General features: G+C 52.8%; 3 protein-coding genes across 7 annotated transcripts; 1 reads left to right on the forward strand and 2 right to left on the reverse strand.

The window, feature by feature from the left end:
- The first annotated feature begins 1817 nt into the window (after positions 1-1817).
- LOC127234604 (thyrotropin-releasing hormone receptor) lies at positions 1818-5536 on the forward strand. Its single transcript, XM_051201613.1, has 3 exons — positions 1818-2248; positions 3489-3876; positions 4715-5536. Exons 1-3 carry the CDS (start codon positions 1890-1892, stop codon positions 5105-5107), a joined length of 1140 nt encoding a protein of 379 aa, XP_051057570.1. The 5' UTR covers positions 1818-1889; the 3' UTR covers positions 5108-5536.
- Positions 5537-25212: 19676 nt separating this feature from the next.
- Positions 25213-84282, reverse strand: Zfpm1 (zinc finger protein, FOG family member 1). 5 transcript variants are annotated; one of them, XM_051201798.1, is made up of 10 exons: positions 84102-84282; positions 60370-60492; positions 57295-57444; positions 39366-39499; positions 30499-30598; positions 28677-28883; positions 27816-28043; positions 27443-27538; positions 27211-27357; positions 25213-27041 (listed from the first exon to the last, which is right to left on the reverse strand). In XM_051201798.1, exons 1-10 carry the CDS (start codon positions 84265-84267, stop codon positions 25276-25278), a joined length of 3117 nt encoding a protein of 1038 aa, XP_051057755.1. In that variant the 5' UTR covers positions 84268-84282; the 3' UTR covers positions 25213-25275. The 5 variants fall into 5 exon arrangements, with proteins under 5 accessions (XP_051057755.1, XP_051057754.1, XP_051057757.1 ...); XM_051201797.1 differs by having other exon boundaries at positions 27816-28046; XM_051201800.1 differs by having other exon boundaries at positions 27816-28046; positions 84053-84196.
- Positions 84283-93179: 8897 nt separating this feature from the next.
- Positions 93180-105894, reverse strand: Znf469 (zinc finger protein 469). The gene has a single exon (XM_051201377.1). The coding sequence runs from the start codon at positions 105770-105772 to the stop codon at positions 94445-94447; it is 11328 nt and encodes a 3775-aa protein (XP_051057334.1). The 5' UTR covers positions 105773-105894; the 3' UTR covers positions 93180-94444.
- Between the last annotated feature and the right edge of the window lie 35678 nt (positions 105895-141572).

The raw sequence follows: 141572 nt of genomic DNA on the forward strand, positions 1-141572 counted from the left end.
CCATGCTAAGATTTGCATTTGTCTACATGCCAGTCACACTGAAAGGGAACAAGCACTGGGAATGTAGGGCTGAGTATAAAGTGTGATGTATGTATGTGTGTGTCTGTTGAGTATGTTGTATATTGTATACAGTGTGTGTAAGATGTGTTGCATATTATAAGATGTGTATTTGTGTCTGTTATATCTTGTCTTCTATTTGTATGTGATGTGGTATTTGCCTGGAGTTTGCACTGTGTGTCACATGTGGCATGTGTATGTGCACTCCATGCAGAACTACGTTTTGCTCCTGGGTTGGTGCCTGCTCTATCTGGATCCCAGCACAACTCCTTTGTAGTCATCCCCAGAAAGCTGGTGTTCCATTGTTCTCAGAACTCATACCACTTCCTCCACTTAGTCCTCTCTGCCCTCAGCCTCAGACACTTGCATATCTGCAGGCAAATAGAAGACCCAGAGTCCATGAAGCTTAAAGACTGGTACTGTTGCTCTGGGCTTCAGGTTAGGCAGCTGAACCCTCCCACACTCAGCTGTAGGCTGGGACCACATCATGCATTTTGGAACTTTATAGAACTGTAGCAGCAGCAGCAGCTGTATCCCAAGACAATTCTCCACATGGTGGCAGAACCATCCATCTTCCTATGCTGATAGCTGCTGTATTTCCACCTCCAGCCCTGACTCTAGAGCTTTCGTAGATGCTTCCCCATTCTCAGTGGAGGGCCCACAGTGCCTTAATCCCCGCCTGACACCTACATTGACTCCTTTCTTGGTTTTCCCACCTGAGTCCTGTCACAGCATCTCCCCACTCCTTATAGTCTACCCTGATACTATCTAGTGCCCTGTCATGTTATCTCCCGAGAGAGACCCTGATTTGTCCTTCTCCCTTCCCCAGCTACTGCCTCGCTGAGCCCTGATCCCTCTCACCTGTCAACCTGGTCTCCTCACCTCTACCTGTGCTTCTACTGACTTTCTGGGATCTGTGGGTCCCCTGAAACCCTTTCAAAGCTGCATATTAGAGCACATTGCTCCTGTACTTAAAACCATTGGCAACTCCTGCTGCAAACAAACAAACAACAAACCTTGGGCTTGTGAGACTCTGGGGCTGTAACTGGCCTTTTCCCTGCTTCCTCACTCAGCAGTAGTCACATAGTATCTATCCTGTAGCCATACATCCAACACTCTTTTATGCAAAGAAGCTGCTGTTACCACCCATTAGACTGATTGGGAAATGGAGACTTAGAGTTCCACAGTAATATTTTTAAAGGGGGCTGGGAAAAATGGCCCAGTAGTTAAGAGCGCTGACTGTTCTTCCAGAGGACTGAGGTTCAATTCCAAGCACCCATATGACAGCTTAAAATTGTAACTCCAGTCCAGAGGATCTGATGCCCTCTTATAGCTTCCACAGGTATTAGGTACATGGTCATCCCTTCAGGAAAAACACCCATACACATAAAAAAATAAAGGAAAAAATGAAATAATATTAAAGAACTGACACATTGCTTGCCAAGGTCAAGGCCGGGGACATTTCAGGCTCCACTGTTTCTATGCTCCTAACATCCCTGAGAAGCAGGTGTCTGTCCTTCCTGTCCACTGGTGGGTGTGCTGAGGCTTAGGGATGCTTCAGACTCAGCAGCCAAGCCCTCCACTTTCTCAGCAGAGAGCTTGACAGCACATAAGATCTTTTCCACCTTCTATGGTGGGTTATTTCCTGCATCCACACAGGAGGGGAAGCCTCATGGTGGCAACACTCACTGTTATTGATGGAATGGCAGAGTACCATGTACACTCCACGACTTGTGTATCCATGCTATACAGCACCAATCCATGTCTACCCCTCTGAGCTTCCTCTTCCTACCCCTCCAGGCCTGCAGGGCATCACAGAAAGCGCCAGTAAGATGGATGGCCCCATCAATGTCTCACTGGTTCATGGTGATTCCACGCCGAGTCTGCCAGAGTACAAAGTGGTCTCAGTCTTCCTAGTGCTCCTGGTGTGCACCACAGGAATTGTGGGCAATGCCATGGTAGTCCTGGTGGTGCTGACTGCACGAGACATGCACACACCCACCAACTGCTACCTGGTCAGCTTAGCTCTAGCTGACCTAATTGTGCTGGTGGCTGCGGGGCTGCCCAATGTCTCTGACAGTCTGGTGGGGAACTGGATCTATGGATATGCTGGCTGCTTGGGTATCACCTACTTCCAGTATCTAGGCATCAATGTCTCCTCCTGCTCCATCCTGGCATTTACTGTGGAGAGGTAAGTACTCACAGGCTACCCCAGGCCTTTTCCCTCCCAGATTCAAGCAGGGATTCCTGGTAAATTGAGGCTCCACTGAACAGAAGGGGAGCTAAGCCAGTGTGGGGTGCTAGAAGAGCCAGCACGAATGTGGGCATATGCTCTGCTTCTAGATTACTGTAGGGCATCAGGAAAAGTCTGACTTCTTCTGAGCCTGGATTTCCCATCCAGAACACAGGCACTTAGATGGTCTTTTTCATTTCCTCCCACTACTGGACACTGCACCCTGGGTCTTCCTCCCACTAGGCAAGCCATATCTCCAATCTTTAAAAAGAAAAAAAAAGTTAAACTTGAGACAGACTTGTTAAGGTTGACACAACTTGTGATCCTCTTGTCGAAGCCTTTCAAGAAATTGAAATTACAGGCCTGTGCTACTGTGCTCAGCAATGGTGCATCTTTTGAATCTCCTCCAGCTTGAATTGTTGTTTGCTTGCTTGTTTGTTCATTTTATGAAACAGGGTCTCACTATGAATACATACTTGGAATAGATACTTGAACTCTCTTTGTATCTGACTCAAACTCATTGCAATTCTACTGTTTCAGTCTCCTGGGTCCTGGAATTACAAGTGTGTACCACCATGTCTGGCTTAGCTCTGCTTGTAACATCCCAGAAACATGCTGATCCGAAGCCTGAATTTGGGGTCAAATTCAGCTGCACCCATGGCAGGAGTTGAGGCTTTGGCTCAGTAACTTGTTAGGGCTCCCCAGAATCTGGACAGACTCCAGGTGTGTCATATCCAAACACTGAGTCTACTTCTATAATCCCCGCCTGTGCTTGTCTGTGGACAAGTCAGCATGGGGATGTCTCATCTGCACCATGTGATAGTTCCCAGGGGCCTAAGTCTGAGCAATAAGGAGATCTGCCTGTGAGAGCTGTACAGTATAACTCCTGCCTTTGGTGGAGGGTAGCAGAAAACACTTTGACTGCATATGGTGGTCAAAGGCTCCTTTGAGAGGCATGGAGTCACAGGGCAGGACATTTCCAGGCTGCTTTCTGTTCCTCTTGGAAGGCTGGCTTTGTTCTGCCTGCCCTTGAAGTGTCCTCTCCTTAAACCTTTGCATGCAGCCTCTTGCTTCTGCCCTTGCAAAGTACAGCTAGCCACCATTACTCAGACAGGGCTCAGCTTGGTCAGTTGTCTTAGACATAAGAGAAGCAGTCCCATGGCCTCAGGAACCAAAATGCCTTGCCTGTGCTCCACAGGTATATCGCCATTTGCCACCCAATGAAAGCACAGACTGTGTGCACTGTGGCCCGGGCCAAACGGATCATCGCAGGCATTTGGGGGGTCACATCCCTCTATTGCCTACTCTGGTTCTTCTTGGTGGACCTCAACCTCCATGACAATCAGCGCCTGGAATGTGGCTACAAAGTATCCAGAGGCCTGTACCTGCCCATCTACCTGCTTGACTTTGTGATCTTCTTCATTGCACCCTTGCTGGTGACCATGGTGCTCTATGGGTTCATTGGGAAGATCTTATTTCAGAGCCCATTGTCCAAGGAGGCATGGCAAAAGGCAAGACAACCCGATGGGCAGGGCGCACCAGGCAGCTGCTCTAGGTCCAAGAGCTCCATGTCCTCCCGGAAGCAGGTTAGGAGTTCTCCTGAGTGCAAGGGGGGGGGGGTTGCATGTGGGGAGAATCATAAGGAGAGGCACAGATATGCAAAAGAATATAAAACACATAAGGCGTGACTGGCAAAGAATGTAAATGAATCAGTCACTTGATCATTCATTTGTCAGTCCATCCATCCATCCACCCACCCACCCACCCACCCATCCATCCATCCATATATCCATACATCCATACTGCAATGCCTTCCAAGCCCTTACATATGCTATGTGGGTGCTAGGACACAGGGAGAACATGGAAACTCAGTCAGATGCCCTCCTTGAACTACAAGAGTGGAACAAGTAAACACAAGCCTGTCCAAAGGCAGGAAGGAGGCACAGGAACAAATGATGCTGCGGAGCAGGAGTTAGGAGGCCTTGCTAAGAGGTGACAAATGGCTAGAACTCTGCTGTTGGCAAGGGAGGAAGCCAGGCTGTGTAGGGAAGCATTCCAGGAAGAGGAACAACCAGGGTTGAGGCTGAGGTGGCAAGCTGAGCAGAGAAGGGACTTTGAAGGTATGAAATGGGAACAGGGAAGAGAAAGAGGAATGAGTGGCTGAAAATGAGGTTGGGGTGCTCAAAGTCACAGTGGGGAACCCTACCTGGGGCCAGGAACTTTGTAATAGGCGTGTCCTTGGAAATCCAGCATCTCGGGGAGCTTAGGGTGGTGAGTGTCCTGATCCTGTCTTAGTTCCAGTTCTGAGAGATGCCCCAAGTTGCTGGTCTTGGCTTCTAGTGTAAATGGTATCCCTATTGTCAGCTTCTCCCCATGCTTGGTGAGTGTCTCACAGCCATGCTCATGTGCTTTTCCTCTCCACAGGCCACCAGGATGCTGGCAGTGGTCGTGTTCCTTTTCGCAGTGCTGTGGACCCCCTACCGCACACTGGTGTTGCTCAACTCTTTCTTGGCCCAGCCTTTCCTGGACCCCTGGGTCCTGCTGTTCTGCCGCACCTGTGTCTATACTAACAGTGCCATCAACCCTGTCATCTATAGCCTTATGTCCCAGAAGTTCCGGACAGCCTTCCTAAAGCTGTGCTGGTGCAAGGCAGCCTGGCCACAGAAGCATACAGCATGCATCACTGTCAGCTGCTACAGTGCTGCCCAGGAGACCCCACTAGGAGCTGAGAAGATGCAGCTGGGCTCTAATGAGGCCTCAGGTCCCTCAGCAGCTGGGTCCCTGCATTGCCAGCAAGAGCCCCATTTCAGTGTGTGAGGGCTCCTGCCTGACTCCTGACTCCACTCTGTGTTGGCTTGCTTGCTGGTCTGGTTGATAGCTGCTCTGAGCTCTGGTGGATCACCAGGTAAAGGCCAGACAGCTTATTGCTTATGGGTCATCAGAAGTCCCTTTACTATAAAGGAGGACACTGGAATGTTCTCAGCTGGATCCTGTGTGGGTAGCTCTCCACTCTGAAGTGAGGCCAGTGGGAACAGAGAGCTGGAGGCCCAGTCTTTACCCCCTGTATGATCAAAACCTTTCATCTGTTTTCACTCAGTACTTTAAACACATTTTGGAGTTTATTATTGAAGAAATATCCTTCCAGGATTTGATCACTTCTGTCCTTTGGTGAACCCATGTGCACAGGTTTCACATGTGGTCATTAGACAATGAGGGTTACATAGAATGGGTGTCCCAGCCAGGCACACTGGCGCGAAGGGCTCTTCCATGATGTTCACCATTGGCTCAAAATCTCCTTCCAGTGTTCCTTTAAGGTAGGCAGCCCTGTAAGAGAACCCATCAAGCAAGCTCACCCACCATAGATGTTCCCAAAGGACGCCATTTGTCTTCCCAACCAGCACCGAGAAACCACCTCTACCTCCTTGGCCCCAGATGTGTAAGCCTAGCTCTCTGGACCCACTCTGCCAGTTGCTGTCCTACATGCTATATATCTCTAGAGATGTCATAAAAAGCCTCTGCTGGGAACCAACCCCATCACTGCCTATAGGACTAGCAGCTGAGCCTGAGGACAGCAGGCCTCCATGTCCTACACTATAAATGGGGTCAGTGACCCTATCTTGCTCCTGGGACCCCAAAGCTAAAGGACACAGTAGCAAACATGTTTCAACAAGCAAGAGTGGCCACTCTGTGACTGGAGACCTCAGTAAGAAAAGAATTTGGAGGTGTGTGTGTGTGTGTGTGTGTGTGTGTGTGTGTGTGTGTGTGGTTGGACCAGGTGATTGAGCCTACCCACACAGCTTCTGCCTTCCCTGCTGGTTGTGGTCCTAGTGACTCATCCTGCTCAGGGGACCCGGGGTACTCCAAAATAGATGTGGCTTTTTAGGGTCTCTGGTTGCTAAGTCTAGTCTGGTGGGGGGGGAGGGCATTTAGAGCCTGGAGGGTGGGGAGAAAGGGCCTTACCAGGGAAAGGCCAACACAAAGGATGAGGCCCGCCCAGGGCAGCTAGAGCCCTACCTGAGGCTTCTCCATGCTGTGATCTCCAGCCTGAGAGGCACTTTCTCTGGAAGCCCACACACCAGGCTGGCTGCCCTGGGGCTGGACTTGCTCCAGCCTCTTCCTGAGCCAGTTGTTCCTGCCATCCTTTGAGTCTTTTTACCCTGTGACTTAAGACCATGATGCTCTTCCTTACCACATCCATATGAAGCTTAGATGAGCTGCATCCCCAGGCCCAGTGAGATTTCACCGAAAGAATGGATAGCAATTAAGACAGGAGTTATGAGGAGGGTGTTTCCATTGTCCTAAACTATTCCCTCATGAACCCAAGGCAGAGTTCTGAAATTTGAAAACTCCAAGAGCCATTTGACTTGCTGTACATTGCACATGTCTCTCCCTAGAAGTTACCTGCAAAGTCTATCAGGTGTGAGAGTTTCAATGCCAATGACATAGTTTAGAGAGCTGCAGTTCACTGGGGATGGAATCTGTCTGGTTGAATCTACTTCTTTCCTTGTTGTGTGCACCAGAGGCAGTTGAAGCATCCTTACTCATGAAGCTGTAACTATAAAATGCTACAATCCCAGAATCCTGAATTTTAACTTCTTGTCTACTCTTGTCAAACTAATCACTAATGTCACTGTGATTATGTACTTAATGTCACTCCATAGGGAAGGAGCAGAGTTCCCATCATTTCCAAGTATGGGCAGAGCCATTGGCTCTGTAGATGTCTTGTGCTGGGATTAAAGGTATGTGCCACCATTGCCCAGCCCACAGTGCATACACCTTCTCTTTTGTAGAGCATGAGATCAGTGGCCACTCCCACTCTTGGCCTGGAATGCTTTGTTTGGTAAAGTTGTTGGTTGATTGGTGGGTGCTGCCTATGTGTATGGTGTCCTATTATACTGGGTTTTCTCTGTTGAGTGACCTTTGCTCTGGTATGGGATGAAACAGGCCAGCAGCTCCAGGAATGCACAGGTCTTGTAAAGAATGTAGATTTCAGCCACTGTGGATTCCTGCTTCACAAGCAGGCTGTCTAGGATATACTAAACACCCTGGAAAATAAAAACCTTGGAGCAGACCTCAAGGGTCTATCTGGCCCTGAATCAGAGTTTGTTTTATGCTCACAGCAAAAGCTTTGGGGAGTCCCGGGGAGACAGCTGAGTACCCATGAATAGAAAGATTGCAGAGAAGGACACAGGAGACATGAGTCAAAATTAAAAAAATAAGGAAATAGTTTAATTCTTGTTGGTGAGAGAGGAGAAGGTCTTCCATCTTCATAGTTATTTTACTCTAGATAACCTGACATGCTAGTTGCTTCCTATGCTGGATTTCTTTTCTTTTGTTTTTGTTTTTTTATGTTTTCAATATATTATGTATATATGTGGTGGGGGTTGTGGTCATGACTGCAGTGCCTGCAGAGACCAGAAGAGGGTGTTGTATCTCCTGGAGCTGGAGTTATAATGGTTGTGAGCCACCCAGTGTGGGTGCTGGGAGCTGAACTACAGGTCCTCTGAAGTAGTAGCAAGAGCTCTTACCGCTGAGCCATCTCTCCAGACCTCTGTTCCTGTTTTGTGAGTTTTTATTAAGGCAGGGTCTTGCTATGTTGACCCAGGCTGACCTTGAACTCTAGATCTTCCTACCTGCAACTTACAAACTTCGGAGCTGCCCTATAGAAGCATGATCAAAAGCAGGGGTTCTTTCTCACAGAGTCTGGCAAGAGGAGCTCGTGAGTAGGACAGGGAGGGGCAGATGGTGAGGGCTGGAGTCAAGCACAGGAAATATACATATACAAAGCTCAGGATGCCCAACCAGGTGGCCACCTGTGATCCAGTTTGCTGTCTCTGGGGGATGGCGACAAGAAGCCCAGTGCAGCTTGTGGAACATTGTTGGGACAGTGCAGGGAAGATGTGAGATGTGTTGTGCCCAAATTCTGAACCCCCAAATCACCAAGAGATCCGTTCCAATGCAAAAACAAAGAGTCTTTTACTATTTAACAAGTTAACTCAGGTTTTCCATCCCTCCAACATGGTGGGCAGAGGCAAGAAGGACCTGAAGAGGCCACAAGGTGGGGTAGGTGGAAATGATTTATTGGGAGGAGTAAGGGGAAGTTTCTAGGGATAGGAAAGAGTCTCGGGATTGGTATGCTTCTGGGCTTGGGCAACTGTCCTGTGTTGATTGGTCAACTGGTTGTTATGGCCTATAGGCCCTCCTAGGGCAGTTGCTATGCTCTGCACATCACTCACACAACTTTTACTATGAAGCATATCTAGAGCCTGCCAGCTAATTTCTGATTGGTTCCTTGCCATGTGAAGGGTATCTGACCTCCCAGTGACTGGGGCAGGTCTGGCAAGGTCAGTAGGCTGGAAACTCAGCACATTTTGCCAAGTCAGAGACCCACATCCTGTTGGGTCTTTTCTGAAGCCTGTCATGGCTGCTGAAGCAGGGGGCTGGGTGAGGGTCTGGTCACTTCAGATGACAGCTAAAGGCAGTCCAGGAAGGATGCCCCAGGATGAAGCCCAGGGTAGAGGCTCACAGAGGAGCATACAACAGCCCTGTACCAACTACTGAGAACAAAAGCAGGGGATGTTGTCTGGTCTGACTTCCCTAGTACCAACTAGAACGGAAGATAGAAACAGCTGCTGTTCTGGGAAGGGGGTGATTTGATTTGGGAGAAGGCAGGGAAGGAAGAAAAGTGAATAAAAGGTACAATATGGAGACAGAAACATCTGACTTGGTTCCACTGGGGACCTTATGAACAGCTGTGAAGTTTGTCCTCTGCATCCTCCCTCCCAAGGACAGATGGCATTTGCCATGACTCCCATCCTCACTAGTTGATGGCTGCCCAGGGTATCAAACCTCTATTCTTGTGACCTCCATCCTTTTGAGAAGAACCATGTGACTTAAGTGCAGGGCTCCCACACATAGCAATGGGTTGGAGTGTGGTGGGGCACACAGAGAATCCACTACAGACAAGGCATCCCTGAGACCCTCACAGCACACTGTCTTTGATCTTGAGTGCAAGAGATAAGGAAGTAAGTGGACAAGACACCACGTTCAGAACAGAGACTGTGCCTGGAGGTGCCGCTGGGATGATGGCTGCTCAGGGAGTGAGGCACTTAATGGGAGTCCCCTAAGTAGCTTGTGGGGAACATGGGTACATGAGGAATAGAGGCTCAGCTCCCCTATATGGAGTATAGAAATCTGGGCGCTCACATGTCAGACCCACTAGGAGACACACTGCCTCAAAGAGTGGCAGATCAAAGCTCCTATTTCTTTACTGGGAAACCCAGGCCTTAGGAAGGGAGGGAACTTGCCTGTCTCTTAGCAATGCTGTCCAGGCCGGGCATTGATGGTGTATGCCTTTGATCCTAGCACTCAGGAGGCAGAGGCAGGCAGATCTCTGTGAGTTTGAGACCAGTCTGATCTTCAAAGAGAGTTCCAGAACAGTCTCCAAGAAAGAAACCCTGTCTCAAAAAACAAAAAATAAACAAAAGCAATGCTGTCCTGGTTCCCATTGTTTGATACTTGCAAGAGTGACCGTCCATCATAGCACAGAGTCAAGTTGGAACAGCATCTACACAGCACTGTGGCAGGTTTTCTAACTCCTGAAAGTGAACAGGGTTCCTGGTCTCTCTAGGTGGTTGAGGGAAAGATCCCACATCCTGTCCTGGCCCTGAAGGTGCCCTTGACCCAGGATACAAAGGTCAAGGAGAGAGGAGCCCAAGGTTTCAGCTGCAGGATACCATGCAGTACATTTCTAGTTCAAGTGAAAACTGGAAGTCAGACTGAGTCCAAGTCACTCGAGCTGTCCTGCTGACTGGATTCAACACTGAAAAAGCCACTCAGGGAGAGACAGTGACCAGAGGACTCACTTCAAAACAATAAGGAGGGGATGAGAAGAGGTGGGAGGGAGGGAGATGGACCAGGGATCCTCCTGTAGGTCAAGGGATCAGGAGGATGTGAGGAGTGGCTGGGGGAGGGAGCCCTGCGGGGTGGAGGAGGGGAGTTTTGTTACTGAAGAGCCACAGGCCTGGCAAGTAAGCTCCCTCGGTCTTCACTGCGTTCATACCAACTGCTCAAGGCACCAGCTGACTGACTCCCCTAGACATGGCTTTCATGTCTTTTTTTTCTCAAGACCTCACTAAAGTTCTCTCACACAGTCCAGATAAAGGACAAAAGAAACCACTTCCTGCTTCCCACTGGGTGTTTGGTCCCCACCTGCATCCAGCTGAGGCTTGAGTTTGTAGACTCTACTCTGCAGAACCCCACTGACTCTGCCACCCACCCTCACCCTAAGCTAAGCAGGACAGTTTCTCTGTTCCTCACAGCATTCCATTCCTCATGCGCATACATTATCTTTTAATTGAAAGTTTATAAGCTCTTTAATCTTGCTTATTGTAGCTGAGATGATGTGTGTTTGTACAGCTTTATTGAATAATGAATGTCCTTGCCTCCCAAATGCCCATTTAGTTTGCTTTGCAGTGACTGTGTGGGAGGTGGAGGGGAGGGAGTAAAGGCTCTACATCTGCAATGCTTAAAAATGGGTGCTTTAGGGCCTAGGGGGTAGCTTAGTTGGTAAGTTGCTTACCACACAGGCACAAGAAGCTCAGTTCAGATCCTCAGCACCCATGAAAAAGCTGGGCATGTTGGTGCATATCTGTACCCAGTGTTGGGGAGGGAGAGACAGGAGGATTGCTGGAACTCACTGGCCAGCCAGTCTAACTGAATATGGGAACTCCAGATCTCAGTGAGAGACTTTGAAAGTCACACACACACACACACACACACACACACACACACACACACACACACACACACACTAAGATGGGGAGGTCTGGAGAGCTAGCTCAGGAGTGGCAAGCATTTGTTGTTCTTGCAGAGGCTCTGGGTTCAATTCCCAGCACTCATAGAGAGTTTGCCACCACCTATAACTCCAGTTCCAGACAGTCTGATGCCCTCTTCTGACCTATGTGGGTATTGCACACACATAATGCACAGAAAAACATGTAGACAAAACATTCATACACATAAAATAAAAATAAATCTTTTTTGTTTGTTTGTTTTTTGAGATAAGGTTTCTCTGTGTAGCCCTGGTTGTTCTGGAACTTGCTCTGTAGACCAGACTCAAATTAAGGATCCATCTGCCTCTGCCTCCTGAGTGCTAGGATCAAAGGTGTGGGCCTGTGGGTACAGGAGCAATGATATGATGATTTGTCTCTGGGAACCCTGCCTCTGACACATAAGACAAAGGCTGCATATGAATGACAGTGCATGGTAGAAAACTCCAAAACCCCTGAGTATCCTGTGGTTCTAAAATAGTAGGCACTTCTTCCCCTGTAGTCTTAGGCCATGAGTGTGAAATCTGAACAGCAGCAGCCAGGCTTCCTGTGAAGGCGATGGAGGCTTCATTCCCTCTCTTCTCCATGTGTCTGTTGGGTCGTAGCTCCATGGCTCCAGGCTCTTTTTCTACCCTGGCATAGTCATACCCTGTGTGTCCCTGTCCCCTCATCTTCTTGCAAGGATGCCTGCCATGTTGACTGGGGACCTGGATCACATCTACAAAGTTTGCTAACAAGCTTGTAGCTACAGGTACTGGATTAAGACTGAAATGCAGTATCTCTGTGGCACAGTCAACCAAAGCACTCTCTTGATATTTTCTGAGGAAGTCGCCTGTATCTCTGCCACAGAGCAGGGTTCAATCCTCCTAATGACCTAACTCCATCTCACTAGGCCCCACTCCTAAAGGCTCTACATGTCCAACATGCCACAAACTTCAGACTAAGCCTTCAACATGTGGTCTTTGTGGGGGACAGTCATGTTCCATCCTCTAGGAGAGGCCATGTCTCTGCAGCAGACATGGTTTCTTTTTTGGTTTTTCAAGACAAGGTTTCCCTGTGTAGCTTTGGAGCCTGTCCTGGAAATAGCTCTTGTAGACCAGGCTGGTCTTGAACTCACAGAGATCTGCCTGCTTCTGCTTTCCAAGTGCTGGGATTAAAGGCATGTGCCGCCACTGCCAGGCATAATTTTCTAGTTTGCACTTTAGGGGGAATAATACAAGGCCAGGGAGGTGCACAGGCTCAGCCAAGTCCAGGAGTTGACAGTGCCAGGGTTCTAGCAGACACAGAGCTCAGAGCTCTCACCTGTGAGCTAGCTGTCAAGGAGCACACATAGATACTCAGCATGCTTGAGCTAGACATTGAGGTCAACCTGGGCAACAGAGCAGGAACCTATATCCATAGTATAAAATAAAGGACAAAAATAATAAAAACTGACCTGAGACATATTCATAGTCTAGTAAGTAGCTAAACAGACATGGTACCCCACACAGCGGAATGCCATTCAGACTGGAAAAGAATGAGCCACCAGCACACTCAGCAGGGAAGGTCCCAGAGGACAGTCCTGAGAAGGCAAGCCAGAGGCTACAGACTATGAAACACCCATGACAGAAGCCTCCAGAATAGAGAGAAGTCTCCCGGTCCCTAAGGGCTGGAGGAAGGGCTAAGGGTGTGCCTGCTCATGGGCTCACAGACCTTATGTGATGGGGAGGTTCTGGGGTAAGATAGAGGTGAAGGCTGTATAACTTGGTGAATTACTAAATATTACTTGTGCAAGCTAAAGAGCAGAGAGAGGTATTCTGTGAATTTTATCTCAATTAAGAACAAGGTGTACCAAGAGACAGCTGAGGGACACCGGCTGTGTGATTCCCCCCTCACACTTCCCTAGTAGGATACCCTAGTGACCTTGGCTTACATTGCAATTCTGGGACCCAACCCTCTCTGGTAGGTTCAGGGCTGAGGCCAGTTCTGTTGCTCCCTGTGGTAGTGTTTGGTGACCCCTGTTGGCACTTTGCCTCACTGAGACAAAATTGAGACAATGTGGCTAGGACTTTAAGATAACAGGTTGAAACATTAGCACTGTAGCAAATAATTCGGTTAGTTTGTTTTACAGTTCTGGGGAGGGAACCCTGGGTCATCTTTGTGCTGCCTGGCAAGCACTCTAGCACTGAGTCACAAGCCAGCCAACAGCAAACTTTGCAGAGGAAACCTCAGCTCATGGGCTGCTACCTAGGCAGCCTCTCTCATCTAAACGGCTGTCACTGTTGTGTCCAGCTATGAACCAGAGTGGTCACTTGACTGGGACCCAGGCTGTGAGAAATCCAGGCATAGAACACCAGCCCTGCTGCTTGGCTGCTCTCCTGGCTGAGTTCAACGTCACATGACTCTGGGCTGTCAGCAAGCTAAACAGGATAGAAGATGAATCCCAGAACCAGCTTTGAAGGTTATATTGCCTCTGAGAGGGCCAGCTCAATTTTTTCCCTGACCATTGCTAAAGGCCCCTGTCCTCTGCCTGCCTTGTCCCAGGAAGGAGCCTGAGGCCCTATCTACTGCCTTTCAGGTAGGGTCAGAACTCCTGACTCTGGGCCAACCTGAGCTGCCCTAAGGCATCTTTGTCTGTGGATGTCAAGTGTGGGAGGCTAGATGGCTCTGAGAGGTAGAGAGGAAGAAGCTGTCAACATCCGTGTCTAAGGTATAAAGGTGCTGAGCAAGGTTGTGCCTTAAGAGACACAGCTGTGGTTCAGATAAAGCTTGGAGTGAGGAAGGGGCCTGGCCTCCAGAAGCAGCGATGGTCAGGGCTCTGGAGGCATGCGCACTTGCTTTCCTGGCATTCTGAGATTTTGAAGAGACCACAGAAGTTCAGTAGGAATGAAAGTTCTTTGCCTTCTAATAGTGGGGTAGGGACTAGGAATCCAGCAAGAGCAGCACAAGTTTGAGTGCACCTAAACCCTCCTTGCGGTTATATATAAGATGTGTTGGGCTGGCTCAGCCTCATCCCGGGTCCCCACTAAAGACCATCCTTGTGTCTAAAGGGGAGAGGCCTCAACACCTCCAACATTCCCAGATGGTGAAGGTTTCAAAGTCTTGCTATTTATTTTATTTATATTTCTCTCTCTCTCTCTCTCTCTCTCTCTCTCTCTCTCTCTCTCTCTCTGTGTCTGTCTGTCTCTCTCTGTGTGTGTGTGTGTGTGTGTGAGAGAGAGAGAGAGAGATCCTCTCGTCTCTGCCTCTCTGCTGGTACTGGGCTTACAGGCACATTCCAGCTCAGTCGGCTTTTTCTGCGGTGCTGAGACCTGAGCTGAGTCCTCATACTAGGGCAGCAAGCACTTTACTAAACAAACCATCTAATCAGTTCCTATCTTTTGGTGTTTTGAGATAGGGTTTTACTCAGCCTGTGCTGGCCTGGAACTTCTCACTCTCTGGTCTTCACCTCTCAATTTCGGAATTACAGGTGTGGGTCTCGGTGTATAGCTAGTGTTGTTATTTAAGTCCCTGAGGACTAAGCTGTTGACACACACAATAGAGACTTGATATTTTTCCTTGACTGAGCAGTTAGGGAATCTCAGTAAAAATGTTCAGACACTAGCTAGGTGGTGGCACATGCCTTTAATCCCAGCACTTGGGTTGGGGAGATGAGGCAGGTCAGTTTCTGAGTTCGAGGCCAGCCTGATCTACAAAGTGAATTCCAGGACTGTCAGGGCTACACAAAGAAGCCCAGTTAAAAACAAAAAACAAACAAACAAAAAGTTCAAACACTGAAGTTTAAAAAGAGACAGTATGTTGGTTCTTTTGCAAAATTAATGCTGAGTTGGTGTCATTTTTAGACTAAGCAACACTTTGTTCTGCTTTGGTATTTCTGTTTATTTTGAGACCCTGAAGTGGCCCTTTTTTGCCATGGAGATTGTGCAGGGATTTTGATAAAAGCAGCCCTACATTGGCTTGCAGCTCCATTGGGAGATTTAGAGCCAGGGAAGCGTCATGTCTGCACACTTACCCACTGGGCCCCTCTGTTTCCCTTTCGGTAAAACATCACCGATGAGATCATGCCTGTTACCTTGCAGCAAAAGTAAATAGTAAGAGTGAAGCAGATGTCATGAAAGTAGAGTTATGTCCAACTCCATCTGTGTGTGTGTGTTGGGGGGATGAGTGAGTACACCTGGGTGCATGTGCATGTGGGTGTGCATCTGTGTGCAGATGCACAAAGAGGTCAGATGATAATCATCTTCCTCAGTCAACATCTGCTTGTTATTGTCAACATTATTGTGTATGTGTGTGTGATGTGTGTAGGTGCACATGGGCCATGGCTCAAGGGTGGAAGCCTGCAGGCAACTTGGAGTCAGTTTTATCCTTTCGCTTTTATGTGGGTTCCAGGGATTGACCCCAGGTTCTCAGGCTTTCATAGCAGGTGCATTCACCCACCAAGCCATCTCGATCGCCTATTTTTATTTATTTATTTATTGAGACAGGGTCTCACTCACTATGTAGTTCTGGATGACCTCTGTTCACAGAAATCTGTGGACTCGTCCTCTGTCTGAGTGATGGGATTAAAGGTGTGTGCCACCATGCCCACTGTGATTTTTCAGGGGAGAAAGGGCCCCATTTTCCTTCACAGAGGCAGTTATCCAGCCTGCTTCCCCTTCTCCCTCCCTCCTACTGAGCACAGGGGTGGCTGGCAGACGATAGAAGCTTGATTAGGAACAAGTGGAAGAAGCAAGCAGCCAGGTGACCTGTTTGCCCTGTGTAGGCAGGGGCTCACTTTCCTCTGGGGACAGAGCTAAGAACAGAGCTGCAGGGAGCAGCTGTAATTATGTTGTGTGCGCCCTCTTTCCCCCTGCCCACTTCCCCCACCCTCTCCCTTCGTCACCCCCACAGTTCCTTTCTCCTTTCTCTTTCTTCCCCCAGTTTCTTCACAGAGCCTCTTTTTTTTTTTTTTTTTTGGACCACCCCTTTCTACTTTTTTCCTTCCAAACCTGGGAAATGAAGACTAAAAAGTCAAGGTTATTTCTAACAGAGGGTTCTGCCTGCTGGCTTTCTCCGCAGTTGTGTGAGGTGGGTGGGCGTACACTGTGAGGCCCTGTGGGCTTCACAGGGACAAACCTGGATTCACTAGGTAGCGGCTCCTTCACCCTGATGAGGCTGAGGACACCAGCCATGAAAAGCACATGCTTGGCACTCCACCTCTACACCAGTAGCCCACCAGGTCTGGTCTAGTCATTCCTTGAGCAGCTGGTGAGACCTCATAGATGCCCACTGTCGTGGGGAGTAGACATAGTGGGGCTAATCTTGTTATTGTGGGATTATCCCCTGAGCTGCCTCTCCCATCCCTACCCTACAATCCAATGCACCTCCAGGGACAGTGGGCCCTCAGGGAACATTTGAAAACCTGGTATGATGGACACAGTACTCCTCCTGGGTTCTCACCACTATTGTGGGGCTCTGTCCCACAAGGGCTTTTTGTGATAGGAGAGAAATTAGTGTCTGTGTCCCTGTTTGGGATCTTAGGCCTGGAGTGGAGAATGCCCAATCCCAGCTCTTGGCTTGGCTGTGCTGAGGGCTGGGCTGACTTGGCCCAGTGTCCATTTGCAAAGGACAGGTAGTCCTGTCATGCAGAAAGCCTTGGTTCAAAGAAGGCCTTTCCCCAAAAAGCCTGCGAAGCTGGACAGTGTCCCCCAGGAACCATGTTCTCCTACATTCCTAGGCTATTGCTTTATTGACAATAAGGGCTTAGCAGATAACTAAGGCAAGAGTGGAGTTGCAGTAAAGATGGTGGATCCTACATCCTAAGGCTTTCAAGTTTCTAGGTTGGGTTGACTGAGGTGAGGACACGCACCCTAACAGTACACCATGCACTCTCTGGGAAGGTTTAGATGCTGGCTAATTTCTGGAAAATGCTAAAAATAATGTTTGAACACATCCATTGTTAGGATTTTGGAGTGGTGTGTGTGTGGCAGAACCCCATGCAACTAGGAAATAGAGCTCTCCGAACCCTGCACAGCTGGAAGACTGATGTGCCCAAGACCCCGTGCAACTGGGAGAGCAGGGCTCCCAGGACCCTGTGCAGATGGAAGGATGGTGCACCTAGGACTTCATGTGGCTTGGAGACTGGTGCACCCAGGACTCTGCACAGCTAGGCGATGTGCTCTCAGGACCCTGTGCAGATGGAGGATGGTGCACCTAGGACTTCATGTGGCTTGGAGACTGGTGCACCCAGCACTCTGCACAGCTAGGCGATGTGCTCTCAGGACCCTGTGCAGATGGAGGATGGTGCACCTAGGCTCCATGTAACTGGGAGGATGGGGCTTCCAGGATCCTGTTTATCTCAGAGAATGGGGCTTCATTGGAAGCTCCCAGTGCAGATGGAGAGTGGTGGGGGCAGATGGGGTGTGGTGGGGCTAGAGAATCAGAAGCTGGGTATCCATCTCCACTTGCATAGCCACGAGGGGAGCCCCAGTCTGATGGGAGATGTCATTATGTATATTTGTTTCTCATACTGGTTAATGAATAAAGCACTGTTGGCCAATAGGAAAGGAAGGAGGAAAGAGGAAGTAGTAAGGAGGAGTCAAGATGGAGAATCTGGAGAGAATAGAACCGCCAGCCGCCTCTCGCTGGTAAAACCACGTGGAAATACATAGAAATGGGTTAATAATTAAGACAGAGCTAGCCGATAAGAAACAAGTACCTGGCCAACAGAATTTTATCAAATACAGAGTCTCAATGCATTATTTGGGGCTGGCGGCGGCGGGACAAGGCCAGGTGGTGGGAGGAAAATCCCATACTCCTTACACCAGTCTTGGAAGAGGAGTTAGGGACTTGACAGGCTCTCTCCCAGAAAGTATGGGTGGAACCCTGGTAACGTCGAGGGTAAAACTCCCAGTGCCAATGAGGGCTCTGCTAGGAAAGAGGATCCCCACGGCAGTCTTTCAGAACTGGAGTGGGCATCTGTGGTAAGAGTGGGCATGGCAGGGCTGGGATTCAGGTCCTGTGCTATGGTACATGCCAGCTCTGACTCAGGAACAGGAGGCAGGTCTGTCTCTACAAGATCAGGCTCTTTGCCACCATTTCTTACCTACCATCCATATGCATAGTCAGAGGCCTGTTTACTCCATGGATGCCCACAATATATCCCAACAAAGAACAAGGACACAGCACAAGCATGAGGCCCAGCCCTCACCTCAAGGGGCCATGTGTATCCACCACCCAGGCCCTGGAATTCCGGGAGAGGTCTGTCCTTAGACACACAATTTTCTCTAGGAAGTAGGGTGTCCCTGGGAGCCCCCAGCTGCCTCCTAAGTCTAAGTCTTAGGATGCTGAGATCAATATATTTGATTAGACCCATGGAAAAATGCAGCCACTCTTGGCTATCCTCATTGACTCTGAAAACCCAGATGCTATTTAATGTGACTTTAACCTTGCTGCTCGCACTGCCTGGATGTGCTCAGATTCTCCACCTCCAGCTCTACTGGAAGAGAAGAGAGTGCTCCAGAAACACAATGTAGCTCTCAGCACCCTCCCTCCAGTGAGTATTCTTAGAGGGCTGAAGAGAGCACAAATCTCTGTGATAGGACAGGCTAGGTAGAGCAGAGACACTCAGCTAGGTCCTATGTCCTTGGATGGAAAGTTACCTTCCATACTAAGCCAGCCACACCACTGCCTACTCCTGGAAGGTGCTTTCAGGACAAGTCTGACCTGATGCTGGGTACGAAGGGAGCTGTCAGTACATAGGCTGTATTGGACATACTGGAGGGACACTGGGCTTGCCCCTATGGAAGGAAATGGGGACTCTGTATGTTGGTTGCAGCACCCTCCAGTGGAGTGGGTGGAGTGGATGTAGTGGATGGAGTGGGTATATAGTCAGTCCCACAGAGTTCCTGGGCTTCACAGGGTGCCTCACTCAGTTCAACCCTGCTGCCCCTGTGTAGCTGGGACTGTAACCCTGTGTCTGGGCTGGATTATTATTATTTTTTTTCTGATTTCCAAGATGTGACCTTCACATTGCTCAGGGGCCTGTGAGTCCAGTGACAGGAGTATGAAAGCAAATTTCTAACATAATGAAGAAGTAAAAGACTCTGAAGTCATTCTCCAGGTACCCTGCTGCAGCCCAGCTCCTGCAGCTGACGTGAATGCCATTTGTCATCTACAAGGCAAGGTGGTATTAGGCTCTGCATGAAACAGGCATTTATTCTCCAGACAAGAACAGGAGGGCCATGAGTCAGCATGGGAACAGTAGCAACAACACTGTTCAGGACATGTGGGTGTCCAAATGCTCACACTGCAGGGACTCAGACACAGCAGCAAATGTATTGGGGGACAGAGAGAGGGAGAGGGAGAGAAAGAGAGAGAGAGATGTGTGTGTCAGAATGATCTCAAAGATGTCCATAGCCCATCTCGGGTAAGAACTGGGTTGAACTGGAATAGATGTCCCTCTTTAGCTATGGGGATAACTATCCTGGATTTTTGGGTGTGACATAGCTCTTATCAGTAGGAGAGGAGACAGGAGAGACAGCAATCTTGGCTCTAAAGAAGGAGGGGATGATAGCTTAGGAATGTAGAAGCTTCTAGAGGCTGGAGAAGTCAAGGAGAGGATTCTCCTTGGAGTCTCCAGCAGGAACTGCTCTACAGACCCTTTTCCTTCACTTCACTGTGACAGCATTGGGTCCCTGTACACTGTGACTATGACAGAATCCACATGTGCTGTCTAAGCCACTAGCCTGGGGCCTCTGGCAAAGCACCATAGGAACCTCCCAGAGAATCCCCACACCACATTGGGGACAGAGGGCCTCCAGCAGCCAGGCTGTGGGCACACAGGGCTGCAGGAGTGTGAGTTGGAGGTAGACCTGTGCCTGCCCGTGCCGTCATCCATTCTTTTCTGCAACCTTGTGACCAATAGAAGTAAAAATAAAATGATCATTCAGAACAGGTTGAGAAAAATTTACATGGGGCACTTTGCTTCTGAGCCAACCCAAGAAAATAATAATTATGAAAGGGTAATGGACAAGACTAGGAAAGTCAGACCAATGACAGAGAGAACACAAAGATGATACAGCTAGTCAGTGCAAAGCTCCACAAGAATGTAACACATCTAGTAATGGAAAAAGTAGCAGAGTTGGAGTAACTTTGTGAGGTAGGCTGTTCTGCCTGTAGGGGACAGGAGAGGGACATGTTTCCTATAGCAGCAAGAGGTCACAGGACCTGAGAGCCATCACGGTTCTATAACTAGAAAGTGTCTTCAGAGTGGTAGCCACACACCAGAAGGACAAGGGTGTGCAAGGACCAGTGGGGCCCAGGCAGAGACTGGCTAAGACAGGTCTGGGCCACTTGGAGGAGGTAGCTCCATGGAGATTAAGATAGCAAAACAGCAAATAAAGGACCTAACAGCAAACCCAGCTTTCAAGAGGCCGAGGAAGGAAGATTGTGAGGTCCAGGCCAGCCTAAATTTTATAACAAGACTGCCTTGTCTCAAAACAACATGACGACCACCAGCAACAGAAAAAAACAAAAAAACAAAACAAACAAACAAACAAACAAACAAAAAAACATGCTGCTTATAGAGTCGAACCAGCTACACTAACCACACATCACAGTATAACTCACTCTGGAGATGTTCAGGTTCCTGTTCTCAAGGCAGAAGGCTTTTAGGCTTTAGGATATAGTATCACACAGCCAGAGTGTTAAAATAACCCCCACAGTAAAACATGGGACACAAAAATCCTAAATTAGGCTGGCCATGGTGGCACATGCCTTTAATCCTACCACTAAGGAGCAGAGGCAGGCAGATAGGTCTCTGTGAGTTTGAGGCTAGCCTGATCCCTGATCTACATAGCAAGTTCCAGGCCAACCAGGACTACATAATTATATCCTGCCTCAAGAAAACAAAACAAAACAAAAAAACAAACAAACAAACAAAAAAAAAAAACCCCAGCAGCTGGGGAGATGACTTAGTGGTTAAGGGCACTTGCTGCTCTATCAGAGGACGTAGGTTTAGTTTTCAGCATGCACATGGTGGCTCACAACTATCCATAACTCTAGTTCCAGGGTATCAGTCACCTTCTTCTGACCTCCACTGGCACCAGGTATGCATGTGGTACACATATATACATGCATGCAAAATATTCACATACATAAAATATATCTAAAACAACCCAAAATTAAATAAACATTTAAAATCCAAAGAAGGCTGGGGAAAAGGCCCAATGAGTTCCAAGGAAAACAGGAAAGTAAAACAGGTGTAAGTAAAACAGGATTTAAAACAAGATGGTAGGAGCTGGGCATTGGTGGTGCATGCCTTTAATCCCAGCAGAGGCAGGCGGATCTCTGTGAGTTCAAGGCCAGCCTGGTCTACAAAACCAGGTCCAGGACAGGCTCCAAAGTAATACAGAGAAACCCTGTCTTAAAACACACACACACACACACACACACACACACACACACACACACACACACACCACACCACACCACACAAACAAGCAAACAAACAAGCAAAAACAAAACCCCCACAACAAACAAAAAACAAAATGGTAGGAACTGGGTAGCAGTGACAAACACCTTTAATCCCAGTACTTGGGAGACAGAGGCAGGTGAATTTCTGAGTTCAAGACCAGCCTAGTCTACAAAGTAACACAGAGAAACCTTGTCTCAGAAAAACCAACCAACCAAACAAACAAACAAAACAAAAAATCCAAGATGGTAGGAACCATTTAAAGTGTGTCCTAAAATGGACACTGGACACACTGGAGACAGGCAGATAGATGCTGGGCCCAAGGGCACCCAGGCCTCACTGCCCACACCTATGGGGCCCATGAGGCTCCAAGGCTAAAGGAGACTAGGGAGCGGAAGTGAGGGTACAGGAAGAACACTCTGACCTCTATGGTTGGAGGGCCCTCACACATGGGTGGGAGAGGCGGGGCTCCAACTGAGAATGGTGCCCTTGAGTAGACCATTTGACCTCTGGGGAAGCTAGATCTGCTAGTGTAATCCAGACTTTCAGAATGAAGTTGAGGTACAAGGACTGCTCTAGTCCCTACTGACTGAGTGCTTGGGGCACGGGGTTCAACCTGGAGCAATTGGAATGTACAGGCCACTTCCAGGACATCCAGGGTGTGGTTCCTCCCTCCACCAATCCCTGGTCAACACATTCTGATCAGTTCCAGGGCAAACTTTATCTAGCTGTCCTCTGGTGTGCCTCAATGGACCTGCTGCCTGGCTGCTCCGTGCAGCGTATCCTGGGCTTGGTGAGGGCAGAAGATTCGGTTCTCATGTCCAGGATGTGTGAATGACGGAACAGGCCAGAGTGGAGCTGCCATGTAAGGAGCCAGGTTCCATGGGATGAAGTTTGTGTCAGCTCCCCCTCCCAGCACAGCCCCTCCCTCCCCAGGACTGAGGACAGTCTGTTCAGCAGGTGGGCCCTATACACTCTCACGACGATTTCGAGGAAGGTGCAAATGCTGTGCACCTGTGCACCTGTCAGGACATGTGAATGAGGCCCCTGAGCAGGTCTAGATTCCTGTCTAGAAGCCCTGTGGCATGTGTGTTTAGGTGATCTGAGACAGGTGATGCGGAAGTATGCTCTGAGGATCTGCCCACCTCTTCCCCCCTTCCTTTTCCTCAGGGGTCATACATTTCTTGATGGGCAGGCAGCACTAGCTAAGCATGGTGGCAGGACAGCCAGATGCTTGCATGAGCCATCACTGCCCTCTACTGTCCTGAGTCTCCACTAATTTTGAAATCAAGAGCAAGACTGGGGTAGGGGTGGTCTGCTGGGGTTGGGAGAAGGATCTCTATGGGGGTCCCCATCAGACCAATAGACAGTACATGAGATCTTTGGAAGGGAAACACTGCCAGCATAACCTTTCCTGGTCAGCCAGGTGGACTTCTACGGGACTGAGCTCCACACAGGTGCTTAAGATTCCTAGTGCTGGGGGTAGACCAGCCAACATGGCAAAAGCCCAATTGTACCAGAGGTGCTCTGACAGGGGCTCAGCACCACTGAACCTTGGTGTCCCTATCCATGGAATAACTCCAGTGCCTGGGGAAGATAAGGGGTTGTACAGCTAGCAGAGATGAGAGGCTGGGAACTGCAGTTCCCCGTGTCATTTCACAGATACCAAGCATCATGAGGTGGGGGGGGAGGTGGTGCAAGGACAGATGGACACCATCAAGCCTCGGTGACCAGCACAGCCCTACAGAGTGGAGCACTGGGCAGGGAGCACAGAGGCAGGGGTGCAAGTCTGTCTTGCCTGCAGGGCACTAAGAGGGAGATCATGGTGGTCTGAGGCTGTCTTGAGGGGAGGTGTGTGACAGGCAGGACTGAAGGAAGCCATCATGGCTTAGCAAACAGTCTCCTCGGCACTCAGTGGGGAGCATTGAGGTGGCTATGGTGTTGGTTGCACATACAACTCTGTTTATGGTGGGTAGAAATGGTAGGCTGGAACACATTTGATTAGAGGGTGACATGGTGTCATATGGGTGATATGGGTTTACTTGGGGGGGGTAGACATAGGCAGACCAGTGATGGTAACTGACTTTGGGGTCTGTGATTGGGGATCAACTGCTGGGTATGGATGAAGGTGGCTAATGAGTTTGCCTATGGCTATGAACTCAACGGATAGGGGCCCTCCTCTCAGGAACAGGCCAGACATCTAGGGTCAGGAGGTGTGTGAAGTGTCAGTTGGCTGTCTTGCTATGGCGACTATACCTGTAAGGGGCAGAGGTCATTGGGCAGTGCTGGAAAACCAAGGGGATCTCAGGGAGAGGAGAATGGGATATACACCAGGGCACACAGGGATTGTTGGCATCTGTGGAAGTATGCTGGGACTGAGTGAGTTCTAAGCATAGGTATGGGTGAACTGAGCACAGGCCCAGGGTGAACACCTGGCTTCTGTTCCTGACCATAAACTGTGCCCCATAGCAGGGGCCATGTGAAGCTCACACTTCTGCTCAAAAGCCTCTTACCAGCCTATGATAACACGCTCTTACTGCCCAAGGTGGGGATAGTGGATGGCAGGCGGGACCTCTGGGTAACAGGGTACAGCCTGTTGTGCAGCTCAGCCTGGGTGAGAGTCACAGGGTCTCCTCACTGAGGCAGGCCCAGATGATACAGGGAGCCTGTGGTACAGAACCTTGTCTGTAGCTGTGTATGCATGGGATGGGGCTCAAGGGGGAGGCTGGGGGCCACCATGGACCTTCTGTCATTCAAGCATCAATTACCCATCAGCCCACTTTCCTGATGTTCCCCATAACCTTTAAATAACTTCAGGTACACACTGTAAAACTATATTCAAACTGCTAGAGAGCCGTGTGTCCAGACTTGGGAGGCATTTGTCTTCTATCAGGCTTTGAATAGAAACCAGAGCCTTTTATGTAAATTCTCACCAGCTGGCTATTGTGAAATGGGGACCCAAGACAAACACTGGCTGATTTTTCAGGTTCCATTGCTAGCCAAACCCTGGGTGGGCTCCAGTTGACCTGGTGATGTGTGGCAACTCCTACTGGAAATGTGTGGCTTTTGTGTACCCCTGTGGTAAGTTGGGCAGGGCCCATGAATGGCTCTCAGGAACATTTATTTTTGTGCAAACCCAGGCCCATTCCAGGTCACCTTAGAGGGCTGAGTGAGAGGCAAACCAGGCTCCAGGTCCCCAGAGGTACTTCCAACCTCTATAGCTGCTACTTAAGACTTAGAGAGTTGGAGAACAGGCATGTTTGCCTTCTCAGGGGACCAAGTAAAGAAGAGGCCAAGGCAATGGCTATATTGAGGTTGGATGGGATCTGCCAGGCATGGTCTACAGCCAGCCAATAACAGACTACATGTGGTATCTGCAGTGCCATCTCAGTACTTATAGGGACCCACCCAGGTTGCGATGGGTCGGGGCCCCTTTGGCACTTGGTGTCTTTCCTTGCAAACTCAGCAAATAGAAAGTTTGTTCTCCCTAGGGGCCTGCAATTGGACACCCAAGGTAGCAGGGCTGGGGGTGAGCTAGAAGTAGAGGAAAAGAGCTCTGGAATGGGCTAGGTCCTGGTGGGGTACCCGTTGCAGGTCTGCACAGGCTGGGGTATGGAATGAGACCCACTGGATCTAAGACAACAGGCTGGCCCATCAGCGAGCTTGTCACACTGAACGTCTTTATTAAGTGCCAAGGGTCCAGGCGGTGCGGCCCCGCAGACTCATTTCACGTGCTCGGCGGCGTGAGAGGAGCAATAATACTTCTTGTGTGCGATGAAGGTGGACAGACTGCTGAACCTGATGTTGCACAGGCGGCAGTAGCGGTGGCCACCACCACCACCTGATGCAGGAGCAGACGCGGGCGGGCCCTTGGAGGGCGTCCGCACTCCTTGGTCTGCTGGTTCAGAAGGCGTGTTTTCTGGAACTGGGGATGGCGTGCGTGGCGCCCGTCTGTCGGGGCTATCACGCGGAGCACGTTCAGCCGGCGTGCGAGGCTCAGCGCCTCGGTTGGCTGCCGGCTTGGCTACCTGCAGGCCGTGTGCCAGGCGCAAGTGCTCCACTAGGTCTCCGCGCACATGCCCGTTGGGCGGGCAGTAGGGGCAGAGGGCGGCAGTGCGCAACGGCGCAGCGGGGCACGAGTATTTCTTGTGAGCAAGGTAAGCTTCGAGGCTGTGGAAGCTTACGCGACATGCAGTACACTCATGGTAGTCCGCCAGAGCAGGCAGAGTGGCAGGTGCATCTGGAGTCTGGCGACGGGGCCGCTTGCTCAGGTCTATGGGTCCTTCCAGGACCGGGCCTGGAGAGGGCGTGGGGGCAGGGGCGGCGCTTGCGCTCGCAGGTCTCGGAGATGAGGGCAGCTCAGCCGTGGGGGCGGGGACAACAGGCACAGGGGCGGGGCCTACTGCAGGAGGCAGAGCACTGGCTCCCGGCAGCTCATAGAGCTTGCGTCGCCGGCGCGTGCGCACGGGCGGAGCTGTCAGCGCAGGAGCCGCAGGTCCGGGAGCCGGCGCTGGTGCTGGTGGCCGGCGCGGTGGCGGGTCGTGGCGTGAGGCGCAGTAGTAGCGCTTGTGCACAGTATAGGTTTCGTGACGACTGAACCGGATGTTGCAGGCCTCGCACAGCGTGCGGCTGGGATCGTCCTCCGCGTCGTCCACCGAACTGCCCGGGCTCTGGCTGCCCTCGCTGCCACGGCCCGCGCCCTCGGCCTCTGGAGTGGTCGCGCCACCCGCCTCTTCCTCTCGCGGCCCGGGCCCCGGCGACGAGCGCTGCGGGTCTGTCTCTGCAGCGGCTCCTGGGGTCGCGCGGGCCGGCACCGGGGCCGCCTTGGGTCTGCGCACGGCGGGCGTGTCCTCTGGCGCGCGGCGACCGGAGCAGTAGAGGCGCTTGTGCACGTAGAAGTTGTTGATGTTGTTGAAGGTGATCTCACACTCAAAGCACGTGGCGCCTTTAGTCCCGGGGAAGAGGCCGGTGGGCGTTCCCACTGCCCCGGAGCTCCCTGCACCCTGCTGCAGCCGGCTGTGCACCAACTCGGACATCTTGGCCAGGATCTCTGAGGCCTGTGGCGCTGCAGGACCTGTGGTCGTGCCTGCATCCGGACCGAACACATACTGTGGCAGGAAGAGCGTCCCAGCCATTGCTAGCTCTCCAGGCCCCGGGCTGGAGCCTGGTGTGGGGCTGGACAGTTCTGTCTTCACCCTGACTGGAGTGGGGCTGTGCGGTGAAGGTGTCCGAGAGGGAGCCTGGGGACCGGGCTCTCCTGGGTCTGAGGCATGAGCTGCTTCAGGCTCTTCTGCAGCCTCCACCTTGATGGTTCTGGGGGCTGCTGGGGACTCGCTGCTGCCCCCATTTTGGGGGGGCACTCTGGACTCTCCGTTGGTGACTTCGGCCAAAGTCTTATTGTCCAGTCCGGAGGATGGGGTGGGTGCCTTGTCAGCGGGAGCCAGGGGGCTGTGCATCAGTGAGTGCTGTTGGAAGCCTGCGAGGTTGTCTAAAGAACACAGGACTGCATGTCAGGCCTGGGGCAGGCCCTATGTAGGATAGATTAGGCAGAAGGATTTAGGACAAAGACTGACAAAGACATCATGTGTTGCCTATGGACAGGCCCCCTCCCTTTCCACTTATCAGAGGGTCAGTGAGGCCCCAGAATGGCTGCTTACCTGGAGGAAGTTTGGCTGCTGGATGTCCAGCCCCTGGAGAGTAGATCTCACCCTTGGAGCCTGGCTGGCATACCATGTGGTTCGTCACCAGGTGGCTGTAGAGGATGTCCCTTGTGGTGGATATGAAGCCACAGTTGTGACAGACACCTGCAGGCCATGCTGTTGTGGTCAGGGTTCTGGAGGTAAGGTGTGGCCCCAGAGACCCCATCCCGACCCTCTCCAGCCCACCTACCGCTGAGTGTGTCTGTGTGCACCTTGAGGTGGCGTTCACAGTTGGCCTTGGTGGTGAAGGCTGACAGGCAGATGAGGCACACAAAGGGGCGCTCTCCTGAAACACAGAGATGAGAGGCTGTCTTAGACCCCAGAGACGGATACTGGATACTGGCCCCTTTTAGTTTCTTATTAGCCACATGCCTCCCAAGTTGCAGGCATACACCTAGCCCTGTATTACCTGTGCAGGTAAGCCTTGTGCTAGACTGTGGAGAGGGACAGGAGAGCTGCATGGGCACAGGGTAGCAGAGAACATTTTCCTGAGCACCTGTCTGGTGTGTAGTGCTTGGATATGTCAAGGGCAGGGAAGCCAGGAGCAGGCAGGGGGCACTCACCACTGTGGCTGCGCATGTGAATCTCCAGCGAGCTGGCACTGGGGCAGCTCTTTCGGCACTGGGGAAAGGGGCAGACTCGCTCATTGGGGTAGGTCTCCTTGGGCTTCTCCTCAGTCGCTGAGGCAGGGGAGCCTGCACGCTGGCGGCTGGCACAGTAGTAGAGCAGGTGGGCTTGCAGGTTCCGCTCACTACGGTACCAGATCCCACAGTCTTTGCAGGGGAAGACATCTTCTGGTAGGGGTGAAAGTGGGGATGAGGTACAGACTGACAGTGAGTATCTGATAGTAGGGAATGGCTCTGTGAAGTCTGCTTTTCATGACTTCAAGCTGAGGTACTGGCTTTTGGTAAACCTGATGCCTAGGGCCCTACCAGGAATGGGGTCTCCAAGTTATTCCTGCAGGTCACCCCTGTCCCACAACAGTGACCTAGATCTACTCATGAGTCCTCTTCACACTGTAGGAATCACCCAGGCTCTGGGGAGTCTCCTGTTCCTGTACTATGGACTCAGCTTCTACTATTGCCTTAGAGCAAACATACCCCCCACCCCCAGCCTCACTGCATGTTTCTCATGGGACCCCTAGGGTTGAGCCCTTCCTACCTTAGCAAGCCATGTGCATTCTTCTAGCACTCAAGCCACTCTGCATTAGCTGGGTACTGTTCTTCAGTTCAGTGTCTTACTGGGAGCACAATTCACCCCCCCCGTGTGTGTGTGTGTGTGTGTGTGTGTGTGTGTGTGTGTGTGTGTGTGTGTAGAAACTGCACCTCTTGCATCTGAACACCTAGCACTTCTGAGTTACGTCCCAGACCTGATCTTTGACTTGTGTGTCACTCAAAGTCTGCCCTAGGGTATTGTATACTTACTGTTGATGACTGCAGTAGCGAGGATGGATGCCATGCCAGCCTGCTGGGGAAGCAGCTGGATGTCTGTGTGTGCTGGGGCTGGGCCTCCAGGTTCTACTGGTTCCTGCACAGGGTGTCTGGGAGTACTGTGGGGCTCAGTCACAAGGAGCACATGTAGTAGTCCACCAGAAGGTACCACCTTGGTGACCCTGCACCAGAGGGCATCATCTGTAGGGTACAGGCATTTATGATGCTGGGATCATTGGTTCTGGGCTTACAATGTCCCCCACATTGGGGCCCACTGTACTGTCAGGGATAGGTGGGGCCAGGCAAATGGCAGGAAGTGGCTTTATTCAGGTTCACAGTTGTACCTAGCTGGATTTGTGGGGTGTTATCCTGTGTCTGAGCAAGAATTGGGGACATTCCATTTCCAGGAAAAGGCTGGGTATGGAACTGGCAGCAATAATTGAGGGGATCTTGTATAGCCACTTGGCTGGAGTGGAGGGGATTTCTGATGTAGGTTCTTCATCCTTTTGGGAATAGGCCAGTTGCTGTTCCTATAGTGGCCTGTAGAGGGCAGCCTCAATCAACAAAACACTGGTGTGCTGGGCCAGCATTTTTAACTCTGGCCTGGAATCCTGAGGCTGTGATTCCCTGAGCTGTGGACAGGGTCACTGCTGGCCTCAGTCCCAAGCCACTTCCACCAAAAAATGGGAAAAGAAAGAGGAGTACGTTTGTCCTAAAGCAGCAGTAGGAGCTGAGCTGCAGTGTAGAGCCTGGGTAAGTCCCAATTTGGGGGCAAAGGTGATATAGGAAAAAAATCACTCAACAAAGACCACAGGATTTCTAGGGTCATTATGAACCTGTCTACTTGGCTTCTATTTCCCAAAATGCAGGCCCTGCCCAGATCATGTCATTTTTATCATCATCAGCCCTATAAGGAGCCTTGTCTTTTGTGGACAGCACACTTGGGCAGAAGGGCAGGCTTAATGGTACAAACACATGGCTAGCTGATGGCTTGCCAGCATCCAATCTGATGTTGGAGCATGTTTCTTTCTAGTACAGACTGCACTCTGGCTGCTCTCTCTGGGTTGTTAGATCACCCTTTGGTAGGATGGGGAATATGGTCCCCTCTGCCCTGCAGATAGGGAAACACACACACACACACACACACACACACACACACACACAGGATGAAGTGTTGGCACAGGTCCCACATACTTGACCCCAATTCTTAATACCTTTGGACCTTGGGAATGGTGCTCTGCTTTCCCTGAGGGCCTACTCAGGAGTTGACTTTATGTACAAAGCTTCCAGAATATTTTAGCTGAGGGGAGAGCACATTTGAACCCCCCCCCACACTTTTAGAAGGCTGGAGAGATAGAGGGGGTCAAGTAGGATAAAATTATTTGACCACAGCCATTTCCCGTTTTCTAGAGGAACTTATGCATGTCCTATAGCTAGTAAGGGATGGGTCTGAGTCTGAACACAGTCTAACAGAACCCAGGCTGGGCCTCAGGTTTCTGCCCTTCAGTGGCCCCCAGAGTTCCTCAGCAGTCTCTACCTAAGCCCAGATGGAGAAGGAGCAAAGTCAGTGGCCATAGGGGGAGCCAGTGCAGCTCATCTAGCTCTTTTGTCAGTAGATATGATTTGCCCAGGACTCCAACTCCTAAGATTGTCCGTCATCCTCTTAGATGGGGTTCTGGGTGCTGTCTCAAGCAGTTTGACTCTCACTCTTACCCACATAGGCTGGTGTCCCTTTAAGAGCTGGGACAGACAGAGCCAAGTGGCCCCACCTTCTGAAAGACCTTAGAGGAGAGGGAGGCAGGCATGTGAGACAGACCCTTCCTGTAGATCTCAGAGTTGGCTTCAGCTTCAGTCTGGGCCTGGGGTAGCATCCTTAGCCAGCAGGCCTCATCCACCAGCAGGGTCACAGCTGGGCCCTAGGGAAGAGCAGGCACAGGAAAGGATCAGCCTATATAGGAATGCTTATTGGGACTTTGCTGTGTAATGGTGGTTAGTGGCCTGACAGCTGATATGGCTGGGATGTATAGTCCAAACACTATGATATTTGGAGGCACAGCGGAGAGCTGCTTTTTCCAAGGTTAGGCATTAGTCTCTCTTGGAAACAAAGGTCTGGAGAGATCAAGCAGTGTGCCCAAGGGCATATAGCTAGTGAGTCTAGAGCCTGCAGACCTGCTGTTCCTCCCCAGCAACAGTGGATGCCTGCAGGGAGCTACAGGGTACCAGTTCCTTGGGAGGGAGGGAGGGAGGGAGGGAGGGAGGGAGGGAGGGAGGGAGGGAGGGAGGGAGGGAGGGAAAGCGAGTGAGTGAGAGCGAGCCTGTGTCCCCTACAGTAGAGTTTTCCTCTCTAGCGCAGGGCAGAGGGTTTATCCCTGTCTGGTCATGGGCAGCACTGTTGCTTCACTGTGGTGGGCCACCCCAGCTCAAGACCAGCATTGCTGAGGCTGAGTAAAGGGGTAGAGGTAGCTGCAGTTCTATACCCTCTCACCATCCTAAAGGCAAGGATGCTGAGGCCGGGTAAAGGGTAGAAGTTCCAGCCTAGGGCTGTGCCACACACTTCCTCTGCAGCTTGGTCTAGACCTGGAAGGAAGAGGTCTGGGATCAGCCCCCCCCCCCCAGGGCCACCAAAGCTGCTTGTTTCCTGCCCCCTACACCCTGGCTTGCAGCCCAGCAGCAAAGGAAGTATATGTGGCTGTGTCTCAGTGTAGCCTGGGCTGGAAGGCTGGGCTGGGATTTAGTCTCATGTGGAGGATGAGACATAGCCAGTGGCAGGCAAGCAGGGGCAGCAGAAGCCCTGTGCTGTTTGTCCTTGGAGGGTGTGTGACTTCTGCTACCCAGGGCATCTCCCCTCCTGTGGGGAGCCCCTGAACCCAGCCACTTGGGTACTGTGTAAAAGTAAAGAGCATGTCCATGCATTATTGTCAGCCACTCACTGTTTTATTCAAATAAATGCCTTTTAACCAGAAACCTGTACCTCGAGAACGAACTTTTAACTGAAGATCCAGAGCCACTTCTCATTCTGTGGGTCTTAAGAACCCCTGTGATGTTCATGGCAGTTGGCTCATTGGGTAGGAAAGACAAACAACTGGCTGCTGGAGGAGGAGGAGAAACCGGCTGCTGATTGTGTGGGCACCACCCTGCCAGGACTCTGCTTGGCTTTCCTTGTGTGTGGTGCTCATAGAGACTCCTGAGCCAAACATCAGGGTCTAAGGTAGGCCTGACCTTTCCCCTGTGACCCCTGTGGATCAACTCTTCTGAGACCCCCATTCACATGGCATACACAGAGCCAGCATGATAAGGCCTACTAGCTGGGAACTCCCAGTGACCATGAACCACGAGGTCACGACAGCCCAGCCAGGAGGCTTCCACGTCACCTGCTTGCTGCCACGTGGCCTGTCATGGAGCAGAGAGTGGAGATAAGCTGACTCTGAAGGGGAACCCTAGAGTCTCGGCAGGTAACACCTACTACACCTCTGGCCTCATGAGGCCCACATGTCATAGTTGCTGTGAAGCTAGGTCGAGGGAAGCTCCTGCTGGCTGTGGACTCCTCCTTGTCCTGCCACCAGCTCTCAGGGGGTCACAGGCAGGCAATTCCACTCTCTGTGACTCTTTCCTCCCTGGATACTGATGAGTATGGGTATACGGGAAGCCTGTGGAGCTGCACACACTGGCCATGGCTACCTTAGGCTTTGCTTGAAGGATGATGTGAACAGGTATCTCTGGGCCCAGGTACAAGCCTTAAAGGGTCCTGGACCAGGCTGGCAATTGCCAGATGTCCATTGAGGGAGTGTATTCTACCCAAGAGCCTGCTTCAGCTCTGTTGGTGTCAGGGAGGTGGCTCATTCTTAATGGGTACCTGGCTGACTCCCAGGAATGCAGTGAATAGGTATGCCTTCAAGGGTAGCTTGGCGCAAACCCGAGGGATAATGCAGCACATGGGGTGTGGCATCCACATTGGGGAACCTATGACTCCCATCGCCTAGCTGTTCCAGGCCAGAGCAGATGGCTGTCAGTGAGGTGGCTGGGTCTGGCCCTCCCTGCCTCAGCCTTCCAGGTCTCTAATGAATATTAATGAGCAGAGGAGGGTGAGAAAATTAATCTGCCTGATCCTCTGATGGGTGCTGTGGTAACGATATGAAATCTAATTATTCGTCCCAATATTTCTAAACCCTCAAACTGAGACTGACAGCCTTGCGGTCGGTTTAACGCTTATCGCTCTCTGGAGCAGCATGTTCACGGCATGATAAAAACACGCGCGCACCACTTTGCTGACGCTGCACAAGCCGCTCTTTCTGTGGAGGTCCCAGTGTAGGGAGCACCATACTGCATCCCCCTCCAGCAGCATCCCCCTCCGGCAGCACTGCCACATGTGGTGCAACTTTGGGGAACAGAGCTAGCGGGGAGCTAGGACTGCTGTTCATAACCACGTTAACTCCCCAGGAAAACAGGTCATGAGATCCTGGCTACCCCCAAACACATGTCCTGGACCTCCATCCATGGTCCTTCTTCTCTGCTTCCCACTGGGTCAGGACAGGTTGGGGTTTGAAACAGGGATTACATTCCCTCTTCTTTCTATCTGGATTTCTCAGGCCCTGGAGGATGGAGCACAGCTCAACCCGACCTGACATCCCTGGTCAGCTCCCAGTTTGGCCCACAACCTCCATGTCAGCCAGGGCTACTCTTTGATCTACTCTGGCAGTGGCTGGGGTGGCAGGACAGGTTAAGGTCCCTGTGTGTGGCTTGGTTCTTTTCTTTCTTTCTTTTAGTTTGTTTCTTATTTCTGAGCAGTTCTGGAACAGAAGCCCCTCTCTGCTGAAGGCACCAGTCAAAGCCCCACAGGGTCCTGCCCCACCCATGGGCAGCAAGGAACAGGCCTGAATAGAGTCTATTTTATTTTTCAGATGGGAGAGCTATCAGACAGGTTCTTCTGTAATCCAGGGTGGCCTTGAACTTGCTACATAGCCAAAGATGGCTGTGAACTTCAAACTCTTGCTTCTACCCCTTGATTCCTGGGATGACAGGTGTGTACCACCATGGCTGGTTTATGAATACTGGGACTGAACCCAGGGCTTTGTGCATATTAGGCAAGTACTATACCAGTCAAGCTATATCTTCAGTATGGGGCTCATGTTTAGTTTTCATAGCCTGGCCCTTTTGCAGAGACCATCAGAGGCATGATGCAACCATCTCTCTCCCTGGTCTCAGTGCCTTACCCACTTGATCTGTACAGGTGTGTCCAGGGTCAGAGAAGGGCCCTGGCATTCATCCCACTTGCTGCCCTTCAAGTCACCATGTCTCTTCCTCCTGGCTCTCTCATCCCCAGCCCCCAGGCTAGGGTGACGTCAGCCACTTTAAATTCTCCCCTGGATCTGAGCCTGCTCCCATTCCCCCCAACAAAGGGGTCAGTGTCTGGACTCTATGGGCCGATAGCCATCAGAAACCATATCTGTGCACCATCTGCTACAACAACTTTATCTGAGGCTGCTCCCAAACCTTGTTGCCCAACTATAAAGCCATTTATAGGGAAGGCAGGCCCTTTCAGGTGGGCAGCTTGGCCCAGAAATGGCATCCCACACTGCTGCCTGGACTCTAGGTCTCTATGGGCTAGAGAACCAGGGCTGAGATCTGTGGCCATAGGGTCACTCCAATCTAACTTCTCTCCTGTCCATCCACTTGTGCTAAGAATTTACTGATCCACTCATTTTCCACAGTAATGACAGCCCAGGACTCCTTTCTGTTCCCCAGATGCCCATTGCCTACTTCACACGTGCAGGGCTGAAGCCCACATCTAATCACAGGATTAGAACCAAGGTCTGAGAGAGAAGCTCAGCCATCCCAGTGGCCCTTCAGTCACATATTCACTCATTCATTCATTCACCCCTCAGATAGTCCCTGGAGGCCAGCTGTCTGCCAGGTGCTAGGGCAAAGTAAACAGCAAAGAGGAAGGGCCAGGGCCTGTTAAGGGTCAAAGACAATAGGAGACAAGGGACCAGCAAGGGCCAGGTCTGGGCTTGCTGTTAACAGGGCTTTGTGTTAGAAGACTAGCCAGGGAGAGTTCTGGCCATCACGGGCAGAGAGATAGAGTGACTGTGACCCAGGAGAGCAGTGACCACCTGCAGGGAAGGTGCATCCTTGCCAGCATCCCTCTGTTGGAATAACCCACTGCTCACCTCCTAGTCACCAGCCTTTTAACTTGGGCGACTTTGGGGCCCACAGATGAGGTAGCTGCAGGGGGGCTACAGCTGCTCTAGCTCAGGAGCAGATGGGAGAGCATGAGCAGAGCCTGGCGCTGGGTATTTCCTAAGCTCCTACCACAGCATGGAGAAGAAGGGTGCCCAGGCCCCCACAAGGGCAGCAGAAAGCCTAGACTAGAAGTCCACTTTCACTTCTGCCTGGTGACCCAGCCAAATGATACTCCTGTCTCATTGGAGTGGGCAGAATGGTGGCTTCACGGATGTCCCCAGAATTGTGAGAGTTATCTCACTTAGAGGAAGGGTCCTACAAATCTGAGTTCAGAATTTCAAAATGAAAATCTGAAGCAGGGCAGTCCTGGGCCCATTGGCAACCTAAAAAGAGAAGAGCCAAGGGGAGATGGAAGCCACATGAAGTCAGCAGCAGACAGTGACGGCCAAGGGTGCTGGGGCCACCAGAGGCCTCAGGCAGACTCTGCCTCAGAGACCCACAGGGTCACCTCTACCCACTAGGATAGTGACCACTGTTTTCAACCATGATAGAGTGTAACGGAGACACCAGGTTGTAGCACTCAGGGGACATCTATGGGAGGATCTGCCTGCTGTCAGACTATACCAGATAGACGTTTCCAGCTGAGGTCCCTGAGGCTGGGCTACCATCTCTTCTAAGCACTAGACCGTAAGATGGGGCTTAGAATGCCCTGGTAGGTCAGCAAAGAAGGACTCAAACATAGTACATCCCTGTCTGGATAAAGCAGTGGTGAGCACAACTAGGCTGTATGTCCTGGAAATGATGCCTTCCCTGGGCACCCTTTCCTTCTAGTTACAGAGATGTGTGGCTGACAACCAAGCTGCCTCAGCACTCTCCTTAAGTCCCTAGCTAGGGTGGGGTCTGAGGTGAGTCTGGGTTTTGCCATGCTAGCCGAGGTTCCCTAGCTTAAATTTCAGGTGGAGGTCCCCAGGCCATTAGTGTTTGACCTAAAAGCCATTTCACACTTAAGTGAACACTTGCCCAAAGCCATGTGGAGGCTGGACCCAGATGGTCTCGCTTTAGTCTCTCTAGCATCTTTCCCTGCTTTGCAGTCATGGGCCCTCCCCTGGTTTCCCAGATGTTATGGTGGGCTCCTGGCCAAAATAAGTAAGCTGAGGGGAACAATGAACAGGCAGAGCTAGCATGGCCAGGCTGGGGTGAATGGCTATGCACTCACCATTCATCTATCCATGCATCCATTTCTGTGTTTGTTTATCCATTCTTCCACACATCCAGTCACCTACCTGTCTAGCCACCCACTTACCAACCATCTATGCACTTGTCTATCCATCCATTTACTACCCCCTTACTCTCAATCTATTCATCTGTCCACCCACACATGTACCCGTTTATGAATACATGTCTACACATTCACTTATCGATTGATCCACCCACTATTAATTCCCCTACCCACCTATAATCCATCCGTCCGTCTATCCATCTAAGTAACCATTTATGCATCCATATCTCATCCATCCACTTACCTCCCATCTACTCATATACCCATCCTTATCTGTTTACTATTCATCCACCCATCTACTCTCATTTACCCATCCACTCACCCACTCACTCATCATCCACCTTACATTCATCAATACACCCATCCACTTAGCATCCTCATCTCCTCCCTCTTCATTAACCCATCCTGAACATTTGGGGGTGAGGTACATTGTGGAGCTGGGATTCTAAGAAGCCTTTTACAGGCAATGGACACCATGGTAAGCCATAGATTCAAGATCTCCAACTCTCCATTCAGGGCCGTGTGACTCAGTTTCCTTCCTGGATACTAACCTTGGATATCTGTCTGGTGTGGGTGGAGTGTTGGGGGAATTTCCCTTTCAACATGTCCCCATGGCGAGCAGCCCCCAGCCTAAGAAAAGCCCAGGGGAAGGGGCCCCATATCTGCACACACTCCCTCCTCCTTCTCTTAGGGGAGAGGAAGAACTGCCTGGCAGCTGATAGGGCCATGGGGCAGGAGGCGACTTCTTCCTAGGCTGTGGGGAGAACTGGGACCCATCAGCCGAACTTGATAAGAGCTCGCTGAATGTTAGCAAAAATATTTAGACAATAAACGAAGTATCGCAAAGGCGCCCATATCTTTCAGAAATCAATCATCTGTACCGTGTGTCTGGACGCTTGGCGCCAAGGCGGAGATAGTGCCTTGCTGGGGAGATAAGGGTTAATCAAGGATTTAATTCTGTGAGATAGAGGGGAGTGAGGGAGGCGCTTCCTCCCTCTTCTAGGAGCTTCAGGGGCATTGCGACTCCACTCCATTGGCCAGCATCTCACACCTGGGTGGGGAGTCTAGTTCTTGCCCCCTTCTCAGGAGACAAACTGGGAACAAAGGGTGGTAGGGACAGAGGCTCTTGTGAGGAGGGGTGGCTTGAGATGGCAGGAGAAGAGTTTGAGCACAGCTGGGCTAGGTTCTAGCTCTCCCTAAGGTTCTAGCCTTAGCTTTGTCATCTTTAAAATGGGGACATTTGGGGCTAAGGAGATGGGTCAGTGGGTAAAGAGGCTTGCCTCTAAGGCTGGCAATATGGGTTTATTCTCCAGGACCCAAAAGGTAGAGAGAACAAATCAACTCCTGTAAGTTGTCCTCTGACCTCCACATGTTATATGTGTGGAGGGACAGATGGACAGACACAAGGAGAGGAAGGGGGAGAATAAATTTTAAAAACTGGGACAGTGGCCCGCCTTGTAGGGTTTGGGGAGGATGCCATGTAGAGTGTGCCTGGGGACATACTTATTTGTCCTAGCTTGGGTTGACCCAAGGAATAAAGAGGAAACTGACACAGGGCACACCAGGACCTGGGTGCCAGTTCCTGGGCAGACCTGCCTTTGCTCCTGTTGCTGACTGGCGGCACAAGGACTCCTTTTTCTGACTAACCAGTGCCAGTGGTTTCCAAGTCACTTGCTGTCTACTGCACACAACAACATGCTCACCCTGTAGAGCCACTTTGAATGCTGTCTTCCGTCCTACAGGACCTTAACCAGCTGTGGTGTGCATCATGGCATCCTTCCCTGGACCTTGGGCTAGCCTCCTTCCTCAGGCTATATTGCTCTGAGGTACAGGGTTAAGTACCACTCTAGGCCTATCTCACTCCACACAGCTGCCAGCAGGCAAGCAACACAGCCTGGCCTTATATTTTCTTCAGGTCTAGGCCTAAAGGAAGCCTCTAGGTTCCATGTGACCTGCCTGTGATCCCAAGGGCTGAGGAAAGAGTGGCTCTGAGCAGGAAGGGATCTGCCTGGGACATTGGAAACAGAAAACCCCAGGCGAACATGCTTAGTCCAGGACCAACTTCTGCTCTCACTGGACAGCTTGGGACAAGTATACCTATCCTGGTGGCTGAAAAGCTATGTGACCAGGCTGCAAGCCTCTGGAGGTGGCTTATTTGAACCCTGTGAGCCTTTTCCAGCATGAGAAAGGCTATCCCAACATAGAGACTTTGAGTCACCACATATAACTAGTGCAGAAGGGGCTGTGAGTGGTGGTCTGTGCTAGGGACCTGTTTGATGCTCCCCACCTGCCTATGGCCACTGTGTCAGCAGTCTGTGCACATGTGTGTGCAACATCCTGACCTCCAGATGCTGGGGAAGTACAGCCCACAGTCTCAGCCTCACCTGCAAAGGGGACTAAAAAGGCAGTCCTCAGCTCAAAGAACCCAGCAGCATGTGGCACTGGCCGGCCAGTGAATATCTTGGATCAAGCCACACCCGAATGCCACATTAGGAGACAGAGGGCCTACACCACAGTGCTCTGGCATAAAGACTAGGCTTGACAGGGCTGGCCTAGGAGCTGTTGGGCCTCCCAGGCCTTTGCCATCATATGTCTCTGAACATTGCACAAGCCCCTCCAATTCCTGCTCATCAGTTACCTATGCAGCTGCCCCATGTTTGTAATCAGGTCTCTGTGTCCTGCTGTCCTTTTCCATCTGAAATGATTTCAAAAGGAACCCACACATCCCAAGGAGGAAGCCAGGCTGACTTGCCATTACAGAAGCAGCCTCAGAAGCAAGTCCAAGACAAATGGTAGTGTAGTTTTGTGTCCGGAAGGAGGCTGCCTTAGGAAATCTCTGCCCAGGCAGGGCTGTTATTGTGAGCAAGTTGAGCCAGTGCCGGAAAGCCATGCCTACACCAGCACCTGTTTCTGTGTCAGAAGGAACTTATCTTCTGCAGCCTCTCCTTCACTCAAGCTGCGACCCACCCCTGGGCACCTTTCCCTCCCAACCTGATGGATACCCTGCTCCTTGCTGCTCACTCTCTTTGGACACTCTTCCTTTTCCCTGCTGGGCTCTACTCCTTTAGGAAGTCACCCTGGGATCCCCAAAAGCACAGCATCACCCCCTTCAGAGGCCTCCCAGGAAGTCCCTCCCTTTTACCCTTGGCTCTTTGGGTTCCACTGAAGTTCCCCATGGATAAAGGCAAGAGGTTTGGTTGTCCAGTTGGGGTTCAGCTCCTTACCGGTTCTTCCCGCTCAGGGGATAAGGCTCTGGTCTGGATGCTCCCATGGAATGGACCCCAGGACAGGCCCTCAGTGAGGCTCAGTCGGGCCCGCACACACTTCTGCCCGTCCTGCAGTGCCAGCTCCAGCTCCTCTGAAGGGAAACATGGTGGGGTGAGGTGGCTGCTTGGTGACCCCCCAGCCCACTTCTGTCCCATAGTTCCCACTCCTGGTCTGGTCCTAGGGCCAGGCCTTTGCCCTTTTTGAGTTGCAGAAACACCACAGAGAGGTGGACAGGCAGGCCACACCATGGCCTTGGTCAGAGTCTGCAGAGCCTGTGTGTGCCACACACTTCATGCAGAACCTTGTGCATGGGGCCGAATGGTAGCCCTTTACAAGACATCACCTGTAACTGAATGTCCCTTGCATGTGCAAAAAGATCTGCAGGTGTGACTAAATTAAAGACCAAGAGATAAGATCACCTGGATTAGCAGATGGTTCTAAATAAAAGAAAGACAGATGGCTAATACAGAGCCAGGGGATATGCCATATGAGGCTTCTAGAACTTCTGATGGATCATAGCCTGCAGGTGGGACAAGGAGACCCTTGGTTGCACTAATTGGTGTTAGCTGTAGGACACATGGACACCTGGCCAGCCACCTGCCCTACTCTGAGCCTCCATTTCTTTAAAGGAGGCAGGAGTGTGGTCATTCCCTCAAAGGGTGGTACTTCCTCAGGCCACACACCCTCTGCCCTGTCCACCTGATACCCAGGCTGCCAGCCTGTGGAGGCCTCACATGGCCTGGCCCAGTCCCCTGGCCAGAGTGCTGTGGCGGCCCCACTTCCTGGAGCCCCATCAGGCAGGCTGTGGCCTTAATGGGCTTGATCATCAGATAACTGGCCAGCTAATGGTGGAGATAAGGTGTAAATACGCCAGGAGGCCCCATGGAGAGCTGTAACTGGGCCTTTGTCTTCCCTGGGGCTGATAAGATGGCAGTGGACCAGGGCTGGAGGCCAAGGAGGCCCGCACCCCTTTATCAGCCTGGGAGTGGGAGAGGGGCTGAGGGGCCAGAAGGCAGGCTCTGCCCTCCATAAAAGCAACCAGTCCTCTGCAGCTCACTAGGGACACTGTCCTGGTGCAGGTTTGCCCCACTGGTTCCCCCTCCCTCATCTCCCCTTGTCTCACAGGGCACAGCTCAGGGCTGACACTGGGATGGTCAGTACCATCCAGAGGAGCAGGGGCAAGGCCTGGGCAGCACTGTCCTAAGAGGGACACAGAGACTAGTTGTGGGAAGTTTTCTTCAGTCTAGGAAACTGAGGCCCTACGAGGCCCACTGCTGGCAGCAGGGGTCAGTATCCAAACCCGGAACTGACTACAGGGCTGTTTATCTGTTGTTGTGACAGTGACCTGTCAGCTTCCCCTGTATTTTGGTGCTTATGTCTTTGGTCCCCACACAATAGCCATCAGGACAGAAATGGAATTAAGAGTAGAGAATTCTTTTGAGAGTCTGTGCTTAAAGCTTCACCAACCAGGATTCCACCTAGGTGTCATAGAGAATTTCTATCCTGAGAAGGGTATACCTGGATCTTGAGACAGACAGCTAAGTCATCTACCCCCACATGACTCCTATTCTGTTTAGAACATTCCTCAGGAGATGGGGCCTGGCCCCTGTGTCAGGAGCTCCCTGTTACAGGGATACCTTCATCTGAGGCTGTGTCCTCACAAATTGGGGCACAAGGTAGGGAGGCAGTTGATGTAGGTCACCCTGAGGGTGTGGCATGGGCAGTTCCATAGCCACACCCATCCATCCTGCTACCTGTGGGAGCCAGGCCCTCTTGGACAGTCCTGGGCTCCAGCTTGCCTCTAGCCCCCAAGGGGAAGGAGGCAGTCGGTGCCAACCCCTCGCTCACCCACCAACCAACGGCCCCGCACCCTAATCAGAGTTCACGGCCATGGCTCAGCCTTCCAGATAAGAACATGGCTGGCATTTCCCACGGCAGCCACCCTATCCTCTGGGTATCACACTTTGCCAGAGAGGGCTGGTTGCTGATAAGGGCTGTGGTCCACCTCCCGGGGGGACAGCACCACCACTGTGCACTCGGGGACTGGGGGAGGCCTAGGAGAGGTAGGGATGTACAACAATCACTATGGTAACACATCTCTCTGGTCCAGGGTCCAGGTCAGCCAGTCTGAGGCTGCCTTTTGAGGCAGGTAGGTAGAGGACAGCAACTGATCTCAGCCTTGGTTCACCCAGGCACCTTGTACAGGATGACTTGCAATTGTGCACAGCAGCCCTGGTGATATTATTCGACATTCAGTTACTTGGAAACTAGTTCCTCCACCAACCCCTTATAGCCAAAGAATGAGCTAGCACCCAGCAGAGGTGCTCTCATGGCAATTAAAACAGCACCAGAAAAGTGGGGCTTGGAGAAGTGGTTCCTTTCCCAAGGACCTTGAGACTGAGAGTGTAAGGAAGCAAGGCCAGGGCTTAGGGATGGGTGCCACACTGGGACACCTGGCAGGTGAGGGGCTGGAAAGTCAGCTTTCTGGAAAAACTGGAGCTCAACGGTGGTGACAGGAATCCTGTGTTTGATGTGGCCATGATCTAGTCTCTATCAGATCCCTGAGGTGCTTCCAGGGGCAGGGATTGGGTCATAGCTTCTATTCTGGGAATTCGAGGAACGAAGTGCTGTCCAGATGCCCTCAGGAGCACAGGCAGCTCCTATGGTGGGCTGTTATGGTGGGTTCCAGCCTGGTTCAGGCCTTGGCCACCTGTTCCCTCAGCTGGAGAAAGGAGAACATGCCTTTTGTCTCTTAAAACCTGCTGTCCTAACATGAACCCTGGCCTTATCTTCTGTGCCTTAGCCCAGCACCAGACAGGACTTACGGGATTCCTTCTGGCATACCTGGGAGACTAAGGCTCAGAGAGGGTCAACAACCAGCTGGAGTGTGCATAGCAGACAGGCTGAGTTTGAGCCAGAGTCGCCACACTTAACAACCTCAGTACCCTTTTGAGGGGTGACATAGGAGGGAGGAGTCGGCTTCTTCAGGGCTGAAATATCTGGCTCTGCCCTCAGTTTCCCTAATGTTCTCTGGTGGGCCCTTGATAGGAACCAGGCGCTCACTACAGGTCCAGCACTGGGCCAAGGGCTAATGTATTCAGGTAAACAACTATACACATTGCTTCTAGAACACGTGCTAGGACCTAATTGCATTCCCCAGAAGCATCTTCGAGGAACCTAATGCTTATCTATCTGTTTGCAATGTTAGTCATGTACGGCCCTCAGGGCGTTCACCCCCCAGGAACAGAATTCAGGATCTACCTCCTCAGCTGGAGCCTGGCTGGGGGTGGGTGTGGATCTGGCTATTGTTGGGGTGCTCTGGGTGGCAGAACTGTGTTCAAACCAACAGGCCAAGCCCTGATACTACCCTAGTGGCTATGTCCTGTCCTGCCAGAGCCTCAGTCCACTGTTGTAGAAGAGGTGCTCACAAGTCATCCTAAAGAGCCTGCCAGTGTAAGGCTAAAGGGCCATGTTGCAGTGCTGAGACTGGCCTCACAAGTGGTGCCCTTGACCTGGGAGTTCATCAGACCTGACTTGAGACCCCAGTTCCAGCTCTGGCTTGAAATCTAAGTGGCTTCCCTCAACAGCATGTACAGTACTGGCATTGGCCTCCTCTTTATGTGATGGGGGCCCAGAGATCTTACACAAATTCCTCAAGGTCACAGCACTAAGTGTGGCCCATCCTCCTCTCTCTCTTTCTTTTTTAATGTATGTAGGCATACCGTGTGTGTATAAAGGCTCACACAGGCCAGAAGAGGGTGTTAGATTCCCTTGGAGTTGGAGCTTCCTGAAATGAGGGCTGAAAAAAACTTGAATTCCGAAATAGTAACAAGTGCTCTTAACCAATGAACCATTTCTCTGACTCCTCAAGCATGGCCACTCTATTTTATTTTTTTGAGACAGGGTTTTAGGGTTCCTCTGTGTAACAGTCCTAGAGTTCACTTTGTAGTCCAGGTCTTGAACTCACAGATATCCACCTGCCTCTGTCTTCTGAGTGCTGGGATTAGAGGTCACCACTGCCTGGCCCAAGTATGGTCACTCTTAAGCCCTGACCTCAGAGTGACCGTCTGATAAGACCCAAGCCACTCCAGTTTTCCCATGTGAGTAATGCCCCATCTGCTGGCATGCAACTCTAAAACAGGAGGTTGTGGTGATTAGGAGCATCAGCAAGAGGTTTCTTCACCTCAGATGGGGCCAGACCCCTTATGCCAATGGCCAGGGCCTCTAGAGTATCAAACCAACCACCCAAAGCCCCCACCATGCCCTGTGGAGTCTGTGGTTGGTATGTGGGTGCCCACCAGCTCACCACCAGTACCTACTTATCTAATCAGCCCATCATTCCCTCCAACCCACCCTGTGGCTCCTACAGGGCAGCTGGGGAGCAATCCCTATCACAAGGATCAACCTGTTTGCTTTTGATAAAAGTCACAGTAAAGGAAAGAAAAGGGCACCAGCAAGAGGGAGGGAAGCCCCAGTCTGGCGGGGTCTACAGGTGCGAATATAAAACAGGGTAGGCAAACTGTATGGCCCAGAAGACATCTGCTCCTGCTAAAACCAAAACCCAGAAAGGGCAAGTGCCCTCCCCTGCAAAGTCACAGAGCAGACGACGGAGGGGTGAGAGAGCATCTGGGACATGTTCTCTGGACCAAGCCACACTGAAAGACGTAAAATAAAGGGGCCTGTGTGCTGTGCCTGTCCTTTCTTGGTTGCTGAGGCCTCATATTCTCTGTCTGCTAAACCATTTTTAGGGAAGATGGCTGGGGGGGGGCACTGAAAGCAAGCTTGGAGAGGTCAAGGAACTTTCCCAAGGTTATATGGCCAGTAGAGAGAGTTCAACCAGTTTCTTCTGATCCCAAACTCATGACTACAACTTGGGTGGTACTGGCTCACTCATAGCAAATCCCCTGCATCAGGCAGCTGGGTATGCCAACCTTAGTCTCAAGATTTCCCAGTTACAGATAGGAGTGTGAGCAGCAATAGCAGGAAATGACCCAGAAAGCCCATTAGGGGCCCAGTGCTCACTTGCAGTGAGCTGGGCAGGAAATTTCAAGCCTGTGGCCACTGGACAGCCAACATGGAAGGATTTTCTGCTACACATTCTATAGAGGAGATGATGGCACCAACCAGGTAAGCTGCAGAATACCAAATACAAACTTGAGCATTACCCTCAGAAGCAGAGGCACCAAAGACCAGATGAGATCCATGGGAAACGGGAGGGTATCTGCTCTGTCCTTCAGGAGGTAGGGTATGATCTCAGAGTCCAGAGCTGTCAGCCAGGGAAATCAGTTAGTTGGTTTCCCTTTTTTTTTTTTTTTTTTTTTTTTAAAAAAAGACAGGGTTTCTCTTTGGAGCCTCTCCTGGAACTAGCTCTGTAGATCAGGCTGGCCTTGAGCTCACAGAGATCTGCCTGTCTCTGCCTCCCCAGTGCTGGATTAAAGGCATGTGCCACCAACACCCAGCATCAGTTGGCTTCCTTAAAGTCTGATTTCTGACACAATATTTTGGCCAGGCTGGGATGACAAGGGGCCACCAGAAAGCTGGGGTCAAGTCCTAGAAGGATGTGATCCACTCATACCAAGAAGTGGTCCTGCTCTGATCCACATATGCCCACCCTTGTGAAGGCAGCAAAGACTATCCTGGGACATACTGATGCAGAGCAGTGTCTACAAAAGGTTAGAGTGGGGGTCCAAGGGGTGTTCCACTAGGATCCTGGAAAGCCTCATGCTGTATTCCTCTCTTTATGCCCGAAGCCCCTCCCTCTCACCTCACTGTTCCCAGTGGCTCAAACCTCAGAGGAAACAGGTGTCTAGCTCCCTAGATCGTCAGCCTTCAGGGATATTCCAGGGATGTCCCAGACTCAGGAAGGTATTGTGCCTGGGAGAAGGGGCGGCTGGTCCCAGGGGGTGGGAGGGTATCACTACTTCTGTTCCCTACTTCTGTGAGCTTCTTTGCCTGCCATCCAGTCTCCTTCTCAGGTCCTGTCACCATTCTGGTGGCCCTGGGGAGAAAAAGGTCAGCCTCAAGCTTCCTGTCAACAAAAACGGTGTTGGGTAGGGTTCTGTGTGTTAGTTTGGCCTAGGGTCTGGGTTACTAGGAACCCTGGTACAAGGTTGGAGAGCTGGTCCAGAGTATTGAAGCCCTGCCCATTCCAGCTAGCCCATGGCCCCTCCCTGGTCTCTGTGCTTGTTGAGTATTGATTTTTTGACATGGAGCAACAGCCAGCCTTTATCGGCTGAACCCTGGCCCTTGCTAATGGCAGATCTGGGTCCACCTGGGAAGAGCAGGTTGTGCAGGGTGGGGCTTTTCCTTCCTGGGATCTGTGGGGGCCTCTCACCACCTGGGGTAACTGAGCTTGTTCTGGGGAAGGGTTGGCTCTTGCAGAAGGTACATCTATTTATAGGCTGTAATGGAGCAAGGGATGCCTTCCTCCTCGACAGTGTCCAGGTGGCAGTACCTTGCTCCTCCTAGGCCCTTGTATGGCTCAGAGCCAGGATTCTAGCTCTGATCACCCCTACTGAACCTGGAGACAGGACACCTTGGAGAGGGACACTACTTTTGTCCCTTCAGAGCACAGAAAAAGCAGCCAGACCAGCAGGAAGTACCACTCCCCCCTCAACAGATCCCTTAGCACTTATGTGCCACACCCAGCCAAGGAGCTCTTTCCTGACTACCCTCACATGCCTGAGGAGGCTGAGAGTCATGGCTTCCAGGTTGCCTTGAAGTGCAGTTATGTCTTTACTCGGCTTCTTTAAGAGTTCCATGCTAGATGCTCCACCATCTTCCTCCAAGGATGGGGACAGAGGAATTCCCATCAGGGTAGCCACCCCCCTTCCTGTCTACTTATGATGGCATGGATACTCTGGCCCTTGTCCAGAGCCTGGCTTCACCTGGCTCCAGCTCAGTGCACCCACCCTCCTTGTCTTCCATTCATTTGCCTTCTGGTGCCACAGCTTCTAGTCTAAGTGGTCAGAAGGGTGGGTTTGAGGACATGTGATGGTGTTGCCCAGAGTGAAAAGGTGAGTCCTCTCCTACCAGGAGTGACAGCTGTGTGCATAGCCTATAGGCACTCACATCTTGGGGCCCTCAGCTGACAGTGAGGCAGGTGCTGGGGAGGCCAGCTTGTTAGGATGCAGCTACCACCTGGAGCACATTGGTCCTTTAGGGCCCAAGCACCTGCTGACTCTGCACACAGACCAGAGGCCCCTATAAAGGAGGCACATGCAAGTGGGGAGACTGAGATCTTGGCTACAGGACCCATAATCACTCTGGGTGTTAGGCCTCCACCTCAGGATGAGTCGGGCACTGTGGAAGTTGGGGGACAAGGAGGTTTAGGGGCTTATTAACATTTCTGCTAAGAAGAGCCACTGGAGGTAGTCTGGGCCTTCAAGGTCTCTGTTAACTTCATTTTGAACTTGGAGGCCTAGGGTCAAACTCAAGCTCTGTCCTTCAAGCTCCCTAACCGGAAAAGGGAAGAGGATGGCATGGTGAGAGCAGGGACTGGTGTGGGTTCAGGAAAGGGGAGCACCAAGCAGGCTTGATCTGCCCTAGATCCACATGTCTCCTACTGCAGCTCCCTGCTGCCCCTGGAATCAGGGACCCAGCATTGCTGGGCCTTGGAGCTTATGGTCCCGGGGCACCTGTCCCAGGAGCAAAGTGCCTTGTCCCACCTTTCTGCCTTCTGCATGTTATCTAGAATGTATTGAGTCTTTAGGGTAGGCCTGGGGACAGGGGGAATTTGGGCAGAACTAGCCAAAGGCAGGGGTAAGAGATAGTATGCAGCTTGATGGCTACAAGTAAATGCCAGTGGAGCTGTGGTCAAGCTTGTCAGATTCAGGGACTTCCTACAGCATTCCCATGGATTGTCTTATTTTCTCAAAATGATTTCCACTTTCTTGTGTAATTTTTCTCCCCCAAAGCAGCGTTTCTCTGTGTAGTTCTAACTGCCCTGGAACTCGCTTTGTAGACCACACTGGCCTCGAACTCCCAGAGATCCACCTGCCTCTGCCTCCCAAATGCTGGGATTAAAGGCATGCACCATCACTGCCTGGCTCTTGTAGAGATTTTTTTTTTAAGGGTTAAATGTCCTCTGGCTTGACTACAATGGCCATCTTCACTGCCTTTCAGTTCTCACACATGGATAAATTCCCAGGGCTCCATCAAGTCCCTGCTTGGGTAGCAAACAGCTGTGGCAGACCTTGGTTAGAGGGCACCAACACACCACACAGCACCACTCACTCATATGGGTGTGTGTGTGTGGGGGGACACATAACCCAGTGGATTAAAGGACAAATTCAAGGACCATGGTATTCTAGGGGACCTGGATAGCCCAGCTGGGGGCAGGGCCGGGTGGGCAGGGACCCCATGAGACACAATAAGGTATGATAGCATCTCGCCTCATCTCAGGCCGCGCTGGGCCCTTGCGTGCAGGATATGACCAGCCCTCGAGCCGACGGCGGCCCCTTTGTCCCATCTCTAGGGACCGATCTTATCGGCTGCGTCCACCGCCTCTATAATGGAAAAAATGCAGTGAGGAAATCAAAAGTTACGCACAGAGATAGAGGGGGTAATAAATAAATAAATAAATAAAGAGCCATCGTGGCTATGGGGAAGGGGCACCTCTCAAAGGACAGTGATATGTCACAGGGCTGCAGGGAGTGGGTGGGGTTGCTTCCTGGCTTCCATCTTGGGTCTGGGTAAGTCTTAGCAGCATGCTGGGTCTCACAGGGGTGGGGGGGGTCTCATAAATGCTGCTCATATAAGGACAGTGCAACCTACAACTAAGCAGAGCTGCCTCAGTTTCCCTTCTAGGGTAGGGTAAGATGAGAGGGGAGGGGACATGTCCCAGGACCCATGAGTCACAGTGCTGTGCTTTGAACCCTGGACCTGTGTGGATTCCAGTTGTGCCCCATTTCTGCTTCTTTGCCTTACCCTAGTCACCCTGTCCATATTCCGAGAGAAAGGACAGCTTCCTGGATGAGGCCATCACGGCTACCAGTAAAAAATGAGGAATGAAGATAGAGACCTAAAGTCACCTCATGCACCTGTCTTATTTCCACCAGGTACTGGTTGCCATGGTAGAAATAGCTGGTGCCTATGTGGTTCTGCCAGGATGGGACATGACAGCCAGAGAAGAGAGAACAAACTAGAAGTCATTGGCTCTTACTCCTGTGGTTATGGTGCTAGCAAGAGCGATTTGCCAGTGATGGTCACAGAGCTAGGGGCACTGCTAGTCAGGGTACCAGTGGCCAGTAAGCCAGGGACAGTGCTAAAGACAGTAAAAACACTGGGGCTCAGAGCAGCAGCAGTGACCACACAGGTGGCGTCATCAACCAAGGCACCAGTAACAATACCTGTCCCCTGCCACACACACTGCTCATCAAGAGCAGCCCATCCTTCATGGGTCTCGAGGTAGACCTGTGGTCACCATTCTGAAGAGATCAACACTCTTAGGGCTGATATGACATGCAGACCTTATAACCAAGGAGGGAACAGGGGGTTAACTGCTGGAAGGCAGTGGTTGACACTCCTCTGGCAAGGCTAGGACCTGCCTTGCTGATGTCTGGGCTAGCTGTGGGGCTGCTAGCTGGGCAGGAAGCCGGTGGGAGGGTGGAGAAGGAAGCGACTTGATTAGTGCCGCCACCGAGATAGCTTGCCCTGGCCACAGACAGCAGGTCCCGGAAGGGGGTGAGGTCAGTAGGCCACATGCAGTGGGCAGCCAGGCCTGAGGCTCCTTCTAGGGTTCCACCTGCATTTCCTACTCACTGGATGTCCTGTTATCTGTCCACTTACCCTCTGCCTCCAGTGCCTCCAGATCCCCTTGTGCTGAGACATCATGGTAGGTAATAGACACTTCCAAGAGTTTTCCCCAGAATTACCCATCTTGCTTGTCTGCCTCAGTTTCTACATCTGTAGTGGGGTATCACAGTGCCTCCTGCTACCTGGATACTGTACTCTTATTTCTTCTGAAGTCTTTTTGGGGCTCTGTTTCTAACAATATAGCAGCCAGTGGGATCTGCTCCTAGAGCAGACCTACCTGGTACTCTCCATCCCCTACTGCTCCTGATGCCATTACACCAGCTGTACCTTAGGAGCCACTCATTACGTGTGGTAAAGAGCTTTGTACGAATCCTGGGCCCTGGAGTGGATAGCCACTGGCCCTGCCCCCATGTCTCAGCCATATTTCTGTCCCTTGGTGACTGACTGCCACTCTAGCTGTTGCTCAGATGGAGTCCTCAACCCCAAGATCTGTAACAGGTTGGCACGTACCCAATGCTCAGGGTATGAGAAGCAACAGGGGGATGAGAGCCAGCATGGGGAGAAGAACACTTTGACGGGTCACCTGTGTAGTATTGCTACTGAGACCCCCCCTTCTCTGCAGTTTGTAGGGTGCAATGCCTCAGAACAGATTTCAAGGTGGAATCTGAGCCACAGCTATCCCAGGACTCATAGGCAGGTCCAGCAGGCAGCCAGGATGTCCATCTCCATGTGTCAGCCATCCTCCCATGGCCCATGCCGACCAACCCCAGGCTATGACCTCTTGTTTCCAGGACAACCATCTACTTAGCACCAAGTCCCTCCTTGATGGGTCCTCTACCTCTGAGCCTCCTTTTCCCTCAATCTGCATTTAGATCTAGCTGGGAACACTCAGCTCAGGCCTTTTACTGTGGTTTCTGCCCCAACACACTGTTTTTGGGTGGCACAGAAAGCCCCACTGTGACACCGTCTAGAATCATCTCAGGCCTCAGACAGGGTAGGGTAGCAGCAGTGTCTCCAACACATCCCAGGAGGGCAAGGCCCTCTCTGTCTTTCCAGTTCCCAAGGGTGCCTGCCCCAGGAGGTACGCAGTGACTATGCAGGAAGAATATGCCTGGCTGTAAAGAAATTTCCTTAAGTCTTTTCATCCATCTCCTAGCCTCAGATTGTTCATAACAACCCTGGGGTCTCAGAAAAACATGAGTCTTCAAAGGGGCTCCAAACTGCTGGACTGTTCTCTGAAGCTGACCCCAGAGTGACCCCTGTCATCTACTAGTGCCCCCTCCCCCGCTGGCTAATCTAAGACAAATAGGCCTATCACCCGCCACGCCAGGCCCCATGATAACACAAAATAGCTGGAATGATTTTTCCCACCCACACATGCCAGCCAGTCAGTCGTGGGGAGGGGAGCCCGGCCAGCTATCGGCCCATCTCCCAGGCTGTCCATCAGGACGAGCCGTCCTGCCTCAGCCACCAGATAACAGGCCTTGAGGTTCACACAGAAACCCCGGGCCTGTGAGATTAGTTAGCCGGACACAGTCTAGATAACAAGCTACTGCTCCATGGGAGGGAGGGGTCCCCATCTCCTGCTTCCCTGGGACCCTGGGCAGGAGATCTGACTGGGGCCTCCAACAGGAAATGGCGCACAACAGCTCCTGAGGCCTGAGCACAGCCCCTTCCATCCTGAGACTGATCTATTTTTCCAGGCAGATGATCAAATGCCTTCCAATGTCTTTCAGCATCTTCACTGTGCAGCCAAAAATTTTGGGGTTGGGTGTGGCTCAGAGGTAGAGTGCCTCCTAGTGTGTGTGAGGGATGGGATTCTACCCCATGAGGGCTGTCCTTAAAGTCTATGGCTCATAACCTGGACCCTGACCCATCTGTGCCCACACTCTCTCCCTATTCTCACCCTAGCCCTAAGGCTCCATTGTGCCATGCCCCCAATGTCTCAGGACCTTTGCATATTCCAGCTCCTTGCCTGAATATCTCCCTCCACCTTAATTTGCCTTTCAGTCATCATCTTAGAGATGGGATCCTTCTCTAGTGCTGCCATCCGCTCTCCCACTTGGCCTTGACACCCAGGCACCCCCTTTGCTGACTGGCGCTGCTCAGGAACACACTAGCCTGGTACATGGCCAGCCTTCCAGGCCCTGCCTCAAGGAGCTGGTATGGGCTGACTGACTTTCACTTAGTTCACAGAAGCTCCTGGAAAGAGTTCTGGGCTCTAAGAAACTCCTGGTGGAAGAGACACAATCCTGTCTGACTTTTCTTTCCTTCACACTCTGCCCTAGTTGGGCAGCCTGGCTTTGGGGCCTCAGTATACAGCTGCGCTTCCTCAGGTCAGAACTATGGGGTTAGCTGAGCTCCATGATCTCAGCTATAAGGAACCACAGGACTCCCCTTCCCTGCTCTATTTTGTCTTTGGAGCCTGGGGTGCATTAACAGGTCTTAATCCTTTCCAAGGATCATGTGCTCCAGTAAGAATTCTACAGCCACCTCCTTTCCAAAAAAGTGCGTGGGAAGGTGCTGAACATAGGGTGCTGCCTCATTCCCAGCCTATGCTCTCCTCTTCCACATCCTCCCTGGGTTTCAGGATACAGCCAGACCTTGACCGCTAGGGGGGAAGCTGCCCCGCCCCCATGGCATACCTACTTATTTTCTCTATCCCTGGACCCCACCCCTGCTGACCTGTCTCTCTGTATTTACCCTCTCAGAAGGTCAGCCTGGGGCCCAGCTCAATATGTATTCTCACATGGACTCAGGGCAGTGAGCCTGTAGGCGCTCAGGGGGCTCTCCTGCTGCCTCTCCTTCACTCCAGGGGTTTCCAGAACCGAGAATTGGGTCCTGCCTGAGGATGGTTGAAGGGGTCACCTAGCATGTTTACCTAGCACACCTAGCATGGTGTAGCCTTCCCAAGTCACCTTGAGGTCCTCTTGCCGTTCCCTTTATGGTATTCCTCAACTTCAGGCTCTGCCCCTGGATCCTGCTCTCCAACAGTGGTGATCAGAATAAGCTCCAGGCTCAAGACACCCACAGGGCAGGAGACACCCACAGGGCAGGAGACACCCACAGGGCAGAATGCTCCTGAAGTCCTAGTGATTCCTGACGCCCACTGCTAGCTATGGCTGCACTCATACTGACAGCGGGTAGAACTCTCTGGGTCTCTCCACTCACTTTACAGGAAAGCATACCTCAGGGGATGGTTTGGAGTCCCCATTGTGACTCAGTTTGCCTTCCGTCCTAGTACCTGCACTGGCCTTCAGATATTCAGAGAGAGTGGGAGACTCATTACAGATGGAGTGCCGCTCTGCTGGCACAGGCAGACATCACACAGCTGGTGTACTGATGGCATGCTTGCAGCCTTTGGAGGTTCTGGGAAGGTCCTGGTCCCTCTTTGTCCCAGATCCCCCAGCTCTATGGAGTCTTGTGGAAAGGAACTGGGTAGGCTATCAATTCCTTTGCTGAGGCCTGGAGTAATCCCTAGGAAGAGGACCCTACGCCATGCTACCTGACTGACTACCATTTGAGCCTGTTTAGTTCTGCTCTTCTTCCAAACACTTCCTCAAGACCATGCCAGATGGGCTATGGGCTATGGGGGCCAGGACAGATAGAGTTGGATGGATCCTGACAGGGCTGGTGTGTCTGTAAGCCACATCCTCCTAACTTTAAGGGAAGTGATAGGAGGAGTGTGACACCAAGGGGCACCAAGCATTGGGGACAGGCTCCCACATCCCACAGCAAGGCAGCTATGCAATGTTACAGATCTACTTTCAAGCCTTCTGCATAGCTGGATTTGAAACAGCCATCACTCCTGCAAACAAAGCCATTTCAAAGATGACAACTCAAACTCTCTCCCTTTCTATTCTTTCCAATTAGGACTCAGCTGAGGACCATGAGAAGCCAGGGTTGGGCATCCCAAGCCCTGTATACAACTTCCCAGAGCTCTGGGTCCACAGTGTGATCTGTGGCCCCCTCAGACCCAGAGTGTGTCCCTGCTAAGCCACAGGGGCATGGAAGCCCTCCTGCTCCAATCCTTCCTGTTTTCCCCTCACCTGCTGGGCTCTGGCCCAAATCTACAGGGCCTCTGACTCCACTCTCCCCTGGCTCATGGACTGTTAAGGCTCCAAGTTCTCCAGGCCTTTGCATGGCAATTCCTTTCTTGTAGGCCCCCCTCTCTGGCATCTACAAACCACTCAGACAACAAGACACAGCATGACTTTGAAGAACCATCTAGGTCACTCTCATTCTACCAGAGCACCATCTGCGAGCAGAGCTTCTCTGTTTTGTGTACTTAGGGAATTCTATTGCGTGTGTCTGAAGTCACTTTCCTGGCATTTTCCTTGGGTTTTATAATCTACATAGGACTACACCATCCGCACTGCCCAGAGAAGGTATGAGACCACACTGTGGGATCAATACAAAGTAGGGCTCTGGGCAGTGTGTAGCCATCAGATCTGCAACAAGACATTGCCCATTGTGTTGCCCAAGTGCAAATGTAGTAGAAAATCAGTTGCTGGAGGGGTTTCTGAACCTGCTTGCACCCCCATGTGAGGGAAACCAGGCTGCCTAGTAGGTGACAAGCTGGAGGGCCACAATTCTCCCCAGCTCCAATATACAGAATATGAACCTGAGGTCCAGAGGTCAGCAGCCCTCCCATAGACATTTGGCAAAGCTGGGTGCCTGCCTCTCGCAGCAGCAGCACCAAAGAACTGAGTGGACAATATTTGGCAAGACACTGAACTCTTGGCAGTGAACAAAAATGCCATCGTGTACTACCCAGACTGTGGAGTGCCATGGTCATCAAGTACCAGGCAGGGGCAGGAGGGAGCCAGGTGCAGTGATAGAGCCAAGAGAGGACAGGAAATCATGGCAGTGATGGTGGTTTTCACAAACTTGGAGCCCCACTCCAGTGCTTATAAAGCTCTTGAGTAAGACAAACTATACTTGGATCTGCAGCAGTCAAGTGACGGTTCCTGGGTATCACTGGCAGCATGGACCTAGGAGGTCACATGGGGGTTTCCTGAGGGGGGTGTCTTTTTTTTCTTTTTTCTATTTCTTCTGTGCATGAGTGCAGGTGTGTGTGGGGGTGTGTGTGTAGGTGTGTGTGTGTGTGTGTGTGTGTGCACGAATGTAGGCCCAAGGTTGAAGCTCAGACTCATCCTTGATCACTCTTCCACCTTATTCACTAATGCAGGGGCTCTCAAGCAGACAGATGTCACTAATGCCTGTACTGTTGACTAGCTTGCTCTGGGGGGGGGGGTCCTCTGTCTCCACCTGGAACTACAATAGGTGGGCTGCTATGTCTGCTTGGCATTTATGTGAAACACCAACCTTCACGCTTATGTGGCAAACACTTTAATCACTAAGCCATCTTGCCAGCTTTTCCTGAAAGACTTCATCTGCTCTAGGCCTGGGCCATCAGGAGATGAGCTATCTCACGTATGTATATCAGCTATGAAGAAGCAATAAGACCAGGGGACAGCCACTTTCTGGGGCCTTTGTAAGTCCTGTCTCATCTAGAGAAGAATCAGAAGGGTGGCCCCTGATACTTATAAGCCTGGGCCACAACATCAGATGGTGTCTGGGCAAAGCCCTCTGGAGATCTCAGCTCTGGACTGTCAGCTCTGTCTTGGGTTCAGTGACCACCTCACTTCAGACAGAGCAGATGGGAATGGGCTCAGGTCCACGTACTTCTCTGAGCCAGAGCCAGAGGAAGATTTGGTGTCCAAGCCAGCTTTATATCTTCTCTCCAGAGAGGAACAGTAGAAGTTGCCTCTCAGGCAGGGCCCCTAGCACAGGTCCCTAGATCTTCTGGAGTGGTGCTACAGACCAGAGGTCAGAAAGAGTCAAAGGCAACCAGCAAGGCAAAAGTGGCCACTTGGTCTGTTACCAGCCTGGGCACTGCCTTCAGGCCTTAACCCTACAACCCCATCACAGGCTTGGGCAGCCCTGGAGATAAGAGCCCCCTGGGCCTCTCCAGCAGCTTCCCCACTGGGTGATAAGCAGGGCCTGTGTGGGAGCTGATAGGCAATGGCTACCACGGCGGTTGGCCAGCAGCCACTTATCAACCCCATCGCTGCCCACTACACAGAATTCCTATCTGTGGGAGCCGATAGGGCATTGCCTGGCCCCTGAGGATGCAAATAACTCGGGAAGCTGGGGTGCACCATGACCCCAAACCACAGCCCAGGGAGCATGGCCTTCACAGGAGGCAGGGCAGGCTGCAAACTACAAGGGCCTTGCTTCTCCATCTAAAAAAATGAACCAGTAACACATGTGTTTGAGGATAGTGGGTAATGCTCAACACTGATGTTGATGACTTGGTATCTGGGCCTCTGTAAGCAAGACACAGTTCCCAGCCAGTGATGTAGACTATTCTTCTCTGCCTTGTACTGAAGTGGGTATAACACTGTGTTGGCCCCATGGGGCTGATATAAGGACTGTCTATGCCTTCTACCCGCTCAGTGGCCACTGAAGTCCATAGAAACACATGATCCCTGCCACCCCCAGCAGGCATTGTCCACTTTATGCATGTGGACATGGAACAGGGATACACAGGGACTCCTGGTGCTGAGTCAGTACTCATAGACACCCTTCTAGATGGAGAAACTAAGTCAGCACAGGGCTAGTTAGAAGCTGGGTTGTCTGAATATAAGGCTCTGCCCAGTTCCATGGCTGTGGGCATGTGAATGGAAAAGATCCTGGCACCCATGTGATTGAGTGATTTAGTACAAATACTCCCATTATGGTACTGCGATCTGAGGATACTGGCCTCAAGTGAGATAAGACCCTGGGTCGGTGACCAACTCCTACCAGGTACCCCCAGAGGAGTGGACATCTTTGCCATACATTTCTGCCAGGTCATCTAGAGCCTTGAGAGGTGCTAAGCATTGATGTACTAAGGGGTGGCAGAGGGGACTGCCCCAGGACACTAGCCATGGGGCATTCTGTAAGTGGACTTAATTTCTATACAGGATGTGGGTCCCCATTCTGGCTGTGGCCTTCTGGGCCAACCCTCTCTCTCTGGTCTTAGGCTGTTTTTCCATTGTGCACCCCTCAGCCACACATGCCACTCATCTTCCTTTGCACTGGTGGTAGACATCACCAACGGACTCCTGTACTCTTCTAATGCCAGAGGACCACACCAAAACACCCATATGTTCAGTTAAGAATCCAGTTAAACATCTACTCTTTTCCAATTTGGATCCCAAGTTCTCCAGGGGCAGGGGGGTGAGGTGGGGAGAGGAACAGGATCTCTGCCCTGGGAAAACCTTCTCTGATCCCTCAGCAAGACAAGACCCTTGATACGCCTTCTATCCACAGAGAGGAATGTGGTTGTGATAATACCTACATGCTCATACACAGCTAACATTCAATAACTGTGCACACACGTGTTGTCCACCCACATGCTTGTCCTCCAAACTCCTCCATCATTGGCATACCACTTATACATACAACACGTATCCCACCTTACCTACTTGCCCTGCATAGTGGTCCTTAGCCCTCAATAAGAGCACTGGAAATCAGTGACACCCCCACTGTGATCCTGGGCCATGGTATCTGTTTATCAGAAGCAAGGGTACTGTGATTGTCACATTTTGTGAGAGCTAAGATCCAGCTGCCAATTCTAGCTTTGCATATAACCAGCAGCACTCATTGCCTGGAGATGTACAAAGCTCCAGGCTTGCCTGGCTTGTGGGGCAGATGGTAACTAAGAACCTCAGATGGGCTACAGTCGCCAGGAAGAGCAAGCGTTCTTCTCACACAAGCCTGAGCCGATCTGGGCACTAGCCAACTTCGAATTCCAACTATCTGCTGTTGGGAAGACCCCAGACTGGCAGCTCCGGTCACATCCTCTAGATACCCCTCCAGGTGCCTCTCCCTGCTGTCATCTCTCAGTCCTCATTGCCAGTCACACAAGCCCCTCCAAATGCTTCTGCCTACACCATGGGTTCTGGGTGTGGGCACTCTGAAGACCAACTTGGATCACATTGCTTAGGCCAGCTGCACAGACCTGGGCACCAGTAGTCTCCAACAATCCAAGATAGCCTAGCTCGTAACTGGCCCAGAAGGCTATAACAAGGCTGCCCTGGGGTCATAGCAATGCTGTACTGGGCTAGTCAGCTTGGTTACCTGGTCCACTCCAGGGACTGGCAATGGCTGCCTCGTCTTCCTTTTCCTCTTTCTCTTCATCCTGGGACCTCATCTCCAACTCCTGCTCCTCCATATCCTCAGGACCTTCTGGAGACTCAGGGGGTGCTGGCACTGTGGATGGACTCACATCTGTAGAGAGAAAAACACTGTCACATTCTTGCTATGCTAGCCTGTAACCAGGAGGGAAACTGAGTCCAGAGAGCACACAATCACCTGCCCTCCTGCCTTATTTAACACTGCAGGTTTCTTCTTGGCCTTGTAAAGCCCTCAGCCCCTGCTGATCACGGCAATAATAATAATTCTTTAGCTTTTGTCTATCATAGCCCAGTGCCCACCCAGTGCACCTAGGCCTGTGGCCTCTGGCTCACTGGTCTCTACAACAGCTGGGCCCCTTCACTAGCCCCGCACCCAATTCCAGCCCAAAGGGCATGTTTGCCTTCCTGGCGAGCCAGATAACCAGTGTGGCCCCCGATCGATGCGCTCCTGTAAAGCCCCCTGGGTGACGTCATGGGAACAGCAGATTATTAATACCACGATAAGGGCTGTGATTAACATCAAATAAATCAATCCCATGGTATAAAAGTCCTATTATTTTTGGCTATAAATCAAAGTGGCTGGCATCTGAGCTCCAGCCACCGCGAGGAGCCGTGCTGGACCCGCCTGAATGTCAGATATGCTCTTGTGCCGTTATCGGGCCCATCACTGCGTTATCACGGCTGCCGGTGCCAGGTGCAGGCCTGGCTGTTTGTCCCAGATCCTTCCCGGCCCCACCCGCCTACCCCCTCAGCAGCCCCAGCTCCCCAATCAGATAAGGGCCAGCTCCCCGGGAAGCCATGGGTCAAAGTCCAGTAGCCGCCAACCACTTGCCCTTTGGCAGCTGGGCCACAGCTGCCTTAGTGCAGCTCCTGATGGTAGCACTGATGGTGAAGGAGATAAGATGGGAGCCTATGAACATAGCACCTGCTCTCCTGGAGGCCACCTAGTAGAAACTGAGGCTGGGTGGTCCAGGGTCAGCCATAGATAAGATAGCTTCACCCCTCAGTACTGTACGCTGGCAAAAGCAATGAATAAGGTCCTGACTGGAGACTGGCCTGGCACAGGCCACCTCACTCCTGGGGCAGGTGTCCCTGGAGAGCTGAGGGTGATGGAGTTAGGGCTTGACCCCCAGGGCTGTGGCCAAGCAAGGGCCAGAGCTTCAGGCTGGGTGCTGGGCCTGGTAAAAAGAAGGGAAGTGGGAGGGCCCCTGGCCTGCAGCCATTCATTAAGGGGCCCGAAACACTGGTGGGGTGCTCAGTGAGAAGTCCCCAGGGATGAAGGTCTGTCTGGAATTTCTGTCCCCCATTCAGATTCCTGAATATCTCTCTGATGTCCCTTCTGTCCTCTATGTCATTTCCTTTCTGTCATCTGTTTTCCTGTCATCGTAGTCCTCCTCCTTCATCCTTGTTCTGCTCTACTCTCCACCCCTACCCTAGTCCACCCTGTGTGTGTGTGTGTGTATGTGTGTGTGTGTGTGTGTGTGTGTACCTTTTCATGTGTGGTAGCCTGAGAACAACTTTGGAGGTCTTTCCTTAGTTGTTCTCTACCTGGTTTGAGATACTGTCCATCATTAGCCTAGGACTGAACCAATCTGGCTGGCTGCTGGCTAGTGAACCCCAGGGTCACACCTGTGTTCATTCTCCCAGTGTTGAGATTGTAAGCATGCATCACCACACCTAGATTTTAGAGATGCTGAGGCTCAATCTCAGTCCTCCAGCCTGTATGCAAGCATGTTACTGACACGGATTTCGGCAGGTCTATTGTCCTCTTTGTTGTCCCCTCTCTGCCCTCTCTGTTATCCATTCTCTGCCATCTGCTTCATCCCTGTGTCTCCCTATACACTTGCTGGCATTACTGCCAGAGTACCAGTCCATTTTGCATATAGTACAGGTGGTTCCTTGGGGATCTCTGCTTAAGGTCATCACCTGTCTCTTTTTCACTTCTGGTCATGTCACCAGTTGATTATCCTCCCAGGGGCCCAAAGCTACATTGTCCAATCAGAGGCTGGTGGGCAAGGTTGGGGTGTGGCTCAGTGGTACAGTACTTGCCTAGCATGCTTGAAGCCCTGGGTTTAATCTCTGGCACTTGGATTGGGGTGGGAAGAGGCTAGTGGGGGCTAATTCAGATTTTGCAAAGAAGAGTAGATATGGAATGGTATGCCCTTGCAGCTTGGGGCTGCAGGTGTAACAAAGGTTCATGGGTATGGAATGAAATGCTCCTGAAACTCAAAGCTGCAGATAGACTCATAGCCAGGTAGAGCTCAGGATACTGGGTCAGGATGCAGGTATCGCTTAGGTACCTCTCTACCGTCCCTCCAGAACTCAGTGGCCTCCAAAGTGCAAGCAAAGTGCCAACCTCTCAAATACTCTGCCTCCCTGTGGTCCCCATTCTCTGGACTTCAGGGGTGTCTGAACTCTCACTGTCCTACATCCAGCACCTGGCCTGAACCGGCCCCCTAGAGTCTGGGTGGTTTCCTTCCATGACCTGTCTTCAGCTTCAGAAATGCACTGACCTGGAAAACTGCAACCAGGAGGCCCAGTAGAGTCTCAGGAGGTCATGTGGCTAAGAAAAGGGGGCATGTGACAGTGGGATGAGTCCTAAGCCAGACCTAGGTCAGATCCTTGCCTGTGACCCCAGACCAGCTTTGTAACCTCTCTGTACCAATGTGTTCTTTGCCTCTAAAGATCCTCACAGCCCTTCCTGGGTGCAGCAGCTTGATGTTGTGTATGGAGCCTAAGCCACAGCCCTGCAGATCCTGTGGACACTATTTCACAGTGGTAAACAGGCTGGGAGGGCATGACTTTCCTGAGGTCTAGCCCTGGACAGGATTTTCCCCCACCCAGACCTCAATTATCTTAGCATGAGGCTGAACCTCCAACTCATGCACAGCAGATACCTCCCTCCCCTGATCTCTTTAGGTCCTGGGGACAACAGCTGGAGGACACTAGGCATCAGCTACATGCTGAGGCCCTCTGTCCTCCCATGAGCTCTAGGCAAGATGCTGATCTGCACACTCACCTTCTCTGGGTGGGCTTGGGGGCTCCTCTATGGATGGGGCTTCAGGGGATGTGGCCTCTTGCTCCATGGGGCTGATGTCCATGGCCTGGGTTTCTTCTCTAGCCTCAGTATCTCTGAGGGAACCTGTGGACATAAGCCCCGGAAAATTCACGAGGTGCTTCTGGATAAGGCCACCCTGGTTTCCTAATGGCAAAACAGGCTCAGCTTTGGTGCCTGGGTAGAGTGGGTGTCAGGACAAGGGCAGGAACAGCTATCCACTGAGGCAGAGGTTGTGACTCCTGGGTCTCCTGGCAGCTAGTATGTTCACGCTTTATTTACCTCCCACCCCACAACAGTTCCTAAGCTTTGGTGTCACTTGATGCATTTCCTATCCTTGCCCTTCATGTTGTCTGTCTCTCCTCAGGTAATGTACACCATTTGCCAGGTCACGAGTCTCAGCCCTTCCCAACCATACACTCCCAATAGAAACCAACACGGAGTCCTTTGGGGTTCAGATGGATGTTTCAGGTCTTCCTGCCTCACAAGTTCACAGACTCACAGGCTCACACACAGATTCACATACTCACAGGCTCACACATGGACTCACAGACTCAAACATAGACACACATGCTTAAACATAGACGCACAGGTTCACACACAGATTCACAGGCTCACACACAGACTCACACACTCACAGGATCACACACGGACTCACAGGCTCACACACACACTCACAGGCTCTCACACACACTCACACAGCAGACATGTCTACCATTTGCTTATGGCCTCTTGCAGGAAGACTCTCAGGCCCCATATATCAAGCCACCACACACTTGGGGTTTGGTCCAGAGCTCCCCAATGTTGAGTTTTTATGCTCACTACATTGGGCAAACACATGATGGGCACTACATTGCCCAAACACATGACTGGGTCAGGACACAGGTACCCTTCACAGTGGGTGCTGGGCACTTTGCTCCCCCCCTCCAGATCAGTTGGGGGGGGCATTCACCTTGGCATGGGAGATGACAAGCTGGAATAAGCCCCCCCCCCCGAGATTTTACAATGACTCCCAGAGGACACCAAGCACAGGTCAGGAGTGATGCAACCTCTGAGGTCACCCAAGGGTATCAGTGACAGGAACAGAACTGAGGCCCAACTGAATCCCTTGCCCAGCCTGGCCCCTCGGGTCATGTTCATAAGCCACAGCTTGCAAGGGAAACCTGTCCTGTTATTTTGTAGTCACTGAGGAGGGGAAGAACCTGTGTCTTGGGCACACCCACTGGCATGGGAGGGGCCTTGCATCTTAGAGCAGCGAAGCCTGAAGACACTAGAGAAAATAACCCAAAAGGCCATGTGTCACAGGGCCTGAGGATACCTGAGGGTGAGGTGTCTGTCTGCCTTAGGGTACAGGAAGGGGCAGAAGTCATGTAAGGCCCATCTTTGGTTTTGTTTTGTTTTTCAGGCAGGGTCTCATGTTTCCACATTGGCCTTGAACTTAACTGTCAGCAGTTCTCACACTGGGGATCACTCCTAAGACCATTGGAAAACACAGATATTTACATTATGATTCATTACAGTAGTAAATTATGAAGTAGCAAAGTAGTAATTTCATGTTTGTGGGTCACCACAACATGAGGAACTACTTATATTAAAGGGCTGCAGCACAAGGAAGGTTGAAAGCCTTGTATGTGGTCTCCTGAGTGCTGGGATCACACCTGGCATAGGCACTGTAGGGATCTAACCCAGGGCTTTGTGTATGGGAGACAAGGGCTCTACCAACTGAGTAATGGTCCTTGCCACTTCAGAGCCATTTCTGGGGGCAGGCCAGTGTCTTCAGGAAGGGGGGTGGTCTAGGATATACCCCTTTGACACTTGGGGGCCCCCAGCCTTTCACAGCTAACAAAACCTGCTACTTTCCAGGACAGCAGCTCAGTGCTGCTCCTTTTCAGGAGGAATGGGGGTTCTGTGGGAGACCCGCAGGCCTGTGGCAGGGCCATCAATACCAACACGTGTTAGCATACACCCAATCCCTAAGCCACTGTGGGACCCATGGTACTGGTCATGTCAATGGCATGGGGACCCATGAAGATGAAATCGAGGCCAGGCTGGGCCCAGGTTTGTAGAGCAATCTTTTGGATGGGATGAAGGACAGATTTCTGTGTCTAAAGGACTATGGTGGCTGTAATCCAGACCAGGCCACACTGCTGGGGTCAGTGTCATCCTGCTCACATGGGCCTCAAATGGCCAGGCACCATTCTAGGATGCAGGGGCCTTATGACATTGCATGTGGCTCCTGGAGAGACCCAAAGAACCGTAGTGGTTCCTAAGCCAGGAACGAGGGCAAGTGCAGGGGTGAGACCGGGAGATGCGGTGTGTGGGAGAAGGTAGTGGGTGGGAGTAAAAGCAGAGCTCCACCGCATGGGCCTCTGAGGTCTGGAAAGAAGGGACTCCACCTTTAGCCCGGGGTACAGCGTTGACGTCACACATCCCAGGAAGGGGAACCGGGACAGCTGCAGTTCTGTGGGTACTAGCTCTGGATTCAACCTCCCAGAAACAGGGCTAAGGCCCACAGTGGCAGACACATGCCTTGGCCCGTATGACTTGGAACTAGGGCTGGGAAACGGTGCTGTGGTGGAGGTCAACCTTGAGCAGAGCCACCCTTCAGGACACTGGAGACTTCCCTGCCTAGGCTCAGCACCCATCCCACTCTAAGAGCTCCATGCCTCCCCAAGGGCTGGAAGACACCTGGAGTCTCAGTTGTCCCTTCCAGCAATGGGATGAAGCCTGCTCTCAGGAACTCTGGGACTGGCACTGAGCTGGGCCAACGAGGGGGCACAAGCAGAAACATCCTTCCTCAGTAATGTCATGGAGCCCAACCTGGTGCCCACCCAGGTAGATCCCCCACGCCCAGGCGCCTGGAGCTGGGATGTTCCTTCATTTACAAGAACAAAGGCGAGCACTCCTCACAAAGCCTCGTGGATGAGCGTGGAGAAGGAAGCTGGGCTGCAAGGCTGTTCAGTCTGATGTTGTTAATTCAGTTCCAGAACAATTAAAATGACTATGATAATGCAGGAGACAATCACCACTGGCAAACAGAGAGAGCCCACAGATGGGATGTGGCACTTCTGCCTGGTGCTGCTTTCTGAGCCCTCATTTGACTTCAATGGAGCCTAAGCTGGCACTGGGCCCCCTGGTGCACCTAGACCCATAAGGGCTGTGGAGAGCACAGGGGAAAGCTGGCCCTGTACATCAGGGGTATCCATGAACCATGAACCATGGCTGGACATTGTCCCTCTGGGGACCCTCACTGTCCCCAACCAGGCAGAGTAACAGATAAAACTGTGTCCTTGCTATTTGACCTTGGGCAAGACATTCTACCTCTCTGTACTCCATCTCCTCAGCTATGAATGGAAACTCTCACAGCTGCAGCCTCCCAGGACAGCTTGCTGGCACTATCAACGTGTAGCTTAGGGTGCTGGGGCCCAGTGCTTTGCAAACACCAGCTGTCACTGGTTACTTACACCAATGACCCAGCAGGACCAGGTGTAAGCAGTTATTAAACACAAACTGTGTACAGGGGCCTTGGCTTGCCACTTCACAAATGTCCTTCCTTAACCTCTCTCACAAAGCACAGTGAGGTCATCTTCCAGTCCTGTCTCAGATGGGGAAAGTAAGGTGCAGAGGGTTCATGCTGGGTTAGATCTTGGTATGTATATGTAATAGAGAATATATAATGTGATATAATGTGAGCCAAACTGGGTGCCGTGGGAATGGGACAAAGAACAGTAGGGTGTAGAGTGGGGAACCTAAGGCCAGTCCTATTTAAATTCCATGTGCATAGAGAGCCAAACATCCCTCAGTGGGAAGTCTGGGTTGCACCCACTTTATGAATGGGTAAACTGAGGCCCACCCAAGTAAGGCAGAACAGCTTGCCAATGATCCTCAAGGAAAAGGCAAGGGGGTGGTGCATGGAGAGAGAAAAACGTGGACAACATTAGGACCTGACCAGACAGGCTGCCTTCTTAGCACTGCCTCAAACCACACCTCCCATTGCTGATAGTGAGGCTGATGCTGGCTCTGTTGCCAGGTTGGAGATGTCTGGGCACAAGACTGCACTGCTGCTCAGTGGCATCCACAGGCCACCATGGTGGTCACTCACAGCCAGGACAGCACTGGGAGCAGCCCCCATAGTGCCCCGAGCCCCTTGGTTATCACAAGGAGCAGATGCCCAAGCGCCCATCCGTCTCCTGCTCATTAAGCCGGACGCCGCTTGGGAATGAAAACATAATAGCTATTTGATTGGGGGTGAGATATTTTGCATATTGGCTCAGAGCTGATAGCAGAATTTCATCAACTCCCTTTTTCATGCTTTAAAACTGAATTATGGAGACAGGCTCTGTGTGGCAGGCTGATGCCCACTTCCTTCCAGGTCCCTGTGTATGTGAGAATGAGTACAGCCCTCTCTCATCTTTGATGAGTTGCACTGAAGGGTGGTGGTGGTCATTTTTAAATCACCACGTGGAGGTCACTGCAGTTTCTGAGAGAGGGACAAAATCCCCCAGTCTGTGTCCCCCAGGCAGCAAGGTCATGGGTGGGACACCTGCAGACCACACATGAGGATGGGGACCACTGTAAGAATCAGAGCAGCACCCACCTTTCCAAACCCAGCAGAATCACAGACCAAGGCCCACAGGAGCCTGCCTAGCACTGGGTCCTTGCTCTAGGATCACCCAGTCTTTCCTCCCTTTCTATACATGGAACAAGGATGATCAGAAACAGCTGCCTGCCCATCCTTGGGCAACAGAGCTCAGAGACAGATCCCAGGTAAACCCCACCCCCCAGAGACCAGGCAGCCTCATTCCTGATCACAGCTGTTTCATCTACTTACATACTCATTTACTCACTCATCAAACCCTTCCCATGCCTTTGTTGTGCCAGATTCAGGACCAGGAGCTAGAGACAAAGCAGTGACCACACTTCTTTCCCCAAAGGAAAACAGGTGCCAGTGTGCATGGCAGGAGGGACAGCAGAGGTGTTGTGAGGGGAAGGTTCCTGGAGGAGGTGGCAAGGATGGACAAGAGAAGAGGCTCCCTGCCAGTGGGCCAACGAAAAAGTAGTGGGGTAGAGGGACACCAGGCAAGGCAGGACCATTCCCTCATGGAAAACAGCCTTTTGTGGAGGCTGGAGTCCACACAGCCATATGGAATAGTGGCTGGGAGCAGTCTGGGGCTATTGTGACAGCAGATGTTCCTTTCAGGGTCAGGGAGGGCCATCAGGAGGAACAGGAAACTCCCCCTGCCCCCCATCTCCCCACCCCTACCCCCGCTGGTAGAGGCCTAGCCTCTTCACTTCAGTGGAATGGCTTGGCACTGCCAGGAGGGAGACCCTGGCCTCCAGCAGGACCCAGCTGCCAGATAAGGCCCTGATAGCAGAGAGAAAATAGCAACAGATACAGACTTTCCCACCACTGGGCAGTAGGCAGCTAGGGCCATGGTGGGGATAGACAGGCGGCAAGATAGCCCTGCCCTCCCCAAGGAGCCAAATTTAGGGAGCTTAGCATCACAGGACTCGGCCCAGTGAGGGACTGTGTCCAGATAGTCTGACAGCCTGCATCTCAAGTCTAAGGTCTAAAGTCTTACTTCTTGGCTAGCACACACCATGACCTAGGACAGTGGGTCCTGGTCAGCAGGAGTAGGTGGAGTCCAGGCCCCTCTGAGTAGAGAATCTGATGCAGTCAAGGCTGGGGCATGCAAATGGAGGCACAGAGCTGCATGCTACACACTCCAGTCTCTTCAGACAGACTTGAATTTTCTTTCAGTTCTAGTAGCTTTAGGATACCCCTGACAAAAAACATTGGCAGGGGTGTGTTGAGGAACCTTCAAGGTGTCTCTGACCCCATTTCCTGAAGTCCTCAGGATAACCTCAGGCCATATTATGCACAGTGCAGTGGGTCAGGGCTCTCACAGTAGAGTCCCCGTCCCCTCTAGCTATACTCCTTGGACATGGTCCAAGGCTGTCTTGCCAGTGATGGAAGGTCCAGGCCCCTCAGTGTGTGCCCACCTTACATGTTTCCCATGTAGGGCATCTGTCACCAGTCCCCAAACCTGTCCTTAAGAGGCTGCTGCTCTCCCTACAGCATTCCTCAGTCTACTCAAGGACTTTTCTCCTTCAGAATCCCCACACCCAGTGGGGTGGTCTGTCTCCTCTGGCACCACCAGGTTATTAGATTGCACACTATAAGGTCAGAGACCTGTGTGGCCCTCCAGGCTTAAAGGATGTTCAGCATGCCTGGGAAGGGTGAAGGGTCACTTGAAGCTCAGTGTCTGTCTCAACCTTGACCTCAGCCTCAACTTAGGATGGCCCTGGGGAGGTGCTGAAGACATAGTACAACAGTAGTGTTTGAGATGAGGATGCTGTTGGAGGTCCTACATCATACAGAGGCTGTTGGCCAGATAGCATAGCTTGTTCACTGGCATATCCACCCTGCTCCAGTAAGGGAGTATGTCTGCCCCCTGGGGTTCCCAATGATCACAGTGAAGCTGGGGCTTTAGCCAGGCTCTACCATCTTTGAGCATGTGACCTGGACATAGATACTGTTTACTACATGGGTAGCATAGGGTTGAACAGATGTGGGATGGGACAGGTAGCCCTTCTTACCCAGCATAACCCAGAGAGTATTCCCACAGACCCTGGGATGGGGGAGTTCACATGTCTTTCTGAGAAGTCTGAGCCCTATGACTTTCTGGGTCTTGCCTGATTTTCTCTACCCTGCTGTGGTCTTAGGTGGCTGGCCTGCTCACTGCTTCTCTGCCTGGCTGTGAGCACCAACTGGCATGGACTTGGAGCTCAGGCCATTCTGGAAGGTGTTATATACCTTCCTTACTCACTGGGCAGTCTTACAGAGGCACCAAGTAAGGGGTCTGATAGAGAGTCAGGATCCACATTCTAGTAAACATGGGTTCAGACAGATCTCAGCATTCAAACACTAAAAAGATCCTATTGAGATATGATTCACACACAATAAAATACAGGCTTTTCCTGCCGCTTGGCTTTTAAAGGCATAGATCTTTACTGAAAAACAAAACAAAAAAACAAAAACAAAACAAAAAACAAACAAACAAAACCACTCGAGTGTGTGTGGGCCACACAGCCCAGATAAAATACAGGGCTCTATGTGACCCTGTCTTGTGAAAAGAAACACACTCTGGTGACCTGAGGTCAAGTTGGTTCCAAAAACTTTAAAAGGAGTCACTGAAAATCTCTGACGTCAGTCACCTTCCCTCGCCTGTCCCCAGAGGACCCAGAGCTTCCTCCAGCTGTGAGACACCCCCTCCCTCCCCCTAGGGCATGGCCGGCCCAATGCCCTCCCCTCCTGGGAATCTTTTCCACTCCAGTTCCAACCCTCACATAGAAGCCAGTTCTGACCTAATTGACAGAATGTGGTGTGGGATTCACTACCCCAAGCCTTGGCCCATTGCTGTTCTAGCTAGTCTGTGTGGAACCCAGGCACCCCAGGCATGTGCTTCAAGCAGCTTCACACAGTAACAGTGACCAGAGACAGTGCCAGGGACTCTGGCCTGTCCTTGGGTTAGGAAGGTCTGCTGGAGCTCTGAGCAGTCTAATTCCAGTGGCACCTGACACTTGTCAGCTCTCTAATTTTCTATTACCCGGCTTTAAGTGTGGGAAACCAAGGCATAGAGTAACAAGGTCTCCCTACCAGTAGAGCAGCACCTGGTAAGGCCCTCAGAGGCCTGCCCTCCCCAATCCTGGTTTATAGTAAAAGCAGGGATGGCCTTGCCTAGAGTTATTGAGTAGGATTCAGATATAGGTCCATGAGGCTCTCAGGACTGAGGCCTTACTTCTTCCCTTGTTGGGCCTCAGTTCCCCTCATGATCCTACATCTTCCTACCCACCTCTGCTCCTGTCCATCCCTGGTCTCTATGTCTGTACTTGGAACCAGAGCCTGGGCTCTGCTAGCTGTTCCTGGCATGGTTGTTTTGTGGGGATGCCTCCTGCCCCCTCCTTGGTTGTCTGTAATTTTTGGAAGCTTTGGATCCTTTATCCCAGATCCCTGTAGACACATGCACTCAACGGCTCACTTGGGTCTGTCAGAGCCTTACTAGCACCACCCTGCAGGGATGTTGATTCCATGGGCAGATGAAGAAACTGAGGCAGAAGGCAGCCATCCTAGCCACCACCTGGCCTTAGGATAGCTGCTCACATTGCTATTCACATGTAATGGAGAACTAGCCAGGCTGCAAGATTCAGGGACCCACATCTGACCTTACAGAGCTTTGGTGAAGAGTGGATGGAAGGCTCTAGAGGGATCAAGAAGTTCCAGGCAGGTCCATCCCTGGCTGGGGGCCGAGTGTGCAGACAAGAGGGGGCATTCAGTCTGGGATGGAGACAGGGGTATAGGCCTCTGTATCTCGGAGGGCTGCAGACTCAGTACACAGGGGTATTGGGGCTTCTCAGAGGAGGTGACATTAAAGCTACAACGCAGAACACACCAGGGAGGGCAATCAGGCAGTGTGTGCAGGAAGGCCTAGAGCCAGGAGGGGCACAGAAAGTCCCAGCTGAACTCCCAGGACTAAAAGCCTGGAAGGAAGCTAAGGGTTATTTAATCTGGGTACTGTGAGCAGCACTGCTATATGCCAAGCTTGAGGAGGCAGGTCTGTCAATGGTGGGGTGTGCATTGAGCCCTTGCTCCCTGAGGTTCCAACAGCTGCCTCTCTGGGCTCCCTCAGGATCTTCCCCTTGGCCTGAGTCCGGTCCCTCTCTCAGGCCAGATCTAACTGGCAAGTTGGTCTCCTATCCTGTCCCCAGAGGCAGGGGCCTGGGTGGGGCAAGGCTGAGAGAAAGGGAGGCTAGGAGGAGGGAAGAGGGCCGGGGGCCTGAGAAAGCCCAGCCGGGCTGATAGAGAGAGATTGGTTTCAGCCGGAGCCTCAGGCCTGCCAAGTCCACATCCTATCTACGGCCTGCGCTTACTCAACATTCATCACAGCTGAACTCGGAAACTTTATCAACGCTAAAGGTTGGCGCCATCTCTAGGCCCAGCCACTCCTGTCCCTCCCCTCGATGGGCCTGATAGCCACTGATAGATTACACAAGATTGTTTCACTCCGGGAACTCATGGCCTATGCTTCTGGGGGAGGGGCTGCATGGGGGAGGGCCCAGGACACCACAGGGGCTGGATTTGTGCACCCTGAGGATGGTCAGTGAGAATGCACTGGGGGGCCCTGTGCCAGGATGGGGTCTGGGGCTGTGGAGGCCACGTGCCAGGCAGGGGCGACCAAGGCCACAGCTCAGAGCCTGGAGCAAGAGAGGAGGAAACAAAACGGTGGAGATGGGCACTGAGGCCTGGAGTGATTCTTTCTCTAGATGGGTGATAAGAGCTGAGCGATGTGAGCAGGTTTCACTAATGGAGCCGTCGCTGCATGGTACGGGTCAGAGGGATGGAGGCAGATGGCTGCTCAGGAGGAGATGGTTCCTGTGTGACAAGCTGCCCATCCACAGTAGGCTGCCCCCTCCTCTCCAAGTCCAGCAGCTATGGCAGTCAGGCAGAGCACAGTGCTCTGAGCACTTATCCTCTCAGTGCCCTGCTCACACATGAGACCCTGTGCTATGTGTCTTTCACGCCCTCACCAACACCATCAGTGCCCACACACCCCCCCAACCCCATTCAGCATCTCTGATTCAAGAATGCTCTCAACACTGTGGGCTTCCACATCATCAGTGCCCCAGTCACGGTCCCTTCCCTGTCTCTATCAGAGCACTTGGCTGATCCCTCAGGACTCCTCAGTCTCCTTGTCTGTGGTAATGCCAGTATCTCGGGCTGACTTGACCCCTGTTCCTCTCCTCCCTTTTCCTTCCGAGACAGACAAGACTGATCTAGAAACCAAGCAGGTAGACTTTATCCAGTAATAGACACCCTGTGCTTTGGGGGGCGGGCAGAAGCAGGTCCTTTAGCAGTGACGGAGGCTGGTCCTGGAAGGCCTTGTGATGTGCTTCTGACCCTCAAACCCATTTTATAAAAACAGGCGACAGAGACCCAGAGTGCAGGGGCCAAGACTGAGGTCACGAGGTCACCGATGACTCTTCTTCCCTCAGGTCTCAGCCCGTGTTCTTGTGGACCTTATGCCACCACTATTTTGTACTTCCACATTTAAAAAAACACCACCACATCTGTGGCTTGAGGGTGCTGTGGGAGTCAATGCCTCCCTGTTGTGACTGTGGGTCCAATTCTGCAACACAGTATATTGAGGCGTGTGGAGGATGAAGGCAAGGTCAGGTTCCCATCTCCATGGGCTTTGAAAATTAAACAGGTATGCAATGAGCAACTCTAAACACTGCTGCATCCAGTACAGCCCCATGATGTGGGTGGGGGAAAATAAAACCTGGGTCAGGGTAGGGGTCCAGAAACTCTCCTGCCAGACTGAGGGACTAGGTTTCTTTCCCATTTTACAGATTAGGAAGCTGAGGTGTGACAAATAGGAATCCCTGTCCTCACCAGAGCTTGGGGCCAGAGTCCTGGACACAGGGCTCCTAATCAATCACTGGGTCACAGGAGAGGATGGGGACAACATGCACAGGGTCTGCAGGGAGACTGAGGGAGCTGCCAGCCTTTGCTGCCTGTCCTTGCCCCTCTTCTCACCTCCCCATTCCCATTTGACACAGGAGCTGACTGCACAGTGTGTGGAATGCCCAGGTCCTGGTGCCTGAGGGTGTGGCCTAGGCTTTGAGGTCAGTAGAGGTTACTCAAAGGCTGGCCTGTCCAAGGCAAACACAAGGATCCTGAAGAAGGTTCAGAAGCCTGGAGGACTTCCACCCAATGGGTCTAGGCTGGACAGGTGCAAACTCTCATTTTAAGGTAAGGCCCCACCCCTCCATGGGACTGTTCATTTGTACTCTATTTTCATTGGCTCCTAGGGGCTGGACAGTGGTGGGAGGGACCTATGCACTGCTCCGAGGGCGGGGCCTCAGCAGTGCTATTCTTAGGAGCCCAGGAAGTTAAGACTTTGATAGGGCTTTGGGGTTTGTAGGGGTGAAGAGGCAAAGGTAGGACCGAGTCTAGGGGGTGTTCTGGAAATTCTGGGTCGATTCTGGGTGACCCAAGGAAGATTCAGGCAGAAAGAAATTTTATGAGGAAGGCTTGTTCCACCCACACCCCACTATAACTATCCTGGGAACTTAAATCCATTCTGGGTGCTGTAGAGGGAAGACACTGACTCAGGTCACACAGCCAATATGCAAGGGTTTCTATGGGACACTCCCCCCACCCCCCACCCCCACTCCTGGACACTCCATCCCTGCTGCCATGTCTCAGAATGGGCCATTTGGGTCTTCCTTTTGCAAAATGATTAGGGTGAGGAGCCCAACTTTTCCTTTAGATTTTGGGGCCATCTCTCCTGGCAGCCCCAAGTTGGGCCTTGGGCTTGGCTCTATGTGTAAGTCTGCAACGCTTTTGTTCCTGGCATTTGGAGGGGTGAGATAAGGGGAAAGAACCGTGAGTGAGCAGGCAGATAGATGGGCCGATAGCGGCTCCTCCACGCATGGCGCCTATCGCTCTTTTTATCAAGGTTCCCTTTCTTTCTTCTTTTTGTTGGGGGCCTGGGAGGGCGGAACACACCCACCCCATTCCCTCCCACACCCGTGGAGCTTAGGGAGGAGGCCTCCCTCTCTCAGGCACCAGTCAGAAAGGGAGACACAGGGCTTGAGGAGCACCTGGGAGGATAGGGGACCTAAGGCACCTATCTGCCAGGACTCCAGGGTTCCCTAGCTCCGTCTCATCAGCTCCTCACAAGGAAATGCAAGGACACTCACTGCCTGGTTTGACAGGTGAGGTAGCTAAGCCCAGTGAAGTGAAGTGCCTGGACCAAGGTCACACAGCCAGAGCAGATGGAGCCGAGAGCCCAGCTATGCCTCTCTGGCCTGGAGACTAGCAACCTGGTTAAGATCTGGTGGGCACAGCTAAGGGGCACTGGGGCCCATGGGGTGGCCATCAAACATGACTAGAGGTTCTGGAGAGCAAGTCCAGGGCCTGTAGGATTCAATCTTAGCATCCATAGCCCTGTTCACAGATATAGAAACTGAGGCTCAGGACAGGAAGATCCCTGAAGAATGATGGGCAGACTGGACCCTAACCCCCTCTCACACCCCTGGGTTGGTTGATTCTGTGTGTGAGTCCTGTGACACTCCAGGTATGAAATTCTGGTGATTGGTGATAGTGGGAATAATGACCCAGGCTGACAAAGACAAACATTCTAGAAACATCTAGGTGGTGGTGATCAGAAACCCTAAGCCTGACATCTCAGCTAAGAGTCTTGTGGGAGCTGTTTGTCCTAAAGGGCTACAGTAGTTCCTAGAGGCAGCATGTCTCAGCCTTCTCAGTCGGGGAGCCACAGGTGCACTCTGCCTTGCCTGGCTCTTGTATGGGGCTAGGGAGCTGAGCACTTTGCTGACCGAGCTGCCTCTCCAGTCCCTCAAACCAACTTTTTCATCAAAGGAGCCTGTGGGGCAAATGAAATGACTATAAGCAATAAAACACACCAATTTATCCAGGCATGGTGGTGGATGTCTTCAATCTCAGTGCTCAGGAGGCAGAGACAGGAGATCTCTGACTTCAAGGCCAGCCAGATCACTTTGCATCAATCCAAAGAAGGGCTGGCTAGTGCTGAGCATTTGCCCTCTCTGTGCCCACTCCTTCCCTTTGAAGTGTATGGACCAGGCCCCTTTATAGAGGTGGGCAGTTATAACTGCAAATATCCCAGAACCTCCAGGTAAATGGAGACTCAGATCAGGACAGAGCCTGTGGGCCAGAGTACCTCCTGTGCTGTGTAACCTTGAGCAATTTACTCAACCTCTCTGAGCCTGAGTCATCAGAAGAGAAAAGAGGGATGATGGGAGGACTCAATGGCATAGGCAGGATAAGCCCAAGGGTATATACATAACTCAATCAAGATAGCGATCCTCAGTATGGCCATCATTGGGATCATTATACCTGGAAAGACCAGGACCTTACAGGAAAGCTCCTGCTCTCCTCAGGCCTTCCCATCTCTGGGATTCCAGTGTTTTCAGCTCTCACGGCTGGTTTTATATACACAGGACAGGGGCAGAGCTAAGTTCTCCCATCCCACTGGGCCCAGCCGAGTTTCACAGGGCTTCCTGGCCACCACCCCAAGAGGTGTTGGGGCTGATAGGCCTTGGTTTCTCTTCTCGCACAGCAGGTGCCTCACTCCTCCAAGGCTGCCTTACCTGTCCCTCAGCAGAAGGATTAGCCTGGCGCAGCCCTAATCTTGGCGCATCACACCATCAGCGAGGATCTTGGATCAGCTGAAGGAGGCAGCTTTATCCAGACAAGCTTGCAATGGCACCCGAGTCCCATCTGGGTGCTGCCTGTCACAAGTGGCAGCTGGGCTGAGCTGGGAGGTAGGATTGCTGAGTGGGCTTCTGAGTGCTGCACAGCAGAAGCCCTCACAGCTGGTGGGCATGGCTTTATGGGCACTTTGACACTTACTGAACTACTATGGTCTAACCAGGCACTGCAGGGCAGCAGGGCACCCAGGCAAAGCTGCCTGGTGAGGCTGCAGAGCGCCATGTCAGCTGAGCAAATGAGGCCACATTGGTATAGATTATTTGCCCAAGACAGTGAATGTGTGATGGGGGCTGCCATCAGACCTCCAGGCTAGACCTTATGGCCTGGAAGTCTGTGTATCAGCATCTTCTCTGAGTGGGGCCTGCTGAACCTAACTGGGTCTGGTCACAGTTTCAGTGGCTGGACATTTGGTGGCTAACAGCTTGGCTTAGAGGCTGGGAGAGCCATCTCCTTAGAGTCTGCCAAGGGCTCCCCTCTAGGGCCCCTTTCTCTCCACCCTCCTCCCTACCTTCCTTTTCAAAAACATAATTTATCTGTGTATTATCAAGAAATCCAGACACTTTAATCAGCGAGCTATGAAGTCAGAATTTCCATTCTTATCTGCGGGAGGAGTGGAAGGAGAGGAGATAGCGCGGATCGCTGGTGGGGAATGTTAATGGGCGGGAGCCCAGGCCGCTGGCCACCGAGACGTGGGTATCTCCTCCATTATCGAGCCATATCTTGCCCACCATCTCAGTGCAGTAATGGGGCCAGTTCAACTTTCCGAGTTATCACAGGAGCTGAAACCTGCGCCGGAGGAGGCTGGGACCAGAGACAGTGCAGGGAGGACCAGGTTGCGGCTGCTCCAGGAGAGGGCTGGCCGGCCAATTGGGTAAAGGCCTGGTGTCCATGGACTGTCCAGGCCACTGTGGCAAGTGTTGGATTGCCCCCATTCCTGGGCAACTGTACTTGGTCAAGCTGGGTGTGGGAGTCAATAGGGGAGACCAAGGCAGAAGGTGCTGTGGTGGCCCAAGAAGTGGAAAGAGGCAAATGGCATAAAGGCAGCAGAGGAATGAAACCCAATGAGTCTATGCAGCTCTGATCATTGCTAAAACCCTAGCCCAAAGTCATACTGTGGGGAATAATGTTGAGACTAGGGCTAGCCTCAAATTCTGGGCTTGAAAATGGGTGTGGCTCCCCGCTCTTCCCCAGCAACCAGGGCCATTGCTCTCTCCCACCCCATACATCCAGAGGGTGGCTCTCCCAGGGAGCCTTGGTTTCTCCATCTGGGGCTTGAGCCCAGGTCTGTTCAGACTGCTGGCAGCAGACGTAAAATTGGGCTGGGGCACAGTCAGCATGTGCTCACAGTGATACCTGAAGTTAAACAGAGTGTGAGGAGACTAGGTGGATCAGCTGAGCCTCAGTTTCCCCTCCCACCACAGATCTCTGCGGCAGAAACCTTCATTGGGGGCCAGTCCAGCAAGGTGGGGATGGATTCCTTGCCCCTAAACAGCAAAGGAAGTTCTGCAGGAAGGAGCTGACTGCTTTCTTTCCTGCTGAGGTAGGAGAATAGGCAACTGAGGCAAGTATAAGCCTAAGGGCAGATGGGAAAGCTATAGGGCTTGAAGTCAAATGTTAGGAAGAACTGGCAAGAAGATGTCTTAGGGGAGACAGAATGGCAGATACCTAGGAGGCACCCATCAGCAGTAGGGCAAAGAGGCAATGGCCTCTTTTCCCTCTTTAGTGGCTCCTGCAGACCATGACTCCTCTGTCAGTTCTCTTTAATCCTTGTCTCCAACCAGGTAGGCATCACAATGCTATGTGTAGTCAGGAAACTGAGGCTCAGAGGGTTGGGACTCACATTAAGGCCCCAAAGGCCCCATAGTGTACCCACCTGTATGGTAGGAGGAGACAGGGATGTGCACACCATCCCAGGCAGGCTATCTACCCACAGTGAGAACGTCATGCATAGCTGTGGGACCCTGAGACAGCCTTTCTGATCCTCCATTTCTTAAAGACCCCAAAAAGCACTCCAATCCTCTACTTCTTCTGGGTGAAAGGGAGAACCCCAGCCTAAGGAAGAACCTACAGACATGCACACAGGAACACAGTGTGATGGGCAACACTGGCTGGGTCTACTGCAGCCCTTGGTCAAGGCATGGGTACCAGTCTATACCTCACTGGCTCAGAGAGGCTGCAGAACACTGCGACCAACATTCATTTCATAGATGGAAAAGCTGAGGCTTACAGGTCACTAAGGTGTGCGTGGGGGATGATGATGTGCCTCCCCAGTTCTGCATAAAGGGCTGCTAAGGAGGGAGAAGGAAAAGTCAGCCTACAGAGGCCCCAGAGACATGCAAGAAGGTGGGGTTTGACACTGTGCTTTACAGATCTCTGCTCAGAGAATCTCCACTCTGGCCACAGACCCAGCTTCTGTGTTGCTTGGCCTTGAGCAAGGCCTTGATGTTCTCACCCATAACAGGGGTGGTAAAAGGCCACCAGGATGGCCTTTGGCATATGCCAACACCAAAGCCAGCAGGACTGGCAGTGTCCACCTGCTAACAAGTCACTTGGCACTTCAATGTGCTCCCCCCATGGCCACAACAAGGAGGTGCTTTTATTAGGGTCCTACTCTGCAAGCAGAAACTGAGACAAGAGAGGCCACTTGCACATAGGTCTCCTGAGAAGCCAGGCTGAGCCTCTCCCCATGGGGGACCCATCTGTGGTTGTCTGGTTCTGGGCAAGGGCTTGCTTGTAGCCCAGAGTTCACAGGCAACAAGGGAGTTATGCCACCAAGGGTCCATTTGATTGAGTATACTCTGAACGGCACTGTTCCTCAAGTACCCACTGTATACCACCCCTGCCTAAGTGGTGAACACTACTGGACAGGGAGGATCTGCTGTTTCCATTCCTCAGGTGAAAGAACCCAGACTGGCTGAGCACTGGAATGACACTGAATGAGGCCCCTGGGAAGAAGCTGGAGCTGGGAGCTGATTATCCTAAAGTCAGGGCCAAATACTAAGGATGAACGCACAACTGGAATGGGAAGGGTGGGGAAGGCTGGTCACTGGCCTCTTAGAGACAGACCACCCAGGGCTGACAAGGAGACAGCCCTAGTCAGCATTGCAGACATCACCAGACACCAGTGTGGGCTGCTTCTGTTTGCCTAGGCTCTCAGCAGCTCCTGTGGTTTTTTTGGGCCCTGGTCAGGGTGGGTCTGAGCTCCTGAGCTTACGCACCCTCATGTGAAGTTGGACAGGGATGTTTTCCTGTTAGGCCATGTGACCTTGGCAAGTCCCATCCCTGTGGAGCTCACCATGCTCACATGTGTCATTAGTCCATGGAGTAGAGGTAGCCAGCTGAGACATGGAGGGCTCTGTTCAGGCAGCTCTACATGCCATGGACAGCTCCTTGACTTTCTCCATGCTGATACCCACCCACCCCCATTCTGCCTAAGTCTCCTCCTCACCAGACTACCAGCTCCTCTGTAGATGGGCAATAATCTGGGAGAACCATTGGCTGCCTCGATCTAAACCGCTACAGAGCAGGAGAAGGGGAGAAGAGGACAGAGGTGTGTGAAGGAAGATCATGGAAGGATCTACCCCTGTCCTCTCTGACAAGGGATCACTAGCTCACAGAAGGAAGCTGCACAACAAGGCTGCATAGTCCAGGTGCAATATTGCAGAAGGGAGAGGTTGGGTAGAAATAGAGGAGGTACCAGGACCCCACATCTATTCCACATCTGTGTAATATGCTGAGATCTCATGGAAGAGAGCTTAGGAACAGGGATGTCCTATCTCAGACAGGCTGGGAACTACAGACCTGACCTGATCATGAAGAGACTAGGGAAAGAGAAGGGGGCAGCAGGAGAGGGGCTACAGATGCTTTGGGAGTCAGGCACTGTCATCCCCACATTGTGGATGGGAAAGCAAGATTCCTGTCCTCCTAACAGGCCTTTCCCACAGTCCTATGGGCAATAAGGAGCTGGGGTCAGAATCTCCTAGCAAATATCTGGCTTTGCTGAGTCCAAGGAGCAGTACATGACTAAGTCAGGCTCCTCCTCAGAAGCCTGAGAAGCTGAGTGACTGGAAAGATGTCCCAGAATGTGAGAGGCTGGGCACTGGAGCAGTCCTGTGAAAGCATTGAGGCTGAAGATGCCTGAATGCCCCCATGTCTCTACTGGAACCCAGTCCCATCAAAGGGCTATAATACACTTGTATCCTGCAGGTAGCTGAACTCTTACCTATGGGCTGGCTCCCCCACTAATAACATGGTGAGCATAGTGAGCCACACAAGGATAGGGCTTACCAAGATCACATGGCCTGACAGATGTGAGGGGTGGGTATGAATGATGTGATTCCTGAAGACCAGCAATGCTGCTGCCCCATACTTGCCACACCTTCAGCCAGAAGAGGTCTGCAAGGCAATGCGTGGTTGTAGTCTCAGTTTCCCCATCTGAGAAATGGGAACAGGGACCACAGGCACCTCCAGGAAGCCTTAGGGGGATGGTGGGCAGGTGGGCAGGAACCAGCCAGGGCCTGAGTATGGTGAGGCAGCTCCATGTGGGCTGGGTCCATGGGTTTTGTGATACCAATCGGGAGGCAACAGCTGCCTCCATGAGGCCTGTCGATGGCAGATAGGCCAGCCTAGAGTATTATTCACGAGCCGTCAAGCCCCGGGACCGTCTGGTTGGCATAGAAACAGGAGATAAGGGGCACAATTAATGGCATCACATTCCTACTCCTTTCTCCCCAACTGACCCACTTAAATCGGTGCCATACTGGGTTCCTGTGACCTCCGGGGAGGGGCCTGGGCCAGAGGACTGGGTCTGGGGCTCAGGCCAGGGTAGGGCTGGGTGAACTTCCCCAGGGGCTGCCCTTGAGTTGAAGCATCTCAAAGAGGGGCACCAGGATGCCAAGGACAGCTGCAAAAGACCACAGAGGCCTCTACTCCTCCCATAGGCCCATTGTACAGATGTGAAAATTAAGGACTATGACTGAAAGCAAGCAAAAGCCAGATGATGGTGAGATACCTTGATGGAGTTCCTTCAGGAAAGGGCAGTGTCTACTTCATACTTCCAACTCTGGTTCACTACTTTCTGGGGCACAAAGTCCATTTTTTAGCAGTCTTTCCCTGGAGGTACAACAATGTGAGCATTGGGCCTACGTTAGTTCATTCAGGCCTGGCACAGGTTAAGTACTTGGTTATCACCCATAACCAGTGATGCTGCTGTCTTTTGCCCATGCTGTCTATATACTGTGCTATCAGGCTACAGGGAGGTAGGAAACCCACAGGCAGGTGAGATCAGAAGGCCCAACAAGAACGAAGACCTCATGTGGGCTTCAGAGAGTCAGGAAAGGGTTTCCCACAGAGTATCTCCTGCCATGGACCACTCTGCCCAGGCTCCATGCTTGAGCTCTAGAACTCTAGAGGAACATCAAGTACCAGGCCAGTACTAATGACCAGGGCTCGGGATAGCCTAGAGGAGGTAGCTTACACTCATTGAGCCCTGGATGACAGATACTGTCATAGAGGGAAGACATGGAGGCAGAGGAATCTCCAGGTGTCATGGTCTACCAAAGCCTTGAGGGACCTGACCCAGGCACCACCTATCCTTACAATGGGAGTGGGCAATGCTCTCTGTAAACAGTCCCTATGTCCACACAGTATAACTAAACCCACCCAGCTCCTATTGGGGCTTCACCCTGGCTCTTCTGGGAATGGGGCTGTCCCCTGCACCACTGTCCCTGTAGGTGGGTGTTAGGTGTTAGAGGGAGTTGGCAGATGGCTGCTGAGCATGGAGCAAATTAGTCATCCTGTGGCTACCAATCCTTTGCTTAACTGAACTGTAAGAATGTGTGAAAACACCTCCTCAGAGACTGAGGGAGGCTGCACCAGGTGGATTCCTCCTCCAAGCCTGTCCCCAGTGACCTAGGTCTTTTAGCATCTGGGATCACTAATGAGGGAAACTGAGGCCAGCCCTGCATGTCCGTACCTTCCGAACTTCATTCTCACTACTTGTCTTGCCTTTCAGCTTTTCACATCCCCAAACAGCCCAATTTCCCAAGCGGAAAACTGAGGTCAAGTTACTATCCATCCAAGTGCAACCATGTCTGGTCTATTCTTGGCAGTCTAGAGGCTAGCTACTGAGAACTGACCCTGACCCCAGACTTCTCGCTTGCTTGTGCCTCCCCACTCCTTTGCCTTCCTCATATTTAGATAGGGCCAAGTCAGTGCTTGCATACAGCAGGTATTCAATAAACACAGAACAGCATACAACCGGAGCACAAAAACACTCCACTGCACACAGCACGCAGTGAGCTCTCAATAAACACCTGTCTGCTCAGGCAGATCTATACAGATCTCTCCCCTATGTGTACCTGCTGGTCTTCTCAAAGCAGTCAAGTCAGTGGAAACCACCTCAAGTTTTTCAATAAAACTCCACTCGAGTCACACCTAAGACTTGCCAGGAACCAAGAGCAACCCAGCATGATTCAGGGGAAACCACCCTTCGCAGGTGACAAACCGCCCCTGGCCTCTGAGTGCAACCTAATTGGAATGAGGGGAGGAGTGTCCTCTCTCTCCCCTCCCCTCAGGCAGCACGAAGTCAGTTTTCTTTCATTTTGATGGACTGTACCACTGGTCACAGGGGGAAGGTCAACTTCTTGCCAATTAAGAGTGTTTGGGGAAAGTGTCCCAGATGGACGCCCCCCGTTGTTCCCTCTTTTGCAGCCTAGGCCCCCTGCTGCCGCCGGACGCCCCCACACTGCTGTTGCTTCGAACCCGGCAGGGCCTGGTGGCCGTAGATAAGGCCTCTTATCACTCTTGGCAATCGCCATTGGGCGGACTGGCCCGCGCTTAGGCCCCCACTTATCACAGATTACATCGACTGGGCAGGGGGAGAACTGGCGGGCCAGGGCACCAGGGGTCCCGAGCTACACCCTGCCCCTAGCCCCCTCCAGGGGCCTGGCCTATCAAGTCAGCCATCTGGCCGGCTAAGGCCGCGCTCCTGCCTCGCCCTCCCCCATCTCCCACGTTTGAAGTTAATAAATGGAAGCGCTATCACGGCTGCCATCGGTTGCAAGCCTTATCAGCACGGCACATCTATCTCTGCGCAGAACAAAAGGAGCACAGAGGCGCGGGCAGCTGCAACCCTGCTTTGGTGGGGGCGTGGAGGGCGGTGGCCCCTAGAGCTCAGCCTGCTTCCCCTCCGCACCCTGAGACCCGCCACAGGTGAGGCCAGAGCAGCGGGCGCACAGCAGCGAGGGCCTCACGCACGGCCTTGGGCAGAGAGCAGGCGGGCAGGCGCCGCCGCTTGGTGACAATCAATGTTCGCATCTTAACGCGTTTAGATCTGTTAGGGGAGGAGGAGCCCAGGCCACGAGTTGCACAGAGGACTCCGGGATCCGCCCCCCCCCCAGGCCTGCTCTCCTCCTCTGTTCCAGTCCTGGGGTACTGTGAGGGGATCGGAGGGGTTCTCCTGCACAGTCCAGGTCCCAGTTCCCAGAGTGCGGGGTTTCGCTGACCCAAGTGGGTTGGGCTCTGTTGGGCTCCAACCGCCTTATCAGCGCTGGCGATCCGTTCCCAACCTGAGATCTCCCTGCCCTAGCTATCTGCATTTCTCATCAAGCTGAAACACACACACACGCTCACGCACACACATACACGCGAGAACAGAACCCAGCAGAGGCGCACAGGGGAGGAGGGGAAAAAGAAACCAGAGAACCAGCACAGATCGGGACCTGTGGGTGGCTTTAATACTTGAGTTGACATGATAGAAGGAGACTTTCGGAAAACAGGTCCGGCTCGAATTTGGGGAGTCGGATTACCAGAACCCAGATTCCTGCCTTCATCCCCCTCTCCTGAGACCTTAGTGGTAGGGACACTCTCACAGGCTAGAATGCACATTGGGTCCTGGTGGCAGCGTCATGTGGGCAGAGAAGGCAGCCAGGCATCTGGAGCTGGGAAGCCGGATGCCCCCCTCCCTTGTCACCTTGTGGGCAGCCCAGATGACTTGTTTCTCCCGCCAGGGGGAAGCTCCAGGGAGGAAGCCCCATGCCCTGCCGGGAGAAGCGTGAAGTTATTATTGGTGTGGCGTGAGGAGGAGCTCTTCCTGTGTGCTTACTTGTTCCAAGTGCAGCCAAGTGGCCCCGCAACCTAGTGGCCCAGAGAGCACAAGGAGCTCCTATTGTCAGGGCATGGGTGATGTAGAAGTAGAGGGCCTGCCCTTCTCCGGAAAGTGCCCACTGGAGGACCTGTGAGAAACTTGGATGTATGCAAGAACAACGCTCGAGTCCCTGAGGTCCCTGGCTGGTTCAAAATAACCCCTCGGATGCGGGGGTGGAAGGAGAGGTGTCCATGGGCACTATTTGCCCGTGTAGCGTTGGTAATGGACTGTGGGTGGGTCGAACCTCCATATATCCCCAAGCAGGCAGAGGGCAGATCGAAAACTCTAGAGTTGAGGCGGATAAAGGGGATTTGGCCAGCCAGTGCCGAGTGCCTGGGCTGCAGCAGACTCCACTACCTCACCCCCGCAGCCACGCCGCTCTGCAGCCAAAGCGCTGCGGTGGGCGCCGGCCCGGCCCGGCCCGCAGCCCTAGGTACCCCTTACTCCCAGGTCTTTCTCCTTCTGCCTCTAGATACAAAGCCTGGGAGAGTCAAGCGCGCCAGATAAGATCACAATTTCAGCCCGTCCCGACAGAGCGATCTTATCAGGATGGGACTTGCAGAATGGAATATTTTAAACTTTATCTGAGCCCAGATCAGGGCCGCCCTATCGCCGCACCATCTCTGAGATGCGGGGGAGGTGCAGGCCGCGAGGTGGCCGGGCTATGCCGGAGCCGCGCCCCCAGACACTCTCCTTCCGGCTCTCCGGACCCCGCCACCCTCTCGGGGCCCGGACCCCCTGGGTGCCCAAGCCGAGACGCGGGGGCCCTGCCCGCCGGCAGAGATTAGATTACGGCGCGCTTGGCACTCCGCGCGGGGGGCGCGGCGCGGGGTGAAGGTCGCGGGCGCAGCGGGGCTGGGCGGCCGCACAGGGGCGGCGCTGGGAGAGTAGGCACTAGTGGGGGTCCGGCGGGCACCGCGGGCAAAGTTTGACTCACGCTTGATCTGCCGGGGATTGCTCTGTTTCCTCCTGGACATGTCTCCGGCACCGCGCGCCCTCGCGGCGGCCGCCTCTAGCCCCTGGCGGGCGGCGGCGGGCGGCAGGGGCGCGGCGGGGCGGCTCATGCCCCCGGCCCGTGGGCTCCACGGCTGCCTCGGCCCGCGCCCCCAGCCCGCCGCGCCGCTTGTGGGCCGCCGGCGCCGCCGCGGAGGCCCGAGGCCACGGCCCTGCGCTCGGGCGCGCGGACTGCCCGGCGGGCGGCGGGCTGGTGGCGGCTTCTCTGCTCCGGCGCAGACGCCGCCGCCGCCGCTCGGCTTTTCTCAATGGAACCTGCGAGCCGCGAGCGGCGATCCCGCGGCCGCCGCCAGGGCGCTCCCGGCAGGATGGCCAACAGGGCGGGGCCTTCGCCTAGCTGGCGGCCGCCCCGCCTCTCGCCACTCCCCGGACCGTCCTCCGCGGTCGCGCCTTCCCGCCCCCAGACCGTCCTTCCCGCTAGCCCCGCCCCCAAACCAGCGCTTATCCCTTTTCTGCTTGCCTCGGCTTCCGCGTACTCACCCAGCCTCCGCCTGTCCGTCTTTCCTCGCTCTGGCTCCACCACTCATCCGTCCTCTTCTCATTGTCCCCGCCCCTCAGCCAATGCTTCAAGCATTGATCCCACCCCGTCAGCGCGTCCTCCTCACACTGGCCCCGCCCCCAGCTTATCCTCCTCACTGTCCCCCCCCCCAGCCACCTTATAACACTGGCCCCGCCCATCAGCCGTCCCCCTCACATTGCCCCTGTCCCTGATCCCGTCCACAAAATGCTCTTGCCTCTCAGCTGTTCGGCTCATATTGATCCCGCTCCTTAGGCCGTCCTCCTCACATTGACCCTGTCCCTCATTCTGATCTCTTCGCATTGACTCTGCTCCTCAGCTACTCTACTCACATTGACCCCGCCCCTCAGCTCCTCCACTTCGCAGAACACAGCCTCTGCTGTCCTCAAACTGACCCGCCCCTTGGCTCGTCCTTCCCACTGGCCCCGCCCCTGTATTCCCCACCATCCCGTGCTGGCCCGGCCCCCAGCCCTTCCTTCCCTGTGCTGGCTCCGCCCATGTCTCATCCTTCCTCACCTTCGCCCCGCCTCAGCAGGACCGCCCCTTTCCTTAGCCCCGCCCCTGGCCTGTAGTCCTTTGCACAAGCCCGGTCCTTCCCCGCCCCCCACCCCAGCCTTGCCTACCTCTGCCCAGTCCACAGCCCTGTCCTCACCTCCTGTGGGCTGGCCCCAGGTCGTGCTGGCCTTGTCCATAATTCCCACCTTCAGTTCTTGGTAGACCTCTAGCCTCCTTCGCTAGTTCCAGTTTCCCGAGGCTATGTCCGCAGGCCTGGTTAGGACTTGGAGACCTGTTTTGTTCAGCAACCCTGCAGCACAGGCCCCTGACTTGTCTGGCCCTACCCCTCCGCTCTGGAGCTCCGCCCCCCATGGCCTTAAGTTGTGCTGTCCTTTGCAGCTCTGCGTTCTAGGCAGCCAGCACCGGGGTCTGAATGCCTGAGGCCTGGACACAGAATTTGTGTTGTTCAGGACTTGGAATGTGGCAGAGGTCTGGTATGGAAGGAGGCTTCAGTATGAGACTCCTGGAAGACGCAACCCTGTGTTCTGCAACTTCTGATGGTTGTGTTCTCTAGCTAGGGAACCGCAGGTTTTTCCTCTTGAACTCACACCTGTTTAGAAATCCGAGAGGAGCCAGAGGTCAGTTGGCCTTCTTGCTTAACTACAGCCTAGGCCACAGTGGACATCTGCCAAGGAGGTGTGCCCCCGCCCAAAGCTTTCCTTGTTCATATAGCCCCAAGCAGGCAGGTTTGCAGTGCCCACACAGTCAAAAACATACCTTGCATTCTTTTGAGGACCTTGAGACATTCTCAAGATCACACAGCTGGGGATGGGATTCATGTCTTCATCCAAACAAAGCATCCAAATGGGTGTCGTTGATGTCTACTACCCTCTTCATAGCACACAGGGAAGCAGGAAGTTCTCCACAGAGGAGACACCTGGCCCCCACCAGGCAGACAGTCTCCAGTCGGTACAGCTGTCACCATTCATGTCCCCTTGGAAGTTTGCCAGTTGCCAGCTATCAGGTGTTCTAGGTAGGAGACCAGCGTCCCTACAGTTTCTGTTACTGGGGCCCTTGTAAAGAGGAGGAGAGGGGTGACTACCTCTTCCCTGCCACGGCTCTCACTCTGTGAAGGCCATTGTGCCAGTGGGACATGATGCTGACCCCTCTCTGTTGGTCGGTCATACTGGAACACCAAGGCCAGGATCCAAGATCTGCACATGGTTGCCCAGCTTCCCACCCCTTCCCAGAAGGAGCTGTCCTTCTACAGCCGGGAACCCCACATCTGCTAGGTCTCCTCAGTCTAGGGACCCCGAGATGTTTCAGCACTGGACAAGGCACTCCACTTGACTGTTTTCTTGGGTACTGCCTCTCAAGGAAAGAGTGCTTTACAGGAAGGGGCCTGGGAGGTAACTGGGGCTGACATGTAGGGAAGTGGTGAGAAACTGGGTACTCAGTAAGTAGTGCCTAGGCTGGAGCTGCTGGACAGCATCTGTGGTTAAGTTAGGATCTGACAGCCATGAAAGGAAACTGGTTTTCGATTGGTAATGTCTGCCTGAGATGCAGGAGAGTGAGATGGCATGTCTTTGGACCCTTCTTTGCCTTACCTGCTTTACTCGTATGATGCTATGTATACAGAGTCCAGGCAGGGAGAGAAGGACATACTTAGGTCACTCAGCAACATGGAGCCTGTCAACCAGGACAAGCAGCATCATTTGTGGGGCCCAAAGCTAAATGAAAATATGAGACCCCTGTTTAAAAATGAAGAATCCCAATATAGCTGTAGCAGAATGCTGAATCATACAGCCTCCCATCAGGGGCCATGTGTCTCCAGGGTTCTCTGCCATTCCTCAGCTTGCAGCTTCCTGAGTGTCTTCCTCCTCTCTATCTTCCACAAGCTCCCACTGTGGGCCCATTTCCCCCTGCATCTGAGTGTCTACTGGGAGTGTCAAGTTCACAGCCAGAGTCAGCAGAGAAGTGGAATTGCTTCAGCCAAGGACCCTGTGGTCAGCTTCCTGTAGAGCAGGAGGACTCTGTCCAGAGCCAGGAAGTCCTGCTGTGGTTGCAGGGACTCCTGCTCTCCTGGGAATCCAAGGCTTAGTAGTGGGTCCCCAGAAGCTTTGCTGAGAGGTGCCAAGGGTGCCAGCACCCACTACGGGCACACAGGACAGGGTGAAGGCTTTGGTACTGTCAGCATCCTCTGAGCTTGGGTTTTCTCCTGGGACCCTGTGTAGGTCTCAAAGGTTTATGCCATGGAGGAGGTATCTTCCAGGCAGAAAGCTACAGAGTAGTTCTAGGACATATAATGCTGCTGTTTTGATGGTGGCCTGCATATGCCACAGACGTAGAAACTGAGGCTCGGACAGGCCTACATCCTTTCTAAGAACACAGCTCAAGGTACAGAGAGCTGGGAAATCGCCTCAGGAAGCAACCCCAGAGTCGTCTGCCGAATTTTGGATCCTCTTCTGTTGTTTTGAAGGGTGAGATCCTAGGAAGGACTGTGTTTTCCTCCTGATATATAGTAATGGGTTAAAGTCACCTCTGGCTCCTCGGTCCTGCGTCTAAGTTTGTGTCTTGTCTGTCCATGGTCTTCTATCCTATGGCTGGCTCTCTGACTGGTGGGCATATTCTGAGTCTCTATAACCGAGAGACTCAGAGCACGACATAGAAACTTACGCTAGACCTTGAAGGATGAAGAGGATGCCCAGAATAGCATCATAGGAGTGGCACTGACACAGAAGCTGGGAGGCATGAGCACACAGCCGACTATCTGAGAACAAAATGGATGTGGGGAATGAGGCCATGGGCCAGAGGTCAGGGCTGCAAGATGACAGTTTTGCACTGGCTCCTCGGTCTCTCCCAAACCCCACTTGGTATTGCAATCATTTGGTCTCTGTGGCTTCATCTTCTGGTGACTGGGATTCTCTAAATGTGGCTTTCTCCCCATCTCCTCTCCTGATCACAGTCGCCAGCTCCAGTTGGTGCCTACATTCATTCGCATCCCCATCAGAGGCTGAAGCCAATGGAAGTCATGATAACTCACAGACACTTGTCTTAGCTGGGTGTGGTGGTACATGTCTCTAATCTCATTACTAGGGAGGCCAAGGCAAGATGACTGCCATGAGTTCCAGTAATGCCTTGAGTGAGACCCCCTTTTTTCCCTGCCTTAACTTCTAAAGGTCCTACATGTGGGTTCCAAAGTCCTGTGGACACAGGGCCTTTGCATTACTTGTTTGGGTGCTGTGTATGCCCTTCCTGCTCACCTTTTTGGAGGGAATCCCTGTTCCTCTCTGTTCCAGCTTGTAAGGCAGCTTCAGGTAGCCCTTCAGCACTAGGCACTTAGTCATCTCTCATTAGCAGTGACAAGGAGGGGCAGCATGCTACCAGCCTCCGAGCTGGACACTGCCTTGTCCGTGTATTTATTGATCATATCAGCTTTCTAAAGGAGGAACTAATATAATTACCATCTGTCAGGTAGATAAATGGAGGCTCAGAGGGGTAAAGTCACTTGTCGGGAGCCACACAGCAAGTAAGGGCAGAGCTGGATTCCCCTGGAAAATACTCATACTCTGCCTTAGAATGGATGCTGAATGCTGCTTTGCGGGAGAGGCCCAGACCTTTCTTTCCCCTATCCCTCACCTGGGTCAGGCCTGTCTTCCTCTACTGCCAGTCATCCTGGGCCCTGAAGAAATCAGGCAGCCATGCCAAGGGCCCATCCTGACATTTGTCAGCGCCAGCTCTGTGAAGGGTTTAATTAACTTCCTGTTTCAATGGAGGATAATGAGTTTTAAACACCATGTGATTCCCTAAGGAGGTCAAATGGCAGCCAGGATGTCAAAATAAATTAAGTTAGGAACTGGGAGGCCACTGAAGGAGGCAAATCTAGTGGTGCTGGCTCCCTGATCCGGTAGTCTGTCTAGGTAGTGTGGGATGTCGGTCTGTTTTCCCTGACTTTGACTAGCTCTGGGGAGAGGGCTCAGGCACTCCTTGTCTCTGTTCATAGTCTCGATAGAGGTCAGAAGACAGCAGAGGGATAAAAAGCTGGTTTGGGTCACCTGCACAAGCCATATCACCTCCTCCAGGGTCATGTATACAGCTGAGGTCTCTAACAAGCCATACCCTCTGACACCAAGGGACCACAGGCTTGTGCCTAGATGCTGTCATTGGATATTGTGAGCATAAGCCAAGACCCACCCTTCATGTTACTCCTCATGTGACATGTGACTTGTATTCCCCCTTCAGGCAGGGGTGTGGGCAGAACTAGAGCCTTCCCTGGACATCATCTACGTCTGAGCTGGAGGTCAGGAGAACATGCCACTGGCGGGGCCTGCTTCCTCCTGCATATTTACCGCTTCAGCTTCATCCCTCCTTCCCCTCTCACTTCCATCCCTCCTCCTTCTTTCTCTCCACGGGGATAATGGGTCAGGCTGAGGCCCTGGGATTAAGCAGTGAACCACTGACATCCCTACCATAGGGGTGCAGGTTAGAGAAAGAGGGGGACAATAGACAGAGATAATTGGTGGTTTGGACCACGTGGGAAGGAAAGACTGTAACATGATGACGGAGGTGGACAGTACTGGAAGGTCAGATGTCTACTTCCCTGAGAGCTCTTGAAGGCTAAATGCAATGGGTAGCTATAGAATGCATTGGGGGAGATGTGTGTCCTTCTGGAAAGCCAAGAAGGGGGACACTGTGTCTGGGGTTCTGTGGGGGTGCTGGAATGCTCAGTCTCCTACCAATGCCTATATTGGAATTTTTCTTATGTGGCAATGTTTGGGGGTGCTGAGACCTTACAAATTGTGGTTCAGTAGAGGCCTACACTCAAGTCCCTGTCCCCTCTTGGTCTCTCTCTGCTCCTAATCAACACGTGAGTTTTGTTTCTCTTATGATCTCTGGCCATGGGTGTCCCCCTACTCATTACTCTCCAGAAATGGGTGGATACAGGTGCTTGCCCCGACTCTCTGGAGCTATGAGTGAACTGGAGCCTTTCTTTTTTTTTAAACTGCATGGTTGCCTCAGGTATTTTGGTGTAGTAATGCAAAGCTGACTCACAGGCTTCCCACAGTATAACTGTGGCTAGGGGAGCTGGTGATAAAATGACCAGAATAAAGATAGGAGGTAAGGGAGGAGCTGGATACCTGGGGAGGCCAGGTGTAGGCTGAGCAGGACACACCTACCAGCCCTCCTAATGGCACTCACATTCTGCCCACAAGACCTGCTTCAGCCAATGGGAAGTTGGCAAGGATGATGACTGTGCAGGCTTTTCAAAGCCCCAGGCCATGGACTGGCCTGAGGCGGATGTCACTAGGAAGCCTGCTTTGGCTTTCAGCCGCCTCATATGACTGCAGCTACAGGAGTGAGGCCAGGGGAGGCAGAAGCAGGACCTGCTCAGTCAGCACCCAGAGCTCACACCCATGCTGAATCCTTGTATTGACTACTGGGATGATGGCTAAGGGTAGCAGTCATGTATGGAGTGGAGGCACTCAGCACCAGCTGTGGACCAGCTGCAGATGAAGACTGTAAAGAGGTCTGTCTGGACATGCAGGGTCATCAGCCATACCCTAAGCATGGGGACCTGTGGAGCACAAGGTGCCAAGGAACTAAGTCATAGCCAGCTATAACCAGGTTGGATGTTCATGTGCAGTGGCTCTATATATGCTTATACAAGATGTCCAAGGAAGGCTGTGTTTCTGCCAGTGCCCTTTAGCAGAACTAAGGCAATGAAGAACCCTGATATGCTAGGTTGGAAGATCAGACAATGACCTATCACCAGGGACCAGAAAATACCCCTCAGAGAGATGCCGTCACACTGGAGTGTGTGTCCATGATATGGCCATGAGGTCCTTTGAGCAGTCCTTGGCTCTCAGTGAAAATGAGAGCCAAAGATTCTTGGGGTGGCTGCAGACATGGACAGAGGTCCTGTGTCCTCAGGGACTCTTCCAACCCTCAGCTGTGCTCAGGTAGAGGGGAAGGAGGGGTCTGCCAGCAGTCACAGCTGTCCTAGAGAAGCAGTGGAAAATCCATTTGGAATAGGACCTTAAGAGCAAAGTTAGACCCACAGTCACCCTCATGGGGCTCAATAGGGTTGGAACAAGAAGAGCATCATCACATGGCTGGATCACAAAACTGCACTTGGCCTGCAGCTGCTGTGTGCCACTCACCACCCCCACCCCCACTCCATAGAGGAGCATCAGTGGCCTTTGTCTTATGTCTCATTCTACATCATGGGAGGGGCCCCATTCTGGCTTGCTGGGGACTGTGGAAGCTACTGTACGTTACTCTGAGGAGCACCCCAGCGCTCTTGTCTGCTTTCTCTTTTCAGTGAGTGCTTGTCATAGGGGCAAGCCCAGAGCCTCACAAACTCCATTTCCTCCCAGCCACAGCCCCTCAGGAGATCTTACAGAGCCCATTTAAGCCCAGGACTTGGTCATGAACTCCAGATGTTCTGTGCCAGCCAGCTCTCCCCATCTGGAGTTGGGGCTGAGGAGAAAGCTGCTGAGGGCCAGGGTGGCAGGATGTGTGTTGAGCATGATATCCATTTAGGGCTGGAGGAAACAGCCAAATCTTGCCATTCTCATCACCGTGGCAAACCCATATGCTCTCTTCCTGGGGCCCCAGAAACAGCACTGGGGCTCTTGGACAATGGAGACCGAGAAGCTGTTTATCCATTCCCAGCCAAACCCTGGGCCAAGGTAGACTACTTCTGCCTCTCCCCTCTGCCTTCATAGGACTGGAGGCCAGGGGCCTTGAGCTTCTACACTCAAGGCCATGCCAATAGCTTGGGAGGCACAGTGCTCTACGTGAAAGTGGCCTGTGACCTTGGGTTCCCTTGCACACTGGGAGGGCAACAGTACAGGTCTCATTGTGTCTGCCTGACTATGATGCCCACCCCCAGGGTATTGGGGACTGTGGCCTGGGGCAGGCCCTGATTCACTCACCTCAGCTGCTGGAAATTGGAGGAATCTGTGGCTGCAACTGGGTCTTCCTGGCCCAAATGGACAAGTGTGGGTTTCTTGCAGCCTCTGGAGTCTACAAGCCTCAATATCTCATGGGGATACCACAAGGAACCCAGCCACGGGCATGTAGCATTATACTGCACCCTCCCATACCTGGGCAGCTTCTTCTGTTCCTCTAAAGGGGGCCTTTCCTGATCCTGTCCTCCCTCCCTCCCTCCCTCCCTCCCTCCCTCTCTTCTTACTGTTGTGTGACAGTGCATGTGTGTGTGGAGAGCACCAGAGTCAGCTCTCTCCTTCCACCTATATGTGGGTTCTGGGGATTGAACACAGGCCTTTACCCACAGGGCCATCTTGCTGGCCCAGTCCTGTCCTTTCAATTCTTCCTACAGGAGCAAAGATTCTGCAAGGTGTCACAGCAAGCCAAGCAAAGGCAGTATTCAAAGAACCTGTGGGAAAGCAGAGGAAGGCCTGCGTGTGCGAGGTCCTGAGTGAATGTGTGTTGTTGGCACAACCATGTCAAGGACCCTAGCCTCAAGACCTGAGGGGAATGGCAGAGCCTTCTCTTCTCCATGTGTGGATGTTGACAGTGTGAGCAGAAAATGGCCACCATAGCTTTCTCCCCATGAATGTTCACAGCCTGAAGACTGCTCCCTTATACCTACAGAGACTGCTCCTCCTGAGACTATCTAAACCCGCCTCCTCCATTCAGCTGTGTGCAATAAACCCCACCCCTTTGTTCAGCTGTGTGCGGCAACCCTGCCTCCCTGTCCACCTCTATATAATAAACACGCTGAGCTTCTAGGGTGCTGCAGTTTCTCCATCGGAAAATCCAGGCCATCCAAACCCAGTTCTTTTTGTCTGTCTTTCTGTATCTGCCTTTTCTTCATTTCTTTACTGCCCCAGGCAGGTCCTTCCCTGGAGCCATGATGGACATGGCAGCTGACATCTCCATGAACCTCCAGCCTCAGTTTCCCAGAGATAATGGGCTCAACTCATAGAAATGCCAAGTGTGGCTGTCCATGCTGCTAGTGGCTCTCTTGAACCTCTTGCTGTCTGGTCCCCAGCTGAAACTCAAAGTTTCTACCTGTTGCCTGTCCTCCGTCAGATCCTGGGCGTGGTCATCTCTCCTCCCCTCCTCCCTAGGCAGGCTGAGATAGACTTATACCTCCCCTTGCAGCAGCTCCTGGGGGGTGGGGGTGATGTTATGGCAGCCAGGAGGGGCCTCAAAGCCTCAGGGGTGAAGTGGCCCTGCCTGAGAACAAGGGAAAGTTTTGTGTGATAGTGGCCCTGATAATTCCCAGGGCTGGGACCCTCTGCAGTCCCCCTTCTGGGTAACTCACTGTTTCCTGGCTCTTATCTCAATGTATTCTTCAGGGAATCCTACCCAGGGCTCCAAGCCAGGCCCCTGACTGCCTGATGCATCCCAAATACATATATCGGTATTTGCTAGGCAGCCAGTGGGCACCTGGTCGCATCCTAGAGGCTGAGCAGGTGTGCTTTCAGAGAATTTCTGTACATGTGTGAACACTCATGTGTGGGGCCATGTGTGCAGTGTGTTCCCATTGGTACAGACAGGGTACCTGCCTGCTGGATGCATATGCAGCTGAAAATCCCTAGCTCTGTCCACAGCATTTTGAGGCCCACTAGGTTCCGGAGGGCTGCCTTTATGCTCCAGTGGCAAGTCAGGCTCCCTGGTTAGGTGGATACTGCCACCTGGTGGTCAGACTAGGGTTATGCCCTCTGTGCCTCTCTGTCATATGTCAAGCTTTGAGCACAAACTATATGTCTCCAAGAAACTGCCTTTAAAGTCAGCTCTTGGGGGTGTGTGAGAAGGCAAGAGTTCCACCAGTCTGTGACATCTGACCAGTCACTCAACCCTGGCCCTAGGTGATGGAGCTGCTGCTAACTAGGGGGCGACCTGAACCCTGCTGAGATGAAGGACAGGGCAGGACAGGGCATCTTGTTGGTCCAATCGGTCTCCACTTTGGAGCCCTTCAAACCTTTTCTAAGACCCAAACCAAACAAGCCACTTCCCTGAGCATCGATGGCCCAAACACTACAAGCGAGGACTCTGGTCAGATCCCTTCCGGCCCCTCCCTGGTCCTGTTTGTACCACCTTATCCGCTTCTCTGTTTCCCTAAGTCCACCTTAGAGGATTCCTGCTCCCCTTCAGTCCCTATTGGGTCCTGCCGTAAGTGTCCCCAACATTGGCTTGGTTCATAGCATGCACTAGCCCTGAGAAATGACCATCAAAGCAAATGCTTTTTGAGCCACATGTGGGCCCCAGTGAGGAGCAGGCACTAGGAAAGATGACACAGAGCCAAGAGATTTCTGCGAAAATAGTGGGAATACATTTGAAAAGACGAGTTAACTGTGACTTTTACAGTATGACCTCAGGGACTCCCTGACCACATCTTTATCCATTTGAAAGAGGCATTCTGAAAGACCCCAGCACCTTCTAAGGAGGCAATTTGGGCCTGATTTGGTCTTGTTTAAAATGTCAAAATAAAACCTTTTGACACTCACATTGCACCCAAACTAAAAGCTACACAACAAAACAAGCCAGGAGTCTCTAAGACTCCCTAGGAGAAATGGGAAGCATCTCCTCCTGCCCATTTTGATACACAACGCTATATTGGCAGGTGTGTAGACGGCAGGCTCATGCCAGTGCACAAACCACACCCACAGCCCAGCCTTGAGGGTCCCTTCACTGCTGGAACTCTGGGACTGGAACTCAACTGGGGAGGCCTGTGAGGTTCAAGGCCTGGGCTGTAGCCTCCCTGGCTAGGTCTCCCCATCCTAATTATCTTGTGGTTCAATTAAGACCAGGGAGCCTGTATTCACATTACAGCATGGGAATAGCACCAGAACCTTTGGATCAGGTTTTCTGGGACCTAGAGACAGAGCCCCATGAGGGAGGAAGGCACTAGGAAGGAGCCATAGGGCTGAGGGATCCATTGGGCACTGGCCAAGGTGGGGCTTTCTCTGCATTCCCTACAGGAACCCAGTCCCTGGGGTCAAGGTGCTGGAAACATCAGCAGTGCAGTTGGAGGCCAGCATGACTTTGTGGTCAGAGGGATTGTCCTGTCATGCTCTCAAGGACCAGCTGGCTCAGAAATGGCCCAAGTAAAGAGCATGGTCCCCTCCCATGTGACTTCTAAGGTCAATTTGGAATCTTAGCAACCGCAGCAAAACAAGGCAACTGCCACTGTCTGGCTGACTGCCTTAATGTGCTGACCTGCTAGGAGATGGGGGACCCTGTGCAAACCTTTAAAGATGAGTTTTACAGCATGAGGCACCTGGCTAACAGGGCGTGGTGGCAGTGATGGGATGTGAGCCGCTTTCTTCAAGCACTTGGTATCAAGAAAGCAGGTGCACGACCTCGGGGGGGTTGAGGCTGGTCCTTTCCTAAACCTCAGTCTTCCAGCGCAAAGCCCTGCTTCCAGGAGCACACCAGCCCTCTAATCTGTTACACAATCTGTGGGAAGCCAGGTGCAGAGGAACAGAAGAGTGGTCTCAAACCAAGCTGCCTCGAACTCTGAAGGCCAGACGGGAGCCCATCAGCTGGGCCCCCAGGCACCCTCTCTTGTGGGTTACTGGGAATTGTCTTTCTTCAGAGGGATTTTGAAGCTGGTCAGCTTCTGCCCAAACAGCTGGCTGAGGAGATCGCTCTGGGCCTCTGCAGTCCGGTGGTCTCGCGGCTCCATGTGTTCAACACCATAGACTGCTCTGACCCTTTTATATGGCCTGGACAGGGGTCTTGCCTGGGGGAAGGAGCCCTTTTCAGAAGCGTGGCCCAGGTCCCCTTTCTTCTGTGCTGATGGCTGTGGCCTTATCCTGCCGCTCTGGCTACTGGATCTGGACTTGACAGGGGGAACTCGGCTGGGAGTTGCTTGCTTTCGAGGGGCCCTGGATGACTTCTCAGGGGCTGAGGGGACTCTCCCCATGCTTTCCATGCTTCCATGCCTGGCCAGTCCCAGGGCCTGACCCTTCCTCTTTTTTTCATTGTTTTCTCTTCTCTCCTTGGGACTTGAATGCACTTGGACACCCTGATGTTCAGCTTCTCTGGCCCCTCTGGCGCTTCCCTTGGTATGGGCTTGAGGTGGGGGTTGGTCAGGGGTGGAGCTCTCCCAGCTAGGACAGCTGGGCTCAGTGGGGGTGGAGGCCATCTCACTTTGGAGCTGTCCACTGGTTGGCTGGGGCTGGCTGCCACCCCCTGTCTGAGTACCAGGCTGTAGATCTCCACTGCCCTGAGAGCTGGGTCTCAGTTTAGCTTTAGAAGTGCTGGGTTTTACCCTGTCCTTAGGACTCTGGCCCAGCTCTCCAGATGCTGGGGTCCCCATCCCTATAGGTTTTCTTGGTACTGGTAGCTTTAGCACTTTGCTGGGGTGCGCTGGTCTGTGCTTGGAAGAACTCGAGCAGGCCCCTGGTTTGGTGGCACTTCCTTTCTGGGAGGGAACCTCTATTTTCCCCTCAGGTGTCACGTGGTGTATGGTCACTAGCCTCTCCTTCTGGAGCTGGGAGGGGTCTCCTGGGAAACAGCCAGGGGCACATTTGCCTCGGATGCCCAGGCTCCTATGTTTTCCTGAGAACAGGTGAAGGGACTTCTTTTCTCCTGGGGGAGTTTGCCACTTACATGGTTCAAGACTGCCTAAGGAAATCTCATTTTCTGGTTTCCCCAAGCCTCTGTCCAGCTTGCAACCACCTGTACCTTCAGCTGAGGCTGCCAAGAAAGGAGACAGAGATGGAGGTGGAAGGTCCTGGCCAGTCAATGGTGGGTTGTTCCCCTTGAGTGAGTGCTCTGTCTGGTCCACAGGCCTCTCTTGAGAACTGGGCTGGTCCAGGATGGAGTCAGGAGCTGTCTCTGAACACATCAGGGGTAGTACAGGGAGACAGCCCTCACTTGGAGAAGGGCTGCTTGTGGATGGGATTCTGTCAGTGCTGGGCACCATCACCCCATGCCACTTGCTGGGTAGCATGTCTTCGGGGACCTGGGTCTTCTTCTCAGGAACCACTGGCCGCCTAACACTTCGGAGCATGAAGGGCTGCTGGCCGCTCCTCAGGTGCTTGTCCATGTGTCTGTCAAACTGCTCCTTCTTGGCAAAGGTGTAGTTGCAGGAGCTGCACACAAAGGACCTCCTGATGACATGCATGACATTGGCACAGAGCTCACAGGCATAGAGCGGCATATGTGGTAGTTCCCTCTCCTCTTTCACCCCATGGGTCAGGCCCAGATGTACTCTCAGCTCCCAGTGCTCAGGGTACACCTGTGGGCACTGGGGACACAGGTAGACACGCTGTGGGCTGTGCACCGCCAGGTGGCGCTGCAGCTTGAAAGGCTTGGGGAACTGCTTTCCACAGTGGTGGCAGTCACGGGAGGGGTCCTTGCAGTCCTCATGCACTGGGACCGCTTGGAGGGGGAACTCACTGTGGGACCAAGAGTCTGGGGATGGAGTTGGGGGCGTCTTGGCAGATCCAGAGCAGATGGCAGAGCTGCTGGTCAGAATGGATGGACTGCCTGCTTCCGCTGACGGACTGAGTGATAGCAAAGCACCATCTTGGCTGGAAGTGACCCCAGTGGGCACCTTTTGCTTCACCCTTCTTGGGATTTTCTCCCCTGCATCTCCTTCCTGCTCCAATGCCTCCCTGCTGGCCTTGCCAGTTGGGTGCCCAGTCCTCTGGGGTTTGGATGCTTGCTCCACAATGTTGTTCAGGAAGTGTGTGAGAGTGCTCTTCCCTTCCAAGCACCCCGGCAGGTCTCCCAGGCCTCTCCGTGCCTGTCCATTTCTGGCAAATCTGGCTGCATGCTCCCGCAGGTGCTGGTTATACATCCAGACATCGGCCACCTCCTTCAGGCACATGCCACAGGCCCATGGTCCTGCTTTGCCCTGCACATGCTTCTCCCACAGGTGCTCCCGAAGAAGCTCCCGGGAGCTGAACCTGCGCTCCACACACATGTAGCAAGTAGGGGGTGGTGAGGGGCTGTGTGCCAGCTTGTGTAGATCCAGCTCACTCAGGCTGTGGAAGCGCTGGAAACACACCCTGCACTTGTAGGAGGCCCTCCTGCCCTTTACTGGCCGGTGTCTGCCTTTGGCTCCTCTGGCCCTGGCAGCTTCTTCAGTTCTTTTGTTTGGAGGCCCCTGTGAATTTGCTGTGGCCTGGAAGTCTAAGATGCCTGGGTTGGGGAGGTCAGCAAAGTCTTCACAGGGTCCTAGAAAGCACAGGTCTTGTATTTCTAGCTGGGTGCTGAGTACCTCAAAGTCTTTAATGTAAAGTGGAGGCAGGCTGCCATTCCCAGAAAGCCTAACATCATGTTCTCTTTCCAGGTTAGGGGGCTCTGGGCTCATGTCTCCAAGGGAAGAGGATGTTTCACAGGCAGGGCTACACAGCTCCATGTCTCGCCAGGCTGCTGGGACCATGTGCAGCTGGGGAATAGCTTCTGACCACTCATCCTGGTTTTCAGTAAAGCAGGAGGGCTCCTCCATATAGCTGGCCTCCCTGTTGGGTTCTGGGGCCCATAGGCTGAAGCTGGGGGTCCAGGGGTCAAGGCCAGGTATCTTACTGCTCAGGAGCCCATCTAGTAGGAGGGACTCAGGCAAACTCAGGGCTTCATCATCCCATAGGTCCTCATCCTCACGGGACAGGCACAGAGAGCCTGAGTCACTGAGATCTGTGGGCAAGCGTGTGGAGAAGAGAGCGGCATTGTCTACCACCTCGGCGTGGGGCTCCTTTGGCGGTGAGCGCTTTGGCTTTTTGCAGCGCTTCCCATAGACACGTAGGTTCTTCTTCTGAGTGATGCGGCCGTCCAGGGGAAAGAGCTGTGAGAAGGATGCGTCATCATCGAATAAGTCTAGAGGTTCCCTTGGACCCGGGCTGGAGGCTTCAGGACTGGTGACCTTGGGCCCCAGAACTCCACTCTGGGTTTCTGGGTCATTGATAGGACTCTGGGAGCAGCTGCTGATGGTGCTGTCCACTTCAAGACTGTGTTTGCTATCAGGTAAATCAGGTGTCCCCTCCCCAGTGCCTCCATCTGACCCACCTTTGGCTCCTCTGCTGTCCTCTGCAGGCTGGCTCTCAACAGCCTGTGATGATTCTCCACTAATGTCCAATGCCTTGGCCTCTCCTGGTCCCCAGAACCACTGTACCCAGGATGACTTCTGTTCCTCTGTACATTCTCTCTCTATCATCCCTTGGCAGACTTGCCATTCTTGGGGGCCCTTCTGTGCTGGCATCTCTTCTGTACACAGAGCCCCTGTGCTCATGTCTGCAGCATCCTCCAGAGCTCTGGGCCCTACTGTGGGGGATAGAGCTGGTGGCCTGAGAGAGGCTCTGTAGTCTCCCTCAGGCGAGAGGCTCAGGGGGATGAGATGGTTGTCATATGTGGCTGATGGATCTGAGAAGTCTCTGTCTGAAGTCACACAGAAAGTGTCTTCAGGACCATGCTTTTCCCTCCTCACTCTCAGTTTCCCCCCTTTCCTGTTTGACTTCCTCTTTGAGTGGCTGGGAGAATCAGCAGGCTCTCCATCTTGTCTCTGGCTTCCCATTTCTCCCTGGTTGGGATGGAGCTGTTCTGCTTGCCACCCATCCGGTCTTCTTGGCTTTGAGGCTGGAACCTTTGCACCCTTCCTCTGCTCTATTAGGCCTGGGGTGTGTGGTTGCTGGTTATGAGGAGTGTCTTGTGTCCTGAGTCCCTCAGATTTCTCACTGGTCACCTTCAACATATCAGGAGGTGGCCCAGAAGAGTGGCCAGGGCCCAAGGGTGAGTGACTTGGTCTCCCTTTCCCGAGCATTTTGCAGCTTTTCTTCCCAGGGGGCTGGCACGCTTGGTTCATGGAATCTGGAGGCTGGCAAGCTGGCAGGATCATGGGGCTCAGCTGGGAGCTAGCCTCCCTGTGTGGCCGGTGCTTCCTGGCTTTGTGCCGGCTTAGGCCTGCTCTGGAGAGGAAAGAGGCTGAGCAGAGTTCGCAGGTCATGGGTGGCTCAGCTGGGGTCTTCTCTGTCGGCGCTGGTTTCTTTTTCAAGCCTCGGGGCCTCCGTTTAGACTCTTGGGGACTGAAGGGGTCCTTCTTGGGAGGATGATGAGAGATATTGACACGGTGTTGAGGAGACTCAGACCTGAAGTCAGTGGCTGTGCAGCTCAGAGAGGCTGCTAGAGCCAAGCGGAGCCCTGTGGGCATGCCTTGCGCATTGGCTCTGGGAACCTTTGTCACATCACAGTGTCTTGTCCCAGGTGTTTCTGGGTTGTCCTGTTCCTTGATACTGGTTGCTGCCTCGTCTTGGCAGACCTGAGAGTCTGGTTCCATAGTCCCCAGAGTGGCGAAGTCTGTGGGCACAGCTATAATGCTGTGGCTTTCTTTGTGGCCAGGGCAGGGTGTGCTGCTCTGGGGCCCTAAGGAAGGGTCCTTGCAGTATGTCCTTTCTGGGCTGCTGATGGGTGGGATTTCCATGCAGTGGGGATCTGGCACCTCAAGTCTCTCATCCGAATCTAGGTCATCTTTGGTGGGGATATCGGTCAGAAGGCCAGCTTTGATGGTTATTTTGGGGGAACTGGGAGCCCCTGGGGGAGGAGCAGAGGCATGGGCAGGAGATGTCCTCAACTCCTCTTTTCCAGATTCTTCTAATGTTCTTACTGTGATGCCTTTGGGACTGTCCCTGTCAAGTATTACAGAGAAACTGGTGGGGCTGAGTGGGCCTGAGGGGGAGTCTTTGGGATTGCTGGTCCCCAGGAGTGAGTGGTGGGATAAAGTCTCTTCAGAGCCACAGTGGCCTGTTATCAGTGATGTAGGGGTTGTTAGGGACCCAGCATCTTTGGTAGCTTGGCCATGACTGGCTTTTCCCAGAGGTGCCAAGACAGCATAGGCTGGCTGATGGTAGGGAATGGGTAGGTCTCTGTAGAAGGAAGGTGCTGGTGGCCCAGTAGGTTTGACTCTGGCCCCAGAGTCTTCCTGGGGTAGGGGCTCAAAGTCATTGGGAGTAGGTGTGGCTGGGGAGGTGGCTGAGAGGGCACAAGTGGCCAGGCCCCTGCTGGAGGGAGCTGGGCTCTCCTGGCTAAACAGCAGCTGTGGGCTGGCTGCCTCCTCTGGACTTCTCTCTGAAGGCTCCTCCCTCTGGGTGGAAATGGTGGATATGCCACCAGAGTGGGCGGGGCTTGTGGAGGGCAGTGCTTGCTTCCTAAAGCCCCTGACTGCTCTGTTCCCCTGTCGTGCCCCTCTGCTCCTGGCTGTCCTACCTTCCAAATGTGTTCTGACCTTGGTGAGTGTGTCTGGATTCCTTAGGCTCCTCCAGTTATTTGGCTGAAGTCTGTTAGCATGACCTCGGCCCTTGGTCTTTTTGGATTGACCTGGTGTGCCCAGATGTCCATCTGCCTTGGACCTCAGCTGCTCTCGGATGTCTGTAGTTAGAGCTGACATCTTTACAGCCCCCGAGGAGCCCCCATTCACACTGGCCTCCGAAGGGTCCCCAGGCTGAAGGCCCTGGGTATTTTCTTCACTCCTGGCTCTAGCATCCAGAACCTGGAGCAGAGGAAAGGAGCCGCAGGCTGGTTCCTGGGGGCCACCAGTCATCCAGGAAGGATCTGGCATGGGATGGGACCAAGCCTTGCCACCACTCTGGAAGATGGATAGTGGAGAGGATCCTGCAGGGACAGATTCTCCCTTAAAGCCAGGGTCCTTTGTAACAGGGGTAGTAAGCATAGTTCCTATGGGACTTCCTGCTTGGCCCTTAAGGTGTCCCTTAGAGTCATGGCTGGGACTAACACTTGGAGGGGAGGTGACACTCTCATCACCCTTAAGCATCAAGTTGGTCTCTAGGGCCAGATAGGCACTGGGGCTGTTGAACCCTTCTAGTGCAGAGGAACTTGGGCAGGGCTCCTGGGCCTCATAGGGGTCTGGAGAATGCCCTCTTGTAAGTTTATCAGGAAGCAGCAATGGACTGTCCTCCTGTGCCACAGAAGCTTCATTATTTTTAGAAAACAAAAGCTCAGGGCTTGGGCTGTACTTGGCTGAATTCTCAGCTTGTTGCAAGGGTGCCCGTTGCTTGTTGGAGTCAGGCAAATGGTCACTTATGGAGGCCTGGCAGTCTGTGTTGGAGATGTTGGCCACTGATAACTGTCCAAAACTGAGGCTGAAACCTGCAGGACTGAGAGGAGGTCCAGGACCAAGATCTTCCTGGGTATCTGGGGGAGGTGCTGCTTTGCCTGTGTGGCGGGAGGCTAGGAAGGACCTTTGTTTCTGGGGGTTCCTGAGGGCCCCTTCCTGCTGTGAGCTTGATCCTTCAAGACCTGTAAGGTTGGCTGCTGAGAGGATGTCTCTGTGGGCTGAGGTGGCCTGAGGTGTGGGCAGCAGGGAGGCCTGCCTTGGGCTTGAGTCCATCCTGCCTTCATTTGTAGCTTCCTCAGGCTCTTCCAAGGCCCCCTGTGTACTCCCTTTCCCTTGCAGTTGGCTTTCTAATTCAGTTACCAATCTTTTGATCTCCAGTTCATCCTCGCACAGATTGCTCATAAGGGAAACACTACAGTCACTTCCCTTTTCAGGCACAGGAGGAGGGCTGGGAGGTACTGTCTCTTCAAAGGGACACTTCTTGCTGGGTGTTTTTCCCTTGGAGAGTCCAGGAAAGGGGCCAGGCAGCACAGGAGAAGCTTCCTCAAGCAGCAAGAATGGTGGATACAGGGGATCTGTCAGAGGTTTCTTAGGGAGAGGGTCAGTACACACCAGTGGCACATGGGTGACCTTGTTTTCAGATAAGCTCTCATACAATGGTGGGTCAAATGCATCCTCAGGCAGTCCTGCAAACAGGGATGTGGACTCTAAGGTCAGTGGTGAATGCACCTTTCCTGGGTCTGTTTCAACTGGGTAGGGTGGATTCTTTGGTGGTGTTGACTCAAGATTTTCCATACTGTCCTGGCCAAGGTGGCAGCTGCTGGCTGGCAGTGTGTCAGCTAAAGGCTTGGAGCACGAATCTTCAGGGAAGCAGTTAGCTAGGTCCTTGGATACAAGGAACAATTCACTGTTAGGCAGGGGCCCTCTTTTGGCAGCTGGACATCCTATAGAGTGTCTGTCACAGTGATCAGGGTCACAACCAGAACCAGAGTCCTTGAAAACTGGGATTCCGGATTCAGTGTAGAAAGCATCTGCCACCTTATCAATGGGTGCCAAGCACCCTCCAGGCTGGGGAGCAGAGGAGTCTTCTCCGGTATGCAAACTGGGGAGCTTCATGCACCCAGAAGTACCCAGAAGACAACCTGCATTTGTTGCTGGCATGCTTTTTCCTGATAGTGTTTCAGGGTGGCTTCCTGGTGGCCTGGGGTTGCCAGCCTGTGTTGGCACTGGAGCAGCGGGTCTGGGCCTTTCCCCATCACAGCTAGCTGGAGAACCAGACATCTCTTTGAGGTCTGTGATATCAGAGTGTAACTCAGCAGCAATTTCAGGCTTCTTGACCTCCTGGGGAAAGCCCGGGGCTGCTTCCTCTTGTGTCTTGGTGGTGGTGAGGACCTGTGGAGGATGTTTTGGGGCTACTGTGGGGTGATCAGTATGCTCAGAGCTTCTGCCCACAGGAACTTCTCTAGCATCCAAGCTCTGCAACAGGCTGTGTGTCCTCTTTGTAGTCAGGAAGCCCTTGTTTTCACCACTCTCCTGCTTCATGGCCTTTCTTGGGTCCTGGGCCAAATCTTCTTTCTTTCTCTTCTTGCCTTGGCGCCACCGCTGGCGGCTGTGGCGGGAACATTCTTGGCTATGAGTCCCCGAATCCCGCTGTTGCACACCACCCTCCTCCTCAGATTCAGAGGCACAGCCTTGCCCCTTGAGCTTCCTCTTCTGGGTGCTAGGTGGTCTTGCAGGTAACAGAGAAACACAGGAGACCTGGGCACGTGGTGCCTGCCGCCTGTGGCACCTGTTTTTCTGCTGTACTATCTTGTGGATGAGTTCCTTGCTCCAGGAGCCCCCTCGCCCCCTCCTTTTTCGGGAGTCCCTCCCAGAGGGCAGTTGCAGGTGCTTGGAGCTCCTGGTTTCTTTAGAGGTGGCTCTGGGGATGCTGTGGTCTGCATGAGCATGGCCCTTGCGAGCCCGACTTCTACGGTCCTGGGGCCCGGGACGCTCAGCACTGTGACCCTTCTTCCTTGGCCTTAGACAGATGGCTCTGGCAGGGTTGTTAGTGCCCTTGGTCACACCTGGCTCTTTCCGAAACAACTTGAATTGCTTCCCTCTCCTCTGCTGCCTGACCAGGGTGGTTGTATCTGCTTCTGCACATGCCAAGCCCAGCGAGCGGGTTTTGGGCCTGTTTCGGGTTGGGCAACCCCTGTCTCCAGTGCAGCGAGCTTGGGGTTCTGGCATGACAACTCTGGATGGGAGCTGGGGCTGGGTACCATTCTTGGGGGTTGTGTCCACCTGCGTGTTGAGGGAATGCCCAGCCCCAGGCCCCCTGGAGCCTGAAGGCTCCTCATCAGCAAAGACATCAATGAAGCTGCTGTCGAGTTCAGGGTTGTCTGACTGGTACTCCATGCCATTGAGCGCCTCTGTGATGAGCCTGTCCAGCTTGGCATCATCTTCCATGTCAAGATCTGAGGTGGGGAGTGGGAAGGGGGTAACAGGCAGGCTGGCAGGCAGGAAGCTTGTTCTCAGGGATTCATCTTTGCTGTCCCCCTGGTCATCCCTGGTTAGCAGGAAGGGGGCAGGCTGGTTTTGTTCAAGCAAGCCTGAGTGTGCATCAGTGGGTGCCTTTGAGCAGGTGGTGGGTGCAGGGAGCCCTGGGGCCTGCAGGGAGCCATCCTTGGTCTTGGCTAGCAGCAGGCTGCAGAATGGCCTGTGTTCCAGGAAGGCTGTTAGGCTGCTATAGTTGCGATCACACTGTCTGCAGGTGAGCAGTACATCTAGCTGGTCCAGGCTGGCGCTGCTCAGGGAGAAGTGCTGGGCGGAATATGCTGGTGGCTCTGGAGCAAAGCCCTGCAACCTGTCTCTGCCCACAGAGGGGCTCTTGTGGGGGAATGGGACTCCCTCCAGGCTCTTGAAGGCATCCTCAGCTCCTGGCCCCTCTGTGGGGAGAGGGAAGGCTTTGGTCGACTCTGACTGGTAGCATGTGGGGAGGGTGTGTGTGGGCTCAGGGGAAGGGAAGGGGTTGCTGGTCTCCTGGGAATGGGTAGAGGGCAGGAAGAAGGCTGAGGACCTGAGGGGTCCAGGTTGCTGGCTATCCTCAGAGCTGGGGTTGGCTGGGCTGCTGGATGGTGGCGACAGGGATGAACAGGTACTGCTGCTGGCTGTGTTGGTTGCAGGTGAGGGAAGAGGGGACTCACTGGGAGAGGCTCCCATCAGCCTGGGTGGGGGCAGGCTGAGGACCCCTTGGGGGGACATCTGAGGTTGGGTTCCCCCAAAGAACAGGGACGGGGCCCCAGGGTCCTTCAGCCCACCATAGGCTAGCAGCCGTGGGGAACTGCTTGGCTGGCCTGGGCTGCTCCTGAGAGCTGAAGGTGTTTCCCCAGGCCTGGAGATTGTATTTAAAGCATTCAGGGCTCCCTGGCTGTCCCCCTGCCACTCAGAAGACCCCCCGGGGAACGCCAGTTGGCTCAGTACCCCCATTTGGTGGGAACTTGGCCCAGGGGCTGTAAGCACTGGAGACCAGGGCAGGGGGGGACTCTGTGGAAGGCAGAGCTGCTGGCCTTTGAAGAAGGCAGTGCTGTCAGCAACTGCAGGGCCCAGGGTGGACCTGGGGTAAGAAGGTGCTGAGGAATCCCACAACTGGGGCAGATGGGTGGGTGGTGGCCCAGGGGTGGGCAGCTCTGTGTCCAGAGGCACTGGGCTGGTACCCACCCCATTAGCTCCATACCCCTGCCCTGGAAAGTGCCTCTGGGGTGGAGGATTTGGGGGTCCCCTGGGGCTCCCCAGTCCATCATGAATAGGAGGGGGGCCTTCAGGAAGGCCTTTGGTCAGGCTCTTGTGCAAAGTGTCATGGAAGGGGCTTGGGACCAAGTGAGCAGCACCAGGCGGGGAGAGGGCAGTGCCAAGGTCAGTGGGAGTGTTGGCTCCCCTAGACTGGCCTGGGTTGCAGGGCAGGGATGGGTAGGCAGAGCTTGTACCCAGGGCCTCCTCAGACCATGCTACCAGGGGCTGGTGGAAGGTGTACAACACTGTCCCAGCTGCTTGCTCATGTTGGGTCGTTTCTACAGGGAAGGGGTAGGGAACAGAGACCCCCTGGGGGCTGCTAGGCCTATTGCCTTCAGGGAAGGGCTTGGGCTCTGCAGAGGGGACCCCAAAATTAGCACCTGGGAAGCTGTTTTCAGCAGCAGGAGGCCAGGGGTTGGTCCCAATGGCCTGGACGTTAGGGCCAGAAGCAGGCCTATGGGGGCTGGTGCCACTGCTCTGGGGGGCCCTCTGGGGCAAGGACCCAGGAGTGACACTTGATGAGGTACAGTTGGTGGAGGTAAAGCTGGAAGGGGCCTCCTGAAAGCACCTTTGGGAGCCATTCTCTTCTGGGGAGGGCAGGGCCTCAGCCCTTGGGATGCTGGACCTGCGGCGGGCTCTGGTCTTTGGGAGCCGAGGAGCCTTGGTCTCTGACACTTGGGGGGCTTCATGTTGTAGGTCCTTAGGTGGCTCATCCAGGATGCATCTAATTCTTGAAGTGCTTAGGTTATGCAGCTGTGGGTGATTGCTCTCCATCCTGCTGGCCAGCCATGAGTAAGCTTGTATACAGTTCTGTCCCGCTGGGGCCTGAGTTCTCAGTACCAAGTCCTCTGGCTTCACCTCTTTGGACTGACTCAGCTGGGCTTCAGGGGAACCTTGGGCCTGCGCCTTGTTGCCTTCATCTCTCATGCACTGGGTGGTCCTGCTGGCAGAGCTGTGGTCCTTGAGAGGGTGCTGAGAGGGGCCCCCTAGGCTGCTGGCAACATGGCAGGACTGCAAGTCTCTGGGAAGAGTTGGGGGCCGCTCTCCTGGCATGGCCCCACCGTCCCGGGTGCTAGGAGGATGCAGTGGTCGGAGGAGGAGCCCCGGTAATGGGCTGGGTGGCCATCCTCACCCCCTGGTGGGGCTCAGGGAAGCCTATACTCATGGTCCTGCGTGGAGCCTGCAAGGAAAGGACACACATGAGTTGCAGATTTATCATGACTGGATCTTGGGGGTTGGGGCAAGGAGTTCATGCTGGCCTTTGAAGTCTCCTAAGGAGACTGTGTCTAGGCCAGAAGCAGCAATCACTTGTGTGGGTATCACAGAAGCCCTTGTCTCAGAAAAGAAGGTGACTGGCTTAGACAGCAGGATCCCTGACAAACAGAAAAGTGGAGGGAGGAAGTGGGAAAGGGGAGGGGTCTGAATGTCAGAGAAGACTACTTCTCTCTGCAGAGGAGTCCCAATAGCTACCTGCTGGGTATGAAAAGCCCCATTAATTTAGGGCAAGCCTGTCCATAATCTTCAGGGTAGATGACATTCCAGTGCCCACCAGCAGTGGGCAGCATATCATGTGTGCTGGGAAGCAAATACAGAAGACTAGAGAGCAGGGTAGACTTGGTTGGGGTGAGAAGGGGGGATGGGGCAATGTGAGACTTCATCTGCCACATCTAGGTTCCTCTCCAGCCTATATACACACCTGGAGGAGAGCCTCCTTCCCTTCTCTGGTTCTCACTGCGATGAGCAACTGGGTCCTTGGGAAAGACTTGTTTGTTGACTGATTATGCAATGGGGGTGATGGTGTTAATTCCATTGCCCCAATGTTGAATGTGACCCCTTTGTTCTCACAGGGCTTAGGCACTCAAAATTGCTTCTGTCATCTCTGATTATAGGTGAGAAACCCACACAACCTTCCCAAGGTCTCTCTGCTGGTGAAGGGAGTGGGTCCCCCAAAGGGGCACCTCCCAGTCTTTTGCAGAACTTAGCCATATCACATTGGGTCCAGAAGCTCCCAGGGACTAGGTGGCAGGGGACATAAACATCCAGGGTCCCCCATGAAGGCCCTACCTGATGGGTGACATTACTACGTAAGAACAGGAGCCCTCACTGAGGGCTGAGGAGGAGATGGGGCTCCTAGTGAATCTCTTGGCTTCAGGAAGGCTCCCTAGGGCAGAACTGAGCTCCAATGCTGGGTGAATGGTGCATGCCAGTCTACCACAGTGGTGCCCCAGCCACTACAACCTCCAGGGGCTGTCAGAGCTGGTGGTCTGCTAGGTCCCAGGGTGATGCTACCATCTACCCAGCTCTGAGCTATGGTTTCACATCGCCTGTCAGATGGCTTGGCTCAGGAGAAGGCTAGGCAACTGGCATTCTCAATTACTGTCTGAGCAGGGGACAGGAGCAGTATGTTGGGTGGAGGGAGCCTCAGGGGCAAGGCACCTCCTCCAGTCAGTGGTAGTAGCCCCCCAATTGCGGTCTGGCTGTAGGCATCACATACCTGGGGATCTGGAGCCCCTCACTGGGTTTCTGACCAACTGCCTGAGGAACAGGACTTTCTTGGCTGCAAAGAGAGAGGACAGTATGTTAGAATTTGGGGTGATCTGTCTCTCTGGGAGGGTCCTTGGTTGCTTTTGCATGAGAGGAAAGTCCTAAGGAGCTTACTGCTTCTCTTCAACAAGTCTCAAAGCAGAGAGAGTAAATGACAGCCACTGGTGGCATGGATGGTGCAAGACAGTTTGCCACAGCTGCACTTTAGCTACCCCAGAAGTTGTCAGACCCCAGGCTTCTAGCCTGCCCAGTGCCACAGTTTCAAACCACCTGTCAGCCCCAAAGTGCAGGCCTCGAGATCAGCATTCCCACAGTGTGCTCTGCTCTTGAGCATGCCTCTGCTTGGCATTCTGCTCCTCGCTTGCTCTCATTGCATGGGAGCCTTGGTACACACTTACTTATTCCAGGGCACTCCACCTAAAGAGCTAATTAGTCTGCTCTTAAGCACCCCAACATGGCTGCCGTCAGGTCTAGATTCCTCAGAGATGCTGGGCCTCTGCACATGGTGAAGGTGACCTGACGGGGCAGCTTGCAGGACTCCCAATTTGGAGAGATGCTGCCTGTGTAGTTTTAAATATAGACAGAAACTGCCAAGATGGCTGATCAAGTAAGGGTGTTGCCACCACACCTGATAGCTCATGTATGATTTCTGGAGCCCACATGGTAGAAGGAGAGAACTAACTCCTACAAAGGTTGTCCTCTGACCTTTACATGTGTACTGTGGCATGTGGTCTTCCCCAAACAAACAAACTAAATGCATACATGTTAAAAAAAAAAAGACATAATAATCATGTATCATTTGACCTCATCCCTGCAGCCTAAACACAGTGACTTGCTAAGGGACAAATCCTGGTGGCAGTGAGTGGGGTCTCCTGCGCAGGCCATACCCCAGCTCTCTGACTGCACACCCGGGGAGTGACAGAGTGAACATCTGGAAAGAAAACATGGCAAGGAGCTGAGGCCTGCCATGTGAGCAGACACCTAGGTAATGGGTCTACCCTCAGCGGAACCTCTAATGAGACTGTGACCACCAGAAACATTGGGTTGCAAACTTGTGGGACACCAGCGGCACCTACACTCCTGACTCTTGAGATGATCAGGCCCTAAGAACCTATCTCAGACTGCTGTTGCTGAAGTGCCAACTGGTGGCTCTTGGTGGTACATGCCCAAGAGGACACATGCTTCCTCACAGCTGCAGACTTAAGGGGCTTGGATGAGGCCTTTTTCTGAGAAGAGCAACAGAGGCTGGAAGAGGTGGAGGCTTGCTGGGGGCCATGCAGAACTCTATTTACCCATCCAATATCCATCACCTATCATTCATCCACCATCCATCCATCCATCATCCATCCATCCATCATCCATCCACCCATCCACCTATCCATTCACCTACCATCCATCCATCCATCCTCCTTCACTAGTCTATACCTGCACCAGATGCTGTGCCAGGCAGGCATGAGGTGTGGCTGATTCAGGGCTTCTAGATTACTGTAAAAATAGGAAGCAAACAGCTATAGAGGGCTCAGAGAGGTCTGTGATTTGCCCAAGAAGACACAGTGGGAATACTGCCAAGCAGTGATATAAAAATCAGGCAGCATGTGTCCTTAAATGCAGCAGGCAGCATGTGTCCTTCCTTGCCTTTCTTACACCCAACAAGCCTGAAGTCCCTGTCCCAGCACCCGATTCTCATCCTTTCCACCTCTGAGCCATCTCTCCAATCCATGGTCCCAGGTTCTTGAACAGCCCTGTCTCCATTTGTTCAGCCTGTGGCAAAACTCAATTTACTCTGTTCTTGGTCTTTGTACCCATATTCTGCCATCATCTAACCTAAGGCTAGAGCACCAGCCCCTGGGTCCCTGACCTGGTGCAAGGACCATAGGCAGCATGAGGATGGTTCTCCCCTGCCTGGGCTCCTGGCAAAGCCTCTGGGTGCTGTTGTGTTGGTGTGGGTTTCAGCAGGCCAGGACCCTTTTGAACTAGAGGAGAGATCCAGGTCCCAGATCCCCAGCTGGCCCCAGCATCCCTGGAGGGGGTGGAGCATTCCTTTTCTCTCAGCTGCCTGACTGCCCAGTGTCCAGGGGAGGGGCTGCAGGTGCAGTGCCTTGATGTTTCTTTCAGCGATTCCCCTTTCCTGTTTCTTCAAACGCTGCCGCTTTTCTTACAAACTGTTACCCGAGTGCTCAGATAAACCTCTGCAGGTAAAATTATATCTGAGATGTGGCCCAGAGGGTACGCTTAAGAATACGGCGCACATTATCGGCTGCATTTATCTTAATTACTCTGGGGAAAGTAGAGGCCGGCATTGGGAAGGGGCTGGGAAGCAGGGCTGCGCTGCCTTATCAGGGTGCATATTTGAGATCCTTTAGCAGGAGTGAGATAAGGGAGTGTATGAGGGGGACACAATAATGTTGTCCAAGATGACAAGGAGGGGAAGGCAAGATTCCTGCTTAAAAGCAGGACCACACTGCTGCCCAAATAGCTAAGAGCTGGCATAGGGCAAGGCCAGGTACCAGACAACTTCTCCTCATCCCTTAAGGCTACAGAGACATGATGCTGGCCCTGAGAGTGGATGCTTTGCTCACCCAGAATCCACACATCAGCTGTGCACAAGCCTGATGGAACCTTACTCAGTGACTCTGCACCCAGGCCCCTCAGCTAACCACACAGTTTCCCAGGACCAGCCTTCAGATCGGGCACCAACACCTCTAGGAAGGCCTCCCTGACATGAGTGACTGCTGCAACAGCTTAAGGTCATGATCTGGCTCTCAAGTCCCATGCCAGTCACTTAACACTTCTTAGTCACCAGGAGCACAGGGTTAACCCTGTACCCCATGGCAAGGGGGCATGTGATTTGGCACACAGCTCACATCTCATGGTCAATACCAAGCTTAGCCCCTAAATCATTTCCCACTGCTATCTTGAAGATACTCTGACCTGCAGTGGTGAAGTTGGGATCAGTGGTCCTGGGAACTCCAAGTGAGGATCCTACTGTGGACCCTGCTCTAGGACAGCTGCAGACAGGGTCTGGTGTGGACATCTATTCACCGAGGAGGCTACACCTGCCTTCCACAGCTCCAGCTCTGGGTGTGACAGCCCAGGGTGCCTTCCTTGACCATACTGGCTGTGCTGCCTGGCTCTCTCAGTGGTCTTATCTGTGGTAATGAGACTAGAGCCCTAGGCTGGGCCTGGGCACGCAGCAGGAAGCCTGCATGATGCCACACGGTCTCCTGAGAGACTGTGGCGTGAGACACAGTGAAGAAATGGGCATGAGGTGGCCTGGGCTGTCTTCCCACTTCCCTGTAGGCTTGGAATTTATCCAAGCCAGAGTAAAAGGGGCTGAGGGAGCCAGGTGTTGGTGGTACACACCTTTAATCCCAGCAGAGGCAGGCAGATCTCTGTGAGTTAGAGGCCAGCCTGGTCTACAGTCTACAGAGCAAGTTCCAGGACAGGCTCCAAAGCAATACAGAGAAACCCTTCAAAAAATCCAAAAACAAACAAACAAAGCGGGGGTGCTGAGGGTACCTATGGGAAATAACAGGCTCACCCCACTGGAACAATGTGACCTGGTGACCATCTGTGCCTGTAGACTTCCTGAGGTTCACACTGACAGTGTATGGGCAAGAAAATGTGTCCCAAGGAATGAGGCTGATCGTCTCCCTGGGGATTGCCTATAGTTCTGCTGCATCTCATTCCTGGTCCTGTCTACCCCTTTTCCACTAAAAGTGACTATAATTTTGTTGCCTGAGGATACGAGGGTCAGCAAGGGCTAGAGAAGGTTAAGTGGGGGCCAAGGGGTAGGGCTGGCACTGATTAGGGCTACACACTTGCCCCAGCTCCAGGAAGGATGCCCCTGAATGCTGACTGTGTGAGGACAAGCCCTTCCCAGGCAATTGGCTCAGGGAGCTACATGGTGTCCCTGTTGTAGTCACACTCCTGGAAGCAGGTACCCATTCCTCAAGTACAGATAAGGAATTGAGGCTCAGTAAGTGTGGGCTCCAGGTCATATGGCTGTCACATGGGTTGTACTCTCTCCAGCTGTATCCATTCAGGCGTCCACCATTATTGCCTCTTGCTAGCTCCTGGACAAGCTAGTCTCAGTGGTTACCTGGATTGTGGCTGTGATCCCAAGGACTGTCTGCAGAGTGAGACTGAGGGGCCAGATTCCCTGCTACTGGGCACGTGAGAAGGTCCTGATCTCCCACAGGAGGCACGTTTGCACCTCTCCCCACAGCAGCATCTCAGCCAGCTCTGCGATGTAGGTCCAGCTTAGGGGTCTTGGGCTCAGTGTACTCAGTTCTAAAATGGGTGTGGTACCTACCATGGCACAGGGCCCTCTGGATGGGATTCTCTTTGCAACACCCATCTGCTGTCCCTCTATCCTCTGGGGCTGGCCCTGGCTGAGGTTTGAGAGGCCAAAGGCTTGGCTGCCAACAGGAATTGTCCCTGTTCTTTGTCAATGCTTCTGCCCAGCTGTAGCCACCAATGGCCCCAAGGTCCAGGCTATCTCTGGACAGCTACCACATCCATCTTTTCTAAGATTCTGTTGTTCCTTACTACTCAGGTGAGGAACAGGCTCAGGGCAAGTGGCTCTTCCAAGGCTATAGAGCAGAGAATGAAGGCATTTGGGGACACAAACTTCCTGGTGGCTTAGAGCATAAGCCTTCTCAATGGTAGCTGTCCTCAAGGTTATGAAGCCTTACTCAATCACTGAGCAGCTGGAATCCAGAGGCCTGGATTGTTCCTCTAGACTGGCTGACCAATGACTAATGGGGATATCTAAGAGTGCCATTCTCAGCCAGGCATAGTGGCACACGCCTTTAATCCCAGTACCTGGGAGGCAGAGACAGAAGGATCTCTGAGTTCAAGGCCAGCCTGGTCTACATAGTGAGACACTGTCTCCAAACAAACAACAAAAATGGTCTCAAAAGACCATTTGGGTGGATGGAGGATGGCCAGAGACTTGGTCCCTGCCTTTTGCCAAGGCTTCTGCTCAGCTGTAACCAGCACTCGTCTCAAGGCCCAGGAAGTCACACATGCCCTCTGACTGCAGTAGCCTGGGGAGGGGTGGCCCAGCACACCCTGACTCTGAATGACCTGCTCAGAGCTGACTCTTACCAGAATATCCTCCCCAGATGGCCCTCAACAGTGACAGGAGGCCCCATCCTAGGAAAGCAAAGGAAGCCTCGTGGGCTTCCATAATGGTTCGTTCCTATTGCAGGGCCTGCCCACTGTCCTCTCCCAGTGGCCTCCTTGGCTTCTGATCCTGCTTAGTCACATGGGTGTGTCCTTCATACTCACAGGTGCTCCTGCCTACTGGCTACCAGACCCTCCTCTTTGCTGTGCTCTTCCTGGCTTCTCTAGCTGCTCTGCTCTCTTGGATGGCCCACACTCATGCAGGAATCCATACCATGTGCTCTTTTGACTTCTCCTGCTTGGTGTCTGAGGTCCCAGGGACTCCTCCCCTCATAGTCAGGGCTTTCCTAACTGCACAACAAATGCAAGCTTCCCTCTACTCCCAGATATACTCATCTGGGTCGCTGACTCTAAACCCCTTTCCCAAAGCCATCTCCACATCAGGTGCCTACTACTGTGACCATAGCCCTGAGACTGCTCTTAATGCCATTGCTTGCTGGACTGACCAAATGCACACATACTTACGAATCTACCTTGCCACTTCAGTATACCCCAAGGCTTTGCCCCTAATACATGATTTTGCAGAGGTCTGGGCCTACAGGTGGCTGGGGTGAGTTGTCACCATGCCATTTTCCCCAGGCCTAAGCAGGCTTCACAGTCTGGAGCTTCCCCTGTAAGCTCTTCTGGTCTACCACAGCCCTTCCCAGTGCTGCTGCCCCACCCAGCCTATAATTTGCTGTCTGCGTGGCTCCTCTGCAACCTGGGGCTTAGAACCCTGAGCAGGCTAGATATCCCAGCCACCAGGGCTTGTAATGCCAAGAGCCTCTGAGGGGCTGCAGTGGGAGAGAAAGAGCGGTGACACTGAAGGATGGGTCTGTGTGGCTGCAAGGTAGGTACCCTGTCTCTTCCCACCCTTTGGGTCCCTGTGCAAAAGTCACCTACTGAGTACACCCATCTCCAGGGACCCTCACCTGTCTGGCACTGACTTTTCCCAAGTGACAGACATTTACAGTCCCTTTCTTGCAGACAGAGACTTGTTGGCTTGCCTACCTGTTCTTCCATTGCATTCTGAGGGCTGACAATTATGCACAATTATGTCCTCCAGTGCCAGGGACACTACTTGGGACAAAGGGATGTCCCACCTACCTCCGGGGCTGTAGAAATGCCTATGGTAGGTTCTCTGCATCCCTGGGCTTTCCCCTTCCTAGGCCCTGCTTGGTCAGTGGGCGCTCTGGCACCCAGGCTGCTGGTAGTTGTCAGGAAACTAAGGATAGGACAGGCATCCTGATTGTTCAGGAAAAGTCTGAAATCCAAGTTTTAAAGTGAAATCTCCCCATTTTAAAATCTGGCTAAAAAAAAAATCACCTAAAACAAAATAACTACTGTGTGGGCTGAAGCTGTCGGCTGGATTCAGCCTGTGGTTTGCTTAGTGTGACCTTCTTTTGGGCACACAGGTCCAGCTGTCCTCACCTGAGCCAATTCATACACTCATATCCTCACTCACTCATCTATTCACATACCTATTCATTCACTTGTCCACATACACACTCACTTATTCACTCATTCATCCACATACTCACCCCTTCATTCACATACATACTCACTCATTCATCCATTCCCATACTCACATACTCGCCCATTCATTCACATACTCACTCACATGCTTTCTCACTTGTTCACTCAAGTATGTACTCTTCCTTCCTTCCTTCCTTCATTCATTCACCTACACAATACACCCTGCCTCAGGAATGGGGCATTGCTGTGACTGGTTCCGCTGGCCCAGTTGGAATACCCTGAGAGGTCTCATGGGTTTAAAAGGGATGCCATATCCTGGAAAGTTCTAGTGACTTTCACAACCACTACTGGGGCAGAAAGTTCTTTATGGGAAAATCACTTTGTTCTGCGTATGTGACAGTGACTTGGGGTAGAGAGGCTGTGCAGACTTATAAGTCTGAATTTGGCCAAGCTGCCAGCAACTCAGGCTAAGCCTTTCACAAAGCCAGTTAGCAACAAAGCCTGTAACTGCAGCCATACAACCCGTGTATGCTCCTCCTGTTTCAACCAGGGCACTGGCTTTCTCCTTATATCAAGGGATCATATGCAAGACACGGACACACGACACATGCACACACAGCACACATGAAACCTACAGCATATCATCTCCTGTACCTTGCCTGCTTCGGTCTTCTGCATGCTAAGCAGGTCCATCTACATGGTGAGTTCCCCTCCACTCTGTGGGGTTTCCCTATTCCTTCCTCAGGGTCTCCATCTCCCTTCCCACCATGGGGTTTTCCTATTCCTATTATAAGGTCACTCCTCCCTGTTAGGGTCTCCCTGCTGCTCCAGATGGATGCATCTCCAGCCTGCATCCCTGCCATGGGTCCTGCCAGAGTCACAGATTATACAGCTGAGCCCTGGTCTTGCATGCCCATTCTGGCTCTGTGGGGGCTCTTCAAGGCTCTCTCACCACTCAACTTTTGCAGGTGAAGAAACTGAGGCACAATGAGGCCAGGAATTTCCTTACCCAGCACATTGACTTGAGTCTGTGGTCAAGGCCATGTGGCTTACTTATGCAGATGGGCTTAGCAGGGATGCCCCTATTGGGCTCAGTCCCAGCTCCTAGCAGCCAGCTAGAGGGGCCCATTTGAGGGAAATGGGGTGCTTCTGAATAAGGCTAACATTCATCTCACAGGCAGCTCTGTGGCCTGTAGGCTTGTGTTGGCTGGGGCCAGCACAGCTCTTTCTTCCTCCTCCCTTTACCCGCCTCCACCTCCGCCCTCTCTTCTGTTCTTCCCCCTTCCTTCTCTGTAGTGTTTTCCTCTTCCAGTGGGAGGGTGTTTGCTGAGCTGGGGTGCACAGAGGCCTGGGAGTTGAGGGAAGAGGGTGGGTCCCAGCTTGAGCCCCACACAGAAAGACCCAGGTAAGAGGACAGGGCAGTCTCAGAAGCCCATGAGAACAGTAAGCCGGAAAGAGAAAGAGGGTTCTGGAAGGAGTGAGTTTATAGTTTAGTTCCATGCATTCCCCAGTGCTTTGTAGGTAAGTGCAGGACGGATTCCTAGTCATCTGGCCACTTTGAGGCTTGTCTCCACAATGGTCCACTGTGGCAGCTTTCCCCATGCCCCCTAGCCTTCTCATCCCAACTCCATTTCTTTAAAATTCACACTCTTTCTGCCCAAAAGCTACCAAGGCAAGCTTAGTGGAGATGATCACAAGGTGCTCACAATACAAACGGGAAGAGTAAGTCTTGGGAGGAGCTTCCTGATGACCAGGGCAAAAAGGGAATCAGTCACAGTAAACTGGTCTCTCCCATTTTCTGTCCAAAGGGAAGTGAGTACAGGAGAGAACTCTTAACCAACCTTGTCCTCACAGCATGTGGTGAACTAGAAGAGGCAGAGTGTATCACACACACACACACACACACACACACACACACACACACACACACCCCAACACCAAAAACACATACTCATTGGATTCCCACATCACAGGTGCAGTAACAAACAGCCTGAGGCCTTCACCTTTCCGTGGTGCTGCCTCATCTGACTAGATAGACGCCTATGCCCAGCTGCCATGAGCCAAGGCATGACAAGTCACTCAGCTCAGACCCCTCCACAAACCAAGTCTGTAACTGTAGGGCTGTGGGCCTGGGCCTCACCACAGGAGGTCTCACCCCTGGGACATCATACCCCAAGGAATGGGAGTCTAATGTAGGCAATGGGGTAGCCACATTGGGCAAAGGTGATGGGAGGGATCCCAGGGTGGTCTGTGCACCTGCACAGCCTGCAGGGCTGTCAGCTCTGGGGATCCAGAGCTTATCATGCTGGAGGGGAAGCCCCACTGGCCTTGACGGTAGCCCTGGTGGCACATGCTCAGGACCCGGCCTCCCTGGAGGGTCTGGGATGCCATGTGTGACATAGTCAAGGGACCTGACTATGGTTGACAGTCCATGATGTGTGGTCCTGATGCCAGGACTCAGTCAGCCACTGAACTAAGTATAGGATGACCCAGACAAGAGGGCCCGGCCCCCATGCACTTGTGCCATTAATCCTTCTTGGAAGGCGTTGGTTAAAAGAACAGGCTCTGCAATTCCTTGCTGTGTGACCACTGACAACTGACTCAGCTCCTCTGAGCTTCGTGTGCTACCTGCAAACACGTCTGAAAACTGTCCTGCTCCTCAGAGTGTGTGGGAACACTTCTCTGAGATACTGGCTGTGGCTTCACCACTGTATATTCATCTGTCCCAATTTGCACTAGGGTGGCAGAAATGGGTCACTTAAAAAGTGGATGTTTCTACTTAAAATGTAACTTGGGGGCCAGGGTGTAGCTGGATAGTAAAGTGTTTGCCTTGCATGAATGAGAACCTGGGTTCCATCTCTAGCACTGGAGGGAAATAAAAGGCTAAAGGCTGGGGCTATAGTTCAAATGGTAGAGTGCTTGCCATTCATGCATGAAGCCTTGAGTTTGATTCTCAGAACCACATTAAACAAACAAACAAACAAAAAACCCAAAGCAAACCCCATGTGTGGGGTGGTGCACACCTGTGATGCCAGCACTCAATGCGTGCAGCTGGATCAGAAGTTCAAGGTCACTCACTCTCTCCCAAACACACACACACACACACACACACACACACACACACACACACACACACGACAGAGTTTTCACTAAGTTCTGGAACTGATCTAGAGCTCTCTGCCTCAGTCTCCTGAGTGCTGGAATTACAGGGGTGTTCCACCACATCCAGCTCCAATTAAAACAAAAATGGTGAAAACATCCTTTCAAGACTCCACTTTCCCATCAGAAAAAAAAGGGTATGAGTATGACAGCTCTCCCCAGCCCTGGCTAGCCTGCACCTGGCTGTGAAGCTGAGGCCTGCTCAGTGCTGGCTTTCTTAGACCTGGGCTTCCGGGGAGGCAGCCAGAGTCCCCTCCTGGCTTGGTGGGCATACCACATTACACTAAGAAAAGAGGGAGACCCAGCTGGGTTGACACAGAGGGGAGCTGCTGTGGTTAGGACCATAAACACCACCACAAACTCAAGCTCTGAGTGCTTGGTTCAGGTATTTTGAGAGGTTCTAGGAACTGCATACGCTGGGGCCTGGAAGTGGGTTACTGACACAGGCCATGCAAGGCTGTACCTGCCACTGGTTCCTACTGTGCCCTCCGCCTCCTGGTCCATGGTGATGTGAACAGTCTCTGCCACACATTCCCACTGTCAGGCTCTCCTATGACGACGACGGAAGGGAACCAACCATTTGCAAGTGTGAGTCAAAATAAGCTCTTCCGCCCTAACTTCCTTCCTTCCTTTTTTTTTTTTTTTTTTTCTGTCAATACTGTGGTCAGTGAAATGGAAAACTAACCAACACAGACATCACTTCTGACCCACGAAAATCAATCAGAGCCCTCTGCTGCCCAGGTGTGAGCAGTTGGAGGCAATAGCAACCAGAGTGGTGGATCCTGGGGGTCTGCTCACCACATTACCCTCTCTGGACATCAGGCACATAGCAAGGGATGATTTAGTCATGTCAAGACCATGGGCCAAGACTCCCAAAGAGTCCTGCATGTTTTGCTAAACATTGCACTGGCTGACTAAGCTGACCAGGCTGGCCCTGACCCTGCAGGCAGCCATTCAGGGAAGGCTCCTGAATGGAAAGGAGGGAAGCACCCAACTGAGCGAATGCTGCAGGGTACCCGTGGATAGGGGGTAAACCGAGGCACACACACAGCGCCACTCTTAGAGTCACACATCCCATGAGTACACTTATAAACAGTCATGTGAGACACATGCACACATGGACTCCAGAACATACCACACTGCTGCCCATTTCCTGTTGTCAGCCCCCTACTTCAGAGAAGGGCAATCCCTGCCAGTTTCACCTCTAGCTAGGCTGAGTTGGACTGGGTGGGTCATCAGCTCAGCAAGGCTCCCTGGCCACAGCATAGAGGCAGTGGGCCACTATGAGGGCCTTTGTACCCTCCACATCCTGTGGAAGGCCCCCGGCTCCCCACCTCCCATTTCCCACATCTCAGCTGGTTCTAATTAATTTCCTTCAAAGTCCCCCAAAGCCATTCAGCCACGTTAGCGCTCTCCAGCTGCCAAGAGTTCTGGGGTGTGTCAGGGTGGGGGTCAGGAACACAGGGCCACACGGAGCTGCAGGGCTTTTCTGCTTCTGGGGCCAATAGCAGAGGGCAGGACTGGCTTGGGCAGCAGTGGTGTGGGGGAGGGTCCTGGAAGGAAGGGCCCGGGACAGGTCAGATGAGGCAGTACCCCACCACAGAGGTGCAGAGGGGCTGGCTTTGGGGTCTGCCATTTCCTGGGTGTGTGGTGGGGGTTGGGTGCTCTAAATTCCCCTGGAGTCTGCAGGCTCAGCTGAGCCTTAATCATAGTCAGTAGTCTCCTGTGCCTCAGTGCAGACCTGCATCCACTCCCTTGGAAGCCTTCTCTAGCAAGGTTCACTGAGCCAGGATCCCTGGGTTCTGGGTGAGAAAGTAAGTGAGGCAGGTCAGAAACAAGCAGTGCTGGAGACCCAGGACAATGCCGAGAAGTAACAGCTATCACACAGGCGTCAGCACCCAGCCCTACCCCATATTTGTCCCCAAGCTCAGCCTGGACACTTCTGTCTTTCTACAAAAGCTTGGGCAGTCTTGTGGGCTTGTAAACACGTGCTGGGTGGGTGTGGCCCAGGCTGGCAGTCTGCAGTCAGGGGGTCTGGGCTGGGGTCTTCCTACTCTACCTTCTTTCCTCCCTGGCACATTCTCATGGCTGTAATAGGCCCTCTGTTGTGTCCATCTATCCCTTGTCCCCTCTCACATCTTCTTGTTGCTGCAACACTTCAAGTTTCCTCCTGGAAGTTGCCCGATCCCTCCTCTTAGTCCATGTTCGAACACCTGAATTTAGCTATACTTGAAGGACTCCTCTACAGCCAGGCTGTCTGAGCCAGTGGTATACTTTCTGTTAAGCCTACTTTGAGTTGTGTTTTTTTTTTTTTTCCTTTCTGTGTCTAACTAACCTGAACCCATGTGGGGACTCACAGGGGGTCCTGCACGGTACTCACTGCTGTGTCATGGGTCTGTCACACATCCATGTGGCTGTCATGGGGATTAAGTCTCATGGCCACACTAGACCCATTTAGCACCTGTTTATCCCACCTTGGTTATCTGTACCTCCCTTCCATAGTGTCTCTTGGTGCCCAGGTCCCACACCCCACATTCACAAGGCCAGAAGGCTTAAGCCAGCTGGTGAGTGCATCTGGTTATGCTTGGCTCATGTGAGAGTGTTCAGGAACTCTTAGAAGATTCTAGGTGGCCCCAGAGCTTGCCTTCTAGCTGGGGCAGGGTCTCTTTGTGGTCCTCCATCTCTTCAAGAGGCTGAGGAAAGGACACCAGGACAGTCACCAGCTAGTTGAAGCTGCACAGGTGACCAATTCACACTGACAGCTTGTCAGCACACCGTGTGAATGCCAGCCCTGTCTCTCATGCCTGTCATACCCTAAAGGCACCTGCTGTATTGGCAGAAGAATCTACAGTGATATGGCCTCCCTACGGCAGTATAGCCTGGCATTTCTAATGGTCTTTAATAATACAGAATTAGTGAAGAACACAAGCAGATGAAGCCGGGCTGCTTTTGTGAAAGTTTAAAAATGATCTACAACAAAAACATGAGGACAACCATCAATGGGGAAGTTATGACCGTTTCTGGAAGCATTCAGAATCGCCTCAATCAAACCCCACAGGTAGGAAGATGTAGACAGATGGCAGCATCTCCCTGTCTCCCACTCCCACTCTTGAGACAGCAGTAGGCCTGCAGTTGGTGGGACAGTGGTCACTATGACCAGCCAGCCTGTCTGGTGTCACTTCAGTTAAGACGTTCATGCACATCTCCAGGGACACATGTAAGACCTGCCCAGAGAGTTTTAGAGACCATGGAGCTGAGTTAAAGCAGGAAGGACTTGGCCAGCTAGCAGGGGCACCAGGGACTGTTTTAGGGAAGCCATGACACACGGTCACACTGCTGGGCATACAGAGGAAAGCATCCACTTCACATACCGGAGTGAATCCTTGGCTTACAATAGATCAGGGTGAATCTATATCAGGCCTGAAATTCTGGGGAGTAGGACTTCGCACAGGGTCACCAGCTCGGTCCTTGATTCTTTTTTGGCTCCCTTTATCCATGTTGTCTCGCCTTGCCCTGCTCCTTTGTGCACACTCTCAGCTTTTGTGGACTCATCTCCACAGCGTTGCATTCTCATGTACGCGGCTGGTAGTTTCTGCTGCCATCCCCCTGGAGGGCAGCGCTTCCTGTTCTCAGCCACAGACAGCCATGGGTAAGCAGAGTCCTGGGATAGCTTAATAGAACTGGTGTCTATAGGCTGGCTCTGCAGCCTCAGTTTCCCCTCTGGTAAAATGAAGTGGTTAAGGGAGCCAGCCCATGGAGAGATGGAGCCAGCTTGGTGTAGGCGCAGACTCCATCAACCACAAAGGAGTCAAAGCCGGGGTAAATATAAACACACATAGGATAAACTGAGGCAGGAACACACACATCTCTGTGGGGCTCTTCAGATGCAACATGTCACATAGCAGCCTCTCCTCACAGGCACCCCAGGCCTCTCCTCCCCAAAAGTCCTTTCTTATATATTTGTGACTTTGTGGTCTGGCTGCAGTGTCTGCTCAGAACGCAAAGATCTCAGCATAGATAGGGGCAAGTCCTTAGCCCAAGAAGACTAGAATGAATTTGCATTAGCAGGAAGCTCCAGAAGCAGGGCCTGGGACAGGGTCACTGCTATGCTTCTGGTGTTTGGTACAGTGCCCAGCAGATGGTACCCACCCATCCACATATTCTTTACCTACACGCACCCACGCATCACATAAACACTTTTTTTGCTTTTTAAAAAAAGGGGTTGTATGAAGCTGGCAAGACCTACCCTCCTGATGCCAATGCTGTTTTCACAGCTAAGAGAAAGGACTGCTCCAAAAACAGCCCGATCTCAGGCTCCAAAGGGCCAGGCCACCTGGCCTGGAGGTTCCATGATCCACAGCAGCCCAGATGGACCTCCTCCCTGGCCTGGCTGCCAGGCAGGAGGATGATCCTAGGGAGGCAGAGGCTGAGCCTGGGCCCTGGCCTGTCTGTGGGCCTGTCTATCTCACCCTTCCATCTGGAAGAGCAGCTGCTGTCGCTGCTGGCTAGTCCCTCAGCCAGGCTGTGAGCTGCTGGCCTGGGTGTGAGCAGCTTTTTCTGGACTCCTGGTGGTGGGGCCATATGGATGTTAAGGCTCAAAGGCTATGTCTCAGGACCACTCATCCATTATTATCCATCCATCCTATCACAGGATGGAAGCTCAGGGTTACCCCTTGGATTGGGGTAGAACTAGAACCCAACTCAGGTCTGCAATCCCAAAGGCTTTCTGTGGACTCTGGGCCTCAGCAACGGCTCTGGAACAAACTGATGGAAGTGTTTCCCTAGATGCTACCTGGCCCCACAATAAAGACGACACCCTGACTCCAAGATCTATTACCACATCTAGGCTGACTCTTGTATTAATCCCTGCTGGGGCAGCAATGGCAAAATCCCTGAAAAGGAATTTGTGTCCACAGAAGTATAGGAATGGGTCACATAGCACACAGCTCATTGAGGCAAGGCCACCATGCTTCTACCACCTGAAGCCAAAGCAGGGACTGGAAGGTGTTTTTTCCTACCACATCATTGTTGTCCCAGACTCCTGTTCATCTGCTGGGCTCTCAGCATGGCAGAGCCTGGGGAGGGACAATGAGGGAGAGGGCTGCTGCCCAGGGTCCTGGCTCCAGCTTACCCATCCTGAGACTTCAGTGAGGGAAAGGGTGGGGGCAGCGGCTGTAGTTACCCCCCCCCCAAGGCACCGACTGTTAGATGCATAGATACAGAGCAGCGTAGACACCATGGATGATTTGGACACCAGGTTCCTGTGCCCATGGACTCACTGGAGGGCAACCATCTCTGATGCCACTGTCCCCTCACATATGCTCATGTGTGGCTCCCAGACCACCCACTAGAGAGCCTATTTCAATCTCCAGTGCTGCCATCTTCGAGGAACTGTCCTTGAAGTCCACTCTCGGTCAGTCCCACTCTGAGACCCTTCTTCTAGGGCATGAGAACAGGGCTAGTGCTGAGGAGGACCCAGTGCTCATTGCTACTTCAGAGAGCTGGAGGCTACAGAGCTCGGCTCCTGACTGCAGGATCACACACAGGTGTCAGGGTCAAATGCCAAGCTGAGCACAGGACCCTCCTCCTGTGTGTTCTCTTTATAGACAGAGATCTGCCCCGGGGAATCATGTACTTGTAGCTTCCCTGGGTTGTAGATGACCCAGTGCAGAGTGCAGGAGACTGGCTTTAGAGTTTATGCATTGGTAGTCATCCTGACTGCCTGTGGGTCATGCAACCTGGAGCATCTCACTTCAGCCTCTGATTCTCAAGTGGGAAGTGACACATTATTGTCACCTGCCACAGGGTGACTATGAGGGGACAGGCACCAAAAATCAGGGCAAAGTCCCACACAATGTTTGATATACTCAAGAATGGCACACTCAAACTCAATAACCCAAGTAATCATGACAGTATATACATGTACATATAGTTACATAGTATTTGTGTGATAACATGCATTACAGCTATGAAAGTATGCATGATCAAGATGTATTAAATGTATGTTTCTGCCAATGGGCTCACTACAGTCATAAGACAAACTTGTTTGAAACTCCCTCCAGCCAGGCAGTGGAGGCACCATCCTTTAATCCCAGCACTCAGGAAGCAGAGGCAGGTGGATCTCTGTGAGTTAGAGACCAGCCTGGCCTGGTCTACAAGAGCTAGTTCCAGGACAGGCTCCAAAACTATACAGAGAAACCCTGTCTCAAAAAACAAAACAAAACAAAACAAAACCCCAAACAACAACAACAAGAAACTCCCTCCAGGAGAAAGGTTGCTAGAGGCAACTCATTCCTAAGGGAACCATGGGAGAGATCCCAAAGCTGCAGGAGGCAAGCTGGCAATAAAGTCTAGATTCCAGAATGGCAAAGTGAGTGCTGGTAAAGCTGTTGCAGAGGATGAGACATAGTAAAGGCACCTGTGGAATGAGAGGGAGGAAAGGCTGCTGAAAGGGTCATGGGTACAGTAGACATGGGTGTCTGCAGTGACCACAGACTGCAAGAGGAGCCACAATGAATAGACTGTAGCATGTTCAGTCATCCCAATGCCACTGTCACTCGCTGGGAAACTTAGAATCTTCTGACTCTGAATAGCTGCTATCCCCTAGTCTTTAGAACAAAGTCAATGACAACTAACAGTGTCCTGGGGGAAACCACCCAGGGACAACTCTATAATGGCCCAAAGGGCCAGGGTTGGGATATCTGTCCTGTGTCTTCCCAGGTCTGCCCCTCATTGTTTCCTGCCATGGATGACTCACAAGATGCAGCATACACAAACAGACCCTTGCCTTTGAAGATGGGAGTTAAAAATCAGAAAATATATCTCAGATACTTAAAAATACAGATTCCATGTGGAATATAAGTGGTTTGTTATAAATTACACTCATCAAGGCCCTGCCACCCATTTCTTTTCCTCATGTGGCCACTGCAACTTCTGAAAGGACACTGGGTCTCTCTGTCTCTCACACACAAACACACTTGCATAGCTGGTGCAGGTCAGGATGTGGCCCCTCCTGCCCGAAGACAACACTGCTCATACTTTGGGAGCTTCGATGACCTTGGCTAGACCCATGTCTCTAAGATGCTCCTGGGTGAGAGTCTGGTGACATAGTAGCAGCTCTACTTTTTGTGGGAACAATAACATGGGGTGCTAGGGCGGGCCCACAGTGTGCAAAGGCTTTCAGATCAGCTGCCAGCTTGAGTCTGTTCAAAAAAGGCTGGGTCTGAGGCTCCAAGAGGTAGCATACTTCAACAAAGCTCGCAGCTTCAGGGCTGACCCCACTTCAAGTCCCTTCCTGCCGAACCCACCTTTCCCCTTTCCCCAAGAGGGTCCCTGGCACTCCAAGCACTGGTGCCTAGACCCTGGCCACCCAGGGCAGGCAGGCCCCTTGGAGACTCTAATTACTCCCCAGGCTCCAGCCTGGCATAAACACAGCCTAGACATCCAAGAAAAGCAGGCTGCCGGCACGGGAGCCGTTTCCCAAGCTAAATGCAGACGCCGGTGCTGGGCAGGCTGTGGGTACTCAGATAACAATCGGATGCTGTGAGCCCTGAGCTGACCCCAGGGTGGACATATTCCTACTCACCAGGAGTGACTGCCTGGCCAGGCACAAGGCCCCTGGCGGCCTGTCTTCCGCTGGGAGGGCACTTGGGGTGCGGAGGCAGGAATGCATGTGGGCTGGTCCAGTTCAGAATATATTTATAGACTGGTCACAGCTGCAGCTGAGTGGTGCCCACAAGGTCAGGTTCCTGCTGGGCTCTGTGGCCAGATGTTTACTGAGATTGTAGGGATCAACTTGTCCACCCACATCCCGACTCATCGCACGTCCACACCCAGAGTCCCCTCTGCACCAGGTCCCAGTTGGATCCCTAACTAGGAAGGGTGACAGCCCTTAACTTGTGTCATGGTCCAGGAATGTGAGAAAGATGACCAGAGTGAAAATGAAAAGGATCAACAAAGGCATCACGGTACTCCTGTCATGTCCATTTGTTACCCACAGCATCTGCCTTTGGGTCACCTTAGCATACTACCCCGTGTTTTAAGCAGCTCTGACCAGAGCCTGTACAGTGTTTGGACATTTTCAGAAATCCCAGATCAGCTGCCCATGCTCCAAAGTGAGAGATTTCTCAGGAAAGCCTCAGAGGTGGCTATGAGAAGCCCCTCCTTGTAGGCAAGGAGTGGATGCAAACTCTTGGTTCTCGGCAGGCCCAGAAGCCTTCTCTCCAGTAATTAGTGTGGGTCAGCCTGAGAAACAGATCCTGGCCTCCTTCATTTGTTAGGGTGACCCCGAGGCTGATCACAATGTCCCTAGGACAGCAATGGAGACAATACAATCTGGGAGGCTTCTCTTGGCCTTCACATGCCTGGGCATGCTGTCCCAAAGGCTTTACCCAGACCAAGGATGCCAGAGCTGAGAGACATGGATGGTCACATTCACAGCACATGAATGAACCCAGCACATCCTAAATTCCCCTGGAACGTCTTGATGACTTTGACCTACAACACTGCTGAGCCCCTCCCATTGGTACCAGCCTGTCCCCTTGGGACTCAGCATATACTCTGGATACCTTAGTTCTCTTAGAGTTGCTATATCCTTTCTCTCTATGGGAAGTTGAGGAAATATGTTCTCAACAAGTATGGCTTCAGAGATGGTGGTAACATGGGGGTCCAAGCTCCATTCCATTTGCTAATTCCTAACAGCAACACAGAGGCCAGCTGGTGTGGACTGAGCTTTTGGGCATGGTGTGGGGTACAGACAGGAGCTGTGCATGAATAGCTGTGGACAAGAAACACCAAGGGTTCAGGACAAGCCATAGGGATGTATCTTTGGGCCTTTACATATGCTGCTTCCTTTGTTTGGATTCCTCGGTACTATTATGAATGCGTGACAGACTTTTGTCATCCTTCAAAATCCAGCTCATAGACCTATAGCTCCAGGAAACTTCTCCTGGATCCTCAGTCACTGAACTGTCTTCTTGGTCTCTGTTAGCTACCTGCTCCAAAGGGAATGGTAGGGTTACACCTCACTGGGCAGCTGGCCAACCAGCAGCGCAGGCGATTGGTGAGCAAAAAAGCACGAAGAGGCAGAACACTGTGGATGTCGGTCAGTGGGTGAAGGCATTGGAAACTCTCAGCACAAAGCCATGAGCCAACCAGATATAGTGACAAGTGGAATCACAGATTCATAAGGAGAATGTATCATCCAGCACCAACACACAGCAAAGTAAAACTCTTTATAACAATGTTGTATGTATAGCAGCCAAGATGAATGGCCAGAGCTGGGGTGATGACTCAGTCAAAAAGTGCTTACAGTGTGAGTATGAGAACCTGACTTCTATCCTCAGGACACACAAGAAAATTCATGTGGTACAGGCTGGTAAACCCAGCACGGGTGAGGCAGTGATGGGAGGAGTCCCTGACAGCAAGTCCAGCCGAATCGGCCAATTTTAGGCCAGTAAGAGACCCTGTCTCAAAACAGCAAGGTGGATGGTGGCTGAGGTTGACCTCTGACCTACACACACAACCCTACCTATCACAGTAAGTAGACATTCATACTTTCTGGATGAAGTATGTCCTGGCCACAGCTGTGTTCTGTTCTCAGGCTGGGGCAGTACAGGTATCACAGGCCTGACCTGATATCCACAGAACAAGCCCTGGGTGACAAACCACAGCACGGCCCTGGTGGCCTCACACTGGACCAGTACCTACTGGAGCATCACTTTAGAGAGAAACTTTCTGTATGAGCTTCTGAGCACCTGGGCCTTCCGGCTGCGCTCACTTGCACAGGTCCTGGGCTCCAGACGGCAGGCATCATGACTCTTGCTTGACAAGTCCCTTCAGCTTCCATTCCTCAGATTTCTCACCTGTAGGACAGGGCAATAGCAGCCTGTTCCTGGGGAGATGATCATCTCAGGTAGGGTCCCAGCACCCCTGCAGACCCTGGCCTTGGTACTTCCCCTGGGCCACTCTCTGGGCCCTCAAGCTCTGGGCTATTTCTCTGCACTAGCTCAGGCTCCAAGGCAGGCTGTCCATGTTCTCCTTGCATTTCCTAGAACTACTTTGAGTCTTTCTCCTCATGTTCCCCACTGAGGTGCTGGTTCTATGCCTCCTCCCCAACCAGTCCGTGTTCCTGTCACAACACTTGTCCCAGCAGTACAGCCTGGCTTCCAGGCTCTCCCTGGATAGGTGCTTGGTGCCAGCATTAGGACTCTGTCATGTAAGCCTCAGGACCTCCCCTATTAAGCCCATATCCACCTGGCATGGCTGCCCTGGCTATATCAGCAGGAACATGTGGTACAGTGTCAATCTCCTGTCCAGGGCCTACAGGGTTTAGGCAGCCTGGCCTAGTCCCCCTGACCATCATTACCTATCACTGGGTAGCTTGGGGCAAGTGCCTCACCAAGAGCTGTGTGTATCCTGCCCACTTGGTCTGCCTCTTCTGAGTGCATTATCTAGGGCCAAGTCAAGATCTGCAAGATGGGATCAAGGACCCACTGGGATTAAGACAGGCTTGAATAGCCCACCTGACCTCTGACAGCCCCTTTCTAGGTGCAGCACAAGAAGATCTCCCACACTCAATGGCATTTCAGAGACATTATTATCATCAAGTGCCCCACAAGTGTCTGATAGCCACCGTCTTTGAAACACAGTGACCCTAGTCAGCTACCAGAGCCCATGAAGGAGGCTGCGAGAAGGACTGACAGGATCTGGTTTTTGATCATGTTCTAGGATCACTCCTCAATGCCCAGGCTCCTGCAGGAGTCTGGGTAGCTTGGGGTCTCATGAGGAAGACAGAGCACAGAGGCTGGAGCACAGTCCAGTGGGAGGTGAAAAAGCGGACTTCAGCCTCTTAGGAGGGACAGGATAGAGCCTCTTACAGGACAGAACTGTCTCCTAGATGTGGCTCAGAGACCTTTTTGCCTTGACGTCTCCATCTGGAGCTGATTGGGAATCTGACCCTGAACAATGTATTATCCACTAGAGTCCATGGGCCTCATCCTTAGAAAGGAGTAAATGGCTCCTACTGATTTGTGGAAATGTTACCAGGTGCAGACATTCTGGGAAACAAAGTTTGGTGGCTCTTTATGAGCAACCATGGGCCCAGTACCTCCACTAGGGATTACTCAAGAGAAACGAAAACATAGGCCTACACAAACACCTGAACACAAATGTCCTTAGCATCAGGATGCACAATGATCATGCATTTACTGCAGTGACAGGCACGTGGTACCTAAAACAGGACACTGTCCAGCCAGGCCCAGGCCGAAGCTCTGAGGGAGGCAACCTCTCCAGCTCTTCATGAACACATGACATCCAGTGAGAGAAGCCAGACACAGAAAGCCACAGAGCACGAGTGTATGTACATGAAATGTCCAGAATAAGCAAATCCATAGAGTTAGAGAGGAGATTAGTGGTTTCTGGAGGCTGGGAGGGGTTCAGGGAAGGGATAGACTGTTCTAGAACTAGACTGTGATTGCACAGCTCTGTGAGCATACTAAAATCCACAGAACTTTACACTTTGAAAAGGTGCTGTGTGGTGAGGGGGGAGGGATAAAAGCCCCTGCTTTGTAGGCTGCCCTGGACAGTGATGGTATCCATCACAGCTTGCAACCCACCTTCTGCCAAAAGAACGGTTTCTTCCAGGACCAGACCAGAAGCCTGGCTCCTGGCCTGGACAGCTATGGTCTCAGCACTCCATGCTCCTGCGGTGCCCAGTGGCCACATCCAGGTCCTGCAGAGCAGCCTGTTTACACAAGGCCAATTGGCCCGGTGGCCCCCAAGGAATGTGGAAAATGCCACTCAGGGGCGCTCCTAACGGTCACATTTTGCAGGCACTGTAGTGCCCCAGCCGGTTGGGGCCTTGATGGCTGCTCATGAATGTTGACTCTGTTAGGTGGCTGGCTGAGATGCCAGCCCCTGAGCAGCCAAAGACAGGACAGACACTGTGAGAGGCAGCCAGGGGACGGAATGTCCCCCATTCTGCCACTGGCATTGGCACCAGCAGGAGGAGCCGGGATGGGAGGGGAAGCTTCCTCAGCCTGTCTCCTGGGCATTGTCTCCAGAGACTCACACGTGAGGCCATTTACCACGGCTCTCACCTATCTTTGGTCTCTCACTGTCAGTTAAACAGTCTGTTCAGTAAGTTAGGGTCCTAGGTCAGGGAGCGGGTAGGCAGAGTGGCCTCCCATTCTTGGCCACTTTTATGGAGACCATGGCTCCAAGCCTTCCTGGTCTTGCATACTGCAAGGGCCAGGAGAAATGAAACCAGGTCTGGAGCACGGAGGCCCTCAAAGCTCAATTTCTTCTCACCCATGCGGCTTGCCCCTCTGATCTGAAAGAAACAGGACTGAGCAGAGGTGGGGTGTAGGTGAGAGTCAATTAGAGGAAAAGGGGAGAACTTGGTTCCCATCTCCCAGCAGACAATAGATCCCTCTTCCTTTAAGTGCTGGGTGATGGGGAGGACTTGATGGGGAGGTCTAGAATGGCTGGGTGTTGGGTGCATGGTCAATGACCTCAGTCAAGCCTTGCTGTAGCCTCTCCATGCTCATAAGAGAAGCTTAGCTTGGGCGTTGCCTCCCTAGAGCAGGCTCCATTTAAACAACAGTGTAATTCCCAGAGACCACTTCAATCCTGCCAGACTGGACACGGAAGCATATGGTTTAAAGGCATGTCACAGCCCCCGGCTCCACTCTGCCAGGCACACTTGCTCTAGTTGGGACTCAGTACAAGCTTCAGCAGCAGCAGCAGCAGCACCAGCAGCAGCAGCACCAGAGAGAGGCAGAGATCAGCTCTGAAAAGCATCTGGAGCAGGAACTTATTGCTGACAACAGCCAAGCCAGACCTGCAGCACCTCAGGGTGGGTCCAGGTAGCCTCACCGCCTGCTTCTCACCCTTTCCCACGCCATGGGGGAGAGATGTGCACTAAAAGACAACACCTGAGGAGGGGATCCCAAGGCAAAAATGATGGCTGCCTTGGCTCTTTGAGTCTCTGGGCAGGGAGGTCATTTCCCAAACTGTACAATTGACTAGTGCAGTCCTTGGAAGCAAAAACAGCCCCTCACATACAACACAGACATCATGGGGCCAGTGTGGGGGCTTTGATATAGAAGATGAAGTCTCCTCTGGGAGGAAACAGACTGGGGTGTGTGGAGTCTTGGTGAGCAAAGCACCCTAATGCAGTGGACAACTACCCACCTATACTGAGCTACTTTTCTGCCATTGGAAATGGTAGACTGTTGGCAGACCTCATGATGGGACTGGGAGATAACACCAGAAAGTTTCTACAGCCCCAGCCCCAGCCCCAGGATGAACGGCAAGCATACATAGAAAGGGGGAGGCTAAAGAAACCTTCCTTGGAAACAGTCAGGCCATCTCACCTCAACACAAAGCCCAGATCCCACTTGGTACCGCCCTCCTGCCATGCTTGGGTCAGAGTATGCTGGGTCAGCTCCACAAAGAATGGGGCTGAGGGTGTCAGTCATGGTTAGAGGGAGCAGAACATTATTTGGAAACGGGTTGGACCATGTTGGGAGTGTTGTTCCCTTGGGGGAGGGGGCACCACTTCACCTGCTCTGGTGATAGCCAGTGAGGACAGGGATAGAATGGGAGGTGTCCCAGGTGGGAAGGGAAATGAGTGTCCTGAGCTTGGACCCCAGGGCAGGTGTGGGGGTAGGGTCTGCACGGAGGGCAACCTCACCCTTCACCATTCTCTTTCATCCAGGAGTCGGGGAGGAAATAAGGTGAAGGTGGGCAGATGGGAGGCTGCTGAGGAAGAGAAGCTGATGCTGTTGTGTGTCCCTGGCTACTTGCCTCCACAAGGACCATCAGCTGGGGCCTTACACTCTCACAGGCCTTTCCCATCTTCCTGCTACCCAGGCCCAGAGAGGTTTGCTGACTTGCCCAAGGCCACACAAACCTGTCATAAAATGTTCCCACCCTGGGCACTCTTTTGAAGCTATGCCCCTCTCCCACACTCCGTTACAGCCCTAGAGGAGGAAGCAGACACAGAAATGGAATTCTTCTCAAGAGGTTTGGAAGCTCAGAAGCCCAGGCTGCAGATGAGTGTCAGTAAGTGTGTGGCTTGGCCTTTGCTTCCAGGCCACCCTGGTATTTAGCAAGGGTGAGGGGCATGCAGAAACCCAGGGCATGTCTCCCAAGGACAGGTGGCAGGACACTTCCTGGCCTGCAGTACCAAGGCAGAAAAGTTACACACTCCAAACACTTGGAAGGAAGTGACAAACTATTCCAAGCTGTGTGGATTAGCTTAATGTGCTGCCTGCCACTCTAGATGATTGACAGCGAGGAGCTCTGGACCAGACTTAAACAGATCCCCAACTCTTGGCGGGACAGCAGACTCAGACTGCTATGAAGGAGTGACAGCCCATCACTGGAGGCATGCAGGCAGCCAATGACCTGGAAGGGGGGGGGTCTTGTGGAGACTAGAACACTGAGGAGGTCTGTAAGTTCATGACCTTAGTGCCATTTTTGGCTTTGAAATCTTGGAACTTGCTGACCTCCACAAGGTCTTGGGATATTGCCAGCTGGGAGCCCACTCACTGGCTTTCACCCAGGCTGCACCTCAGTGACCCTGGGCTGTCCTTCTCCCATTCACAATTAGGAAGTCATACTCTGTTGGCTCTGCCCAGCTGTCTGGGACCTGTCAGGCCAAGCTCCTAGAGGAAGGCTGGCATCTTAAAGGGACTCCTGCCCAGCTCCTGCTCTCCCTGACTACCCCTGTCAATATGTCCGGGCGTTTTACTTGCTTGTCTTGTTATTTTCCGGACTTGGGTGTTGGCTGAGTCAAGACAGTTGGGATTGTGCTGGAAGCAGAGGCCTCAACACACCTTTGTCCCTCTAACAGGCAGAACGGGACCAGAGTCAACTGGCAGCGTGGATAGGCACTGTCAGCACCTACGCCCCCTTCCAGCTGTGCAACAGACACTCTGACCCTCACTTTCTTCATCTAGAGCATGGGGTCCCACCCATCTCACGACTGAAGATTAAATGCAGTAGTAACACGTGGCATAGTCCCCATACAGTCCCGTCAGCCCAGCCGGCAGAGAAGCAGTCAATTGCCTCAGTTGGAGCCTGAGCCCCACTCCGCAGTCCAGCTGCCCCGTTTCCACCGTCTCCCGTGTGCATCGCTGTTTCCACCCCGGGGTCCGGGGTGCAGGACAGGGTCTGGGCGGCCACTGAAGTCGGGATGAATCCCGATACCATTCCCTTCCCGCCATCGCCACGAGGGGCGCAGTGTCCCCGCGGTCGGCTTAGCTTAACTCTGTGGACTTCTACAGCGGAGCTGCCCCAAAGCAAAGGGTGGGTGGGGGCGCGATGGGCCTCCAGGCGGAAGCAACAGCGTGGCGACCCCCCCCCCAGTTCCCTAGCAGAACCCCATCCCGCCAGCGGCATCGGACCTTAGGATGTCCCGAGCTGGCGGCGGTGGGATCGCTGACGAACGGCTCCAGGGCGCAATGAATGAGCCACCGCACCACCTCTCATAGCTCCGGGGCTCCGACTCCCCAGGGCGCTGGCGACTCTGGCTCTGCGCTTCGCAACGCACCGGTGACATTGCCAACCGCTCTCCCAGGGCCCCGGTCGGGCCGCCCCGTGTTTGGTGCTCGGCGCACGCAGCTCGTCTCACTGCGAGTGGGGACCGGAGGCCGGCCGTGCGCCTTGAACGCAGCGCGATGACCGCGCCCGTCCCCGCACAACTCCAGCGCCGCGGACTCACCTCTGCCCGGGCCACGCGCAGCTCCAGCTCCCGGGACGCGCGGGGCGCCGGCGCCCGGCCCGCGCAGCCCTAGCGCTCATCCCCGCCCGCAGCGCCCCGGCCGCCCGCCCGCCGGGCACCGAGCCGCCGCGCTGCGCCTGGGGCGGGGTGCGAGCAGAGGGCCGCCTCCCGGGCCGGTCCGCGGGCAGCGCTCGCGCGGAGGCCGGACGCGTAGCCCGACAGCAGCGCCCCGGCTTGGGTTACACGCTTGCCCCCCGCCCCGCCCCGGCTATTTTTAGCGCGGCTTTTCCTAGGTGTTGGTTTCATGGGATCCACCTAGCCACGCCGGCCTGGTGGGAAACTCTGTCTCCGGCCACCAACCCCCCACCTCCACTCTTCTTGGCTAGTTCTACAGCTGGCACGCCGCTGGGCGGAAAGCCTGGCTTCAGCGCAACTTTGGAAACAGCTGCCACCATTCCACCGTGTGGCTTCCAGTCTCAGCTCTATCTGTCTCTCTGTCGTCCCAGTTCCTGGGCCACCAAAAGCAACTAAACCTCTTCCTCTGGCTCCTGGCCCGGAAAGGTCAGGAGACCGGGTTACAACTGACACCTGTTTAAAGGAAACCAGCATGAGCAGAGACCCCCCCCCCCAAGTCTGGCACTCCTAGGCGCTGCCGGAGTAGTCGGGAGTAGACGTCCGGAGCTCTTGTCATGAAAATGAAGCTTGCAGTCCCCAACCCTGGTGGCTTCCTGCTGGGCCCTCATCCAGCCTGGAACTGGGCACATTGAAACTCAGTGGGGAGGGAAGGAACCATTTAGGACCCTAGAGAGGGAGGGGCCCCTTTAAGATCATATAACCAAGTGCTACATCTAACACATGAACCTAAGCGTCACAGATCAGGGACCTGACAGGCTACAAAGCTGGAAGAGGTTATGTTAAGATGTTGAGCTCAGCATGAGGCAGATGTTCGATGCCCCAGCGCTCTGGTAAAAAGCAAAGTGTGATGCATGCTTGTAATTCCAGTGCAGGGGAAGCAAAGCCAGGCAGAACCCTGGCTTGCTGGCTAGGCAGCCTAGTTTAATTGGTGAGCTCCAGGACAAGTGGTTCTATATCCCAAAACAGTGAACAGAACTTGATAAATGACACGTGAGGCCCATCTCTGGCTCCCATAGGCAGGCACACACATACAAGATGTGAGCTCATAAACAAGGTACAGAGAGAGATAGAACCATTAGAACCATTGAGGTCGCTCCCCACTTTAGATGAACCAAGTCATTGACCATGGATTTGTGGGTTTCTCAATGGCAAATGACCAGGTGAAAGCTCTTCACAGAAAGAGACCCTGTTAGAATGAGTCCCTTCAACAGCCCCACCCCCGCCCATACAGTGGGCCTAACTGCCACTCAGAAGTTCTGGTTTCACACCTCCTGGGAACACCTTTATCATGCAAAGCAAGGCTCTGCACAGGCTTCCAGGCTGCTTCCTGGGAAACTCCTGGCCTTGAGCGGGTCCCAAGGCCTATACTGAACAATTCACATGTGGCGTGTTATGAGCTCTAGTGAACTGCAGAACAAAGCTGATCTTCCTGGGACGTTTCAGCATGGCATCTGACAGAGAGCCAGAAATGGCTGCAAATGTGAATGGAACCTGGGCTGGGTCTGAGAGGTTCCCACACTACCCTATACCCCAGGTCTGGGACTCCGATCACATTTCTGCACCATCTTTCTGGGTCTGTGGACCCAGGATCTCCTGCTCCTCAGAAAACACCCAGGAAGGGTCTGAGCAACTGTGAGTGCAGGGGTGCCTCAGCAACAGGGTTTCCTAGTCCCTACTGCTGGAGTCCCCACCCCAGAGACCTTGGACATTACTTTCTTTTCCTTTTGGTGTCTTTTTGAACTTTAAGAAAGGCCAGGATTTCAAAATACACCAGTGTGTTTTTGTGTGCACGTGTATATGTGTGTGCAGGTGTATCTGTGCATAAGTATGCATGTATATGTGTGCATACATATGTGTGTGCATATGTGTACATGTATTCATGCACTTACATATATATGTGTGCATGCATGTAGTGTATGTATGTGTTTCCCTAGCTCTTACCTCTGGACACTGCCCAAGCTACAGACACAATAGACACAGTCATCAGTGTCCAAACCTGTTGCCACAACCTTAACAGTGAATAGAGCCTGTGCCTCCTGAGCCCAGGCAGGTATGAGGCCTACAACCCTGCTCTACTGCTCAGCAGGCCACAAGCATGGCAGGCCTCCTCTGTTCGTGAGCTGCTGGCCCTTTCCAGGCTCCTGGGCTGTGTTCAGCCCTCTGTTTGGAGGAAGCCCACACCCTCTTCCACATCTACCTGTGACCGACCAGTGATGTTCAGGCTGACACAGGTGGGACCAACGTGATGCTGTGACGTCTCAGTGTGCGTGGGGTGGATGGGGCAAGGTCTCCTCCCACTCTAAACACCAGTCACGGGAGCATAAGAGTACTGTTAGTGTGTTAGTGACTGGGTCCTCATGGATGCCTTGGGCTTATCTCCAATAGCCTTATCTCCTCCTCTTAGTCATGAACACTGCCAGAGTTGCTGACAGTGTGACTTATTTACCCTGAGAGGAGCTGCTGGGGGGGGGGGTCATGGTGGTGTTGGGAGAAAAAGGGTTCCTGAGGAACATGGGTCTCTTTGCGGCTGCCTTTCACCCTAGCATCAACTGTTTGGGAAGAGCTGAGAGTCCTGACCCTCCGTTCTCCAGGGGAATTATGACCCAGCCAGAGTGCTAACTTGTTTTATCCAGCCACTTTGGTAGAGTTCAGGTCTTTTGATCAAGCCCCTCTCAACCCAGCACTCAAGGCTGGTGCTGGCCACCCTCTGGCAGAGGCTTCCTGGCTCTGGGGTGTTCCGGGAGCCAGCAGTGCTCCTGAGTCATTGCCTTAACTTCTGCCTGAAGCAGAAACAAACCACACCATGGGCACCAGAGGAGGATGGGAGGAGCAGAAGCCTCTAGCAGATTCCAGAACCACATTGCCACACTCCAGCAAGCTTGACCCCAGGTACCTCAGCCTAGGTCATAAGTCACACACACACACACCCACACACCTCTGATGGTCAGGTCTCACCCTGTTCCAGATGCCTGTACCAGACACATTTGGGGCATCAGGACACTCACCTGAGTAAGTGATGAGAGGGTGATGTTCCACCCCATAGATCAGTCTCAATTAGAGGCCTGAGCAACTGTATGCTGCTTGGATTCCTCTAGGCATTTTCAAAGCCAGTTGCTACAGTAGAGAAACTGAGGCTGGAAGACCAAAGAGCTCACCCAGACACAGGCATGGGTGTCTGGTGGAGCACACCAGGCACGACCATCACACTATTTTGCTCCTCTTGCCTCCTCACTGAGGCTAGGGTAGAGTGGGAATAACCTAGGCCCCAGGCTTGGGGTCAAGTTCCCCTTCCCTGGCCAGCTCAGCAACTCATGTAGAAAGCACCTCACGAGAAGCCAAAGGGACAGTGATGCTCCCACATCATGGGACCTGTGCTTAGGTAGATCCATAGTCTCTTGTCTTGGGTCCTGTCGGCTGTGCAGGCAAGTAGATTTGGAGGATCCTGTGCCTTTCTTCATCAGGATGCTCTGACAACTCGAGAGACTTGTCTAGGAGCCGCCACCAGACTCCTGCAGAGTGCAGCATCTGTAAGGCTGGTAGGAAGCAGAGCCACATGTGCCACTAGGAGCACAGCCAGGGTCTGTGGATCCCACTGGTCAGTTCAGAAGTTCAGGTCTATAACCACCCAAAGAGTTCACTAGACTCTAACCCCGTCCCCCATCCTTACTGCCAGCTCTGTGTCCTTAGGTAAGTGAGCAACCTCTCTGAGTTTCCACTTGCTCTGGTTGGCAGCCATCTCAACATCCCCTGGTCAGGAGTGCAGAGCTGCCAAGGGCTTTGGTGCCTCTGTCCTCACATGCCCTGCCACAGGTGGGGCCCTGGGGTCAAGATCAGTTGTACCTAGCAACTGCTGTCCAAGGCAGGAGGAACATGTGGGCCTCCTGAAGATGTGGGATGCTGGCCCTGTTACAGCTTTCTGAGATTGCCCAAGGTTACCCTGCTCCTGAGTGTCTGGTCAGAACTGGGGCAGAGTTTCCCCCTGGCATCAGAAAACAAAATACAGGCTCTGGGACAGAGGAAGGAAATCAAATAGGAACGAATAAACCCCAGGGCTGCTCTCAGCTCATCTTTTAACTCTGCACATTATAAGGGCCCTGTTGTACCTTGAGTGGAAGCAGAGAGGGGAGGGAGAAGAAAAAGAGGATGGAGGGAGGGGAGGATGGGAAGAGAGGAAGGAGAGGACTTTGGTGGAAAGGTTGGAGGGAAGGGGGAGGAGAGATGGATGCGGGAGGGGAGACAGAAAGGAGGGGTCTGTGGTCAAACTACCCTGATCTCATATGATGTGGGAAGCTGTACTGGTCAGGCCCAGTTAGGGCGGGCTGAGTGAATAGCTGCAGGGCCAGGAGACATTCCAGACAGACGGTGGCGCATGACTCAGAGCCCTAAGCATGACTTTTTTCTGCTTAGCTTCCAAGTGGTCCCATTTTTCTTTTTTTTAAAAAAGAGGGATCAGGCAAAGATGTCCTTTCTGAGAGAACTTCACACATTGATGATGCTCACCCACCCACATTCACTCAGCACATGGCTGGTCAAGGCCATTGACCTTTGTTGGCAGAGGGTCTTCTGTGTATGAGGCCAGCAGCCTTTTTACCTCACTCAAAGGGCCCCTAGGCTGACACCTCCTCCTTCATGAAGCTTTCCCTCTTAGGTCCCATAGCTCTTTTCATGGAAACTGCCCTCTCCACCAAGGGGATTCAGGAAGACCTAAGACAAGTAGGTGTGTGAAGGTCCTGGACACCTGTCTGAACCCCCGGAAAGTCCTTCGGAATGGCTGGAGCTATATTACTGGGAGCCAGGCCTGTGCCAGGCCCTCCTTTCTCCCAGCCCTGGTAAACACCACTCTTCCTGTGTGTAGGATGGGAGGCTGGTTCCTTGGAAGCTCTGGGCATGTCTGAAAGAAGCCAGAGTCCTATTGGGTGTGAGCATTCATCTCCTCAGGACTCCCCACCTTCTGGCTGCCCCTGAGCCCCTCTGGGTGTCTTAGGTGCCATAGCAGATGGTGGTTCAAGCCCAAATCACCCCTACAGCCTGAGGCATGTGGCCTTGACTTCCCCATCTGCCATCCAGTGAATGTGCTGGGACCTGTGGGTGGCTCTGTCGAGACATCCTCTCTGGAGCATCCCTGACTCAGCCAAGCATGGACCTTCAGGACGCGAGTTCTTCTAATGAAAAGAAAACAGAGGCAGTGGGGAGCAGCCGCTGCAGTAACCCAAGCCAGCAGCCAGGGCATGAATGGGCCCTTTCATGAGTCACAACCAGTGTGGGGCCAGGCTGAGGCACCAGGCTGGGTCCAAGGAGTGGCAGTTCCTTGGGCAGGGAGGAGAGGGACAGCAGCCTGGGGCCAGCCTTCATCCTTTCTCTGCATCCTGACCTAGCTCATGAAGGAACTTGGACACCCTCTTCCAAATCTTTAAGCCTTTATTTTTCTATAATTCTGTCAATTTGCATGTCCTGGTCCATCCTGCACTCGGGTGCCAGGGAAGGTTTGTGAGAAAGGTTTGTGTAAAAGGCACTTTGAGGAGTGTTTTTGTTCATCTGCAGGGTGCCCACTGAGTGTGCAGACAACTGGCTCTTTGAGGGTCTGTGGTGAACAGCAGCGTCCTTCTCTCTGCCACCTGGGTCTGCGTCAGCACCCTGAATGGCCTCAGTGTGCCCAAGCTGTCTTTTTCATACCTGGCCACTGAGACTTCCAACATTCTTTTAGAAAAAAACGTGGCAAGGCTCCTGGAATCTTTCTCCAGATAACTTATCCATCTCAGGCCAGCTAGACTCAGCCAGTGCCTCTTCCCTTTGGCGACAGTAAAGAAAAAACATGCTTCCGTTTTGCCACCTGCTGCTATGGCCTGAACAATGGTCCACTCTGACTTTATGTGGAGAAGAGAGCAGTCAGACTTTGTTCTGTGTGACAGTGAAGGTTGATGGCTCCAGTCCAGCCAGTGGCAGTGACTCTAGGGCCCTGAGCATGCCTGGCATGTAGAATAGTTTGTATTTGTTGAATACATGAACAGAAGTACAAAAACAGGCAGAAGAAGGAAACCTATGAGGAATAGGTAGAATCTTAAGGCAGGACACATGAACACTCCACTATTGTAATAGTGTAATATGGACCCTGGTGGGCTTTCAGAGACCTGGACTTGGGAACTTGTCCACTCACTGCCAAAGGGTCACAAGTTTGAAAGACTCCAGGTTTAAATTTCAACACTGTCATGCCTCCGCTTGCCTCAGTTTCCCCAACCCTATCTCTGCAGGGACTAAGAGCAATCTACTTTGCATTCAGAGAACCCATGATGGGTTCTCATGGGTACTAACCCTTACTAGTCTTGGTGGCTTTCTGTGTATGGTGTGTGTGTGTGTGTGTGTGTGTGTGTGTGTGTGTGTGTGTAGGCCAGAAGTTGACATTGTGTGTCCTCTACCACTTTTAGTCTCATTTTTAGGCAAGGCTTTTCAGTGAACCAGGAACTTGCCAGTTGAGCTAGACAGTCTGCCTGGTGAGTTGCAGGGATTCTTCTGTCTCTGGAGCCCCAAGACTGACAAGACCTGCACTGTGCGGGCACATGGGTGATGGGGATCCAACCTCAAGTCCTTAGATTACTCACAAAGCCATCTCCCTAGCTCTTTTGGTGACTTTTGTAGGTGACTTGTTTTCTCTTCCACCGTCCCACATTTCTACACTGGCCACAAATTATACTTTATTATCAATAAGAAGTCTAACTACGTCAATCACCCACCACAGCTCAGAGCCCATTACAACACCAAGCCTGTCCTCACCATGCTGCCTGTCTGGCAGACACAAGGCTCAGTGCATGAGGCCACTCCTGCAACTGTGCTGCCAGGGTGTGGACTCCACTGCGCTGCCATCTGCAGGTGTTACTCGATGTGAGCCTCATGCTGGAGCAGCCAGGAGCCCAGCAGCTCTTGGCCCCGACGAATGCAAAGCACTCATGCCATCAACGCTAGTCGTGCTCTAATTGCTAACTGAGGTCACTGTCAATCAGACACTTGCAGAAATGTTCATGGACTCCATGGGCAAGACTTCTAAACCACAGTCTGTGGTGCCATGTCCCCTCTCAGAACTACCATGTGGCTTCCTGGCCCCCATAGGAAGGAAACCTATTTAGCTAAAGCCTTATGCCCTTAATGTGGTCTCAGGATCACTCTCCTTCACCCCAACTAAGCTGTCATCCTAGCCCTCCTTAGTCCCTTACTCCTAGAGCACTCTGTATTTGATGTTCCTTTCTTAGGAAACTCCTTCATCCTGTAACCTCTGCCAGCTGGGAAAACTCTTACTCTTCAAGACCCACACAGGTCACTCCTCATGCCGTGGCCTGTAGCTGACTGTACACTCGCCTCCTCAGCTGGGCCCCAGGAGGTGGGTCCTACTGTCTACTCTGCTGCGGACTTGAGCCTGAGCAGTGCTTTATTCATCCATGACAAACAGGATCCATCCCTCCACCTCCACCACACTACACTCACTCCCCAACATGGAATGCGCTCATCTTTGACACTAGAAGCTCTTCCTGTCCTTTAAACCCTCCTCAGAAAAGTCTGCACCTCTAGAAAGCCCTCATGTGTAGTCATGAGGAGACCAGGGCCAGAAGCCTCAGAGACACAGCTTGCTCTAGGCTTTTCATATTATAGACATAGAAACCGAGGTGAGGGCACAGGCAGGGTTCAGTCCCTGAAGGGGCTTTATGCTCTTTAGGCCAGAAGCCCCAAAATGTCATTTGCATGTCACCCTGTCTGCCACATAGAGGTAGTTCAGCATCATGTCTTGATGGCAAATCTGATATTGTTCCTATTTGCTGATTACCCTGTGCCCTCACTTATTTTACCACCCGTGGCCAGCTTCCATAGCATCACTGTAAGAGGAAACATCCCTGAAGGCAATAGTGGCCAGTGAGGAAGGTGACCCTGCCCGCTGCAGCTGTGGAACCTGGACAATGTTATGAGTAAGGTTTTTTCTGCCGGCCAGTCTAGTCCCTCTGCTGCGCCATCCCCAAATAACACACTGAGGCATTGTATTAGATATAATTCTGTAGGCCAGTTACTAGTTTCTTATCAGCTGGCTCTGTCTTAAATATAAACCCATTTCTATTAATCTAAGTATTTCCATGTGGTCTCATCTTAGAGCCCAACGTACTACCCCGTAGGTCCTCCATCTTGAATCCCCCCACTACTTTTTCCTCTCTCTTCCTAGTCTCAGTCCTTAACCAATAAGAGAAATATATTTATAGAATGACATCTCCCATCAGGACAAGTTGCATCCTCTCCCCCATAGGAATCCCAGCCTTTTCATTTGAAAAGAAGAATTAACATATAGAAACCATCTTAAAGGGTAGTCACAAGATTCAGTGAAATATAGAACATCCTTAAGAGGGGCCTGGCCCAGAGCCATCAGACAGTGTTTTCATCCCAATACCATGAGGGTAGAGAGGGGTGGAGAAGATGATGGTGAAGTTGATGATGGTGGTGATGACAATGGTGATGACAGTAACAATGATGGTGATGATAATGATGATAGTGATTGAGAGGTGATGATGAGGTGATGATGATGGCAACAATGATGGTGATGGTGATGACAGTTCTGATGGGGATGGGGATGATAGTGATTATGAGGATTGGGATCATGGTGATAATGGT

The sequence above is a fragment of the Phodopus roborovskii genome, unplaced genomic scaffold, assembly GCF_943737965.1.
Source record: "Phodopus roborovskii unplaced genomic scaffold, PHOROB, whole genome shotgun sequence".
Lineage (NCBI taxonomy): Eukaryota > Metazoa > Chordata > Mammalia > Rodentia > Cricetidae > Phodopus > Phodopus roborovskii.

Bases quoted from the DNA above. Each gene is read 5' to 3' on its own strand.
- Znf469 (XM_051201377.1), bottom strand. From the start codon at position 105,772: ATGCCAGGAGAGCGGCCCCCAACTCTTCCCAGAGACTTGCAGTCCTGC.
- LOC127234604 (XM_051201613.1), top strand. From the start codon at position 1,890: ATGGATGGCCCCATCAATGTCTCACTGGTTCATGGTGATTCCACGCCG. The intron at 2,249-3,488 runs GTAAGTACTCAC...TGTGCTCCACAG, and splicing joins CTGGCATTTACTGTGGAGAG to GTATATCGCCATTTGCCACC. The intron at 3,877-4,714 runs GTTAGGAGTTCT...TCCTCTCCACAG, and splicing joins CCATGTCCTCCCGGAAGCAG to GCCACCAGGATGCTGGCAGT.
- Zfpm1 (XM_051201797.1), bottom strand. From the start codon at position 84,267: ATGGGGGGCGGAGCTCCAGAGCGGAGGGGTAGGGCCAGACAAGTCAGG. The intron at 57,445-60,369 runs GTGAGTGTGCAG...TTCTCTCTACAG, and splicing joins CCCAAGCCCACCCAGAGAAG to ATGTGAGTCCATCCACAGTG. The intron at 27,042-27,210 runs GTAAGCAGCCAT...TGTGTTCTTTAG, and splicing joins AGCAGCCAAACTTCCTCCAG to ACAACCTCGCAGGCTTCCAA.